We start from the raw sequence: 144,179 nt of genomic DNA on the forward strand, positions 1-144,179 counted from the left end.
GTGTGGCTATTGAGCCCTTGAAGAGTGGCAACCGAAGACACCGATTCTTCATCTTATTTAGTTTCAATTACATTTAAAAACGAGCCGGGTAAAATCTTTCTGTAACGAAACTTTGTCTTGGTAGGATGACGTGCCCCCTTTAAATGTCGAAAATGCAGTATCCAAATTGAGATGCGCTGGGTACACTGCACACTGGATTTCAGAGTTCGTGCAAAAATGAGAACGCTGAATATTCATTTTTAAGTAGTAATTACACACAAATATTTCGGATATGTTGAGGTAAATAGAACATTAATTTTACCTTGTTTTATTCATTTATTTTTCAATTTTTTTTTTAACATTTATTTATTTTTGAGACAGAGAGAGACAGAGCATGAACAAGGGAGGGTCAGAGAGAGAGGGAGACACAGAATCTGAAACAGGCTCCAGGCTCTGAGCCATCAGTACAGAGCCCGACGCGGGGCTGGAACTCACGGACCATGAGATCATGACCTGAGCCGAAGTCGGAGGCTCAACCGACTGAGCCACCCAGGCGCCCCTAATTTTACCTTGTTTTAAAAGAAATACGGCTACAGGAAGTTTTGTGGTTTTTTTTTTTTGTTTTTTTTTTTTTTTTTTTTTTTTAAATGGTTGAGAGCGCAAACAGGGAAGGCCAGAGAGAGGGAGAGAGAGAATCTCCAGCAGGCTCTGCCCTGTCAGAGCCCAAGGGGGGGCCTGAACTCACAAACCGACCAGCTACCCAGGCGCCCGTAGGAAGTTTTAAATTGTGTCCCTGGCATTCTAATTCTATATTTGCTCTAGGGAGTGGGTTGGGCTAACTTGGCGTTTTGCATATTGTGACTCCTCTGCAGCCCCAGTGAACCGTGGGGATGTGTGTGGGCAAAGACCTGACCTTCGGGGCCCAAGCCCGTGGGAGGGATCCCTTGACAGAAATCACAGCGTTAGGCTCACTGGGTCAACCTGGAGGCACCTCACAGGGGCCCCCCATGGCGGGAGGAGGCTCACACAGACACTGGTGCCCGCGGTCCCCACGGGTGTGGCACCAGGCTTGGCACAGTGTGAACACACGGAAAGAATACTCGCTTAGGGCCTCGAGACTTGGCCAGCATTGCTTGGGCCACTCGCTATCTGTGTGCTTGTCTCTTGGTGTCTCACAAGCAGCTCCTGTGAAACGGGGCCAAGCCCGGGTCTACTTCCCTAGGGGCTCCCAAGGCCAGGGGGAGGATCGTAAGGGAAAGCCCTCTTCAGCCAAGGCTGAGGTCACCATTATCTTCGCGTTATCGCCGAGGAAGGCTTTATGGAAGACTTTCACACGTTTCTGGAATGATTTGTTACCAGGACACAATTCTTTTGAAATCTTTAGAACTGCGTCTTTAAAAGCTTCGTTCCACACATTTTAAGTGCGTATTAATGGACTAGAGCAGGCACTTGATTCCCTGTTTATAGAACTGAAGAGAACAGAATCTGGGCTGAAGCTTCTTAAAGGGAGCTGCTTGTTGTGTTCTTAGCTGGGAGGGGCCACAGGAAGTGAAGCGAGCGAGACCCAAAGGTTCCTTCTCCTGGTTAATCATCAATGGCTGGCCAGCCAGGAGGGCCATTTCTCTCGTGGGGAGCCCAAGTCTGACCCTGCCTGCCCTGACCACTTGACCTCAGGTCCTAGGAGCCGAAGGGAAATATCCCTGTATCTTTAGCCTACCATTAAATCCCTTGTCAGGGCAACCCTTCAGTTCTAAGAGGTTCTGGATGCACAAACCCTACACGAGGCACAGGGGAGCAGGGCTGGCCCCAGGTGGATCATGCTGGGTTCATCTGGGGATCTGGCTCTCCGAGAAGCCTGTGGGCGCCTCATAAACAAGCCTGCTCAGTCTATCAGGCGGCTCCGGGGCCTCTGCAGAGCCAGGGATTGTGGGATCCACAAAAACTTTCTTTGCCCTGGTTCCGGGTGGGGAGCAAGAAACACCAGGGTCTAGAGTCACGGGAACTCATTCCCTGGGATAGAAAGCAGGCTTGTGAGATGGCAAGAGAATTTAAGGGGATACAAAGTTCTGGGGCTCTGAGCCCACAGTTCTTTTCTAGGACAATATACCTCAGAAAGCCTGGGTCCCCCATCCCAGGAAAGGGGTAATGCCTTAGGCAGGCAGTGGAAAGCCAGCTGCTGCCTGGGAAGCAGCTGGGCTGGGCTAGACTGAGGCGGAGGCAAGAGTGGCACTGGGTGAGATTACTGGGGAGCAAGGGAGGGACCCAAACCCCAGCAAGTGCACTGAGACGCCTCAGGGAGTTTTTAAAGCAGCTCCCTCGTGTGAGATGGATAGACTAGACCGTTCATAGGACTGATACATCTCTTACTTCTCCTTTCAAGTGAAAATGGATGTTCTAAACTCCCAAAGAAAGCCGTTTGGGTCCCCAAACTGATCTTGAAACATCAGTGTTTCATGGGTTGCCAGAATATCCTCTCAGGACACCATATCCCGATATATTGTAACCATATCCGTATTGTTTCAGAGACTGGACGGAATCCTGAGTTGCAGATGGGTGGGCGTCAGAACTTACTAGCTGAGGCTCATTTTAGAAACGAACCGGAGGCCAGACCGGCAGAGCTCAGAGACCCCGGAGCTAGTGACTGAAAAGGCGGGATGGGAACTCAGAGCACTGGTTGACCCACTACACCCGGCTGAGGGGTCAGTGAGCATCACCTGCAAACCTGTGGAATGTTTTGCTTCTGAGCACTGGGGGCAGCTTGAGGGCTTCCTTGTCCCAGGAGAGCTTAGTGTGCTTACCATTCCTAGGTGGCCTTACCCTCCCTCTCCCGGGCAGATCTAAAGCTTGACCTACTGGAGAACACATTAGGATTCAGTGAGGAATAAAACTTTTCTGGGGAAAGTGAGGAAGCAGAAGAAAACAGAAGAGGGCTGGGGGAGTAAAAGCATGGGACCAAGTCTTCCCTTTGTCTTAAATCCGGCCAAGACGATTTTCCAGGAGACTAGGCAACATCGCCACCTGGTGGCCATTGAGGGCGCATGCTTTAGAAAGGAGTAGAAATGCTGCGCCAGGGCTCCCCTTCTGATGCAAAACCCACCGTGCCCACCCTTCCCTCACCCCTTCCCGGGGGGGGGGGGGGTACACTGGCATTTGGCACAGCGGGGCACCTGTTTAGGCAGCAGGAAGCTACACTGCCTGTGAACTCCAGGCCAAGTGGGCACCCTTCACTCGGCATTAGCTGACAGTGTCTAGAAGGTTTGGGCTGACCAGCAAGATGGAAGCCATGCGTGCTGATCCACATGAGGGCAGGTGGGGTCTTTTAGGCTCCAAGACCTTCGAGAAGACATGGCCTTTCAAGGCCTTCAAGGCTGTGAAGAAGCCTCACAGCCAGCCCTGTTTGTAGTCATCAGTCACCTGCTACTCCAGGTACTGAGGACTCGGCGGAGGTGGGGGCCTCCTACTGTCTATAAAGGCGACACTCCTTTCCCAAACTAATCCAGTCATCTGCCTTTGTAAGAGCTTCTCAGTCAATGGCGGGGGGAGGTGGGGTCGGGGGGGGGGGAGCTTCTCAGTAAAAAAAAAAAAAGAAAAAGGAAAAGCCAACTTCTGCTGCTCAGTCATCAGATGAACAGGGCGAGTGTTTTTAAAAGTAGTCATGGAGGCTATTATCTTATTGATCAAAGTCCAGCCATTTGCCAAGGTATATACACATTTTATTTAAAAAAGTTTACAGTTTTCATTATACACAACTATTAAGAGGTTATAGTCAGAGGCGGCATTTGTCCTGTTGACAGAAGTGCCCGCTAGATCATCACAATGCAAGGAAAAAGGTGGAAGGGAGGAGATAGGGCAAGGAAAAAAATAAGCGAGAAAAAGCTTAGATTTCAATTAAGGGCTGGTAAGTCCCTTTTATCTCTTCAAGTATCACACAATATGTACCAAATACAATCAGTAAATAATGGCCATTTCTTCCCAAGCCCACAGCCAAGACAGTATTTGCTGAATGGAGTCCTGGCCCCTCCTCAGGTTGCGTGGAGAACCTGAACAGCCGAGGGCCGCTAACTCCCCCTCCCCAAGGGGCCTCCACGCCAATCCCTGACGGAACCACCAAGGTGTTCAGTGGCCAGAGAAAATAGGAACATGGATTCAGAAGTCCAGAGAAATGCGGGTCTTTGCGCCCAATCAGAAAGGATTTGATTTTAGTCAAGGCGGCTATGAACCCAGTTAGGAAGTTGATGAAATAAAAAAGAACTCTTGCTAACTTTTGTTAATGGCTTTCACTCTTCTAATTGAGTCCCTAGAACATAGAAGGGCCGTCTGCCATTCAAAATCAAACACCAGTTCCCAGAAAGCTGGGGTCTAGAAACTTCACCCATGAAGGCTAGCAGAGGACCTGTCTTTCATGATTCTCAGCCATCCTAACAGGAGGCCTAATAAAAAGCAAGTGTCAGGCCAAGGCCGACCAGGGCTTGAGAGAGCATTTCCAGGGAAAATAATTCCTTCGAGGGGAGACACTCCTCAGCAGCCTAGATCAGCCAGTTGGCAATGAGAACGGCTTCTCAAGTGGAAGAACAATGTTAGGTACTGGAGACAGATACGGCAACTTCTGGTAACGATCTCACTAGTATAAAATGCTGGTTGAAACCGCACAGGAACCTCACGGAGGGCGAGAAGGTTGAAAACACACGAGCAAACCGCCAGCATCTAGCCTGGCTACCACTGAATGCAACCCACCAGGCCCCCGCGCTGGGGCTGCAGGACGGCAGCGGTCACGTGCTGCGGGCTGCGGCCACCTCGCTCGTCGCTTTTGGCGCAAGCTTGAGCTCGGCCATTTGAACAGGGGCAAAGGATGGCTTGCGCTGGTCAAACCACAAGGTAAGACTTCAAAATGAACCATGGGTACGCTGAGAAAGGGAGGGAACCTGCCAGAAGCAACTCCGACCTACGACCACCACCTTTAAAAGCAATAATGTTCAGCCTTTCTGAGGGGCTCTGGGTGCTCTTCTGAGCATTAATGATGGGAAACCTGGAAAAGCTTTTGGTGCCGTGACACCCCCCTGCCTTACTGCATCTCATCTATTACTGGGGGCCCAGAGTCCTCTGATTCACAGCCAGGCCGCCTTCTAGCTCCCGCTGTATCTAGAAGCATGGTCTCCGCCTCCAGCCTCCCTCTCCCAGGTACAGGAAGGGACAAAAGTTAGCATAGAAAGGGATTCTGTCCGACTTATCAAAAACCGGTTTCTCAGAGGAGAGGGAAAGCCCCACACAGAGCCCAAAACATGCACGGGACCAAGGTGAGCGCCCAGAAAGGACAGATTTGCACAGAATGAGAGGGTACAGCGTGATTTGGGTAGCAATTCCAGGAGCCTCCTTGTGCTAACAGGGAGCCTCATCACATCTTCATCAGACAGACTTGGATGGACAAACACACACGCACACGTGCTACAGCCATGCGACACTCAGATCTGCTTCTTAAGCCCTGCAACCTCCCCAACACGTCTTCGTCTGAGAATTCCACACCACCAGGCTCCCAGTGCCAGAGCGCTCCGTCGGCGGGGAGCTGTGATGTCTTTTTATTCGAGAAAAGCGGATCTAGTTGGGGAGCAGAGCTGTGGCTCACACACATTCCCCTAAACTTGGCTCTACTAGCTTGTTTTTTGTTTTTTTGACAAGATTAAAAGCAATTATTATCTGGACATTATTATTTTTTTTTGAAAGGTAATTAGAACACTATTGTTTATACAATATTGAAAAAATACAATTTTTTATTGTTTGAACTCAAATCACCACCCGGCACTTTAAAGCCTACCCTAAGTCGCACCTACAATTTAAACGGTTATAGCACAAGCAAGCTGCTAATTCAGCAGGTAAGCAGGTTAGTGCCAGCAGAGACCCTCCCTCCCCCAAAGTAATGAGAAGACAACGCGCTAGAAAAGAGTTAAAGCACACCATTCCATGTTAAATAGTTAACACTACCCCTCCAACAAGCCACAAATGCTAGATAGATAACTCAGTACGGTTAACTAACCACAGCCCTACATAACTGCACTTTAAAAAAAATTTCTCTTTTAAGGAAACCTTTTGCTTCATGCCCGTAATTAACATAAGTAAATTCTTTGTCTTTTATTTAGGAAAATAATCATGCTAAGAGCAAGTTGTACTTTATATAGCTTTTTAAAGAAAAGACTGATTGTGCTTTTTGAATAAAAAAAGATCGGGTATCTTCCAACCTCACGGACTCAAACCTTGTGAAATAGTTAGCACTTCTAAACTAAGACACACATCAGAAAGAAAAATCATCCCGGTGGGACACTCAAAAATTGTCTTGAGAAAGTTTTAGGATTGGCTAATTCTGCTATTGTCCTATTGGTTGTGGCAAAAAAGGGATACAGACTTGCTGTCTAAAGTTCTCCAAATTCAGCAGGCAACACTCCTGTTTGAAGAAAACCCTGCCGGCAACCTGGACCTATGGTTAGCTGAGTAAACATTTGATTAGCAGGCATTTTCAACTGTCTGATTTCCTCTTAACGCTTACAGGAGAGAACATTTTCCTCCTTCAAAACCTGTTCTACCACATCGCATTTCCGAATCTTCCCTCCTATCCAGTCACACTCTGAAAACAGCGGTTTGTTTTTTTCCCAGGCAGAGTCACTCTGGGTACAAGGACCTTTATTTGTTCCAATTATTACTCATTTTAAATTTAGAATGTGTGTTGGGTCTAAAATACCCATTTCCCACTCCCACGAGCAGATGATGACCAGGCTGCTGCCAAGAGCGGCAGCAGAAGAGAAAACAAACCCAAAACATGAACGAGAGCACCCAGGAGTCACAGCCACCAGACGGGTCTTCTTGCCGAGTCTAATGGTCCACTGAGTGGCTGCCCAAGGAGGAGGCCATCTCTTGGTGAAGATTAAATTTGCACCTTGTCTAAGCACGATTCACACACACACACACACACAACAAAAAAAAAAAAAAAAAAAAAAAAAAAAAAAAAAGCCCCAACCACAACAACAACATAAAAACACCCACAACCACCCTCCAATTTAAAGCTCTCAGTCCAGGGTAGCAGTCCCAAAGTGGCCAACAGGATGGGGATGTGACTCTGCACGTGTTGGATGAGACGAAACAACTTCTCTTCTCCTCCTGTCCTGTCCTCTCAAAAAGGTATGGATTATAAGCTCTACCCCCAAGAAAAAGAATCAGGTTCAGAAAACACTTCCAAAAGGTTCTCCAAAGCAAAACACTTGCGGCTGCGGGGCCTGGTAGCGAGAAGGGCAGGAATCTACATATAAAAATGTACTTAAAATCCAGAGTCAAAAAATTGTTGTTAGGTTTCAATACTCCAATTAGCTCCCTGTTTCAAACTGTTACTCCGCGGAAACGGGGCCACCAAGGCTTCCCGGGAAGGAGCGGTTGGGGATCTGCCGTGGCGGCTCTAGGTGATCCCACAGCAGGTGCAGGCCTTCCTCCCCGCCCAGTTCCTCCCGACCGTTTTGAAAAAGCGCTATATTCTATCTTCACGTCCAAGAGCTGGTTGGTTTGGTTTGTTTCTTTGGGACCATCAATAAAAGAAGCCACTTTTTCCTGTTATTTTTACTCACGTCTATCTATCAGAGCGGCTGTTTCTTTCGACAGTTCAGTAGCACACAGGCTGACTTGGCCAAATGGACTTATGAATGCATGCATTCGGACCGCATATTGCTACCAAAATGGAATGTGGGGATATGCTATGCACCTCAGGTTGAGAAATGACCAGGAAATCAAGATCTAAAGGGTGATATATAATATATATATATCAATGCTATTATTCATAAAAACCTTGTTTAGTAATAAAAAAAATTGCTTTGTTTAAATATGAATATTATAGTCTGCTTCTCATGGTTAGGAAATAATAGTCTTTCTGAAAAGCAGGTGCTTTTTCTACTACAACTCCATATCCTGGGCCTCATCTTCCGAAAAGTCAGACATAGAACTCTCCGACGAGCTGTCACCGGTGCCCTCTTCCTGCTCTTTCAGTGCCTCCTCCGTCGCGTATTTCTGGATGTACTCTGCACGGGGGGGGGGGGGGGGGGGGGAGAAAGAAAACACAGGGGTGGTGAGCAGGCAGGCGCGCGCTTCAGTGACCCCCAAGCTGGCAAAGTCCCAGGGAAGTTTGAGCTTTCCTTACCTGCCAGGGGGCGGGGGGAAGAAAAGAGGCCAGTGACTACGGTCACTAAAAACTAAAGGGAAAATCCCTCGGAAGACGTCTTTGGAGTTCGTGCATTCTGCCCCCTTAGTAAGGGAGGCAAAGCAGAAACCTGACTTGCAGAAATCTGAATCTCCATCCTAGAACTCCCTTGGGCCATCACCTCCCAGGTGGATGTGTACAAGGCAGCCGGCCACCCTGGGTCTTGGCCGCAGGGCACGGGAGAGCCGGCAGACGTCCGGGATGGTGTCGGTGTGAACCGGCCTCCGGTTCTGCTGCCGGGGCGCCCTCGTTCTTGCCTTGTTGGGGTGTCCACGTGCTTGCACTCCTCCGAACTTGCCGAACTGGGGAAACGTGAACCTCACGCTTTCTCTTTATCTCCGTGTTAATAAAACTATTCACCTCCCAGGTAGAACAGGACTAGGTATGATTCCATGGTAATTTATAAGGAAATCCCCCATCATTTTTAGACTTGCAGTTATATAATTATAGTCAGCCCAAATCTATTATTTTAAGAATAGATTTTAGTCTAAACAGATCCTGCCTGTCAGGTTTTTGAAGCAGCTGGTAAAACAGTCTCTCAATCTGCTCAGGAATGAGCTGCTATCTGGAGACACGGCTCACCCGAGTGACTTTATCATCTACTATTTACCTGAAGATTTATGCTGCTGTAGTCTCTAGGCTGAATCTGCTGGCTGAAAATTTTAAGAGCTGCTGAACAAGCAAACAAACTTGTTCCTAAAAACTCGAAGTGCACACTGTTTTTAAGTAAATAGCTCACACATGATACGAAGAGACAAGACAGAACCCTGTTCAGAATGCCAGCAGGAGAGAAACACATCCTCACGTCCTTATGCTTTGTTTTTCTTCCTACAGAGTTGCAGGGATGCAGCACGAGAGGAAGAGAAGGAAATCTGAATAATATAATGCAGGGGCCTAGCGAGGAGTATTTTTTTACATTTTTAAAGGGTTGTTTAAAAAGAAAAAAAAGAATGCGCGATGGAGACTCTATGTGGCCAAATCTGGCCCTATTTACAGAAAAAGTCTGCAGACTTCTGACTTAGAGCCCTACGAATTCCTCATAATGAAGCTTGATGCGGAGATGAGATTTCAAAAGCTCCTGACTAGGTAAGAACTTACCTTATCTTTTAGGCAGAGAGAACGGTTTACTAGTCTTAGAAATTTTATTTTTACCCTCTAGTGGGTCAGTTCCTTTGCTTCATTTGTAGAAAGAAGTGGCTACACTTTGACATTGTCCACACTGTAACGTGATACTTATTAGCTCTCTTCAGTATATTCAAGGGAACAAATATGTTTTAAGTGCTTACTAGGTCAAGGCCTTTCAGGAGATAGAAAAATGGAAGAGCAAGGTCAGTGACGAGCAGGAGACAAAGACGCAGATAAAAGCAGTTTGCTGCCAAGTGCCATCGGAGAGAAGCCTGGAGGAAGGGGCTCCAGCCTCTGAGAGGCAGGAAGGCAGGCACGCGTGCGCTGACCCTTGAGGGAACCGTCAGCTGCGGCGAAGGAGACGCCATTCCAGGGGGGAAGCACAGGGGAGAAGGAAGTGGCTGGGATGGTAAAACGCAACACTGAGAACTACACTTGTAGCTGAAGCACATAAGGCAAAATGTACAGGCCTTGTAATAGGCCGTATGGTGGGTATATGGTTAAGTTACTCTGTTCCGTTTTTGTTTTTTTTGTAGGGTTGAAACTTCCCTGAAATAGGGTGTACTGTAATATGTATTGTAATAATAGATAGTTGGGTATCTGAAACTCATCCAATTTGATGGTCACATATTGATACATTTAGGAGTGCAGGCACAGATGTAGATCACACAGAGTGAGAGAGAGCCCTGAACAGCAGACCAAGATGCCACGCAGTCAAGGTTTTAAGCAGAGAGTGCCCCGTCTTTAGACAGCTCCACTGGTGCCCGTCTGTCCTACAGGCAGTTCATATTTACCTGATAAGAAAGCATCAACTGTATATGAATGCTGACTAATATCCACGGTAAGACAGGTTACATACCCTGACCTCTAAGGCTAGGCATGGAAATGTCTGGTAAGGCAGCCTGGGAGAGAGGCCACATCTAGGCACACTTTTGGAAACCGTCTATTTGGAGGGAATTATCTACAGCTCTGAAGGGTGAATTAGCTCCCCAAGTGGTGACTGAGGATGAGAGAGGGCTGAAGAACTGGATCTTAAGAGAACGACCATGTTTAGGAACATGGAATGAGAAAAGCTGTCAGGAAGGGAAGGGACAAAATACCAAAGCTGCAGGAAGTCAGGATAATGGGTCTTAAGAAGGGTCCAAATGAGTAGGAAGAAATGAGTTCCCAGATTATCAGTAGAGGAGGGAACACAAACCAGACCTCAGGGGTTTAGGGCAAGGGAGAGAGAACTTTGAAAAAGGCTTCTGAAACGGGGGTGCTTCTGATAGGCTAGGGGTGGAGGAAACCCAGGAGGAAGAGGAAGACCAACAGGCTGGGGGCCAGAGGAGTGAGTCTAAGCAATTAGGATAGTTCTTCTAGCTCTGATTTTCAGATTACAAAGGAAGACAAATGATAGCCAACACTGACATTTCAGCAAGCTAAAGTGCCCTAAAAGCTAGAGCTTGTCATTCTGAAATAAAAATGTAAATCAGGTTTCTTTTGTAACTGGAACTACAGCGGGTCTGTACTAAAACAGGAATGGTGCTAAAGTGCTGAGGCACAATGAATGTACGAACCATAGAAATCCGCTCCACACCGAGGTATCTGCGGGTTGCAGACACGGTTAAGTGATTCCTATGCCATAATTTTAATAGAGTCTCATAATAGAATTTTATCTGCTTGAAACGGACTGCTCTTTTTTCCTTGAAATACAGGTTTATTTGGCTTTACAGATACTCTGCTACATAAATTAGATTTTAATTTGCAAAATACTTGAGACTTAATTAATTGGTGTAGATTTATTTCTGTTTTATCTCAACAAAAGTACCAAACAATACCCGACAGAGATCAGAGCAGGAGGAGAAAACAAAGAAAAGGTAAGCTATTGTTCAAAAAACAACCTCAAACGCACCTGTCTCATACCTACACGGTGTAGAGTGAAGGCCTATCTAGTCCAGGCTCTTATACACTGTTTCTACTGCCACCTCTTGCAGACAGACCTCACAGGGGACACACAATTGGCAGGAGGTGACATTCAGAACTGCTATACAGACAGGCAAGTCACGCTCAAAATTAGGTGATACCAAAGCCTGCCATCTGGTTAAAGAGCAGGCCTACTTTCATGGACTCTGAATTCCTTCCCTTTGGGGGGGGGTGGGCGGGCGGGGGGACTTTATCTAGACTCTTCACTATGAAGGTTCTCAAGCACACGGTGAGGTAAAAACGAACACCAGAAAACCTCTGTGGAGTTTTAGAGGTTCTTTCGAAACTGTAAGTTCGTTTCCGTGAACGTCACGTCTTATTAGCAGGTAAGCTGTCTAACAAAGAGGAAGCGGGGTTTTACCTCCTGAAGGATGAGCAAGCTAGAGTACTGCCACTGGTACCTTTCTAACTCAAACAGCACATTTCAAGTTTTACTAGAAAACTGGGCCCTGGGGCCAGGTATCTGCAGCAGATAAGAAATGGGCCCAGATGTAAAGTCTCCAAAGTCAAAGAAAACTAGTACGGGGCCAAGAAAAGAAGCCAGTTGGGTCTTCTTAATTCAATATGTAACATGATACCAAAAAAAAAAAAACAAAAAAAGTATAAGGATAAAGTTGGCGTTTCTCAACTTCCAGTTAACTGCTTTCCTAAGGGGCCAGGACGACACTGTCTGGAAACAAATGTGAGATTATGCCTTTCAGTTAATACTTAACTATCCAGTCCAACTTTCTAATTTTACAAGACAAGAGGAAGCAAATGAAGGCTGAAGTTCTTTTGCACGGGCATCCACAGGGATTTCTGGCAGCGCCCAACACGTGCCTCCTGCTTTCTCATCCTCCCTTCTGCTCTCTCTCTCCTCTTCCTCCTTGCTGGGACCTTCAGCCTCCCGAGGTGTCCATGACCCTCGGAACTGTAGGGGCTAGTGAGCTCTGCTCCATACCCCAGACGGCAGTCTCTTTTTAGGCTTGTTTCAGTAACTAAGGGCTTTTCTTTTAATGATCAAAGCCCCAAAGACAGAACTTCTGTCTCCAGTCTTGGAGACCTTCTTACCTTTAATTTTCTGCCTTCCCTTCTTACCTTTAATTTTCTGCTTGTATTCTTCTGGTCGATGGAGGTACATGGCTGCAGCATCACCATTGAGAGGATCTATGGGGTTGGGATAGGCCAACAACTGGGGCAGGAAGGACTCAAATATATTGGTAAGATCTGAAAAAACAAACAGAAATATGTCACGCATAGAAAAAACAAGTTCTCCTAAATTTACTTGAATTCAGTAGTCAAAACTGCTTATCTTCCTAAATAACCGTATCGAAGTTTTCCATAAAAGTGTGCTCTGTTATACATATGACCTATATCACATATTCCTTTCAATACCAATTGAAAAATTTTTAATTTTAATTGGAAGAATCAGAAAAAAGGTATACCTGATATTCGCTTTCAAAGGCAATTGTCCCAATTCTAATTCACTCCACATTTTAAACCAAGAATTCAGAAATAGTACATTTGTTTAATTAAAATGTGTGTCCCCATACTCAACATTCTTACAAAATGAGTATCTCTTAATATTGCCTTTTTCTACAGCTTTGAAAACACCCGCTCTGAAAAGTATTCAAGCACCAGATCTTACAAAGAATATTATATGCCTTGACGTTTAATTCAATTCTCATCAGCTTTAATGGACATAAATACAACCAGGTTGTTTTTTTTTTTTATAACCAGTTTTTCAATTATTCTGGCTGATGAAGGCAGGAACCTACATAGACCACTTAAAATCATAGATAATTGTAAGACAGAGAAATATCAATTTATTGAATTTATTAACAACCATTTTAGTAAACATTTATTGACTCCCGTCTTGCCACATGCAGCACAAGGTGGCGGGTATACACATGACATTTACACACACAGCAAAGTCAACAAGAGCCCTGCAGTCACACAGTGTTTTATAAAGGGAACAGGCCTTGTAAACCTGTGAAATAAACTACACGTTCCCGCCACTTCGGTGATGCTATGACTCCAGTCCATTTGCTCCTCAGTTCACAGACCGTGAAGTGTGGATCTTAGCGCTTCCAGCTCTCTGCCCTGCGCAGTTACTGTACCACGTTTGGTAGAGAAATTTCTCTTTCTGGAGGGAATGCTAAAGTATAGCATAAAAACTACTCTTTCATTTATTCTGCTCTTTTCATGTATTTTCTTTCCCTTCAGAGTGAGCACTCTTATGCAGTATTTTAAATGAGCGTTTGGTCAAAGCCAAATCACTTTAGATTAGTGGTTCTCAGCCAGCGATGATTTGGCGTCTGGAGAAAAATCTGGTTGTCACATCTGGATGGGGGAGGAGGACAGGTGGTGCCACCAGCACTCATGGACAGAGGCAGGGCTGCTGCTAAACATACTACAATGTACAGGACATCCCTTTACAACAAATAATTATCTGAGCCAAAATGTCAACAGTGCCGGGTTGTCTGGGTGGCTCAGTCAGTTAAGCGTCCAACTTCAGCTCAGGTCATGATCTGACGATTCGAGAGTTCAAGCCCCCTTTCGGGCTCTGTGCTGACAGCTTAGAGCCTGAAGCCTCCTTCAGATCTGTGTCTCCCTCTCTCTCTGCCCCTCCCCCACTTGCTCTCTTTCTCTCTCAAAAATAAACATAAAAAAAATATATATATTTTTTAACGTCAACGGTGCTGAGGTTGAGAAATTCTGGTCTAGATAAAAGGGGCTGACAAACTTTTTCATAAAGGGCCAAAGTAAATACTTCAGACTTTGGGGGCCACATTAAGTCTCTGTTGTAACTATTCAACACTTAGCTCTACCACTGTGGCTCAAGAGCAGCCACAGACAATAGGTAAACAAATGGGTGTGGCTGTGTTCCAATAAAACTTCATATACAAAAACCAGGCTGCCAATGTTTGTCATCCTCTGCTTTAGAAAACCCTATGAATAAGGGACAACTCTTCCTTGTCAGCGTAAGGCTTCCTAACAGAGTGAGCAGCTGGGAGAATAAGCTAGAGCCACACTATTTAACAGAACTTTCTACAATAATGAAAACGTTCTGTATCTGCGCTGTCCAATACGGTAGCTGCTAGCCACATGTGGCTGTTGAGGCACTGTGGCTGGTGGGACTGAAGAACTGAATTTTTATTTCATTCTAGTGAATTGAAATTTATAGAACTACACATGACTAGTAGACCCCACACTGGACAGTTCAGGTATCGATAGTGATGTCAAGGACAGTCCCAGGACAGTTAGCACAGTGTTGCTCCCGGGGAGCAGGTATTGACAGAGCACGTTCATCTTGAACCCCAAGTTATGGGGACTTGGTATTACTATATGGACTGGAGCTATGTCACCTTCAGTAGACTAACTTCCCAAAGAACAGCGTTATTATAAGATTCTCTGATACCAGGAAATGAGTGCAGAGATTCCTAGTCAAGAGAGCAAAACAGAAATAATCTTTCAAGGTAACCCCAATCACCTGCAATAAGGTTTTCCCTGTTGTCTTACTTACAATTTTTTTTTAAAAAGGAAGCAACAACAACAACAACAAAAAAAAAAAAAAAGGAAGCAACATCAACATAGTCAATAAACCAACTGAAAACTACTCAAAGCTCAAAGGCTGATAGAGAAATAGAGAATAAAAAATAGAGGAAAATATTTACGCTGTAATGATGGAAGGAAAAAGTCCCTAAAATGGCATTTGTCTAGAGCTGGAAGTATGTACAGTACATATAATAAAAGTATTTTTAAAAAGTCATCTTAAGGCAATAGGCTTACGGCTTCTACTTTCACACTTCAAGTGACACTTTGCTTTTTTACCTTTAAAAACGGCATTTTCCTATAAACGTGTCCTTTCTACTTTTGCGTGTTTGAAATGTTTAAATAAAACACAAGTCTAAAAATTAAGGTAAATAAATTCTGAAGAAAAAACAAGGTGTGGAAGTTTTACAAACTGAACACGATCCCAGAGAAGAGTTGACAAGAGTTCCATCAACACTAATAATAGTAACAGGAACGGTAGCAGCCAGTGTGCTTACAAGCCAGGCCCTGGTAAACACTTCACATGTACACTCTTAGTTTCACTGCAGCCAAAGAGCTAATTACCATCTCCATTCTGCATATGGAGAAACTGCGGCACAAAGAGGTTATGCAACTTGTCCAAAGAGCGGATTTCAAACCTGGGCTTATCTACATCTTTGTCGGCAGATGAAATGAACGCTAAATTTTCATGACGGCACGAGCTACCACATCTGGGCATTCAAACTGCATATCCTCAGAGATGGCCACCCCCTACCTCAAAGTGTTCCCTTCTCACAAGTTCAAGGCCAGTAGGATGATCTAAGCAGAGAATGTTAAGGCATTTCTGTGGCTGAACTGTCTGATACTTCACAGAAGCAACGTGCTTGTTTTCAAGTAGCTCAGTCACAGAAAAGCAGCCCACGGCTCTTCACAGATATCCGCATGTGGTGACCTGGGAGGTCTCCTGTCGCATCGTCATTGTAGGTGCTACTCAAAAAGGTTAGCAGCTGGAGTGCCTGGGTGGCTCAGCAGGTTGAGTGTCCGACTCTTGGTTTAGGCTCAGGTCACGGTCCCAGGGTTGTGGAATCGAGCCCCATGTTAGGCTCCACGCTGATCATGGAGCCTGCTGAAGATTCTCTCTCCCTGCCTCTCCCTTTGCCCCTCTCCCCTGCTCCCCCCATGCTCTTGCTTTAAAATTAAAAAAAAAAGATTATATATATATATATATATAATATAAAGATTAGCAGCTGAATATTCCTATCAACAACAAAAACTTTAAAAAAAGTGTATTTTTATTCTCTTTAAGTAACTTCCAGAAGTGCTTTAGGACTTGAGAAATACGGCAGACAACATGTTTCATAACTAGGTGTTTCATGTGTTCCAGGAAGGGATTTTTATACCCCTTTCCCACTACTTTTAAGTTTCTCAAGCTACCAATAAGTGGCTCTGCCTAGGTATTTGTTCCCAACAAGTAAAAGAACCCTCAATTATTTGTTCTACCTTCCTGCGTTCTCCTGTCCTCCTGCATTAACACAGTTCTGATCCATTTTACAGATGTGCTGAGTCACGCCTGTAAAACAGAAGAGCAGAAAAGGAAAAGTACACAGCCCGTTCCAGGCAAAGAGGGCAGATTGTAAAGACCAGGATGCTGTGGCTATGGGCATTTTAAAGTAGTAACACGACCCTGAAAGTGGCTGACAGAGTGATTACTATTGAGAGGGTCCTCCCCCACAAAACATCTCTACCAAATTGCAGATAAAAATTGTCTTTCAAGATAAATACTGGCAGAAAAGACCTAAACTACAAACCAAGAGTGAAACAAAGATACTCATCTTTGGAAAAATCCATCATAAAATGAATTATTTTCCCCTAGAATTTAATAATAATAATAATAATAATAATAATAATAATAATAATAATAAATCGATAACAGTTCAAAGTCTTTTCAAAAAAAATTAATCTTGGGGCACCTGGGTGGCTCAGTCGGTTAAGCGGCCGACTTCGCCTCAGGTCATGATCTCTCGGTCCATGAGTTCGAGCCCCGCGTCGGGCCCTGTGCTGACAGCTCAGAGCCTGGAGCCTGTTTCAGGTTCTGTGTCTCCCTCTCTCTGACCCTCCCCTGTTCATGCTCTGTCTCTCCCTGTCTCAAAAATAAATAAAACGTTAAAAAAAAAAAAAAAGAAAAAAAATTAGTCTTCCACTTTTTGAAAGGGAGAGAGCCAGACACAGGTTACACAGTATAGAGATTATAGTCAGCTAGCTCCATTATTGGCTGCCTTAACTTTTCAAGGAAATCCAAAGATCCCAGAGAAGTATTTTTTTTTTTTAAGTTTATTTAGAGAGCACATCAGTGAGCAGGGGAGGGGCAGAGGGAGAGGGAGAGAGAGAATCCTAAGCAGGCTCCACACTGTTAGCACAGAGCCCAATGTGGGGCTCGATCTCATGGACCAGGAGATCATGACCTGAGCCAGTATCAAGAGTCAGATGCTTAACCCACTGAGCCACCTTGAAAAGTATGGTTTTTGATGAGCTTTGGACTAAATCAGCATTTATAAAAATGCAGTCCATTAAGACAGATTCTTCAGCCTGATCTTATATTAACAATATTAGAACACTCGGTCCTCAGTTTAGGCACTTAAACTAGTAATTTATATTCATATTCAATTTTTAAAAACACTCAAATCATACTGATCTCTCATCAAAAGAAGCACCATTTACCCCCTTCGGTCCAGAGCAATGGTTCCTAGGTAAGTCTAGGTCCTGGCTGTTTGTCCATCAGAATTACCTGTGGAGTTTTTTCAAAACATGCATGCTGAGACCTCATACCTACCCCACGGACCCTGACTTAGGATAGGCTGGCATCCGTGTGTATGGAAATGCATAGCCAGGAAACACTACCTACACTATATACCCATATCCATAGAGAACAAATGGGAAGAGGGCCCTCTGCGTGTGGTTTCTCTGAAAATATTCAGGGCTCTCAGCTAAGTTGCTCAGGAGGCTCTAGTGGAACCACTCCCTGACCCCTTCAAGCATTCCTTCCTGCACACTGCTGTCACGGTCACTTCCTCCAGGTGGAGGTATTCTGAACTAACGGTCGGAGAAAGTGGATCCATTTTAGAGGGGCAAGAAAGGGCTGCTTTAGAGCAGAAGAGGCAGCGATGTGTATCACCTAACACACTGTGGACATCGGGTAGACTAGTAAATTCCATTAGACCAGACGCTCTCCAACAAAATGGCAAACCACAGATGGAAAACCTACAAGACCACAAGCCTAATCTCAGGCCTTCCACTGACTTGTTCTTTGACCTCGGGCAGGTCTCTTCCTCTCTGCATCTCAGTTTCTTCATCTGCAAAAAGGGAAGTATAATACTGCAGTTCCTCACAAGGAAGAATTACACATCACTAAAAAGGACTGTAGAATAGGCTTCGTAGGGCATCAAAGGACTAGACTAAAATATTTATAAAAATATGCCACCTTCTTAGAGTAGAAATTTCAGCTACCTGTATCCCTCAAGGAATACATGTTAATTAAAATGAGTCACACGGGGGGGAAAAAAAGGCACCAATGGTCAAAGTAAAGCCACCCTACTCCAGGTGACTCACAAAAAGACAGTACATGACTTAGAAAACACAGGAGGGGATGAATCACATATCATGTTTTATTCTCGGCTGTTTACAAACCAGTGACCAAAAGTTATTTCTTCTTCCTCTATTTCCTCTGAACATTAAAATGAAAACTTTGGTCAAGCATGCTGCTATCTCCAGGTTAAAACCCTGTGAATGCCCAAAGCTTGATGTGGTCTGGCCCACCAGGAACTAGAATTGCCAGGCAGGCAGTTCCCCCAGAGACATTAACTTGCCTAATACTCATTTGTTTTTGAGCTTTAACACCCAAAATGCTGTAACTTAGAAAGCACCATGCATATACACGCACAGTCAAGACTAGGTGTCGAGAATCATCGAAGCCACTCCCCCTCTCCTCAAAGGCCACCTATCCCTCTCCCCCCTTTTGTAATCTACTCCTTGTCCCCCACATGCCCAGAGCCCTTTTAAAGACCTTTTAAGGCCAAATAACATACAGAAATAAAAATCTGCTCGGAAAGACATCATTCACTTGCACAGCAGTGTGAACTCTGAGGTGTTTGTAATTTTGGAAGTAGCTCCATATACGCTTACTCGGGGAAGCTCATCATCTTGCAATTTTAAAGAAACAAGTCTGTGCTGGTAACTACGAAATCTTTCTAATCAGCCCTTTATATTTCTGGTCTTATCAAACTTGATATGCCTGAAATTACTTCCCAGAAAACTTAATCTTTTTTTCCTGATACCTAAGTAGACTCTAACACCCTTGTCCCTAAGGCTGCAAACCCCCAGAAGGACTTTGGTTACGCCTTTTCCTCCTTTATTCCATGTACTACTCATGTATTCGGGCAGTTTTCCAGACTCGCTACCTGTCTAAAAACGGCTCTGGTTCTTCTGTTTTCCCTGGTGTGCAACTACACCAAGTCCATTGTTGCATTCCACCCCAGATCAGGGCAACCACCCTCCTCGGTGGCTTTCCAGGCTCCAAACTCTTGCCTCTGTAACCAAAGAAGCTTCCTTAAAACAATCACTCAGGTCATTTCCTATCAAGATCAAGTCCCTCTTGTTTTCCTTCCAAACTCTTCATATTCCAGAAGCATGCTATCCAAACAAACTTAGAGTTCATTGGTCCCCTCCCCTCTGATGGAGGACCTCTGGCTTCTCAAGTTGAAATTCACTGTGTTAACCACAACTCCTTACAGTATTTATCTGTCCCATAATTCAACAGGGAGCAGGGCTGAGAAGAAGAAAATAGAAGTTCCACTCACAATTAGAGGTAAAAATGTGGAGAAAAATCACAAATCGTTGATTCTAGTGGGCTAGAACTAATGATTCTCTAGGACTTACACTGATCTCTGTCCATGGACTTTCAGCCATTATGGTTGAAGCTAATGGCTAAATAGTTGAGATCAATGGAAAATTTCAACCATGTTATTCATATCCTTGATTTATTAGAGAAAATTAGCAGTCGACCTTTCAAAACCCCACTAATTGACTTTTGCTCATCTTACATGCAACTGTAGTTAATCCATCATAAACTGCTAAGCCAGTCATAAATTTATACGCATTCAGAGGAAAACCAACCATAAAATCCATTTCATTCAATTATTTTTTTGTAGGGGTGAGAAGGTACCTACTATATGTATAAAAAATACATATAATGTACATGTAGTCATATTTTTATCAGACTGAAACAGGGCAGATAAGATCTCCAGATTTCTTTATTTAATAATTTGGGTTAACTGATAGATGTTAGCTAGCTAGCTCCTAAGAAGTTGGAATATTAATGATGGATTTTTAAATTTCTCCTGCTTACAGTCTGTGAACACTAAAAAACGTAAAATTCTACCCTCACAAACGAAGAGGAGTCAGAAACCTATAAACTTCTTCAACCTGAGGAACGGCATTTCTTATGCTCAAGCAGTCGTTCTATGTGCAGGACTTGGTAAGCAGGGACCGTAAAAGGTGACAGACATCTTGAGGAAAACTTCAAAAACGCTGCTCAGGAGGAGTGCCCTCAGACAGGTAGGTGGACTTAAAGAAGAAATGGCTTTGAGATTAAAAATAATATTCTCTAGGGGCGCCTGGGTGGCTCAGTCGGTTGAGCGTCCGACTTCGGCTCAGCTCACGATCTCACGGTCCGTGAGTTCGAGCCCCGCGTCGGGCTCTGTGCTGACAGCTCAGAGCCTGGAGCCTGTTTCAGATTCTGTGTCTCCCTCTCTCTCTGCCCCTCCCCCGTTCATGCTCTGTCTCTCTCTGTCTCAAAAATAAATAAACGTGGGGCGCCTGGGTGGCTCAGTCGGTTAAGCGTCCGACTTCAGCTCAGGTCACGATCTCGCGGTCCGCGAGTTCGAGCCCCGCGTCGGGCTCTGGGCTGATGGCTCAGAGCCTGGAGCCTGCTTCCGATTCTGTGTCTCCCTCTCTCTCTGCCCCTCCCCCGTTCATGCTCTGTCTCTCTCTGTCCCAAAAATAAATAAATGTTAAAAAAAAAATTAAAAAAAAAAATTAAAAATAAATAAATAAATAAACGTTAAAAAAAATTTTTTTTTAAATAAGAAATAATAATATTCTCTAAAGAACTAATTCAAATCCCACTTCAGTGAGGAAAACCTATTCCTGCAGCTGTTCTGAGGGCACACACACGGCGAGCAGAAGCAGACCACCCCCCAAAGACTTCCTGTGGTGCCGTGGCACAGAACCAGCTGGCCACAAGGCTTGCCACACCACACTCGGTTTACTGAATGCTGACATGCTGCTAACAGAATCATATATCAAGCCACCAATCTGCTGGAGGATGAATTCAAGAATGTATCCAATTACTTCACCGAGAGGGTCTCCTGTGTTTATGTGGATAAAATATATAAAAGGTCTGAATTCATCAGATTTACAAATGTTCTCGAGTCAGTCCATGGGGACCTTTTAAAGACAGAATGAGGTCTTATGAAGAGGGTCATGCAAGCAAAAAGCCAAACGCTTTCCTCCTCACACCTTTCAAAAAAAAAAAAAAGTGCAATTAGTAGGAATAACAATTAATGAACAAAAAATTTTTGCAATACGATTGATACACTGAATCTCACCAGTGGTAGCATTATAATTTTTAAGTATTCCAAAGTAAAAACAGGTACTTTGGTTATATGTTGGAAAGGGCGATGTCAAAGACATAGGGAACTAAACCCTGGACGAACACCAGATACATTCCACTAAGTGCCAGATCACCAGGCCACCAACCAGAGGTGTGTAGTTACAGAACACGGAACGTTTTGTGGCACGCTGCCAGACTTAGAAAAATCATCTCCCATCCACTGCAGTTCCCTCGCCCAGCGTACTTAAACTGTAGACATCTACAGAAGAACATGAATGCTGCTAGAGATGGGAAGGAAGAAAACAGGTTCCTGTTCACCAAAGACACGTCCTTTGTTGCCATGTCGGTCTCAAACACTTTCCACCTTACTCGGGTGCTCTTTAGAGGGTTCATCCTAACTCAAACCTGGTAGGACCCTGCTTACCTTAAAAGACTGCCAGCTGAAACAGTAATAGGATTTGTTATTAACTTTTCAGAAATGAGGGCAATTAATGTATAATTAGCTAGCTGGTATTCTTACAGTCACAGCAAAACTCATTATTAAAGTTTTTAATTACGAGATAATAATTTAGTTTGTCTTTGAGGTCAGGAGGAAAGATATCTTCATGCAATTACAAGATAAGTGGCCACACATGGCAAAGACTGCCTCTATGCAGTGATCACAACAAGCAAATGAAGAGAAAACAAATCTGTATCATCACGACTGGGCCCTACAACTGAAGCCTCAAAAAAGCTAGAACATAGCTGTGTCTCTCTGTAAGGGCCACAGCCTGGCTCATGTCCTACCCTCCGCAAAGCCTGACCACTCCACGCTCCTGATACGGACCACCAGTGAACACGAATGTGGGTTTTTTTAAGGAGTTTCTGCAAGTTTTTAAATTCAATTCTTAAATTCTGTGCATAGTTAATTAATCTCTTGGGCCACATACCGACACCACATCTGAATATCTCCAAGCAGACAGACAGAGGAGGTGGACCATGGAGCTAGCTAAGTACTGTTGAAGCCATCAAATACCAAACTCGGCATGTTTCTTTATCTCCTACAGTTGACATTTCCCCCACAGCATTGGAAAGAAACTGCTCTACCTGGCCTCTAAGAGACTTATAATGACATCCAGCTGTTCCAAAGGCAGGATGATGTTTATGATTCCACCATGGACAGATCAATACTGAGTTCTCAAGCCTGTTCTCAAATGTTAGTTGTTGGCCAATCATCCATGCAGACAAATGCATGTATCTCTTGTCTGCGTAGCTACATCAAAGTGGCTAGAAAACGCAGTTAGCAAGCACTAGTGAACACAAAGCATTATTTTGAGACACAGTTACCTTTAGCCAGAATTTTAATTGTTTGGAAAGATTCACAGGCTACCTGACTGAAAAGAGGGATGGAATAACTATTTCCAGCAGGAGAAAGCTTGAATTCATTAGGCCCACAGTATAGTACTATTAAATAAACTTATAGTTTAAAATTGTTCTAAATGCTTAGTAAAAGAAACTTCGTTTCTCTTGTCTATTTTTAATCTCAAAGTCCCTGAAGTACTCCTTTTGTTGTAGGCAACTTCATTTGTCTGTGATTGACTCCCCAGACGACTCTAGGGGAAGTAATTTCCCAAATGTTGATTTTTCTCACCAGCAAAATAAGAGGAGTATCCAGTCCATGGGCTAGCAACCCTAAAGGTGAGAAAGAATAAAATTGTAAACTGCCCAATTTTATAAGAAAATTGTCTTTGACCTTACTTGTCCACAACTTAATCCACAAAATAAGTCATTTACCAAGTCAGTTGAGAAATGAGTAAAATTAAACCGGAGAGAAACACAACTGACAGAGGTCAAGAATGCATGGCCCAGAACGGTGGGAAAGAAATTAAAGCTGAATTGCGGTGGCAGTACCGGGGCCTCCAAGAGTGTGGGTAGAAAAGCCAACTGTGGATAAAATATATTTGGGAAAAAGGGAAACTGGAAAATAGTAGGAATGCTTAAAAAGCTGCCTGTGGCTTAATGAACTTTCCTTCCATCAATTTTTAAAATCACAGTTGTTTCTGAAACTAATTCAGATCCCCTTGGCTGCATTTTAAATTTTCCAGAGCTTTTATCATTGTGTCTGGAAGAGCAGGAAGGGATACAAAAAAAGAAAGCAAGAAAAAGATGTTATCACACAGGAAATCAAAACGAATCAATTTTGTGATGGCATCTGCTACTCTCCTTTTAATGGCACAAGAGTAACAATAGTAACTTCATACTCAGTGACTTCATATGATGACAAGCATCTTTAGGAAATTAACCATATTACCCACTATAATTAGCTCTCTTGCAAGGTTAAATAATAAAAAATTGAAAATTACTGGGTGATTACACTATAATCACACCAATTCGAAGTTTCTGAATGAACAAACTGCATGGCAACTTGGCAAAGGGAAACAAATGACAATAGAGGCCATGAGTCAAAATGGGCTACCAGAAATCAATGGTCTTTTTTTGGAGGGGGGGGGGGGGGGGGGGGACGAGAGGATTAAATCTGCCAGAAACAAGAACACTGACTGGTAGCAGGTTACGAGAAGTGTAAATCTGAAGTTTCAACTGGGAAGTGCTGTTATACTACAAATATGTACATCCATTGCACAGTGCATGCCTTGGGGCAAAGTTAATTGCAGGAAATTTCACAAGTCACTCCCTGCTCCGTACTATATTATATGGTAGAGGTGTTGAGACAAGTTTTGGTTGCCAGGCTAAGCCTTTTGGTTTTCAGCTGAATATCTGTATTAACACGCCAACTTTCTATTAGTTGTTTTATATTAAATTGGGTTTTTTGTCCTTTGAACTAAGATTCTCTCAAGAATCACAGCAGGAAACGGAATGACTCCAAATTTACCAATTATAGACTAACCTCCAATGCCAGAGTCTTTAGCGGTTGTGTAATGAAAATTTAGTTCACATTTCAGGGATCAGGAAGGTCTAAAAGAAACTTCAAGGTCATCGGTGCCAACCGTTACTATGTACTTTTACAATAAATTGCAATTACCTGCTCCTAAAACTGCCCATGAAAGAAATGTTGAATCTTCTTGAGGAGCAGTTTGGGTCTGAGCAAAATGTCAGAACAATTCTCCCATGCTGAGTACATTTTTGACTACACTCACTCCTTCATGGGTCCCTGCACTTATCTACAGTGTTAGTGTTCTCCATGTTCATATGTTACAGAACACTTAATGATAACTTATACACATGTAAGAGGCAAATAAAAGTTCACTTTGACCAATGTAATTTAATCCTTGTTACTTACTAAGTGCTTCACAAAGTAACGCTTTACACCAACATTCCATACATGTGATGAAATCAATCTTAAGTCACGCTGGGCTTCTGCTTCCAAATCTGTTCTGAACTTCAAACACCCTCTGGTAGGAAAGTGAAATGGTACGACCACTTGGGAAAATAGTCTGTCACTCCCTCAAAGGTTTGCCCAGCGTTACCATGTCATTCAGCAGTTGTACTCCTAGGTACACACCCAAGAAAAATGGAAACAGATGTCCGCATAGGAATTTTTGTGCACATTTACATAGGCATTATTCAAAACAGCTGAATGGTAGAAACAACCCAAATGTCCATCATCTGACAAATGGATAAAGACGTAATAGCTGTAAAATGGAGTATTATCTGGCCATGAAAGGTATGAAGTACTGATTCATGCTACAAGCTACAACATGGATGAATCTTAAATACAGTATGTGAACTCAAAAAAGCCAGTCACAAAAGACAACATATCATAGATTCCATTATAAAAATTCCAGAATAGGCAAATCTATAGAGACAAAAAGTAGATCGGTCATTACCTAGGGTTCGGGGAGGAAGGTTAAGGGGATGAGGGGGTGACAGCTGAAGGGTATGGGTTTTTTGGTTTTTTTTTTTAAGGTGAAGAAAATCTTCTTCGACGAGAATGTGGTGATGGCTGTACGTAACTGTGACTTTGTTTAAAAACTATCAAATTAACATGCTCTAAATGGGTGAATATCATGTATGTGAGTTATAATTCAATAAGCTGTTGTTTTTAAAAAAATCTGTTCTGAGATGTGAAGTACTTGAGAATCAGCAAATCTCTTCCACAAAGCTTTTCTGGTCAACAGTAAAAGAATTAGTTGAAGTCCAATTTACTTTACTGTAATTGGAACCAGCTCGTAGTATTTTGTTATGTACATTTCTAAAATGTGAATGCAGTTGAAGAAAATACATCATTACATCAGCTATTCCAGGCAGTCTGCCATGAGACATTTTTACCAAAAACACATCTTGAAAGGAATCCATTTAACCAACCTCAGAGTATATGTTCTTTCTTGTTGCCTCATCTCCCCATAAGCCGTTGTATCCCTAAAATTCTGTTTCACAGTACTAGGCGTGATTAGTTCAGTCAATAATTCCACAAATATCTGAACCCTTATTGTACACCAGGCACTGTTTCAGGCGCTTGTATACGTGTGCGCACACACACAGCCCCTGCTCTTGTGGAGCTTACAGTCTAATAAGATAAACGATAAACAAATACTGGCTTTAAACACAGATTTTTAAAACAGGCTGTTATGCTATGGAGGAATGTTGTTTTAGATGGAGTAGCTAGGAAAGGAGGCTTCTCTGAGAGATGACTGAGGTGAGAAAAGAAGGTGTCAGCCATACAAAGACCAGGGAGGGTAACTCCAGGCAGAGGAAATGATTCTTAAATGGCAGAATCAGGAGGAGAAAACACAAAAGAAGGATTAACTGTGTGCTGCTGGTGACCAGCCTTCCACTGTGAGTCTCATGCACCGTCCTAGTACAGGCAAGTCTGGCAAAGTAGTCTGCAGACTGTGGCTGGAATAAAAAGGTCTCCTAATTCTTCAGTAAGAAAGGCTCCCTCCGGTCAAGCCCTGCCTAAGGTGACTTTGTTGAACCTCTTGGGGACTGTGTGTTGCCTGCACCACTGACTCTTTCACCGCATATGGGTACGAGGCTCTGATAGGGAGTGCTGGGACACGGACACCAGACGTGCACCCCAGAGACCCCTATGACCGGAAACAATCTAGTGGCACAAAAAAGTAGGCATGAACGACACACACAGGTAAGAAGTAAAAATGGGCCACAAAAAGCTATCAAATGTAGGGGTGTGCAGAGATCAATTGCAGCTGGAGCATCAGGGGAAGCCTCACGGGGGGGGGGGGGGGGGGGGGGGGGTGGAGCGGGACACGAGAGCAAAGAGGCCCATGACGCCTGACAACCTGGACATGTGGGGGAATACAGACTGATCTGTTGTATCCCTAATTAACTTACATAGATTTCCACATATTTGTAGCTGCCCAACCAAGTTACAAGCTCAGGCAGAAAGGGCCTGATATTCCTTACGTATCTCTGTGACGCTGAGCATTGTACTGCATAGAGCTGTGCAATTCACAGGTTGGTTCACTATAAGAGAGGAGATGTTGATTTCAGCACTGAGGCAAGGCTTCATAATGAGGTTTTGGCCTTCAAAACAGAGGACTCCCCAAACCTGTTAATGCACCACCTCACTTCACAGGGACATTGCTAGGAGTTTTTCCAAAAGTCAAAGCGATTACAGGTAAACACGTACACAATGTGCTTCTGAACACACTCGTATGTTTACATGTTTATTTGTATGTCTGCATATGTACATCACTATACCTTAAGCTCAAAATCTCACAAGATTATTTTAAACTTCCGTTGCTAAGTCAAAGTTTGTACTTAAGAGAAAATATTTTTTTCACTGATCAAACATTCCCATCCAGGCCCTCTTAATCCCTTCCCATTCCCAACAAAACATCTTAAACCAAAGAAAAGGCAAACAACATTTTTTAGGCAGTGTCTCAACATCTCTAAAAAATATTCCATGGCCAAACTCACCATAGAGAGCTGTCCAAGTTTGATTAATTACATCTAGACACACAGTTCCTGACCTGAAACAGATGGAAAGAATGGCATTTTTTTAAAAATTAGAAAGCTAGTTGCATGTACCTGGCACCTAATTTTATTTATCAAGAATAGTATGAAAGAAAGAAAGAAAGAAAGAAAGAAAGAAAGAAAGAAAGAAAGAAAGAAAAGAAAAGAAGGAAGGAAGGAAGGAAAGAAAAAACATCCCAATTAGGGAAGTATGATGAAGAGCAGAATATATACAAAGTCTTACTGTTTCCTCAGAGATTAAAAGGAAAAATCAGCAACTATACAATGGTGAAATCAGACAACACCTTCACCAGGTGATTGGAATTAACACTGGCAACCAGGGGCAGACAAACCTGTGTACCTCCCCAGTAGCCCGAGGACACAATTACACTTTGTGGTTTTCTGGTCTTAAGTACATATTCTGAATCTAATGATGAGGAAACATCAGACAACCCCAAATTGAGGGATGGTCTAAAATAACCCATCTATATTCTTTTTTTTAAATGTCAACTTTATAAAAGCTGAGGAACTATTCCGGATTAAAGTATTTTAAATAAACGTGTAATTAAAGTAGTTTAAAGAAACAAGTAAATGCAATACATGATCACGGACTGGATATTTTACTTACGGGGGAAAACTAAGTGCCAAAAAGGTACACTGCTGGAATGTGGCAGTAGGTTAAAACTGACACTCAATTCCTGAACCCAGCGAGTATACTGTGCTTATGTAACAAAACATCTTTGTTGTTAGGATGACTGATACAAGTATAAAAAGGCAGTAGGGCATGATGTGTGTATACAACCTACTCACACGGAGTTCAGAATACCGTGTGTGTGTGTGTGTGTGTGTGTGTGTGTAATAGCAAAATTTAGCCATGACGAGACTGCAGAACAAAAAAAGCATGTATTGTAAACAGCATCAGAAATACACAATAGGAGGCACATTTTAAAATATCACTAATAAAATATTAGAAGGAAAGAAAGCGTACGTAAGACTCATTAACTGAAATGAAACCACATTCATGTTTGCTTTACTCTCAAGAACTAAGAAACACTTTAAGGGCTGAAAATAGTGAATCTGTATACAGAAAACTTAGATCTCTGAATTGTGTCTATGCAAAGAGAAAAGAGATGTGGAATATTACACATGCTAGCTGGGTATCAGGGGGAATAAAGGACCTACTCATGGCAATGGGAAAACTAAGCAGCCCAACAGCAGAATGTGCACTAATGTGGTTTAAAATATCATATCCCTGGGACTCTATAGTTTAAGTGACCATACGGTCCTCTCTGTTGATAAAATCTAGAAAGATAATTGAGGTGCCTTTTTTTTTTTTTAAATAATGGAGAGAGAGATGAATGCTAGTAAGGGCAGTTGCTGCTAAGATTTAAACATTTTTAAATAGTTACTTACGCTTCATCAATGTTGGGATGGAAAATTTTATTCATGAATCCTGTAAAAAGAGATGTTAATTAGCAGCAAAAAGTATCCAGAGAACAATTCGTTTTAAAGTATTTTAGTACTGGAAACAATTTCATTATTAGAAAAAGGTGATGATACCCATAACTCATTACTTTTAATCTTAGATGTTTGGTTACTGTTAATACTATATGATCTGACAGTGTCACTTACTTAAAACACAGGGTTCTATCAGAGTTCTATTAAAAAACAATGAGCAAACTTTGAAAGCAATGCGCTTCCTATACAAAATAATCATTAAGAGAAATTGTCTTCTGAGCTATGAAGGTACTTGCGAAGAAAATTTATAGTTCTAAGTGGGTTATACCTAGTACTGATTACTTTTATCAGCAAGTTAAGAAAGCTACCCTGACTTCCCGCCCAAGTTTATTGTTCAGTCTCTAAATTTGGAGGTTCTGCATTTAAACTTCTCCTTCTGAAGCTCAGTTACCGGTATCGTACCACCACACTGGGTGCGGAACATGAATGAAGCTGTTGAAACACTAAAGGAATACCGCTACCAAACCACAAAGGATTTCATCACAGTGACCAAAATATTTAACTTTAGTCTACTCATTCCAGGAAACCCAGTTTTGACTAAAATTGGGGCAACCAAGAAATGAGGCAAGGAATTAAAAAAGAAAAATCTGTAAGATGGCTGTATCTGTCAGGGATTCAAGTTTTTTGATCTATCCCTAGAAGAACAAGTAGAGACTAACAAAAGTAAGTAGGGACTTATAAAGAGTTTATTTTTAAGCAATCTCCACACCCAACGTGGTGCTCAAACTCACAACCCTGAGATCAAGAATCGCATGTGTTACTGACTGAGTCGGCCAGGTGCCCCTAGACTTTAACATACATATTGACGTTTAAATTCCAAGGAGAAATTAGTTTTTAGTCTAATTAAAACCAGTGACTGAATCAGTTTGTATATATGCAAATGACAATACGCGAAAGCAGAGGTCCACTGTCAGAGCTGTCATTTTATCATCCATATCATCTCATCTCAAGACTTTATTCCATTCCATACTTTTGATAAACTGAAGTTCCCTACTAAAGTGACTATCATTGTGTCCCTCTCAATCCCACCCTCCCTGACCCCCACCTCGTATGTTTCTCTTTCCCTCATTCACAATGTATTTGGTCAACACCTACGTGTCAGGCACTGTGCTTGTTCAGGGTATGAGGTAAGTAAGGCAGTACACGGTTCTCCTGGACGTCAGCGCAGCACCGAGACAAGACACAAGGACGTAAGTGCAATATGCACAAAGAACGGACACAGCTGGAGGGAAAGAGGAAGGTACCAGGAGAGATGCAGAGAAGTGGCATCAGAGGAGGATCCTCAGGGACGAGTTCCAACAAAGGTCATTACCTGGGAAAATCTAACAACCTTCTCTAGACTTAGAAAACGGGGTTAATAATACAAAATTCCAGGTATCCCACAGTCTTCACTTGCTCTAGTCACTCTAATACTATGTTTCTACTTTTTTAAATTGTTTTTAAATTTTTTTGTGTTGGAATGGCTTCATGTTCTTACTGCTGTTAAGAGAGCTCAAGCAATGTTTAAATTACTCTAATGCAAAAAGAAATGCCTTGTGTCCAATTACGATTTCATATTAATTTTTCATTAAGGAAATAAGATGCTTCCAAGTCTAGATTTAAGAAGTCTGTGTTTATTGAAGAGATTAAACTAAGCCAATACAAACGTTCATGTCTTAATGTTAAGAGGATAAAAATTCTGTATGACCCTAGAAAAACACTAATAAATGTGTTCGAGAAGACCCATGAGGATATTCATTGCAGCTTTATTTATAAAAGCCAAAAACCTAATGCAATCCTATCAAAAGGGACTAGGGGAACTGTAGTAATATCCACATGTTGGGAGTCCGATAAAGCCAAGGTAATGAACTAGATCAGTAAGTATCAACTTGGATAGACCCATCGCTAAGGGGAGAAAAAAAAAGCTGTATGAATTTACAGCATGATAACATTTAGATGAACTAAAACAAAGCAACACTACATATCTCTATGGTAACAAGTATAGAAAACTGTACTGAACCAACATATATACTAAACTTAAAAAGTAATTATTTCAGTGAGGGTGCAGGGTCAAGGTCATGGTGGGAACAGGGAACAGAATGGGAATGGTGATTAAAGATGAATCTATCTGTAACACTATATTCCTTTTAAAAAGAGATAAAGAGAGAAAGTACTTGTATTTTTTTTTTTTTTCAAAGTCTGCACATAGGAAACTGGAAGCAAACATCTACAACTGTTAACAGCACTTAATTCTTTGTGGTGGGAATATTTTCTCCATTACACTTTTCAGATTACATCACTACCCCCACCCCCATCCTGTACCAGAAATGGGATCACAGCAATGTAAAAAATAGAAGGAAACAAACAAGTGTCAACAGTAGTCAACTTTGAGAGACTCCCACATTCTATTATTCTCCTGAATTTCCAAAATTTCTATACTGTGTAATTTATTTTTTATTTTTTATTTTTTTTAACGTTTATTTATTTTTGAGACAGAGAGAGACAGAGCATGAATGGGGGAGGGTCAGAGAGAGGGAGACACAGAATCCGAAACAGGCTCCGGGCTCTGAGCTGTCAGCACAGGGGCCCGATGTGGGGCTCGAACTCACGGACCTCGAGATTGTGACCTGAGCCGAAGTCGGCGCTCAACCGACTGAGCCACCCAGGCGCCCCTATACTGTGTAATTTTAATAATTGAAAAAAAAACCTTACTAATTGAGGAAAAAAAATGTTAAAAAAAATTAAAAATGTAGGAAACACTCTTTTTTTTTTTACATTTTTTTTTAATTTTTTTTTTTTAACGTTTATTTATTTTTGAGACAGAGAGAGACAGAGCATAAACGGGGGAGGGGCAGAGAGAGGGAGACACAGAATCGGAAACAGGCTCCGGGCTCTGAGCCACCAGCCCAGAGCCTGACGCGGGGATTGAACTCGTGGACCGCGAGATCGTGACCTGAGCCGAAGTCGGACGCTTAACCGACTGAGCCACCCAGGCGCCCCTATTTATTTTTTGAGAGACATAGAGAGACAGAGCACAAGTTGGGGAGGGGCAGAGAGAGAAGGAGACACAGAATCCGAAGCAGGCTCTGGGCTCCGGACTGTCGGCACAGAGCCTGATGCAGGGTTCGAACTCACAGACTGTGAGATCATGACCTGAGCCGAAGTCGGACGCTTAACCGACTGAGCCAATCAGGCACCCCAATGCAGGAAACATTCTAAAGCGGACCTAATTATACACAGGTTATCCAGTGCTGAACCATTTTTAAGGAAGAAGGTCACTAAAATCAACTATTTTATTTTCTCTCAAATCTTAAACACTTTTTTGTTTAAATATTACAAGTTCAATACAAAAAAAAAAAATCAAAAGATCTTCAGATGATAAGACATATGGTCCTCAAGATCAGTTACATACAGGAATATACTGCTATTACAACTGCCAAGAACCTTTCTGATGAGTGGGAAACAATGTTTAGCCACTAGATGGTTTAATTCAAGAGACTTGTTCTATTATGTGAAAAGTATTTTGGCTTGAAGCTACAACAAAGAACTCACAATTCATTCTTGATGCTGAAAATCCTGCTTCTGCTAGATGTCTCCTAAGTAACACCTCGGAAAGCAACATGTATGGCAGAGGTCCCCGGTGCTACAGGTAAGAATCACCTGGAGAACTCTTTAAAAACAAGTGCTACGCTAGAATGTGGCAAGTGTTATGGAGGAAGAACAGCAGAGAAGGGGACTCAGGACAGGAATGCTTGGGTGGGAGCTGCAATTTTAAATGGGATTGGCAGGGAGGGCCTTATGGAGAAGCGGACAATCGGAAGGAGTGAAGGAGGTAAGGGAGGAATCATTCAGTATCTAGGGGAAGAGTGTCTATATAACGCGAACAGCCAAGTGCAAAATGCATCAGGAGCTCAGCAAAGGGAGTATTAGGAGACCAGTAAAGGGAGTGGTGAGGCTGAAGCGTGATGAATAAGGAGAAGCCTAGAAGTGAGGTCAGAGAGGTGAGGAGCATTTGTGGGCCCTTTTAAGGATGCTGATTTCCATTCTGAGTGAGGTGGGAAGCCAGAGACTATGCTAGAATGGTGTTACATACAATCCCTCAAGATTTTTTGTTGGTTTTTAACACAAGCCTTATCTCCGGGCAGGGGGGAGGGGGTGGGGGGCTAATAAGGGAACAGCTCAGTAAGGTCACAGCACCAGCACATTGGTGCTGGGGACAGAACAAAGGTCCCGAGCAAAATGAGTGAGCTGTGTTCTGCTTTAGAATGTTTCATACATTTATAATTTTTTTTTAAATTGAAAGGTTTTTTTTTCCAATTATTAAAATTCACAATGCAGAAATTTTGGAAAGTCAGAAGAGTAAGAACGGAACTTCAACAATTTCATGTCATAGGGAACCTCAAAGGTGTAAGTTGAGAAAATAGCTAGAGTCAAAAGAGATTTAAATGTTTACCAAAAACGGTCTCTGAAAGATTAAAGTGCCTCCCTTCTGGTACAAGGCCCAGAGATTCCATTTGGAATCAATACAGCTTCCACACTGTTTTCAATTAAGTTGAAATTCTGGCTTGGTTGAATCCAAGAGTACATAACAGGGAGGGCCAAAAAGGACTCAGTAAACATACTCTTAGTAACAAATGGGTTGGGGGTGCCTCAGTGGCTCTGTTGGTTAAGCATCCAATTTTGGCTCAGGTCATGATCTCACAGTTGGTGAGTTCGAGGCCCATGTCGGGCTCTCTGCTATCAGCACAGAGCTTTGGATCCTCTGTCTACCTCCCGCCCCACTCATGCACACGTACTCTCTCTCTCTCTCAAAAACAAACAAGGAAGGAAGGAAGGAAGGAAGGAAGGAAGGAAGGAAAGAAGGAAGGAAGGAAAGAAGGAAGAAAAAGAAATGGGTTGGAGCCCAGACCCCAGTGCCCCTGCTAAGTATAAAACATCATCTGTGCTCTGAGACAGAGGGCAAAATCAGACTGGAAAAAGAAAAGTATTAACAGGGGCTTGAGGTCTAGTCCCAACCCTGCTATTAACTGCAGACCTTGGGAAAGTCCCTTTACTTCTCAGCCTGTTTCTTTACCTGAAATAGCTAGACTGTATGATCTCCAAAACCCCCATTCTTATTCTGTTTATAAAGTAACTATCAGCACTAAAAATCTACGATTTAATAACAATGGCCAGAGCTCTGACAACAGAGGACTTTAGAGGAAATGTCTAAAGTTAAGTCCATAAAGGAAATTAATTCTGCAGGGCACATTTTTAGGTACAGAAATATTCTAGAGAATACAAAGCTAACAACATGCTAAAATACCACAAAGAGACACAGAATCCACTGACTGGTCCAAAGTAGGCAGAAATAGTTTATACCTTTGCCTTTGAGGAACAAGTTTAACCAGACCGATTCTGCCCAAAAAACAATCTCCAGACTACAATGATCTCTTCCGATACCAGGCATTTTCAATGGTTAGAAAAATACCCAAAGTAAGTAAACAGAACGGAGTATATATCCTTTAACATTTGCTCTTGGACAAGCTGTGGGCAGTATTTCTGGCAAAGCCCTTTACACGCTGAATGATGATGGCAACAATGGCACTTCTGGACGAGGAGGGGAGGAGACACAGAAAGAACAGGCCAGGAATTCAGAGAAGGAACATTCTCAGGACTCAGCGTGTTTGCCCTGGCATGTCCTCCTTCCTTTTGGCAATGCGATCACCACACTAACGAATACGTCTGCGACAAGAGAATTTTCCCAACACTTGTTTCCATTCAACCAGGAACTAGCTTGAAGATATTTTAAGAAAACAGATTTTGAAAACTGCTTTTGCGAAAACATGATAGGCGGAAGCAAGTCATTTTTAATCTACATGATTTAAGATTTTATTCACAACCAGACATTTTCTAATGATATATATATTTCAGTGATTTGACCAGATAAAATCCAGAACTCCTTCAAATCTCTGAGACAATTATCCTCTGGCACGACCCAAGCACTTATAAAAGGGAAGGCAACAGGAACAAATGCTTAGCTAGAAAGCTCACCACCTCTGTCCTCTATCTTTTAGCAGAGGGGAATGAAGTGATTTATAATTCTGGAGGAGGAATCCAAATCATGCTTAGTTGATGTGAAAAACTGCATTATCTCATAAAATGAAAGATTATTAAAAAGGAAAAATATGCCACGCTTTAGCTTGTGACACTCCCAATACTCAACTGTTCTAGACTAACACATCTTTTGACCCATAGGCTAACAGGCAGAGGAAGTAAATAACATCATGCCGAGTCATGCTGAAAACTGGTGTTTATTTCAGCCCGTTTCTGTGTCTCATCCCAGCAGGGGATCTGTACAAAGTTGTACATGCTTTCCAGTAACTTCAGATACTGGGGTCAATATGTAAATAAAGGTGGCAAAAATTAATCACCTTTGTTTTACTTGTGAGGATATTTTTAATGATCAAACGTGTGGACAGAATGAAATAACCTAGGGCCAGTCATCTATACAGAAATTTCCTTCAGAATAATCTTGAGAAATGAGAGGTCCGACAAGTGACTCATGAAACAAGGTAAATCCACCCTGAGGTGAGTAGGTGAAAAACGCCGAAGGCAAAAATAGAGGAGCTCCATCCCAGGGATAAAATGAGCTGGGACTGCAGACGGCTAAGGCGGCTGTGGCTGATGCAATTTAATTACGAGTTTATGAATCCCTGTGAGAAAAGGGTAAGTGAAAACATTAAGTCATTCTGATATTCCATCTTCATGATAGATGCCCGCACAAGGTAGACCACTCAGAATCAAACTGATGGACTCGTTTCTTAGGCGGATGTAATTGTTTCGGATCTATCTATTAAAGACTGGATCTTATCGCTCCTAGCAGCATCTCGGACTGCACATTTTTTAAGGGTAGTAACTTGGATCTCCATTCCTAGCCTGCAGGAGGCGACCAGGGTTGGGATGTTCCAGCTAAAAAAAGGGGGGGGGGGGGGCTGCTGGCTTCACCAGTGACGGCCATGCCGCCAGCTCTGTGCATTAGCGCACACTCAGAGATTTTCATCTTACCTCAGACGGCCAGGCCCAGCCCGTGGCAGCCCGCACCCAGGCAGAGGCCTCTTCCGAGAGCCGAGCCTTTCCTACTCAGGAGAGATGGACCTGGGCCGGTCTCTTCTTGGGTGAGGAACCCAGCAAGGAGCTCACTCTCAATGCCCTGTGTCATGGGAACTTCTGAACCGATCCTGTGTGTGTTCAGGAGATCTAAACTCAACAAGGGGTCGTCTTTTCTGTTTCTTCCTTTCTCTCGGATAATATGGAATCTGAGGGATGGGCTGGATGGATAAGAAAAGTTTACTTATAACTAAGAAAAGGCGAAGTGTTATCCTTCAACAGCCTAACCCTGCTACCAACCTAGCAGCCTACCAAAACCTGCGAGCCTTAAATCTACTCTCCTGTAGTTTCATTTGTGGAAGACTGTAATGCTCTCTTTCCTGTCTCCACAGGGTCTCTTTCACTCTCCTGATCATTCATATAACCACACTGTCTGAATCTGGAGGACTTTGTTCTCATGGTCATTACTCCCTGCCTCAGTAGAGGCAGCATAGGACACAGTTGGCCACTCTTCTTAAATAAAGTCGTGGTTAAAAGATCAGGCTCCAGTCACACGGCCCAAGTTTCACTCTGCAAGCCTCAAGCAAGTTAAGAGTCACTGAATCTCTTTGCCTTTGTTATGAATAAAGCTAAGTTAAATTTTGGTATCTGCACATCATAGGACTGTTACGAAGATTAAATGAATATATGTATGGCATTTGACCAGCAACTGGCACACAGTAAGTACTCAACGTTATTATAAGGCTCATGAGCTCAGGCAAGTAATTTCACCTCACTCTCCTCATCCTAAAGATGAAAGTATCTGCCCCTACCTACTCCTCTCTCAATCCTTTAGAAGTGTCCGGAGCATTAGAGTATATTTTGATTAGTGGGTATTAGGCTTCCTATAACCCCATCACACTGGAAATAGAAAATACAGGTACTCTAACATTTATTATGAAGAAGACCATTCTAATTGCATTTGGTTTGGGGGGAAAAGACCAGACTGGAAACCAGAAGGCAGACTCTGCAATTAGTTAGTAGTCAGTCATTTATCTCCACCTTCCCGAGTCTCAGTTTTACTATCCTTAAACTGAGACAACTGGATGATATCATCTTTGACGTTCCTTCTAGCATTATGTTTTCACCAACACCAGAAATATGAACAAACCTTAAGTTGTGGTGAACAAGCTTTTCAAAGGGAACTAAGACACTACTCTTACTTGTTTTTAAAAGGATCGCAGTTTAACTAAAGAGGAAGCCAAAAATACATGTTTTCATTACGATAACAATCCAAAAAGGAGGAAAGGAGTTAATGCCAAAAAGATGTCAGAATAACCAGCTCAAAAGCTACACGTCAGCTACTATAATTAAAGTAGGAACTAACCTAAAGAGTAAGCTAGATGGAATTATTATATAGCAAATGGAAAGATTCTATAATAACGAATTGCCAAAGGCAGAATTGAGACTGACATAAACCAGCTTCTAGAAGGAAATGGACAAATCTTCTGACAGAAGCAAGCATGTACAAAGGCAAGGTTCCCCTTAGAGGTGGCCTGGGGGAGGGAAAGCCAACTACTATTTTTACTCTGGCTAATAGCAAGATGAAGGTCAATGAATTTAAATATTATAGACTGCCAACAGGAGGTTTTTCATTTAACAGGGCTGATATGACCACTGGCTTCTTCCATTACAGAGAACTTTAGCACCTGGCATCCAAGTCTCTTTCTTGTCATTTTTAGTGACATTATCACCCACACAGATCACACTCCTGACACCCTGTCTTCTCAGTCCCTGAAGCTTCTTCTCAGTGACTTTTCCTCTATCACATCTCATTCACACTCCCATCACACTCCCAGGACATACCTGGGATTTGTCATCTTATAAACAGCTTCACCTCCAAAATCACAGACCACCCCCACCCACCACAGTCCCTAAGAACTCTAATCCACTGACCCTCCCTTTTCTTCCCACCTACCAGCCCTCCTATCTTCACTCCTCTCCTTGCTTAATTTAAGATTTGAGGCGCCTGGGTGGCTCAGTCGGTTAAGCATCCGACTTCATTTCAGGTCATGATCTCACAGTTCATGGGTTCGAGCCCTGCGTCGGGTTCCGTGCTGACAGTTCAGAGCCTGGAACCTGCTTTGGATTCTGGGTCTCCTTTTCTCTCTGCCCCTCCCCCACTCACACTCTCTCTCTCAAAAATAAATAAACGTTAAAAAAAAAAAAAAAAAAAGAGGGGCGCCTGGGTGGCTCAGTCAGTTAAGTATCTGACTTCAGCTCAGGTCATGATCTCATGGCTTGTGAGTTCAAGCCCCACATCGGGCTTTGTGCTGATGGCTCAGAGCTTAGAGCCTGCTTTGAATTCTGTGTTTCTGTCTGTCTCTGCTCCTTCCCTGCTCATGTTCTGTCTCTGTCTCCCTCTCTTTCTCAGAAGTAAATAAATGTTTAAAAAATTTAAAAATAATAATAAAATAAATTAAAAAAAAAAAAAGATTTAAGACCCATTGCCATCATTGCTTTGCAGCAACCTTCTGCAAACCCCATGCACCCTCTCCTCAGAAACACCCATATGCAACTGGAGGAAACCAATCATTCATATTCGCTGTACTTGGACTTGAAGGTGTCACTAAATACTGATTCATTCATTTACTCCCTCACCTCAGTACAGAGCAGGCAATGTACCAGGCCCTGAGGTGGGGAGAAGGAATGTTTAGCAGAACAGACCCAGGGTCTGCCTTCATGGAGTTTATATCTACTGGGCTGGCAGGGAGGAAAGACATTATGCAAATGCACCAACTTTAAAAAGTATGCTCAATAACCTTTTGTGGATTCAACATCACAGATAATTTTCCTTTCTCCTTTCACTAGTAGCCTGTCCCCGATTCTCCAATGGCTTGTGCATTTTCCTCATTATTCTGTAAATCTCCAGTCCCCTTTGCTCCTCTATTTCTCACTTTGACTTAAAAGCTCTGCCTATTTTGAGAGGATGGGGGCTGGTGGGCAGGATCTCTCACTCTCCCCATCAAAATCCTCCCTGCACACACGCTAATTTTTCCTGCCTCAAGAGCTCATTCAAATGTTTAAGGTCTTCCTAACTGTCTCAAAGGCACTGTGCCTTCAATCCTCATCCTGATGCCCAGCATCACCAAGCTTTCCCTCTTTTCTAGACAACTGCCCCTACAATGAGCACATCAACATCCTTCAGAATCTCCCATTTCAGAAGTAAAAACTGAAACCTTCCTTTTATCTCCGCCCGCCATTTGCGTGCTCTCCTTCACACAGCCATATTTCTTCAAGGCAATGGATTATAGACACCAGAGTTTCTCGATGTTGGCACCTGTTCCAAACCACCAGTATTTCTACTCTTCCCCTATAACAATACAGTGATCATGAAAACCTGCTTAAAACCTTTCAATGATTTTTCCATTGCATTAAAAAGAAAACTCATGCTGGGGCATGTGGGTGTTTCAGTCGGTTGGTTATACATGAGACTCTTGGTTTCGGCTCAGGTCATGATCTTGCGGTTTCATGGGTTCGAGCCCCACGTCGGGCGCTGTGCTGGCAGCTTGGAGCTTGCTTGGGATTCTCTCTCTCTCTCTCTCCTCCTTCTCCTCCTCCTCCTCAATCTGTCCCTCCCCCACTCACATTGTCTTGGTCTCTCTCTCAAAATAATTACAAATAAATTTTTAAAAATTTTCTAAAAAATAAAATAAAACCAAGACTCAAGCCTTTAATCTCACCTACAAAGCCCTATGGGACCTGACCCTGCATGCCACTTGGGGCCTCTCTCTTATTTCACTGCTCACCCAGTCTCCCAGCCTTATTTCTCTTCCTTGAGCATGCTAAGCTCCTATCTGCCTCAGGGCCTTTCTGCTCACAATTTCTTCTGCTTAGAATGCCCTCATCCCTGATCTTGGAGGATCAGGGCTGGGGTTTTTTGTTTTTGTTTTTTCCTTTTCATTTAAACCTTAAGCTTGGGGCACCCAGGTGGCTCAGTCGGTTGGGTGGACCACTTCAGCCCAGGTCATGATCCCCGCACTTCGTGGGTTCCAGCCCTATGTCGGGCTCTGTGGTGACAGCTCAGAGCCTGGAGCCTGCTTCAGATTCTGTGTCTCCCTCTCTCTCTGCCCCTCCCCTGCTTCCACGCTCTCAAATATAAACATTTAAAAAAAACCCCAAGGGGCGCCTGGGTGGCTCAGTCGGTTAAGCGGCCGACTTCATCTCAGGTCATGATCTCATGGTTCATGGGTTCCAGCCCCGCGTCGGGCTCTGTGCTGACAGAGCCCGGAGCCTGCTTTGGATTCTGTGTCTCCTTCTCTCTCTACCCCTCCCCCGCTCGTGCTCTGTCTCTGTCTCAAAAATAAATAAACCTTAAAAAATATTTTAAAAAAAAAATAAATAAATAAAAAAATAAATAAAAAAATAAATAAAAAAAAACCCAAAACCTCAAGCTTAAGTTTACTTTGTCTGAGAAACCCTTCCTGAACACCTAATCTAAGATATCCATATGTCAATTTCACCACATCAATCTCTGCATAAAGCTATCAGACATTTTAATTTTTTGCTTCATCTTTTTTCCTCAAAGAATTTGTTCAACCTCTGTTCCTCTGGCACCTGGAATAATGAATGCCCTGCACATATTTGGTATCTAGTAAATTTGTGAAGCTGATTAGAAAAAAAATGGTACAAAAATGTATCAGTTTTCCGAGAAAGTAAATTCTGCTTCAGCTGCCAGACATATTCTTTAAAAAAAAAAAAAAAAAAAAAAAAAAAAAAAAAAAAAAAAAAAAAATCCACCCTGGAAAATTTCATTTTCAGAACAGCAGTAAAAAGAGAGCTTTTAACAATGGCTTACATTCTGATAGCATTATCTAAAAAAAACTTTTATGAAACTTTCCTACTAGAACCTTGTTTCTCTCTACTGGAATTCAAAAGATATAGATCGCTACATAGTAGCAATTATGTATCTTCTTGAGACAGAAACCAAATTCAAAACCACCGTCATGAAAGCCAAGAAGAAAGGAGGTGACGGAATTTTGCTTCCTTGGTCTCAGAATTCATTCTGTTTGTGAAAATGCAGTGGTCCCAACAGGCCTCTGTTAAATAACTAACCCCCAAACCTTTCAGAAATGACATACTCTACTCCAAATCCTCATCCACCCCTGACAACACTGCTCCCTTAGCTTCCTCGCTAGTTCCCAGGAGGTAATTATACAATGTTTCCATCTAGGAAGGTACACAGTGAAATGGTAAATATTCTAAACTCTGTATTTTAGTCATACCCTATTATAAAATTCCATTCCAAAAATATTGTGATGTAATTTCTGGCCATAGTGAAATAAAATTTTACAATGCCAGAGGTGTCTGGTATTCTGACAATGAAAAAGGTTAAATCACTTTCCTTAATCGCTGGCAAAGTAAAAAGAATAAGGTGCACTGATCATCAGAGTATCTTCTAAGTAAGGACCTATGGTAGACTGGGAGATTCAGAAAGTACTCTGACAGGTTATCTAATCTAGTTTCCCTTGAAATAGGAAGATCTAAACCGCTCTATTGAGAGGATACCCGACCTAGCAGTAAAGGCCACTGGTAGAGCTCAATACAGTATTCCAGCTACTGTTAATTGCCCGTGACCTTTCCTTTTTGTCTCCATTTACTGATATGGGTTTGGCTAGCTCTTGCTATATGCCCAATGACATCAAATTCCATTGCACAACGAGTGTGGTTTTTTTCCCTGACCATTCTATCAACATTAAGCAAATTATTAAACCACTCCCTCCAGAATCTTGTTCTCAATCAACCATTTCCCTTACTCTGCTTTGGCATAATCAAATTTGCAATCCAGACACACAGTACATGCAGCCTGCTCCTGTGAGACAGTCTTCCTCACTGTTAAGATGGATATGTATATAGGTAGTGTTTCAAAAGTTAGTTTCTAGACTTGTTAGGTGGATGTTAAAACAGTGTTCTATTTGTAAAAAGTATAAATGAAAAAAAAATTTTTTTAATACAAATGATGGGGTGCCTGGGTGGCTCAGTTGGTTAAGCGTCTGACTCTTGATTGAAGGTTATTTACAAAAGACTCTAAAATACTCTACAGTTCTATCTGAAATTAGTAGAATGAAGTTTTATTAATATACTACCCAGTAATCATTTAAAAATATAAAAGCCAAATTCTTCATTTTCTCTTGAATGCTAGTGTTTAAGTAGCTATGGTGTGATGGAGACTACTGTAGATCCTGAAGGAGACTTCATGATATTTTCAAGACCTTTAGAGGTGGAAAGACTTAAATCTAACATTTTATGCCTGTATTTTATTAGAAGACATAATCCTCCCCCCGCCGGCTCAAGTTTATCAAAAATGTTATTATTTATGAGTTATGAAACAGGAATCTTTTTTGATTCATAGGAGAAAAATGGAGCAAGGGGAAACACATGTGAAAGAGTCAGATCGGAAAGACAAGTAGGTAAGAATTGTTAGAGGTAGCAGCCCAAGAAAAGGGAGAAAAGGGAAAGAAAGAAAAGGAGGGAAAGAGAGTTTTGTGTAAAGGTGTAAAGATAATACCCAAGATGGAATAAACTAAATTATAAGCAGAAAAACAGAGAGAACGGTATGTAACCCTTATACGCACACATAATTAAAATTGAAAGGAAATAAGAAAGGAAACTGGTGGAAACTTGGGGGCCAGTAGGGCCTTAGCAAGCTACCAGGTGAGAAATCTGGCTAAGGATATAATGGCTTTCTAGAACAAAAGACAGGAAAAAGTATTGACACAGACAGGACATCTGAAAGACATGCATTTGCCATATGTTTAAAAATATAAACTTTTAGGGGCGCCTGGGTGGCTCAGTTGGTTATGCATCCAACTCTTGATTTCAGCTCAGGTCATGATGGCACGGTTCATGGGCTTGAGCCCCATGCTGGGCTCCACAGTGACAGAGCAGAGCCTGCTTGGGATTCTCTCTCTGGCCTTCCCTGACTCGCACATGCGTGTTCTCTCTCAAAATAAATAAAGAAAAACTTATATAAAAAATATATATATATTATATATAAGTAATTTATATATAATATATATAATTTATATATATTATATGTAAATAATTTATATATAATATATATAATTTATATATATAGTATAAAGGAACTTACTATTATTTAGAAGTTATAGAAAAATGTTTTTAATCCCTTTAAGTTTCTTTTTTTTGAGAGAGTGAGAGAGAGTGAGGATGAGAGGGGGAAGGGCAGAGAGAGAAGGAAAGAGAATAAATCCCAAACAGGTTCCATGCTGTCAGTGCAGAGCCCAATGTGGGGCTCAAACTCACAAACCATGAGATCATGACGTGAGTCTAAATCAAGAGTTGGCCTCTTAACCAACTGAGTCACTCAGGCACCCCCAAAAACGTTTTTAGTCCCTTTTACAGCCATGGATAACCGTAACAATATTTTGGCATTCATACTTGGAATTTCATGGAAAAAATTAGAGTTAATGCTATACAAGATTACCATTTTCCTGTGTGTTCCTTTAAAGATAGAGTTAAAACATTAGTCATGACTAAAGCATTTTGTCCATTAAGATGTACCATAATTTAACTACTTTATGATCTACTGGGTCATTTAGATTGCTTCCAACTTTTTAAAATAAAAGTTTTTAAAGTAACACTGCAATTTGCATACTTACACATTAATTTTAGTGCACAATTCTGAATCTTAGGATAATTTAAGTAAAATCACTCAAAGAATATAAAATCTTCAATTAGTATATACTAAGTTGGCTATATCATAATACCTTTGCCAACAATGCTTAACCTGCCAATGTGTTAAGTCCTGTATCTCTCATTTTAAGTTTATTTTGAGAGAGAGAGAGAGAGAGAAACAAAAACAAGAGAACGAGTTGGGGAGGGGGTAGAGAGAAAGGGAGAGAGAGAATCCCAGGCGGGCTTGGCTCTGTGCTATCAGCACATGGGGCTCTCTCTCACAACCAACCGTGAGATCGTGACCTGAGCTAAAACCAAGACTTGGACGATTGACCACTTAACCAACTGGGCTACCCAGGCACCCCTCTCACTTTTTTTTTTTTTTTAATTTTTTTAATGTTTATTTATTTTTGAGACAGAGAGAGACACAGCATGAACGGGGGAGGGGCAGAGAGAGAGGGAGACACAGAACCGGAAGCAGGCTCCAGGCTCTGAGCCATCAGCCCAGAGCCCGACGCGGGGCTCGAACTCACGGACCGCGAGATCGTGACCCGAGCTGAAGTCAGACGCTTAACCGACTGAGCCACCCAGGCGCCCCCCTCTCACTTTTTTAATAAGCATTCTCTGGAGTAGACATAAAACCATTTTGTACCCTACGCTTATTGGTTACTTTTGAATTTTTATTCAAAGCTGCTCTATTTTACCCTCTTTAAATGGCATCACTCATTTTTATTTCACTCCCTCATCAACTACAAGTCTGTTTCCTTTGGTAAAAACATTCTCTTAATAGATGAGCACATGCTGGAAACTGATTCTAGAGAAATATGGCATACTCTCTGTAGCAACTTCTCTGCAAAAAAAAACCAAAATCTTCATGGACTGGGGATTGCTTGGGGTTTTGAAACAGTGTTCTAAACTCCTTATGCACACCTTCACGTCTCTGAAGCTCTGTAAAAACTGTATTCTCAAAAAAGAAACTCACCTTTCTTGTAAAAGCCTATCTCTTCCATACACTCTCTCTCAGCCACTAACCCACACCTCTCCTAAAAAGCAATCAAGTGTTGTCACTAAAGTCTATGCAATATTTTATTTATATTGACCTTCTAAATAGTGAGAGCCTTACATGATCTTCCTAATTGCCTAGTAGAATGGCATCTATCCTGAGTATTTAGCATATTGGTCAATATCAAACATGCAGAGTTCATTTAATTCCATGATCTCATTTTTTAGAAGAACAACAGTTGAGTATCAGTCTCGTGGTCAAGGAGAACGAGGGCCAGAAGTGCTCTTTCCTGATACCCACACCACTGATCAAGCACACTCTCCTAACTCTACATAGTTGGCAACTAAGCATTCTAGGAATGTTTCTGAATGAAAAATACAAAAAGCCTGAACTTTCAAATAAATCTGAACTTCAAGATTCTGAGCCTGGGTGGCTCAGTCGGTTATGCGTCCAACTACGATCAGGCCATGATCTCGCGTTCCGTGAGTTCGAGCCCGGGGTGAGGCTCTGTGCTGACAGCTCAGAGCCTTGAGCCTGCTTTGGATTCTGTGTCTCCCTCTCTCTCTACCCCTCCCCTGCTGACACTCTGTCTCCCTCTCTCTCAAAAATAAATAAAACATTAAACATTTTTTTTTTAATTCAAATATGATTTATTTCAAAGCAGTCTCTCTGGAAAGCTATGCAAATACTTACTTCAATGATGTTACAACTGATTAGGAGTTTTATAAATTCTCTTTGAAAGTGCTGTTAGGGCCAGTTCACAAGAAAATCATAATTCTTAAGCCAATTTCATAATCATATATCATTTTACACTCCGATTGATGTTACTCAGTTTTTCCATCATCTTATTCTGTGAAATTAAATGATCTTTAGCCATCTCAAAAATTTATATCCAGCCTCAAAGCATCAAGATGATTTCATAAATATCATTGCTTATGATACTCAAAGAGAATATAAAATTCCAAAAGACCAGCTTAAGATGATGGCATTTAAAAAGTCAGTTCATAACCTGCTTATATTCCTTCTATATATATTGTGTTTATATTCCTTCTCTTTCCAAAGATAATTTGAGATAGCTTTATTGCTATTTTCAAAAAAAACCAACACTTATATAATGATATAAATTGTTTTCAAAGAACATTTTTACTTATAACTCAGGCAATCATGTAACTTCTGAAAAACTCTCTAAAACTTATTTTTTTTTAATGTTTTATTTATTTTTGAGAGAGATACAGAGTATGAGTGGGGAGAGAGCAGAAAGAGAGACACACAGAATCCGAAGCAGGCTCCAGGCTCTGAGCTGTCAGCACAGAGCCCCATGCGGGGCTCGAACTCACAAACCGTGAGATCATGACCTGAGCCAAAGTTGGACGCTCAACCGACTGAGCCACCCAGGTACCCCTCTCTAAAATTTATTTAAAGGATACTCTGAGAGATAAGCATGTCAAATTATATTGAATATATACTTAAAGGTGCATAGAAAATTGTCTTAAAATACATATACCAGGATGTAATGATGATATCCATTGAGGGACAGGATTATGAGACATTTTTAATTTTTCTTTATTTTTGGTCACCTGGACCTTCTTACATTCATACTAAGAATATGGAGCATTTATACAATCAATCAATCAGTCAATAAATCAACCAATTGGGGCACCTGGGTGGCTCAGCTAGTTGAGCGTCAGATTCTTGATTTCAGCTCAGGTCATGATCTCACAGTTTGTGAGATTGAACTCCAGTCGGGCTCTGCACTGACAGCATGGAACCTGCTTGGGATTCTCTCTCAATCTCAATCTCTCTCTCTCTCTCTCTCTCTCTCTCTCTGTCTGCCCCTCACCCACACGCATGCATGCTTTCTCTCAAAATAAACATTTACAAAAAAATCAATGAATACCAAACATATATATAATTTTTTTTTTTAACATTCCAGGATCTAAGCATTAAGGATGCTTAATCCTGCATATCTTAATATTTAAGAGCTCAAAATTTGGCTCAGGAATAAGGGTATGCCTGCCTAGATACTACAGAGGCAGGGTTTAAAAAGAACCTTAAGTCTGGGTTTATCTCATCTCCTTGCCCTTCTGCATACTTCTACAACTATCTATACAACTCAAAAAGGAAACCTTGGCTATTCTAAATGAGCTACTACCTCTCAAAATGTTTAAGGCAAATTCAGCAATTACATTGTTGATGACCTGAAAATGGGTGACCACACACAACTGATTATAACTCTCTTATGCAATCCTTCCTTTGGAGGAAACAAACACAGCTTGTACAAATATTTCAACTAGACCTACTTCCCTAAGAGAAGATGGTACACATCTGTAAGCATTACCAAGTTCTAAAAGCGCACAGCAAGGCAAAGGAAAAATTATGAAGAAGTTAAATCAGCCTAGTCATTTGTCCCAAGCAATTTCATATTACATCATTAATTTAAGAAAGTACATAGGCTTCTATTGCGTCATTAGTTAATAAACAAACCAGGCCAAGTTAAGATATTTTTACTTTGAAAGTTATGATGAAACAGTTACATTATCTGGAAAAATAAGATAAGGTTTGAGAAATAACTACATTTCTACAGGATATGTAATTGTTTTCTATAGTTGCCTGTTAAATACTATTTTCTTTCTAACTAGGAATTTAGGGCTCAAAACGGTATCCAGCATGCTTTTAGTCTTTAAGCAAACAGACACTTATCAAATATATCTGAATGAATTTATATGGTGTGGACATTCCACATGTAAAGATTTGAAGATCATACCACTCAACTACACACAAGTTCAGACGCCTGTATCAAAAGAAGAGATGAATGGGGGACAGGCAACCACAACGTGAAAGAAAAGCCCTTCCAAACTGAGTAACACCACATTCCATCTCCCTGGGATGGAACTAGGAAGGGGTGCTGCCCCAACTATACAGGCATTAAGTCAGATATACTTGGGGATTATCTCAAAAATGCAACACCTCACAGCTCCCTTCCTATTTCACCATCTGAGAACCCTACACCTCAGAGGCCCTTGTAGCAAGAGGGAAATTTCCAATTCAATCATTCATAAAGTATCTTCTCCCTCCCTGAGTTTAGAAAAATCAGCCCAGAGACCTTAAAAGGAAATCACCAATTTATTCTTAAAACGAACACCGAGAGTTCCCAGCTAAGAAGGAGTTACAGGTGCTCTGTAGTGTTTTTAAGGCACAAAGCTTGAGAGCAGTAAGTAGCTAGATGGTGCGGGAGAAGCCGCTGCATTTGAATGAAAATTAGTCTGTAACGATCCTATCTTTTTCACATGACTTATCCTAGACAGAAAGGTGGGGGCCTAGAATCAAAACATAAAGCTTAGGATGTCTCTGGTCCACCTCTTTGGGGGAGGGGGGCGGAGAAAGAAAACTTTTGTTGAAGGGTGGGTACGGTGTGTGGTATCTAAACTCCAAGAGACCTAGCATTACTTCCAGAAACGAGCCCATAGCGGTAGCAAGATGTATGAACTCTGGCAATCTGAACATGAGGATCAGTGTGACTGTCAAAAAATGTATAATCGATTCCAATTTTATTTTTTTCTTCTTTCCTAAAATTGGTCAGTATTTTATAATATTTCAAAATCATCTTTAGAATGAAAATTTTAAAACCTAGGTTAAATTAGCTGAGTTACTACCATTACACAGTCTCAAAATTTTTACAAGCGTCAACCTTCAGGGCACCCAGGTGGCTCAGTCAGTTAAGCGTCTGACTCTTGATTTCGGCTCAGGTCAGGATATCACGGTTCATGAGTTCAAGCCCTACACTGGGCTCTGTGCTAACAGTGTGGAGCCTGCTTGGGATTCTCTCTCTCCCTCTCTCTCTGACCCTCCCCCACTTATACTGTCTCTCTCTCTCTCTCTCTCTCTCTCAAAATAAATAACTTAAAAAAAAAGTGTCAACCTTCAATCCGATATACATCTTTAGCGTCTGATGCTAAAATGCCTAAATTGTCACTAAGTGCCTTAATGGGGGTGCCGGGTTAATAATATCACCAGTTAGGGCAGAAAGAAGATGAAGGTGAAGAAAAAGTACCTCTTTATACAATCCCACTGAGGCTCCTACTCTACTTTCTTCAGCTGCTCAGGGGGCTAAAACGATGAGGAGTGGAGAGAACGGAAAAGGGTGATTTCACTGCTAGGTACCCAGAGTTGGAGTGAACAAAAAGCAAAGGAGGATCTAAAGAGGATTTTTAAATGACAGAATTAGAATAGACACTACATAACATTAACTCCAATAATCTAGCAATTAAAATGAGACTTAAAACACGTTTATTATTTTACTACTTAGCCTGAATGGACAGTGGGCCTTTAAGATTATTTAATCTTACCCTGACAGAAAAATCTAGAGTTAGGATCATTACAATCATGCAAAGGGTTCATTTCACCATCTTCTGTCACACTAGGAAGTCCCACAGAAAGTCACTAATTAATTAACCAAAGCCCAAAAAGGAAAAATTCAGTTAAGTAACCATTTCTGGAATTATCTCCCATAAAATGTAGGCTTTTTTTCCCCTCTTTTTCTCTTTGATTTCAAAACTCACTAATGAGACAAATTGAGTAGTTACATACCTATAGATGGAGATTTGAAAGGGTATTTATCAGGAAGATCCACTCTAACTTTCCATACTCCACCTTCATATGGTGCTGAAATACAAGTAAAAATGTTAAACATTGTAACTGTGTGTTTCCACATTAAAAAACAAATCTGAGTAAAGGTGAAACATTAAATCCTAATCTCTTTCGAAAACCTTGTAAATTAATTCCTTCAAGAGTCAGGGACCCCATAATTAGTAGCTATTATATGTTCAGATTAAAATACTTTTCTTTTAAAAAAAATTTTTTTTTTTAACGTTTATTTGTTTTTGAGACAGAGAGAGACAGAGCATGAACGGGGGAGGGTCAGAGAGAGGGAGACACAGAATCCGAAACAGGCTCCAGGCTCTGAGCTGTCAGCACAGAGCCCGACGCGGGGCTCGAACTCACGGGCTGTGAGATCATGACCTGAGCCGAAGTCGGCCGCTTAACCGACTGAGCCACCCAGGTGCCCCTAAAATACTTTTCTTTAACAGATCTAGAGTTGGGGGCACTGGGATGGCTCAGTTGGCTAAACGTCTGACTTTGGCTCAGGTCACAATCTCGTGGCTCGTGGGTTCGAGCCCTGCATCAGGCTCTGTGTTGACAGCTCAGAGTCTGGAGCCTGCTTCACATTCTGTGTCTGTCTGTCTGTCTCTCTCTCTCTCTCTCTCTCTCTCTGCCCCTCCCTGGCTCTTGATTGGTCCCTCTCTCTACCAAAAATAAATAAATATTAAAAAATATGTATTTTTTAAAGATCTAGACTTGGAAAATAAGCAAAGACTCATTTCTCCCCTACATTTACCTGATCTTGTAAAGTATTAAGCACTATTCAATTAATTGGTAAATAACAGCCTCCTACTTCAATCTACCCTGTTGACCACCCCTAACCAAACCCAAAAACAGAAATAGAAAAAATACATGAAACTTTCCCCCAAACCATCCACTGAGTAGCCACTCATTAAAAAATAAATAAAAATAAACAAGAGTATTCACAATTCATGTTTAATACTGTCGCATGGAGATAAAAGAGAAAAGCATATAAAGAGTTATGATAAAAGCAAGACTTCCTCACTGGTTCTACAGTTGCATTAAATTTACTGTTCAAATACTACCCCGCCACCACCTGTCACTGATATTCTCATTACTTATTAAGGAGTAGAGAAAAAAGAAAAAGAAGAGCGCACATCAACATGTGTACTTACTTCCTTGTGGTCCGTAAAACTTCACTACAAATTCATTGAGTCCTCCCAGGATCGTAACCTCATGCTTACTCTCAATGCTAAGGCAGAAGGTAAAGGAAAGTACACAGGCTTTATATTACCTAGAACTAAAGATGCTATCCCCAAGATATGCTATGTAAACTGTTACCAACATTTGATATGAAACTGACAATATAAAATATACATAGTCATTCTGGTCACTTAGAAGGCAATATATACTCTTGTGAAAAGAAAGGGAATGAGCTTTAGATTCAGAAGCTGGAGTTCAAATCCCAGGACCGCCATTTGCTGGTTTTGCGGGCCCATGCAGAATAACATGAACTCACTCTTTGACAACCGGGAAACACCACTTCATAGAATTTCTGTAAGGACTGAATGGGTCAAATATGTACAATGTGTAAGACTGCATTTTGTATATACATAATGTATATGTATATACAATACATAATGTATATTGGATATAATGCATGTACATAATGTATATACATAAATGAAAAACAGGCACTTAGTTTTATTTTTCTCTCCTCTGTGAGCTCTCTTCCCCAACCTACTCCCAGTGACCCTTTAACATAAACTCCATTATTCCCTTTAGTCAAATTCAAATACTCAGCATAGCACTGATTCTCCTAAACTATAAATGCTGTGCTCCTAAAATTATGGATTTACTAATAAGCCAAGTCCCCACCCGTTCTTCCCCCCCCACCGGCTTGGAGAATAATCAAATAATTAGTGATGCCACCTTGCTAACAAGTACTGTTAAATGCAAAAGACCAGCAAAAAAATTTAAAAAAACAAAAACAAAAATGTTGTCTGTAGTATTTCCTTTCACCTATGCTTTCTCTCCCTTCCAAATCTCTCTGCCCCTTAGACTGGCCTCTGGGTTCCGATGCATGCCAGGGCTCTCCTCACAGAAGCAACACTTCTGTGGTCTCTTCCTCAAAAACTTGCCTGTCCCTGAGACTCTCACCTCTTTAAGGTACTAATATTCACCTATAGGAACCAAACCAACCCGAATCAGAAAAGAGAGCTACTGGTTCAATATGTACCTGTTTTATGTTTCTGTTTTGTAGTCCAAACAAATAATGACTCAGGAATTTTAGGTGCTGGGCTTTGGAGGGCCCTCAAATCTCACAATGAAATTAAACAACAACTAAACCGGGGCGCCTGGGTGGCTCAGTCGGTTAAGCGTCCGACTTCAGCTCAGGTCACGATCTCGCGGTCTGCAAGTTCGAGCCCCGCGTCGGGCTCTGGGCTGATGGCTCAGAGCCTGGAGCCTGCTTCCGATTCTGTGTCTCCCTCTCTCTCTCTGCCCCTCCCCCGTTCATGCTGTGTCTCTCTCTCTGTCTCAAAAATAAATAAACGTTAAAAAAAAAAAAAAAAATTAAAAAAAAAAAAAAAAAAAAACCAACTAAACCCCTAACCACCAGTTATGATAAACTGGTCTTATCTTTCTCCGTCAGCAATGCCAATTACATTTTAATTACATGTACTATTATACAAAGGGAAAGAACTGAAAGAAATGTAAAAACATTCTCTTATATAAAGAAATATGGTCTTTTTAAAAGATTTGAAATTACATATTTGGCTTTCTTATTTTGTGGTCCTACGGGCCACGAAACAGAGGGGCTGGGTGTATTTTTGGGAAAGTGCCTTGCTGAAGAGCCTTGAACAATCTCCGCTAAAGACATGTAACAAGACAATTTAGTTTATGCTACTTTGATCTCATTCTTTTCTAAATGAAAACTATTTTAATAACATGCACACCGAAAGGACTCAAATAGCATCCACATTGTAAAATGGGCTTCATTTCTCGCTTGGTCAAATGAGACATTCATGGACGCTTGGGGTAAATTCTACCTGACTAGTCACCTTCTGACACCTGGCAAAATATTCCAAAGCTAATGCTTATGTAATAAATAAACGTACAACAGGCTTAAATTGTCTTAAAACAAACAAACGAGCCAAAAGAGCACCTTGTGTTGTAAGTTAAACCTAGTTACAATAAACAAAATTAAACACAATAAAGCCCTTGAAGAAAACAGACTTTTTAAAAAATAATCTTGGCGGCTCCTGGGTGGCTCAGTAGGTTAAGCATCTGACTTCAGCTGTGCTGACAGCTCAGAGCCTGGAGTCTGCTTCAGATTCTGTGTCTCCCTCTCTCTCCACCTCTCCCCCACTTGTGCTCTCTCTCAAAAATAAACACTTAAAAATAAAAAAATAATCTTGGGGCAAAAAGGCTTTCCTAAGAATGACACCAAAGCCAGAAACCAGAAAGGAAAAGATTAGCAGATACAAGCACAAACACACATGTAAAACGTTTGTATTGTAAAAGACAAAAAATAGGTATGTATACATTTTTTTTAAGCAGGCATCAAGCCCGGCATGGAGCCGAACGCAGGGCTTGAACTCATGACCCAGAGATCAAGACCTGAGGGAAAATGAGACTCAACTGACTGAGCCACCCAGGCGCCCCATAAAAGGCAAAATTAAAACAAAGGACAACCTAGGAAGGAAAAAAACCTATAGCATATGACCAAAACATGTGAATTAAAATATATAAGGTTATTACAAAGCAGTAAGAAACATGAGAAACACCTTGACAAAGAAAAGACAAGAACAGCCAAGAAAACTGAATGAGCATAATTAAGCTAAAAAAATTTCAACTCATTAGTTTAAAAATCACACGTTTTCCACTCTTTTCCACTATACACTGATAAAGATAAAAGAGCTGATGAAAACCTCGTGTTCAGTGGAATACAAATTAGTATTCCTGAGGGTAAATTTAACACTATATTCCAAAACTCAAAATGCATTTATCTTTTATTCAAATTTCCCTTTTATGAAGTTATTTTATAAAAAAATAACCAGAAACTGCTGGTGGGAGTGTGACACAGTTTCAACCATCCTGGAAAACCGCTGGCGTGGTAAAGCTCCACAACTGCACCCTCCCAATAGTCAGGTATAGCCGTGACCACCAAAACACAGGTTCAAGGATGCTCACGGTGCTGCTTACAAATCCAAAAATTAGGTTACGACCCAGAGACTCCCCAATAATAAAAAGGACTTATGGTTGTCACCCAACAGAATACTGCACAGCAACAAAAAATGAATTGCAACATGTTAAGTGCATGAGTCTCCCAGATATGACAGTGACAGAAACCAGATACCAAAGAGTAGACACAATATGATTCCAGCCATACACATTTCAAAGAGACTAAATAAATCAACGGTGTCAGACATCAGGATAGTAGCTACCCTAGTGGAGACTGTGAGCACCAGGAAGTGGTTTGAGGGGGATTTCTGGGGTGCTGATTAAACCATTACTGTTTCATTTATCACTGAGTTACGAAAACGATTTTTCATATATATATGCTATTGTCTAACCAAAAGTTTACTGAAAGTAAGACAAAGTATACCTGAAACGTGCACATATGTTTACTGGAATATGTGAAATTTAAAAACGGAAATTAGGGGCGCCTGGGTGGCTCAGATGCTTAGGCGTCCAACTCTCTTATTTCACTAGTGTTTACTGATGCCCTCTCCCCACCCAGAGCTCTTCCAATGTATGTTTCTGCTCAGCTTGGGGTATCCACTAGTAGTCAACTGAATATAGTAGTACAGAGAAAGATATCCCAGTCATTAAACAAAACCAAATAAATTCACAAGGATAATGAAAGAATAGAGTAAGGCAGAAATTTAAATGAGTTTAACGAAAGAAGTCATAAACTAATTTTTTAAATATAAAAATCTGTAGAAGCAGCATTCCTCATTAGCCAGAACTAACTTGCTATGAGTAGCACTGATTAAAATATTTATTTTTGAGAGAGAGAGGGAGAATGGGGGGGGGGGGGAGGGGGGCGAAGAGAGAGGGAGACTCAGAATCAGAAGCAGGCTCCAGGCTCTAACCTGTCAGCACAGAGCCCGACGAGGGGCTGGAACCTACAAATCGTGTGATCATGACCTGAGCCAAAGTTGGACGCTCAATCGACTGAGCCACTCAGGTGCCCTGACAGCAATTACTCTTAATCAGTTAAAATTCTGTTATCCACATGGATGGCTTTTCTAGAAAACTGAGATCATTTCTATCCTTTACATGGCTGCAATAAATCTGGGTTTCTTCCATTTTGTGACCTGTTTGAGAGTTAGCCCATGCTTTTATCTACTCTCCAAAGAGTCATGTTAAAATGAGATTAGAAATCAATGCTCCGGGGACGCCTGAGTGGCTCACTTGGTTGAGCACCCAACTTCAGCTCAGGTCATGATGTCACGATTGGGGAGTTCAAGCCCTGTGTTGGGCTCCTCTGTTGTCAGCATATAGCCCACTTCGGATCCTCTGCACCCTTCTCTCTCTGCCCCTTCCCTGCCTGTGCGCTCGCTCTCTCTCTCTCTCAAAAATTAAAAATAAACATTAAAAAAAATTTTTTTTTAGGAAATCAATGCTCCAAACCTCCCCTTTCCCACAATCCCTGGTATGGTCTTCCACGTCAGATATACTGGCTCTGTCTGTCTTTAGTTACACATTATTAGTGAATTAGAGTTCTTAGAGTCCATTTCATATGAAAAGCTCAAGTAAGCTGAATGAAACCTTTAAAACTCCTACCAAGTTGGTAAAACGAAGAAGCTGTGCTAAATTTATGCTGCCTTGGAATGGTACAGACAACTAAATCAGATGGAAAAAAAGAATTTAAGTTTAGTTGAAAGAAAAACACTGCATTAAAAATAAGCCATTTCATCACCATGAATGACTGACTTGCCCACAAAAAATATAAAATTACTTGACTGCTGTTACCATGTGTGTTTATGGTAGAGGCCGCGAGTTTCTTTCTCCTCTCTGCTGCAAAGTCAAGGGCAAGGAAGGCAAATGAGAAGGCAGGTTACAATGACAAAAATAATGATCTATTTCTGATCAGGCTAGCAGACTGGCAGGAGCTCACTAGAAGGTTTCTTCATTACTTTCTCAGTTTCAAAGCTTAAAAGCAGAAAATAACCTTCAGATACTGTTCTGGTAAAAATATGTTAAACAAACGCATAAAGCCACATTTTACTCACCTCTGATCTAAGCTGTTCGCAAAATACTGCGTTTTACTTACTTAGCATTTCACTATTAAGTACTATCAGCATTTTTGGTAGAATAATGATTAACATTCCCAGGAACCCAAGTTCATTTCACTTTTAAAATGCCAGCCACCCACCCCCTTATTTCCCCTGAATGGCATTATGATTACACAATCTAATATTTAAAGGTTAATGCCAAACTGTCAAGAGATAACTGACATTCTTGGCAAAACGTGTCTATCGGGATTTTAGAAATGATTTTTATATAGTTCTGGAATTTTCCAGAAAGAGAGCCAAGGGCTAAAAGCCTGTGCCACAGGATTGACCTTAACAGGTCAAAGACCTAGGAATCAGACAGCATTGTTTCCTAAGTTTACTGATAATGAGCTTATAAAATAAATGAGGGTGGCCTCCCTGAGCTGTGTCCATGGAAGTAAGGCACTGGGGTGAAGAATGTGCTTCTGTACAGAAAGTAGAAGCAATCTGTGTGGCTTTCTCTATGTATGTTCAGACCAGTCTATTTCCAGAACCCTCCTTGAGATTAATCACATTCTGAAAGTTGAAGAAACTTGCCAACCTTTATTTACTACCTGGTATTCTTAATAAAAACACAGCATGTCTTGTGAACCCATTAATGTGCAAAATATCACAAAAATAATATTGGGTTATGTTTATAGAGAATCCTCCTTTAGGGATGTACACTGAAATATTTACGAACTAAGCTATATGATGTCTAGAATTTGCCTTAAAATAACCCAGTATGGGCAAAGTTAGGAAAGGGGTACAGAAGAAATGGCGGAAGCCTTGAGGTAGGAATTACTGAATCTGAATGATGGGTGCCTGGAGGGGGGAGCAGTCACCACATTGTTCTTTTATGTTTGAAATTTTCCATAAGAAAAGTTCTAACAGTGTAGAAGAACTTAGCTGCTGTAGCTGTTTCTCAAAAGCTTATGAAGGGGGGGCGGGGCACCTGGGTGGCTCAATCGGTTATGCATCTGATTTTTCTTTCAGCTCAGCACACGATCTCACAGTTCATGGGCTTGAGCCCCACGTCAGGCTCTGTGCCGGCAGTGCAGAGCCTGCTTGAGATTCTCTGTCTCCCCAGCTCTCTGCCTCTCCCCTTCTCGTGTGCACTCTCTCCCCCCGTCAAAATAAACAAACATTTAAAGGGGGGAAAAAAAAAAAAACAAGCTTATGAAACAATCCAACATTTTTTCCTGAGGTCCAGTACTTAGTCTGAGGAAGAAAAAGGCAGCAAATGATCCAGTACATAAAAGAACAAAGACTTCTTATTGAAAGAGAAGAATACTCTGCCAAGGTAGCAACTCAACAAGTGACATTCTAGATGAATGAAATTCAAAAGGATGTCTAAGAAAAATTCAACCACTCAGAAGGAATATGAGCATAGCTTTTGCATACCTATGACAAATAGCCTCTGGGCAATAATTACTTATACCTTAAACAAAGGTACATCTGTAAAGAAAAATGGTCATGTACAACAGCAGAGGCTCCTGGGTGAGATGAAAGTTTGAATTAAAAAAAAAAAAAAGGCTTTTAAAGGTTTGTATTCTTTTTATGAGGAGAGGGGAGGACTTTTACAGAAAAGAGAAATAATGAAAACAGCAGAAATAAAAGCTATCAAGAAAATAAGCATGGGGAAAAGGATGAAAGGCAGTAATAGGGAAGGAAAAAGCCTTCTGCCAGTGATGAAATAAAATATAAAGAATAAGGGCATATTTTTATCATTTATCTCAATCTGGGAGACAATAATACAATGTCAAGAGCAATCAACAAAACAATATGCAGGTGTCATATTTCCTAAACTCAGACGATTTTATTCCCTGTATCACCCTCCAAAATATTTTAAGCTTTCCACATGAAGTGACAGGCATCTATTGTGCTGAGCTATGGAGAATATACTGTTAGCATCTATTAAATCCACAAAAGATCACAGGCTTTATTTCTGTCAAAAAGTTGGTTTACTAAATATTCTACACCCAAGAGCCATAAGGCAAACACAAACCACTCTTGGACGAACCTGCTTAAAATTTAGCAAGGGAACAGGAGATCTGTACGTTAAAGAGTAAAGGTAAAAAAGGGTTGCACCAAGTGCTACTAGGGTCTACAGAAGTAGATTTCTTCTAGTTTGCAGGTATAGACAGTGATGGATTTACACAGGGCTTAAGAACAGTATGGGATTTAGATGTGCAGAGGTGGGAGAGGCATTTAAAACAAAACCAGAAAAGCACAGGATATGTCCACAGAATGGGGACCACTACATTTTTATTGTGATGAGTAGACCATGGGAAGTGTAAGAAAGTAAGCCAAGACCAGATTATCAAATGGCCCCAAAGTATGGATTTTATACGGTGAACAGAGACAGTTTGTATTCCTAGGCACAGTGAACGCAACTGTGCTTTACACAAAGCTACCTGAGCTGTGGTGTGGACTGGCTGAAGGGGTGATAGACAGTTAAAGCAAAAGAGCAGAAAAGAAACATTCAAGGCCTCAACTAAGGTAACAGCCATGGGAATGATGGGAGGGATTAGAGAGACTTCTCAGGCTTTGCAACTGACTAGACACAGCATAGCTGATAGAAAGCAGCTCCAGTGCTGCTAGAGTATCTCATTTTCGTGGGAAACCAAAAAAACCAGATTTCTAAGTCAATCTCATTTCTAAATGTAAACAGAGCACATGTGCTCCAATGTCTCTCAGTGAAGCTTTCTGGGATCATTCTACTTACAACCACAGGCTGCTACATTCCCAGCAACTAATTAATATACTATGTATTTTACTTTATTTATCTCTTGTCTCCTACTACACAATGCAAACTTCGTAAGGACAAGGATTCTCTGGTTTGTTCACCGCTGCATTCTTAGAGCCTAGAAGAGTGCCTGGCACATAGTAGGGACTCAATCAATACTATATAAAATGAACATATGAAGTTGCAAGACAGGCATGACCCGAAACTGCCAATCTGAGGTCTGACTATAGTTTTAGCCTTGTCGGACAGCAGAGGTGATACTATTAACGGCAAGGTGGAACACAGGACAGAAGGGACAAATTTTTTATGGAAGATGCTAAGTTCAGTTTTGCACACACAAAATTTGAAGTATAAATGGATAAACCAAGCAACGATATACTATAAGCAGATGAACACTCGTGATTTAAAAAGTCACCTTGGGGTCCCTGGGTGGCTCAGTCGGTTAAGCTTCCGACTTCCGACTTCGGCTCAGGTCATGATCTCACAGTTTGAGTTCGAGCCTCACATCGAGCCTCACATTGGGCTCTGTGCTGATAGCTTGGGGCTCATGCTCATGCTCTGTCTCTCAAAAATAAGTAAACAGTGAAAAAAAAAATTTTTTTAAGGAGTTATCTTGTGAATCACTTAACTCTCAGCTTATTTCCCAATCTTTAAAAAAAGGGGGGGGGCAGTGGGTGACTGAGGAGGGATTTCTACCTCATTCACAGGATTGTTGAAGATGAAATGAAATAAAATACCTACAAAGAAAGGTACCTGGCCCAGTATCTGACACAACAGGAATTCAAATTTTGGGGTGTGGGTGGGGGAGGAGGGGCAGAGAGAGAGAGAGAACCTCAATACAGGGCTCGATCCCAGGACCCTGGGATCATGACCAGAGCTGATATCAAGAGTCGTACACTCAACCGACTGAGCCACTCAGGCACCTCAGGAATTCAATTTTTTTTAATGTAAAAAATATACAAAACTGACTAGAGATTAGTTTCCACAGAACTAAAGTTTACTTAAGCAAAATCTTTTTTAATATCTAAAAAATTAAGTTTCTTCTACATTCTTGAGAATACTAAAACAAAACAAACATCCTTTCTTGATGTTTTCATTATGAATAATGGTTGCTATACGGCACCACAAAATACAATGACGTCATCTGGAACTAACAAGGCATATGCTTATTTTGTGAAATAGAAACTTCCCATACTGTTATGGAGGCATTGGCAGGTTCTTTTCCTAAGTTTTTTTGTTTAAGTAATCTCCACCCCCAACATGGGGCTCAAACTCACAACCCCAAGATCAAGAGCCACATACTCTTCTCATGGAGCCAGCTAGGCATCCCCCTTGGTTTGTTTTTAGCTATGTTTGAGAGCTGTTAGTGGGCTACCGTCCTTTAAAATGTTATCTATGGTGGTTATCAAAATCAGATAACCAAAGTTTATGAACTTTTAATTTTTTTAATTTTTATTTATTTTTTTTAAGTAGGCATGGAAGCCAATGCGGGGCTTGAACTCATGACCCTGAGGATCAAGACCTGAGCTGAGATCAACAGTCAGATGCTTAACCCACTGATCCACCCAGGTGCCCCCATAAAATTTAATTAAGAAAAAAAATTCTAAAAAAGACATTCTCCAATAAATAAAATACACTTAAAAAATTTTTTTTATGTTTATTCATTTTTGAAAGACAGAGAGACAGAGCACAAGCAGGGGTGGGTCGGAGAGAAAAGGGGACACGGAATCTGAAGCAGGATCCAGGCTCCAAGCCATCAGCACCAGAGCCCAACGCGGGGCTCGAACTCATGAACTGCGAGATCACGACCTGAGCCGAAGTCAGATGCTCAGCCGACTGAGCCACCCAGGTGCCCCAATATACTTTTCCAGTTGTTTGTTTGCAGGTTTACAACTAAATTAGTTGACTGTAACTGCCAGAAACCTAAGTGATTGAGTGATCACTTATTTAAAAACAGTCTTTTCAAAATAAGTATGTATTCTCCAGAAGCTTGTAAAGCAAAAAACTTTGACAACTTACTAGGATATACTGAATAAAGATACTTTATCTAAGGGGTAAAAGGTAGCATGTACTATTTTTTTTAGGTAGCATGTGTTTCAAAAATTTTACATAGTCAAAAATTTCAATGGGTAATAACAAGGTTAAACAGCAAGCATGTTCATTACCACCCAGCAGACTATAAATCACACTAGCCTTAGAAGAGATTTTTTTCCCTCAAGTGTTATGCTTTCATTTAAAGCTTCCATGTCAGAAACCAAAGTAAACACTGGCAAGATCTAAGTAAATGTTATTTTTTTTAATGGGAAAATCATCATAACTTAGCTTTTCCTGGATGCATTATTCGGCTTCCAGAGTTCCAAATAATAAAGTAAAAGATTCCAAAGAAAAATTAAGAGTCATAAGTCACAGAAAATAATTCTTTCAAATAGATTTTAGAAAAGGGAAATATATCAGAAAGACATACAGGAAATCTAAGCCCCACTCCACCCCCCACAAAAAGGTTTTATAAAGCAGACCTATGGGGCACCTGGGTGGCTCAGTCGGTTAAGCGACCGACTTCACCTCAGGTCATGATCTAGCAGTTCGTGAGTTCAAGCCCCGCATTGGGCTCTGGGCTGACAGCTCAGAGCCTGGAGCCCGTTTTGGATTCTGTATGTGTGGGTGTCTCTCTCTGACACCCCCTCGCCCCCCGTTCACACTCTCTCTTTCCTTCAAAAATACACATTAAAAAATAAAGCAGACCTATAAAGCCCAATAGAAAAGCAAAGGAAAATATGGAAAAATGATGCCATCCTGAGACCAAAAAAACCCCAGTCAAAACAAGTAAAATGGGGGCACCTCGGTGGCTCAGCCGGTTAAAGTGTCCAACTTTGGCTCAGGTCAGACCTGAGCTCATGGTTAGTGAGTTTGGGCCCCACATTGGGCTCTGCGCTGACAGCATGAGAGTCTGCTTGGGATTCTCTCCACACACACACCCCCACTGCGCCCCTACCCAACTTGTGCTCTCTCTCTCTGAAAATACATAAACCTAAAAGAAAACAAAAAACAGAAATAAAATATATACTTTCTAAGAAGCTCAAATTCCAGTTAAGCACTTCAAAATATTTAGAAGATTATTAATAAAATATAAATAGCTCTTTAAAAAACTCTACTGCTTTGCTATTTTATGGCAACTGTTCATTTTGTTTACTTTCAAAATAAAAGGTTATCAATAAAATATAAATAGCTCTTTAATAAACTTCACTGTTTTGCTATTCTGGCAACTGTGTATTTTGTTTACTTTTAATTAAAAATGTAGAAATCATATACATAAATTAACAATATATTAACTAAATAGTATATTAGTCTTAAATAAATCATAAGATTAATCAAAAGCTTAATTTTCATGATTTGTTATAGCTTGATTCAAAGATAAAATACACAGTATGTTAAAAATAAATCATTTTCCCAGAGAATTGCTTATTATCTTAAGCATGATAAGGATATTATGGCTCTTTAAGAAAATGTCTCTATTTTTAAGAGGGACCAACTGATTTATGTGGTTGTTAATGACAACAATGTCTGGGATTTGCCCTAAAATATTTCAGACAGAAGAAAATGAGCAGTGTGAGAAAGTCCTGATAACTGCAAAGTTTTAAGTGACAGAGACTCAGTGAACTCATCTTTCATTTTGTGCACACTTGAAAAATTTCATAATAAAACAAAATTATTTACTTTTATTTAATTTCCAATACCTACCATTTCTTCTTCTTCCTTTTTTAAATCAGAAGATTGTATACATTTAGCTACACTCTACCTCTCTGGAAGGTTGACATGCACTGTGAGGGAACTAGTCAAACATCCATATATTTAGAACAGAGCTTTGAACTGTGGAGAAAAAATGAGGACTTAAAAGATTCTCGAGACAGAAGACACCCCAGAGACATCAAGGTCACAATGAAAATCCTTAAAAAAAACTTTTCCAGAAAAATGGTTTAAAAAACGATTTTCGGAAAAATTTTAGGAGTAGGACACATTAAAAGATACTGGTACCTGATCACAACTTCCACCTTTCCTGTTTTCAGTTTGGAGGCAGATGAAACCACTATCCACATGTCAGAGAAGCTACCAGAAAGAACCCTGTCATTCCAAAGGCAGACTACCTAATCACAGGAGGCTGGAGGAGAAAAACAAATGAATCACAACCTTAAGGATGACAATGGCACCTGAACTTGAAAACTTTGTGAAGTCAAAGACAACATGTAATTTCCCCATAAATGATACAGAAACATGCAAAGAGTCCAGTGGCCCTCTGCAAAATCCTCATGCAACTATCTATTTAAAAAAACATGCTATCTCCCCTTCTGGGCTGTATGCTTCTTCAACGTGCCATCAACAGTGCCTAGGACATAGTGGGAGGGGCTTCTCAGTAAGTATTATTAAGCTAAATTTAATATGGCTTTATGCAGTATCTTTGGCATTTCATGCTTCCAATGTTCTTCTCTTCTCTGAACATCTTTGAAAACTTTACTTCCTTTGTTTTCAATACAGGAGAGCAGTTTTTACCCTAATACTTGACACGTAGACTACAATATCACTCAATGAAAACAGAATTGTTTAATAATCCCTACCCACAGACATACTTAATCAAAGCATATGTGAATCATTTACAGTAAGCAGTGACTTTTTTTTTTTTTTTTTTGAAGTAAGCTCTATGGCCAACATGGGGCTTAAACTCATTACCCTGAGATCAGGAGTCGCATGCTCTACTGAGCCAGCCAGGTGCCTCAGCAGGGACTTTTTTTTTCTTTAATGTTTATTTTTGACAGACAAAGAGAGCACAAGGGGCGGGGGGAGGGCAGAGAGAGAGGATTCTTCAAACTCACCAACTGTGAGATCATGACCTAAGCCAAAGTCGGACACTTAACAGACTGAACCACACAGGCGCCCCTCCAGCAGTGACATTTTTAAAGGAAATATATTCTTTGCCACTCTCCAAGTGACATATAGTATATCACAACTGCAAAGTGTTGTATAAAAATTAACAAATACAAGCAGTGGTACCCATTCTACAGATGAAGATTATAGAAAAGTGAAAAACAATGGATCACAGAAATCGAGCAGGAAGAGATTTTAGGCATGCGGTCATTCCTTTTTTTTTTTTTTTTTTTTTTAATGTTTGTTTATTTATTTTGAGAGAGAAAATGCGCGTGTGTGCATGTGGGTGGGGTGCAGAGATGGGGGAGAGAGAATCCCAGGCAGGCTCCATGCTGTCGGTGCAGAGCCCAACTCAGGGCTCTATCTCACGAACCAAACTGTGGTATCAAGACCTGAGCCAAAACCAAGAATTGGACAGTCCCGGGTGCCCCCAACCTTTCCTTTTTATGAAGCAGTCAACACATCTCAACGTCACGGAGCTACTTATGGAAAGATCCACGTCCATAACCCAGGCCACGACTCTTCCTCCTTTCCTTCTCCATACTGTCTAATTATGCATTTGTGTCTCTAGAGACCAAGAATCCCCCACAGTAATTTTACAACATCAATAATCTCAAGAATTTCTTAAAGCAAGTTCTTTGAAATTCAAATATAAATGCCTATAAACCCAAAGGAAAGGGGGAAAAGAACACACATGCACGTACAAACCATTAGTTTGCCATTATAAATCATTGCTCTAAAGCTCTGGTCAGAAGGACCTCTTGATTCCCTAGTTTTTTTCCAGAACATGAAGGACCAACACCTGCTGTCCACTTTGCAACTCCACATTCATTAGGCATAGCAGGTGTCAAATATTAGTAACACCTTAACCTCGATTTCATAAAAATTAAATGAGGGAAGACAGTGGTACAGACTCAGGCTTTTTAAAGCAATACACATATAAAGAGATAAGTAACAGGTTTGGGGCGCCTGGGTGGCTCAGTCAGTTGAGCGCCCAACTTCGGCTCAGGTCATAATCTCACAGTTCACAGGTTCGAGCCTCGTGTCGGGCTCTGTGCTGACAGCTCAGAGCCTGGTGCCTGCTTCAGATTCTATGTGTGTATTTCTCTCTCTGCCCCTCCCCTCTCCCCTGCTCACACTCTGTCTCTCTATCGAAAATAAACACAGGGGTGCCTGGGTAGCTCAGTCAGTTGAGCATCTGACTTTAGCTCGGGCCATGATCTCACAGCTCGCAAGTTCAAGCCCCACCTCGGGCTCTGTGCTGACAGCTCAGAGCCTGGATCCTGCTTTGGATTCCGTGCCTCCCTCTCTCTCTGCCCCTCCCCCACTCACACTCTGTCTCTCAAAAACCAAACATTAAAAAAATTTTTTTAAAAAGAAAAAGAAATAAACATTAAAAAAAACTTTTTTAATTGATTGTCAGGTACAATTAAGAGGTATGGAAGTGATAAGGATAGGGAAGCTAGTCTAATAATTTAAAGTAAAAAAGTTTGAGTATTAAATCTGCATAAGCAGTAAGAGAATAAAAGCTGTATTGTTATGAGGTCCAGGAAGGAAATTAAAAATCAAATTTCTCACAAGGCGTGCTTCCTGAATAATTAAACAATGTGAAAAAAAATCAAATACAGCAAAACAAGAGAAAACAAACTCAGACACACACAACAGTGGGTGTATATATAGAAGAAAATCTGGCATCGAAAAGGTGACAAAACTATTAAGTTTCCCTCTCTCATGTTTGTACCACGGAGTCAAACAGGACTGATGGGTTCGGGTGCCACACCACAGGGCAGAGTGCTGTTCTGAGTGCACCTCTCAATACAACTGAATAACCTCCTCTGGTGAAGCACGGACTTGTAGGCCTTTTCCCTAAACTGTCTTTTAAAATGTGAGTGGGGCCCAGCGTGGCCTTCCCATCCCCTAACCCGCTAGTCTCACTGCCCAGATATACCAGTTTATTTTATATATACACATTCATATCGTCACAGACACACAAGTGTTAACTGTTGTGTAAACACCTCTCTCCACGGAATACGTGGAGGACATCTTGATCAGTACACAGAGGTCTAAGCCATCCCCCCTTTTAATGCTCGCACGGTATCAAAGTACCATAATTTAATCATCCATTAGTGAACTGGTAGTTTATGGTCAGCTTTTTGCTACTACAACGTCACAAAGAACACTCCAGTACATGCCTGTTGCTATAGTTTTTCAAGTTTCTGTTTGCAGTTTCTACAAGTGGGACTTCTGGGTCAAAGGGATATATACCTCATTCTGATAAGTGTCCTTCAAAAAGACTGCCTCCAGCTACTTTCTAACCATCGTCATAAGAGCCAACCTGGTTTCCTCCCACCCTCACCAACACTGGCATTAACGCTTTTACAGTGAAACAAAATTCATTATCTTTAAACACTACCCCAATCGCCATCTGTAGCTCAAATTGCCCAGGGCTCTTGTTCTCTCATGCTGTTCACCAACTCAACTGCAACCCCGGCTGGGTCACCCGAGGGAAAAAAGATCCACTCTACTGACCTTACTTCTTGCCTAACACGGCACCTTCATGTGAGGATGGCCCTTCAGGAGTTATGAACAAGAACGCACTAAGACACGAAACACCCTTGGTTAGCTATCTCAAAGACCAGACTAGCCAATTAAATCTCACTTAACCCATAAGACAGATTAACTCCAGAACCTGGGCACGAAAAGGTGAAAGGAAGGGAAGAGTTTAGTCTGACATGGCATCATTGAATTAAATGACAGGAAGAGTATCTTACCTACTTCTCTAAATATACAAAGCATTTGCACTTCTATATCTATGCCCCAAATAGAATGTGAGGTTAATTTCTTATTTCTAGAGTAGACCTGATATTTTAAATATCTCCTGTTACCAAACTACTTTTGCTCTCACAGCATACAAAATAATAAATACTTAGGGCGCCTGGGTGGCTCAGTGGGTTGGGTGTCTGACTTCACTCAGGTCATGCATGATCTTGCGGCTCGGGGGTTCGAGCTCCACATTAGGCTCTCTGCTGTCAGCACAGAGCCCGCTTTGGATCCTGTCTCCCTCTCTCTCTGCCCTTCCCCTGGCTCATGCTCTCTCCTCTCTTAAAAATAAACGAAGATTAAAAAAAATAATGAATACTCACAAAAGATTTATACAGATTTACACAAAATCTCAGTAAAAGATACTTAACATTATATGAAATAAAGTTAAATCTCTAATTTATTAGAAGCCATAGTTTACTCTTGACTCCTTAAAACAAGAGATCTAATAGGAAATAATTCAAACATATAAAATGGTATTTATTTTCCATATATCTACATATTATTTGATTTTCTGGTTACAAATATTATCAAAAGACTTTCTCACTATAGAATATCAGGATTTTCACCTTACCCCCACATTCCCTCTCCCTATCCATGGAACAAATGTATAACACCACTGTTGATCAAACTAACATTCAGAGATTACATTATTAAGGACCATGTAAATATTACTCACTGCAGAGACATATAGTGTTGTATGACCAGGTTTTTTCTTTTCAGTATTTTTTTCCCAAGGAAATAATGACTGCCTTAAAAAATTAAGCAAACAAGAAACCAATATATCTATCATTAATCTGTCCCTCAACTCTGACAGAACTGTCTCAACAGGTTTAAACACATCAAGACGAATATTCGTATTTGAATGTATTCCCCTCACGAATTTACTTTTCTCGCTCTTTGGCTCGATTGGGTAACATGTACTCCAATCCCTAAGCATTTGCTGGCTAGGTGGCAAAGGAAGGTGACTCATGAATATACTGGTTGACAGAAGGAAGCCAGAAAGGGATCAATTCCTGACTGCAATGTGCCCAGCAGTAATTAAGAATTTCTCTGTGAAAAAGGAACCACTAACATCACTTTAAAATAAATAGAAAATATTCAACATTTGCACTATCTAGACATAAAATCCAGGACTGCAGAATCACGTGTTAGAGACAGAACACCAAGGAAGTCCTAAGGCCCAGTCACCTCTCTACTACTTAGTGTCACAAAAATCAGCCGGTTTCAGAGCTACCCTACCCCAGAGGAAGAGGGCTTTTTTTTTCCCCCAAGAACAGAGACTTCACAAGAAAATAAGTTCAGAATTCTAGTGGTTAGAGGAGTGGACTCATTAATGGGCATCTCAGCTTGATCATTTACTTGCCAGACGGTCTCAGGCAGGTCACTTAAACCTCTGTGTGCCTTGGTTTTCCTGATGTAAAAAAGGAGTATAGTAAATACAAGATTAAGGCAAGGCTCAGTATTTGCTATTATTAATATTCCAAAAACCATATCTGCAGCTTTCACAGGACACACCTACAATCTAGTCCGCCCTGGTTACTAAGACACAAAACTGAAATTACATCTCTTGCATCTCAAGTGTTAAATACACAAGTGACGTTTTACATGTAAATGCTTAGGCCCTTATTATATTGATGTCAGCAATTACTAATGACGGGCTTATTAACCTATAACTTGTTCCCCAAATGGCATTCTGCCCAACTTCTATGCCGGTGCAGCCCCTTCCCAATTTTTTAAATTGCTACTTCCCCTTTTTAGACACATGTATTCACAGCTATCTCGTTTAGCACTCAAATAGGCTGAGTACTGTTCTAAGCCCTTTGTACTAACTCAGAACCCTCACAACAGCCAGGAGACAAGTTATTATTACAAAGACCTATTCGTACCACATTCTTCCTCTCTGCCTTTCCAGCCACACTGGTCTTCTTTCATTTCCTGAAACACAACAAGCTCTACCCCTCCTCAGCGTCTTTGCAATGGCTACTTCTCCCGGCTGGCCCTGACTCCTCTGTGTCTACAGACAGCTTGCTTCCTCTGAGTATCCTTTATGGTGCGTCTCGAACGCCACTTCCTCAGATACCTTTCTGATCACCTGGATTACACACTCCAACAGACCCCCAGTTATTCTCTACTTATGTCCATTTCCTTGTAGGTCTTATCAAAGTACTACTTTGTTTAAAACCTCCCTCACCAAAAAAAAAAAAAAAAAAAAAAAAAAAGAGGTTAGAGTGGGAGAGAGCCAAAGCATAAGAGACTGTTAAAAACTGAGAACAAACTGAGGGTTGATGGGGGGTGGGAGGGAGGGGAGGGTAGGTGATGGGTATTGAGGAGGGCACCTTTTGGGATGAGCACTGGGTGTTGTATGGAAACCAATTTGACAATAAATTTCATATATTTAAAAAAATAAAATAAATAAATAAATAAATAAATAAATAAATAAATAAATAAATAAAACCTCCCTCACCTCCGACAGAATTCAAGTTCCAAGAGGGCAGGAACCTTATCTGACTTGTTCTCTGCCTGGCAAAAATGAGTGCTCAACAAATTCTAGCTAAAGGAATAACGTGAAAAAATAAAAATAAATGAATAATATGAATGGGTGCCAGGCACTACGCTAGACAGTGGGATCTGAACATTAGAGGGTATCTGCCCTCAGATATCGTAGGCTTTAGTAGGAAACTGACAAGCAAGCAATTACCAGTGAGTATTACCATAAGAGTTACCCAGAGGATGCAAAGGAGGCTTAAAGAAGGTGCTCCTAACCCAGGAGGGTGGGAAGGGAAAGGCTGTTTTCAGGAGGTAGTGACGCTAGCTGAACCCAAGGGGAGATTAGTCCTTTGTTCTTATGTGGCAGCTGTAGGAAGTTTTATCCAAACACATGAAATTAAGATGGCCCCCAAAGCTCCCAGGAAGAAAGGTGTGCAAGCCATCTGAAGGAGCCAAAGTGAATGTATTTATATATATAAAGAAAAAGGTATCAACAGAAAGGGTCAGCCCTCTCTCAAAATAAATAAATAAACATCAAAAAATTTTGAAAAAAAAAGGGGGGGGGTGCCTGGGTGGCTCAGTTGATTAAGCATCTGACTCTTGATTTTGGCCTAGATCATGATCTCACTTGTTTTTTGGGGTTTTTTTTTTAGTTTTTTTTAATGTTTATTTTATTTTTGAGAGACAGATCCAAGTTGGGGAGAGGCAGAGAGAAAGGGAGACACAGAATCCAAAGCCAGCTCCAAGCTGTCAACACAGAGCCTGACATGGGACTGGAACTTACCAACTGTAAGATCATGACCTGAGCCCAAGTTGGACGCTTAAATGACTGAGCCACCCAGGTGCCCTTGATCTCACTTCTTTGGATCGAGCCCCATGTTGGGCTCTGCACTGGCAGCCTGGAACCTGCTTGGGGTGTGCTCGCTCTCTCTCGCTCTCAATCTCTCTCTCTCTCTCCCCCTCTCCACCCCTCCGCCCCCCAAAATAAACACTTTTTTTTTTTAATTTTTAAAAATTAAAAAAGAAAAGAAAAGAAAGGGTCAGCCCTACAAACACTGTGGGAAAAATTAGAGAAAAAGGCTGGCAGGGGCCACTGAGCAGGGGAGCAGGAGCCTTTGCTCATAAAAATGAGTTTTCTGGTCATAAGGGATCTATTACGAGATGACGGCACCATTAAATTATGAGAAGCCATTAAACATTTGACTCATCTCATTGTTTTTGTTCTGATTCCTTCTCAGATCATCTTTTACTTATGGTATGGGCTCCTAGCGATATCTACCTATAGGGAGAGAACACACTGGTGCACACTGTAAATTACATATACAGGCTTTCCAATTTTACCTTTAAGATTCATGAGCTTGGTAATCTGATGCCAGGGAAATGGATCTGCTCTTAGTTCACCAGTTATGTACTGGGAGGTAGGAAGCCCCTCTCCCAACAAAGGATGAGGCAAGCCTGACTTCAAACAAAAGAAAAACGTTTAGGCGTTAAGAAAAACATTTGACATGAATCTGACCTTTCAGAAGGTGAAGGAAGAGGGCCAAACCCAAAGAGGATTCTAATGTTTTAGACCTGAGTTATCTGTGCGTGGGGATACGACTCATTAAGAGAGCAAGAGCAATCTGAGAGACACAAAGACTCACAGGGGGTGTTCCATTCAAGACATGTTAAATCTGCAATCTCCCAAGGGTGGTTGGGTGGAGATATCCCGTTGGCATTTGGCCGTTCAAGACCACAACTCAAGAGACCAGGAATTTTAAAATTTTGGAGACACTTGTATTAGGACAACAGGTGAAATCACCCAAGAAAAGTGTGTCTCCTAACAAGAGATAATGACCAACTGTGGAACCTAAGTACACCCAGTATTTAAAGGACAGAAGAGGAATCTGCGTAGAGACAGGCATCTAGAATTGTTCTACACACTTGTTGGATGGTGATTCAACGTCGTATTTTAACAACTACATATGCAATTTTTTACAGATAAAGTACAAAATAAAAACAAACAAACAAACAACAATTTGCTTATAGCAAAGTTACTGAAAAAGACACAGAAGTTCTTTCAGAATACCATAATATGGCTTCCTGGGACAGGAAGGAAATCAAGGAGATACACCCTCTTGACTTCTTACCAATACTTCAAAAAGTGAAATAAAACTTGTTGAAGGGAACAAAGAACGTTCTTTTGGGACCTACTTTAAAATGTTTAAATCTTGCCAAGAGTTCAAAGTCCATGATGCTAACCACCTTTGAATGAATTTTCAAGGCAAAGATAAAAGCTCCAACGTGTACTTTAATCACTAAGGTTGGTTTTGAGAAACATTACTACACACACACACGCTCTGTAACAAGCCAAACCTTCATCCTGTAAGAGGTCTAGGATACAGCACAGTATCATTCTCCCCAACGGTGTCACTGAGTGTGTTTGTGACTCACTGAGTTGAAAAGTTTGTCACAAGAACCACTTACCGTTTTTCTGAGCAATGCCAAATGCTAAAAATTGAGCTGTACTAAACTCCCTACCCTATCATACTTGACAACTTTGTTGGAGAAGAACAAACTACTCCATAAAAAACCTGGGATTTCAATACAAGTTGCAAAGTTAAGGGCCAAATAATGGTATGATAGGTCAAATGAGGCAGTCATCGCTAAAGCCTGGACTGCATAAGAAGAAAATGGGGTGGAAACCAGACTTTTAAAGAAAGGCAAGACAGTCAAGATAAGAAGCAACGGGAGGTAACAGGAGTATTGCAAGCAGATAGAGATATGAGCAAAGGCACAGATGATACAGGAACTGTGCTAGGAACCAGCCGGTCAGTCTTTCTGGAGGAGTAAGAGATTAATTTAGCCAGGCAATAGTCAATAAGGCCAGAGAAGTAGACAAGAAGACGGTAGAGAGCCAGACCACAGAATGCTGTACTTTATCCTATGGACGGTACAAGGCCGCGATGGTTTTGTGCACAGGTGGGTGGTGCATGCAAAGCAAGGTTCTGGAAAAATTAATCTGGCAACTGTGTACAGAGGAGGTAATAAGGTATCGTGGTTGTGGTGAAAGTATACATATGTCAAAACTCAAACTGCACACCTGAAATTGCTGAATTTTACTGTACATAAATCATACATCAATAAGGCCAATTTAAAAAAAAAAAAACAAAAACCAAAGGACAAAGGTAAAGACAGGAATGAAATTAAGTATTAAAAAAATCCAGGCTGGTTTAAAAAAAAAAATCCAGGCTATAAAATTCTGGACATTCAATCGATGAGGTTAATTCAGCAGTGTGCAGAAGCCAGCTGACTGTATGCATCTCTTCCCAACTGTAAGTTCAGTGACATCACATCTGTGGTCTGGAACCAGCCATGGTGGAGTACTTGCACTTCAGAAATCGGCAAATGCTACGCATCAAGGCTTTATCCCCCCAGGGCGGTTGTTCAACATTCGCCAGCACACCACTGTGTCATTTCTATACAAGGTCTAGTATGACTATGGCACTAAATGAAGAGTCGGTCCCTCAACATTTTCTTCTAATTCAAAATAATGACATAGTTTTGAAGCGCCATCTCTCAGTCTTATGCTCAGCAGATGGTTACCAAAAAAGTGTTAGATTTAAGAGCCTAACATTTTATTAGTCTGAAGAACTAAAGCATGCCTACGAATTAAGATAGAAACCTTTGTCTGCATCTCTCAATCAAGGTTTTCTAGCTATTATGTGGTTCCCCTGGGACAAACACCAATTGATGATGATAATGCACAAAAAATTCCAGCATTCACTCCATTATAGGAAAGGCTAATTGCATGGGCCTATTATTGGAATATGCTTTCCTAGTTTAAACTAGCTGCATTTCAATAGAGTAAAGAGCATTTTCTAGAGAAACCCTACCGTGAAAAGATGAACTTTTGTCTTAACAACTTCAGTTTCAAAAACTATTCACTTATAGATGCCGATTTCACATCTCTGAAGCAAAATGGCTCATTTGTTATGTAGATTACCAAGCAATCACTTAAGAATAAAGAGGTTTCCTCTTTAGAAGCTCCAGCTAACTATCTGCACAGGCTGAATCTCAAAACCAGCCAAGTATACTTCTAAATATGACAGCAAATAACCGTTTGAATCTTTGTGATTTCACTGCACAGACATACAAGTGTGCACCTCCTTCCCATTATCCAACCCACCTTCCAGGGCCAACCTGATGTTCCTCCCCGCAAAAGCCTGCCTTTATAGAGCGCCTGGGTATCTATCTGCAATGGTAAGAAGTCAGGGTAGCAGAGGCAGGTACAGCAAGAGGGACAGCATAATGATCTGTAATGGTCTGATTCCATGAGTCCTTACTTCGGTAACAGACTTACATTTTGTTCCAAAAGTTAAGTCCATTACTTAATTCAGAATGTATTTCTTTATGAATAAAAGCCAACTTAATTCACTTGTAGCTGAAGTACACGATTTTACTTTGGAACATTAATCCCCATCTATACCAATGTTTCTACTAGGAAGTACAAATGCATTCAGGGTTCTAAACTGAGACGCTAACATCTTCATTGTGCGGTCCTTATTGCACCCAAAGCCCCCATCTAAGAAGGAGGGAAATAAGACATAAGAATTATCAATGAAGAACTATGAAATATAAGGAGCAGGGAGAAAATGACAGGGGAAGAAATGACTGGAAACATGAGGAAAATCTGTAAGAATCACCAGGGTATTAACATGCCCTGCCCCACAGAGAAGTGGGGGTGGAGGGAGGGTGGTAGGTATTCAGCAGACACGTATACTTTGATGAAGAGCCCCCTGAGTTCTGATCTCCACTCCAAATGAAGAACCATAGCTCTCAGGAGTGAGCTGCCGGGCCATGAAGAGCATACAAGGATCAGTTCCAAGCCCCAGGCCTGTATACCCAGCATTTTTTGCACTAGATACCCGAGCCCAAGGGTTTTTCCTCTCGCTACTTTCCTTAGGCTTTTAATTCCCCTGGAAGAGTAAAAATAAGGACACCCCAAAAAGAAAGAAAAATGTACCTGTGGCCCTACCTCTTTACTGATATTGCCCATTCTTCAAAATGTCCAAGCCCAGGTATACAGTGTACAGTTCTAACAGCTGGGGACAAAGGTACATAAAAGACACAGGATCTACCCTCCAGGGAGCAGCCTGTGTGTGGGGGCGGGGGTGGTCAGTGTGGGGGGTTGAAGCTACAAGCACAGAGCTGATTATAAAGTGTAACTGCTCATGGGGAAAGCAAAGAATGCTACTGGAGCACACACAAGACAGGAAAAGCACCTAAGGTAGATACGGAGATGGGCATGGGAGCTCCAGGAAGGCTCAGAGGAAAATGCAATGCATGAGGTGAATACTAAAGGATAAAGGCAAGCGAGCCAGAAGAAGGGACCATGCACAACAGTCAGCCACTCCCCTCTGGAAGGCTGGTCACCTGCAGGGTGGGTGCAGTCCTACATCTTGGACCCTCACTGTAGGCAGGCACTACCCCTCCCTATCAAAAGGACCTTCTATACCCAGGTTGGGCTTTAAACCACAGGCACTGAAGAGCAACTAAGGGGTTTCAAGCAGGAAGTGGCAAGATCGGATATTCTGAAAACAGGATCACTCCAGCAGCAAAATGAAAGGCAGACTGGAAGGAGGGAGACTAGACACAGGGAGCTCTGAAGCTGTGGGGTGATCTGCAACAGCCCAGGTGGATCATGAGGGCCTGAATAAAGCAGTGGTGGTAGGGATGGGGGGGGGGTAGGCAGAGAGAGTAAAGATGTCAAGAAGGCAGAATAAGGAGTAAAGGGATGACATTCAGGTTTCCCACTTGGGTAATAGCTGAGTGAAAACACACACACACACACACACACACACACACACAATCATGGTATGACTTTAGAGGATATAATACAGAAATCAATAGCAGACATGTTAAAGTTTCAGGGGCCAGTTGGGATATTCTTGGAGAGAAGTTTGAAAGGCAGGAAGCTGTACCAATCTAGAGTCTGGGAAACAGCTCAACTGAAGATGTAAACACCAGGGTCATTTTATGGTAAAGGATTTGTAATCTGCAAAGACTGAGCATGAAGCCTGTGGAATAATCAACCTTTAATCAATCTACATCAACCTACAGAGAGAGATGCAGGTCCAAGGCAGGGATTTACAGTGAAACAGAACTAAGTATGTTTCTTTAGTCCATGGGTCCACCACCTATGGCATCGTCGGTTTTCGTAAATAAAGATTTATTGTACTGTGCCTAGGTGATCTATTTATGTTTTTTGGGTTTGTTTGTTTGTTTTTGAGAAAGAGTGTGCGTGCACCTGCATGAGCAGGGAAGGAGCAGTGGGAGAGAGAGAATCTTAAGCAGGCTCCACACGCAGTCCAGAGCCTGATGTGGGGCTCGATCTCACGACCAACAGATCATCACCTGAGCCGAAATCAAGAGCCCTGTGCTTTAATCAACTGAACCACCCAGGCGTTCCCATTTACATATTATTGATGGCTGCTTCTGTGCTGGGACAGCTGAGTTAAGTAGTTGGGGGGAAAAAAAAACCTTAATAGTCCACAAAGTCTTAATTGCTATTTGGCCTTTTATAGGATATCTATGATTTGCCCACCCTTCCTTTAGTCAATAACTCTTGGGCAAAGTCCATTCCACTTCCTACCTCAGTTTCTCCATTTGAGAAACAAAAAGTACATTACGTTTAACTGCAAAAAGAACTTAAACGGCTCATGAATATTGTTAATTTCAAAGCCATTCATCAAAATGTATGCTCAACCCTTAAAATACTTTGTGCAACACAACCAACCGTGTTTTCAATTAAAGTCAAGGTTTTAGGGGTGCCTGGGTGGCTCAGTCAGTTAACTGTTTGACTTCGGCTCAGGTCATGATCTCACGATTCGTGAGTTTGAGCCCCGCATCGGTCTCTGTGCTGACAGCTCAGAGCCTGGAGCCTGCTTTGGATTCTGTGTCTCCCTCTCTCTCTCTCTCTCTGCCTCTCCCCTGCTCATGCTCTCTCTCTCAAAAATAAATAAACATGGAAAAAAGTTTTTTTAATAAAAAATAAAGTCTAGGTTTTAAAGTATATAAAAATTTACAAAAGATCATTTGAGGATACAGTATTTAAATTACAAGGCAGTTTACTGATTTACATGTGACTACAAAATAAAGGGAATCCCAATCTTAACCTAAAACCCAATTCAGAATGTTACACCACAGTCTACTCCAGAAAGCATTCACCTCTACAAGAATCTTTGATAACGGAAGAGATGCACCATAAAGCAGATTAAACCACTGCCATCATTTTTTGGTCACCTACCATGTCCAGATAACTATGCTGAGCACCTAATGCCTGTTTGTCTCATTCAAGCCCCACAATGAGGGCACCCAGACATTTTACAGATGAGGAAACTAAGCCTTAGAAAAGAGCTTCATCTCACATCACCTAGTAGAGAGTGAATGGGAGAACCAGTAACTGGTCCAGCCATAATCAGAACCAAGTCTGCCCTCAGAGGCTCCGTGCTCACCCTCAAATCCATACTTTATAAATTTGTTACTTGTACCAAGGGAGACAACATCTGCAAAGAGACAAATGGAATCTGGAAACAAGTAGGAACACATATCTGCTTCTCTTCCTCCTCAGAACTCAGAGTAGGTCTCAGAATGGCCTTTGGTATCACAGGCGTAAGAAGGTGAAACATATCAACTGTCCCAAAGGGCTCTGGCCTCGGAACCACAACCAGGCTCAGCACTCACTGCCAGCAGAGAATGTATTCAGGTTTCCACGCCATCACCTCACAAATGAACTTTTTAAACAACCCCCTCTATAAACTGAGAGCAGCTAGCACCAGAAATAAAAAGATCTTAGTAAATCAGATATTACAGTAATGTACTCTAAGACGTAATACAATACACTCAGTGGAAAGAACACAGGCTTTCGCTTCAAACTGACCCGGGTTTGAATTCTGGGTTCAACACTAGCCTTCTTTACGACCGTAACTTACCTTCTGCGAGTCGTCTCCCTTGGGAAAAGAAGACCACCTTCCTTTCCACATGGTCTGCCGAAATAGCAGCACTGTTATGTCGACTTTAGTGGGTTTAGAGTCAGCCCGAGTTTATCACCCAGCCCTGCAACTTACTTGGCATGAGACTGAGGCCTAAGCCTCAGGTTTCTCATCTGTAAAACAGGAAAAATGACAACAGGATCTACCTCTTGGGGTATTTTGAGGATTAAGATATCTAAAGTGCTAACAGCACAGTGCCTGGCACACAGTAGCACTCTAAGAGGCTTTTTATCAGTTTAAGTTACAGACCAAGTGACAACCCAACCTCACACCTTCCTAGAACTGATCTTTTAGGGGAAACAGCATCCCTCCCTCAGGCTATGAAATTAACTTTTATAGCTTTAAAGGAGTGGTAGAAACATATTTCCAAAAAAAAAAAAACAAAAACACACACACACACACACACACACACACACACACACACACACACAGTGGCTTGGCTCCATTTTGTTAAATGGCGGGAAGTTTTCTCATTTCTTGCCTCAAACTTCAAAAAAAGAAAAAAAATTAAATAATCCTACTGGTGCTTTCAGGCAGACAACGCCCTTACCCTCTAAACTGAACAAGATCATTTTCCCCCACATATGGTTTTCAGAGCACCAGGAAGAAACACTGGAAAGGCATCTGCTGAGAAGCAGAACTTTAACGCTTTGTAAAACAGTCTGCCTGCACCTGGGGCCAAAGCACAAGCAAACAGACTAAGCAACCCAGACTCCAGTCTGCCTGTCTTGCAAAAAATCCCCCGTCCCCAACATGTAGTCATGTTTGAGCCTCACCCCCCCACCTCAAAAGTCACAAAAATACTGAATTCCAGAGCTTTCTTCCAATCATTAGTTCTGGATTTAGAAACATATCAAAGGCAATGCAAAAACAACCTATAATAAAAAAATTCCTTGTCCTTGGCCAGCCTCCTAAGTCCATCCAGCTAAAATGTGCCTTTCACCCCAGGTTCAATCATTAATGACATGACAGAAGAAATTCATAAATCTCTCTCTCACAAGGCTTTCTCAGATGCACGTTTTTGGTTTATAGGTCTTCAGCTTTTTTGTATAGGTAGATAATCACATTTATTTAGTCCAAAGCCCTAATATCCTAAACACAAACTTTTAGCGGGTACTATAACTGGCTTATAGAAGTCTTCTGCCATTAAACATATCCAGTTCAGGGTGCCTGGGTGGCTCAGTCGGTTAAGCATTCAACTTCTGCTCAGGTCATGGTCTCATGGTTCCTGGGCTTGAGCCCCATGTCGGGCTCAGTGCTGACAGCTCCGAGCCTAGAGCCTGCTTCACATTCTGTGTCTCCCTCTCTCTCTGCTCCCCCCCTGCTTGCTTTGCTCACTCTCTCTCTCTCTCTCTCTCTCTCTCAAAAATAAACATTAAAAAAATATATATCCAGTTCAAGGAATTTAAGAAAAATAGGAAAAGTCTTTGGATACAGCACTGGCTTCATCTACCACAGAAATCAACATGCTTAGCTTATATAGACCTTAACAGATTTGCGCTTTTTTAAAAAAATTTTTCTTTAATGTTTATTTTTGAGGAAGAGAGACAGAGCATGAGCAGGGGAGGGGCACAGAGAGAGAGGGAGACACAGAATCTCAAACAGGCTCAGGTTCTGAGCTATCAGCACAGAGCCCAACGCAGGGCTCGAACCCACAAACCGTGAGATCATGACCTGGGCCAAAGTCAGACGCTTAACCGACTTGAGCCACCCAGGCGCCCCAAACAGATTTGCTTTAAATCTCTCAATCATTTGCTATAGAATCATAACAAGTGATTAATGTTTTGTGCTTGCTTCTCGTTTTTTAAAAACCATTCATCAGAGTGCCCGGGTGGCTCAGTTGGTTGAACACCTGACTTTGGCTCAGGTCATGATTTCACAATTTGTGAGTTCCAGCTCACTGCTGTCAGCACGGAGCCCACTTCAGATCCTCTGTCCCCCGCCCTTTCCCCACTGGCATGTTCTCTCTTAAAAATAAACATTACAAAAGAATTTATCTATGCTCAAGTTCTAGAAGAATTGAAAGAAAGAAAGAAAGAAAGAAAGAAAGAAAGAAAGAAAGAAAGAAAGAAAGAAAGAAAGAAAAGAAAGAAAGAAAGAAAGAGAGAGAAAAGAAAGAAAATAAATCCCTATCGAAAATCGAATTCAGGACAAGAAGCATCCTCTCCAACACTATGCAACAGTCCAGACTTGCAAGCCTTACTTTTGTTTTGAAAGCTAAAGGGAAGGAAAGTAGCTTTTCTGTTTTAGCTTTCATTCCTGGGGAAATGGAAATAGATGCAGGGCTTCAAGGTTATACAGTACACACAGAGAACATCCTGTCCACTTGCCTAACACACTGGTAGCATGCTCACAGCTAATGGTCAAACCACCTGCAAAAGTCTCATTTGCTCAGTCCCACATGTTGCCCACAAATTCAAGATTATGCTGTTTCATTTTGTTTATTTTAGAACAGTCACCTTGTATCCAACTGATCCAGCCCGCGTCTGCTGCCAACCTGTTAACAAGTATTACATCTGCTAAAGGCAGGAAGTAAATAGAACACTTCCAGCCCCTACCCTAATAGCAGACCCTCTACCCCTACTCCTTCTGCACCTGCTAAACTGTGTGTGTGTTGTCTGTATGTGTGTTGGAGGCTGTGGGTGGAGGACAGGAGATGACAAGGCTGACAGAACGCACACTGTGGGGGTTTCTGAGAGGAAAGGTCACAGGCAGGAATATTAGGCAATACAAACTTGTCCAGTTCTTTTAATCCCAGGTATGCTCCTCCCTGAAATAAATCCTTAGCTAATAAAAAGACTTTTACAGATATCACGGAGGGATGTGGGTGATTTTAAAGCATCAAGTAGCTAGGAAAGAAAACTACAACTTTGAACCGTAAGGTTTAGAAGAGTTCTTTTTAAAAATCTACCTGCATATGATTTTCCTAAATTAAAAATAATATCTATGCAGTATTCCATGTCGCCCCCTGCATCTCAACGAACATACCTTTGAGTACTCTCCTTAAAACAAACCCAAGTGTGGGATTCATTACCAAGAGCTAAAACCAAACACACACACCAACGACCATTACTATTGTGTGCTATACATTTAACATTTCTTCTCTGAAGGCACTGAGAGTTTCAGAATCCTGCAACTACCTCCAACCTGGTCTCTAAAACTGCTTCTATTTAAATTGGGTGCTGATCAGCCTCAATTTTCAGGCCTTAAAGCAAGACAAATGCTCCCATTAAAAAGGACTGGCAGAGGGACACATGATGGCTGGCTCAGTGAGTAGAGTATGCAACTCTTGATCTTGGGGGGCCTGAGTTCAAGCCTCACACTGGCATGGAGCTTTAAAAAAAAAAAAAAAAAAGACTGGCAGCTCAGGAATGCCAAAAGTGGCAAGACCCCAAAGAGAGGGCGCATATCATCACCTTTACACACACACACAGTTGATTAACGAGAGCCACTCAAGCTCTCTACATGAAGTTCTTACAACTGTATTCATACTTGCTGTGATGTATAGCAAGAGACGCAAAGATCAAAAATATCCTCATGAAAGACGTCCAAAAACACAAATTCTTAAAATTACCAACCCTGTATAAACCTACACCTATTCCGATTTGATGATAGAAAGAAAATACCCATTAGACCATCTGCTGTGCCTCTTAAAAGCAAGAAGGCATGGATGAGAGCAAATGTATTCAGTGCTAGGCTACAATTATTTCTATTTTGGAAAGTAAATGACCAACCCCAGTTCAAAGGAAAAATATCAATTTCTGTTATCTGCGTGTTTCAAAAGGGCAGTAATAAATAAGAGCCAAACTAATGAGTCTGAAACTGAAATTAAAACAAAAGCTCGACTGACCATAATTTTAAAATACCAAAACCCATTTCTAGACTTAACAAAAAAAAAAAAAAAAAAAAAAAAAAATTCTCCCGTTGGGGTCCTGGGTGACTTGGTTGAGCATCAGACTTCGGCTCAGGTCATGATCTCACAGTTCGTGAGTTCAAGCCCCATATCGGACTCTCTGTTGTCAGCACAGGGCCCACTTCGGATCCTGTCCCTCTCTCTCTATGCCTCTCCCCTGCTTGTGTGCGTGCATGCCTGCGCTATCTCAAAAATAAAACATAAAAAAAAAAAATCTGTTAATACCCCCACTTAAAACCTTCACCAATGCCTCTCGGTGCCTGCAGAACACAATTCCCTCAGCCCCCCACACGTCTGCAGAGTCTTCGCTTGTGCCTTGGCCTCCCCAATCCAGGAACTCTGTGCACATTCATGATGGGCTTTTATAGCTCTATGCCTTTGCCTACTTCCCTCTTCTCCCTCCGGAATGTCCTTCAAGTCTGTATGCTGTCCGAAAATGCCTACTCATCTTTCAAGACCAAGGTCAAGCTTCACCTCTCGTAAGAGCCACGTTTCCAAGTGGGCTGCGCATTACTCCCGCCTCTATGTCACTCTGTCATTCAAGGGCTGACAAAGTTCACCTCTCTCTCCTAGAACAGAGGAGCTATGTCTCTTGCTTTTCATGGTAGCACCCTTACTGCTTTGCAAGGGCCTCACAGAGAAAAGGCATTCAAAATATTTGGTTAGAAAACAGACTGAGACAACAATGGGATACCCTTTCACATCCATCACATTAGCAAATACTAAAAAAGCTAGACAAGTGTTGGTACGGATACGAACAAACAGGAGGCCTCAAATGCTGTTGACGGAAATGTAGTTTTTTGGTACAACCACTTTAAAGAGTAACTTTTTTGGGGTACCCGAGTGGCTCAGTCGGTTAAGCGTCCGACTTTGGCTCACATCATGATCTCACAGTTTGTGGGTTTGAGCCCTGCGTCTGGCTCTGTGCTGATTGCTCAGAGCCTGGAGCCTGCTTTGGATTGTGTCTCCCTCTCTCTCCGCCCCTCCCCTGCCCGCTCTGTCTCAAAAATAAACAAACATTAAAAAAAATTTTTTTTAATTAAAGAGTAACTTTTTCATCTCTAGCAAAGCTGAAGACACGCACCATTAAGACCAGCAATTATATGGGGCACCTGGGTGGCTCAGTTGGTTAAGTGTCTGACTTCAGTTCAGGTCATGATCTCACCGTTCGTGGGTTTGACCCCCACGTTGGGCTCTGTGTTGACAGGTCGGAGCCTGGAGCCTGCTTCAGATTCTGTGTCTCCCGCTCTCTCTGCCCCTCCCCTGCTCATGCTCTCTCTCTCTCAAAAATAAATAAATATTAAAAACAAAAAAAAAGCAATTTTGCTTCAGGTTATATACATTAGGTCATTATTTGTCAAATGTGGGTCCTGATCAGCACTTTTTACAATGAGGGGATAGATACATTATTTCAAGGATGCGTCTCTTGTATGGCTAAGGATTTTTTCAGGGTAAATATTTTTTTAATTATTTTTATAGAACTACAGCTTCCATTATATCTGTGCATGTAATGTGTGCACGCTGGGTCTCAATGTAAAATACATTTCTTATTATGTCTAATGAACAAAAGAGCCTGGAAAATCTTGCCCTACTGCCCTACAGAAACACATATGTGCTCAAAATGACATTCATAAATGTTGTTTACAGCACTATATATAATGGCAAAAAATTGAAAGTAACCTAAATGTACATCAACAAATAAGGAAAATATGGTATATGCATGTAACTTTTATAAATGAGGTACAGCTACTTCTATCAGTATCAACAAATCTTAAAAATACGGAACTAAAATGTATGCTACTATTTATTTAAACATGCAAAGCAATGACAAATATTACTTATGGATATGCACATATACATAAGAAAGTAAAAAAAAATGAGGGGAAAGAGAATTGAAGAAAGTTGCAACTTCTAGTTCATGAAGAGGGGGAGGGGAGAGGAATCGTGGAGGACTACGCAGAGGCTTCAATTTAACTACAGGTCTTCTCCCTTTTTAAAAAATAAAATTTCTGGGGCACCTGGGTGGCTCAGTCGGTTAAGGGTCTGACTCGATTTCGGCTCAGGTCGTGATCTCATGGTTGTGAGATTGAGCCTGGCATCAGGCTCCACTCTAGGCATGGAGCCTGTTTAAGATTTCTCCCTTCCTCCTCTTCTGCCGCTCTCCCACTTGTGTGTGCTCTCTCAAAAAATAAATAAATAATAAATAAAATACAAAAAATTTTTTTTAAATGTCTGCAACAAATACGGCAAAATGTTAAGATCTGACAAAACAGTAAATGGATGCTGTTCTATTATCAGCAAGATTTCTTCCTATTTCTTGTGGTGCTCAAAATATCTCATCATCCAAAAAATATTTTTAGGGGTGGCTGGATGGCTCCGTCAGTTAAGCGTCCAACTTCGGCTCAGGTCATAATCCCGCAGTCCACGTGTTCGAGCCCCGCATCAGGCTCTGCGCTGACAGTTCGAAGCCTAGAGCCTGCTTCAGATTCTGTGTCTGTCTGTCTGTCCGTCTGTCTCCCTCCCTCTCTCTCCAAAAAAAAAGAAGAAAAAGAAAAAAAAGAAAAACTCTAAAAGCTTAATTTATAAGTTATTACAATGTGTGAAAAACATTTTCCCCACTAGGATAACATGAGTTTTAAAGCAATTTTTGCAGAACTTTGTCTTTCTAATACTGTTTAGAGTAAGAGCATATGCTTTCATACTCTGAAAATGGATAAACAATCTCATCACTTCAATATTTCCTCTACGGAAAAATTACATGATACCAGTGGAATTGGTGTTAACATTCTCTGGTGTGATAATGGTACTGTACTTACACAGGAAAAGTCTTTACTCTTTGAAGATGTATGTTCAAGTATTTTAGGTAAAAGTGTCATGGCTTTTGCAACTTACTTGGAAAAGGCTCAACTAAAAACATGTATGATAAAGGAAATATGACAAAATGTTTATTGAGTCTACATGGAAGATCTACAGGTATTCACTTATTTTATTCTTTCCACTTTCATGTATCTGAGATTTTTCATAGTAAACTATAAAGAAAAATTTCCAGTGAATATCTGTTGAACAAAAACCATAATGCCGATGTGATGCAATTCTATCTACATTACCCTTACCAACTAACTTCCAGAATAAAATGAAGTTTTATCTGCTTCTGTAGTTTTACTCATAAAAATGTGGCAACTGAAAGAAAAAGATCTACAATATGGCAAGTTAAAGGCCTACCATATTTTAACCAGTAAATATTATTGCCGACCTGCAACACTGGTTCTGCAATATTATTGAATCATAACCTAAGGTAGCTTGAACAAGCTTAGACACTTTTTATGTGATTAAAAGTTATGCAGTAATTTGAAAAAAATCATAAAACTGATAACCAATTTCCTTAATCACATTTCCAATAAGCCAAACTTCAGTAAAAGGATTTATAACTTAATACCTTGTTCTTGTCTATAATGAGCTAAAAAACCCCAATTACAAACATCCGAGGTGACTGATATTAGATAGAACTGGTTTTAAAACATGGAAACAATCTGAAATCTATTGTTCAAAACACCAGGGATCTGGGAACAAAGAAGGGAGAGAAATGTACTGGCTTGAAATTAAACTGTTTCAGAGAATTCTAACAAGGGCCTTGTCCCATTTACTAAACCATACTGCCTTTCAAGATGTACTCTACATACAAAATGAAACTGAAACACGACACGGGTAAACCACAAGTCCCCTTCTCCTAAAACAGACAGGGAACAGATACAACTCACCCCACTGGACAAAACCAGAAGGCATTCTTAATTTGGCAGCTCCCCATGACCAGACAAGGATTATAAGATCTTGCTTTAATTCTCCCATCTGTAATAATGGTAACAACTCATTTATTCATAGTTAGTCGAAGTGTGACTTAAACATGGTAAACCAAGCATTTGAATTTTTAGGTGAGCAGGTGAGCAGTTAACACTGAATAATATTTTAATAACTGTTCTTTTGATAATACGTCAACTAATTCCAAGGATCCATTTCTAGAAATGAAAGGACAACAACTGTTACTGGCCTAAGACAGGAGCTTCTCCTACTCAAACTTAACATTGATGCAGGTTTCTAAACACGAAGCAAAATTTTATCTCAGCAAGTCAGAAATGAAGATGTCAAGGTTTTCTACTTTACACTTCTAAAAAGCCCTAGGAAAAATTCAAACCAAGAAAGTAGTAAGCTGCAGAACTTATTTTTATAATACATATCTATAAAGATAAGATTCAAACTAAGATTTAAAATTTGTCATAAAGCTTTTTTTTTTTTAATGTTCATTCATTTCTGAGAGACAGAACATGAACAGGCGAGGGGCAGAGAGAGAAGGAGACACAGAATCTGAAGCAGGCTCCAGGCTCTGAGCTGTCAGCACAGAGCCCAACTCACAGACCGTGAGATCATGACCTGAGCTGAAGTAGGACGCTTAACCGACTGAGCCACCCAAGGTCCCTCATAAAGCTATTTTCAACTCTCTATTCCCTAGAAGGCAATGCCAGGTATACACATGGCTGTGACGATCTTTCATATGTTACATATATACACACAATAAGTTACATGCAAGATGGCTATACAGATAAAAATCACAATATTCAAGTTGTAAAAACTTAGGATCCTCTAAGCCAACTCCTTACTCGATATGTAAGGAAACAGATACCCAAGAAGGAAGTGAAAGACACAAGGTCTTGCAGCACTGAGCAGCAGAGAGAGCGAAGGGCGAGAACACTGGATGGTCTGCCAGGCAGTTTTCTTTCATCCTAACATGCTGCCCCTCCTCTACGCCAACCTCCCAAATTAGGTCTTGAGTTCAAGTTTGAAGATAAACTATAAGTGAGAAGACACAAGTGAATGGTTTGTCTTCTCCCTTAATGCCCCAGCATAAATAATTTTATCATGTAACCCAGTCTTCCAGCAAAGCAAAATCTGTAAGACATGTGATAAAGGTAAGAAATAACATTTATAAACCAAAATTTAAGGCATGGGAAGCCAAGCCTGAATGATAATGCTCCCAAATATGTAAATGAAAGAAAAAAAAAAAACAAACCCTTATCGTTCATTGTGGCAACACTGCTGGTTATCCAACCCAGTATCTATTCTTTCTTCTTTCTTTTTTCTTTTTTTTAACTTATTTCTACACCCAATGTGGGGCTTGATCTCCCAACTCATGGGTTCGAGCCCTGAGTTGGGCTCTGTGCTGACAGCTCCGAGCCTGGAGCCTACTTCAGATTCTGTGTCTCCTTCTCTCTCTGCTCTTCCCCCGCTCAAACTCTGTCTCTCCTTCAAAAATAAGTAAACATTAAAAAAAAAATTTTAACTAAAATCTTGGGGTGCCTGGGTGGCTCAGTCAGTTGGGCATCTTGGTTTTGACTCAGGTTATCAGCTCATGGTTCTTGGCTTCGAGCCCTCTGTTGGGCTCTGCGCGGACAGTGCAGAACCTGCTTGGGATTCTCTTTCTCTCTCTCTCCCTCTCTCTGTTCCTCCTCCTGCTTGTGCTCTCTCTCAAAATAAATTAAATAAATAAAATATTTAAAAACTAAAAATAAAAAAATCTTTAAAAAATGGGTGCCTATGTTATTTATTTGTATATCTTTATATCTCCATGTTATGGTCCTTTTTGTTTTTATACAGAATTAAATAGAAGCACAAAGTTAGTAACAGAATCTAATAATTCAGCTCTTAATAGACCTCTTCAAGACAACAGAAATTGCTCTAAAGATACAGAAATGAGCATCTGTACTTCCCAGGTCCTCATAAGACCACACAGAATATTAACAGTGCTCAGGTTCAGAATAATAGAAGCCAAAGGTAAACTTACAACTTCTTCAAGCCTCAGTGTGGTATTGGTAAATTTTAAATTTTTTCAATTAAAAGAAATGTTTGAAATCTTTTAATTCTGGGGTGGCTCAGTTGGTTAAGCATCCACCCCTTGTTGTCGGCTCAGGTCATGATCTCACAGTTTACGAGTTCAAGCCCCATGTCGACAATCACCTGCTTGGGATTCTCTTCCCATTCCTCTCTCGCTGCCCCTCCCCCACCAAAAAAAACTTTAAAAAAATAATTTTTTAATCCTGTTACTCTTCATTTTCTAAGAGCTACACAGTACAACCTCCTTTACCTGCTTTACAACAGAAATGGGAACAACTCAATACTCACCACTATGTTTCTATCAACAGTATGATTAAATAGAATAAAAAGCTTTGCATATAAAAAAAACTTATATCACATTTTACACTTTATTTTAAAAGACTGAATTCTGGCAATAGAGTCTAGTCTTCTCACTTGAAATAAAGATAACTGCTTTATGAATGGGATATTCTAACAATGGACCTATTGTCAACGGCCCAGAGTCAGCTCAGGGCCTGATAAAATAAAATTTAATGTAACCTATCCTGTAGCCCAAGAAGTAAACTGCTGTCTAATGTTTCCTCAGCTCCAAACAAAAAATGCAGCGACAAAAAAAAGTGCTGCCTTATTTCATCACGTCGACAATACACCATTATTTCATGACACCAAGAAAGAAAAAAGCTGACAAACACTACCAACTGAAAGCCATCTCCATTTCAAAGATGTGGAGATTCTAAAAGTCTTAGAATCTATATAACATGGTGTAAACTCTGGCATTCTTTACTAACATGAAAACACTTGCCATCTTCATGTTATACCAATTCCCCTTCAAGGCTAAATGTGTATTTATTTACCTGCTTTACTATATACTTCAATTCAATCTGATTTGAATATTTGATTAAAGACTAGTATTATGCCAACACTACACTAGGTACAAATAAAGCACATCCTATGACAACAACATGACAACTTCTCTTCATACATTTGTGAAGGCAGTTCTCAAACTGTCTGGTCTTAGCACCCTTCACACTTTAAAAAAAAAAAAAGAAGAAAAAAAAAAAAATCAATGACCCCAGGGGCACCTGGGTGGCTCATTCGGCTGAGCGTCTAACTTCAGGTTATGATCTCACAGTCGGGAGTTCAAGCCCCACATCGGGCTCTCTGTTATCAGCACAGAGCCTGCTTCAGCTCCTGTCTCTCCCTTGCTCTGCACTTCCCCTGCCCATGCTCCCTCTCTCAAAAATAAATAAAACCATTAAAAAAAAAAAAAAAATCGACGACCCCAAAGAGCTTTTGTATGGATATTTACCATTTTGAAATTAAAAACATCAATTCATTTAAAATAATAAATTTTACACATTTTAACATATATCATTTTTATGAAAAATAATTTCCAAAACAAAAAAACAATTTAGCAAATTTCTTTAATATCTGGCTTAACAGAAGTGGGCTGGATTGTCCTATGTGCTTCTGCATTAAATCTGGTACATTTTGAATGTAGTTAGAAAAAAGACGAGTAGTTTAATAGACTTTTCAGGTCATACCGACATTTTCCACTGATACTACACCAAAACTTGACAAGTGGGTAGTTTCCTAAAGGCCAACTGCAATGTGGAATCTGGAACGGCACCAATGAACTTTTCATACTGTTAAAGTCCACTGGTCTACCTTGAATTTTTAATGAATCTTTTTTACCCAAGCATGATTTTCTATCATGCACTGGCCATGTGGAAAATACTGGTTCACAAACTTATACGGACCTTCCTAATGTTGACACATTTCATTACACAATATCAAAAAATCACATTTAATATCACCACTATCTCATCAGAAATGTAAGTATTAAACAACTGTCAAGCATGTGGCTGATAACAAGTTACCCAAAATTCTAATTTTTGGTTTAAGGCTGATATTTTATCATTTTATCATATATCATTTTATATACTAGCAGTTTTCCTTGGAGTGATGGGCTCGCTTTTTTTGGAGAAAATGTCTGGATCAAGTATCTACTTTCAAATACAAATGGCATTCCATAAAAAAACAGCTAGTTCAGTTGCCAACTCAAAATCACCTAAGTTGTTTTTTCTAGAAACCACCACCATACTTTCAATATGCAGGAAAGAGGTTTCTCATTTCATCACACAGAATATTAAAAGACACATAATTGAGGGTCAAAATTTACTAATGATCTTTACTCCTGATCAAGGACATGCTCAAGTGAACCTGCCTTTTTTTAACCACAGGCTTGTGGTGAAAGGCATGTTGATGATGACCACAGTTTAAGATCTGCTTCTCTCCAGCATGATTTCTGTACATAGGTTTCTGATTTTCCATACAGGTGCCAAAGTTTAGCCTAAATCAACCCAAGGACTTGGCAAAAACCTGTAGTGGATGTGCGTGTGTATTTTTTTTTTTTAAGTTTATTTTGAGAGAGAGATAGAGCAAGGGAGGGGCAAAGAGAGAGAGGGAAAGAGAGAATTCCAAGCAGGCTCCACACTGTCAGTGCAGAGCTTGACGTGGGGCTTGATCTCACTAACCTGAGATCATGACTTGAGCCCAAATCAAGAGTCTGACACTTAACCGACTGAGCCACCCAGGCATCCCACCTGTAGTATATTATGTATCAAAATTCACTTAACAGGTGTTTTCTGAGCACCTACTTCATACGCAAAGTTAAATGTATGCCAAAGGGACAAAAGCATGAGAAACTCTCATTGGCTCAGGACCCATCATTCCTCTAGGACCTCAGCATTTCCAGTCAATCTGTGTAGCCCAAGATTTTTCATCCATAAAAAGTGAGCCACAAGGATGCGTGAGTGGCTCAGTCGGTGAAGCAGCCTACTTTGGCTCAGGTCACAATCTCGCAGTTCATGAGTTTGAGCCCCACGTTAGGCTCTGGAGCCTGCTGCAGATCCTGTGTCTCCCTGCTTCTCTGCCCCTCCCTGGCTCATGCTGTCTCTCAAAAATAAACAAACACACACACACATACACAAATTAAAACCAAAAGAAGTGAGCCATAACATCTCAAAGCAAGGATGCCACAAAAATTGACTGAAATATACCAGAAAGAGGGGCGCCTCATGTGGCTCCGTTAAGCATCCAACTTCGGCTCAGGTCATGATCTCACAGTTCGGGAGTTCAAGCCCCACATGAGGCTCTACTTTGGACTCTGTGTCTCCCTCTCTCTCTACCCATCCCTGGCTCATGCTCAGTCTGTCTCTCTCTCAAATAAATGAACATTAAAATATGTATATATATATATATATATATATATATATATATATATATATATATATATACATATACACATGAGAAATAGCACATTATAGAACAAGTATCAAGGGTCAAGAAAGATACAGCTGAGGACTGAATGGGCCAGAAGTATAAAATTTAACTAGTCACTACTAAGGGACTTAAAAAAAAAAAATACAAAGATGAACTTGGAAAATAAGGAACCACTAGAATAGTATTATCTCTTCACTAAAAATGGTTCACCAAGGTGAATGGACAAACTGTGATACACCCAGACAATGGAGCATTATTTGGCACTAAAAAGAAATGAGCTATTAGGCCATAAAATGACACAATGGAAACTTAAATCCGTATTACTAAGTGAAAGAAGCCAATCTGAAAAGCCTACCTCCTGTATGATTCTAACTATATGACATTTTAGAAAAGGCAAAATTATGAAAACAATAAAAAGATAACTGGCTGCCAGGTGTTAGGGGAGAGAGGAATGAACAGGTGGAACACAGAATTTTCAGGGCAGTGAAAATACTGTGTAGGATACCATAATGATGGATATAAATCATCACACATATGTCCAAGCACATAGCTATACAACGCTAAGATGAATTCTGACGTAAACTACAGACTTTGGGTGATAATGATGTGCCAATGCGAATTAATCAATTGAAACAAATGTACCACTCTGGCAGAGGATGTTGACAATGGGGGAGGCCGTTCATGAGTGGGGCCAGAGGGACACGGGAAATCTCTACCTTCTCAATTTTGCTATGAGCCTAAAACTACTCTAAAGAAAGTAAGTCTTGATTGCTTCTTGTTTTCTTGTAAAGGCCCACCGGGTACACAAAGTTAAGAAAGTGAGCAAAGGAAACAAATATAAAAGAACCAGTTCAACATCTGGCACAGAGTCATCAAAGCAGTAAGATGGCCCTAAAGCTCCACACTACTGATTCTTAGCACCTACATGACATCCAAGTGCTAGCATTATTTAAGGCCAAAGGTCTAAAAGCACACCACCGGGGTTACTAAACCAATAAACGGCTGATTATAAACACTTCTGACTTATTTACCACACAAAAGCCCAGGCGTCCCCATAAGTTGATACATAAATTCTGAACTGTCCTCTACAATCTCAAAGAATGTGTAACTATTTATTACTACTACGTTTATAACTAGCAAGATATTTTCCATTAATATTCAATTTCTACTTTCTTCCTCGCTATTTTCAAGGAAGCCCCTGAGAGAGATACTTTGGCTTAACTTTTTAGCCCAGAAACCAAATGGGTTTGGCCAAATTTTAGTATCTCACTATTACTTTTCCAGAGGTCACTCACCCAAGAGCCTCAACTATAAATATACTCTGTTCAAGAAAAGAAATGCATTTTATATACTTTTATGACTTTCATCATCTGTGTTATTGCTAGAGAGAAAGGAGAAAGTGGCAAATACATCAACCAAAATAAAACTATACCAGGGGCACCTGGGTGGCTCAGTCGGTTAAGCATCCAACTCTTGATTTCGGCTCAGGTCATGATCTCATGATGTATGAGTTCAAGCCCCGTGTCGGACTCGGTGCTGACAGTGCTTGGGATTCTCTCCCTCTCTCTCTGCATATTCTCTCTCTCAAAGTAAATAAACTTGAAAACTTTAACTACACCAAATACTGTCTAAGTAAAATGAGTTTTCTCATTTAAAGGAGGAAGTTTTGGGGCGCATGGGTGGCTCAGTCGGTTAAGCATGCAACTTTGGCTCAGGCCATGATCTCATGGTTCGTGGGTTCGAGCCCCGCATCGGGCTCTGTGCTGACAGCTGAGAGGCTGCAGCCTGCTTCAGATTCTGTGTCTCCCTCTCTCTGTTCCTCCCCTGCTCGCGTGCTCTCTCTTTCTCAAAAATGAAAGAAAGAAAGAAAGAAAGAAAGAAAGAAAGAAAAGAAAGAAAAGAAAGAGGGAGGAAGGGAGGAAGGGAGGAAGAGAAGGAGGGAGGGAGGGAGGGAAAGAAGCTTCAGGGCACCTGGGTGACTCAGTTGAGCATCTGACTTCAGCTCAGGTCATGATCTCACAGTTCGTGGGTTTGAGCCCCGCATCAGGCTCTGTGCTGACAGTGTAGAGCCTGCTTGGGGTTCTCTGTCTCTGTCTCTCTCTGCCCCTCTCCCACTTATACTCTCTCGCAATATACATAAACTTAAAAAAAAAAAAAAAAACAATAAAAAAATGAAATAAAGGGGTAAGCTTCAATTGTTCAGGAAATTCTGCAAAAAAGAAAAAGTGAAATTCTAAACAGTTAATCTTCCCATAACTGAATTTCTGCTTAAAACTGACAACTACAATTATGTCAAGATTTTCACTGAAACTACAAATAGAACTGCTAAAAAGAAAAAGAAAAAAAAAGACATCAAAATGGTGAAAAATTCATTCCTTTTAGAATAAAATGTTTCTACAAGCCAAAATAATGATCTGCTGCTAGAATTAGTGGTTGATAAGAATATATTCTTCTCTCTTAAAAGTTAATTATATAACTGATTAATAACAAGAAGCTATGCAGAATGTCATGGCATTTTATCAGTACTCCACCCTAAATCCTCTTTCTGGTCTAAAACTCTATTATAGAATTCCTTGACATAGGAAGCTTTTAACTAATACCTTTTCAGTTCACTCTAAGTTTCTCTTTATTTTCACATATAAAAGTTATTATAGATCTAAAAAGAGCCAAATGTACAGACTTAAACTTGCCATGCAAATTGTTAAATAAACAAATCCACCAAATCTGTGTGCTCCCAGACCACATCCTCATATATTTACATCCCATTTCGTTTCCAAAAGCCTGTACCAATTTACGCTTCATTCAAAATCAAATATAACTTCTGAACAAAACCTAACAACTTAGATTAATGCACTAATACATTATAATCAGAAACAAGGAGCAGGAGGATGGCGGTGGTAGAGGAGGACCTCGTCCCACGAACACAACGAGGTAACTATCAAATCATCCTTAACACCCCAGAAACTGACCCGAAGACTGACGAACAAACTCCACAACTAAAGGGAGAGAAGACACCACACCGAAGAAGGAATTTGAATAAAAAATTAAGTTTTAAAAAGTCAAAAACAGTAACTCCTTCCAGGAGTAGAACCCCCCCCTCCCCCTGGCACTCCTTAAATGTCAGCTACACTTAGTGACTCTCTTCCAAGGAATAGAATACTGAAGGAAAAACAGTAACTTTACAGTGGAAGAACCTGGCAAGCACCACTAAGGCCCAGTGGACCAAGCTCAACATCACCTGCGAGGTCATGAGGCATGAGGACAGATGTATGCCCCTCACACGCCCCCATGTGTGATGAGAAGGGCACTTCACCTCCGTGGTATTCCTTCCAAAACCCCAGAATGAGTTTGGCCAATTTTAAGTACCTTTACTATCACGAGGTCTAATGATGAGAGGAAAACAAATCAGATAAACTGAAATTAAGGAATACTCCAAAAACCACCTGACCAGTACTCCCAAACTGTCAATGTTACGTAAAACAAGAAATAAGTGAGCAACTGTCACAGACTAGAGAATACGAAGGAGACATGACCACCGTATGTGATGTATCCTGGATTGAACCCTGGAACGGAAAAGAACATCGGTGGAAAAACTGGTGAAATCTGAATAAAGCCTGAAGTTCAGTTTATAGTAATACACCAACCAATAATGGTTCCTAGTTTTGACACGTGCCATTGGAACACAAAGCAGCACAGGGGTAACTGGAACGGAGTGAACGGAAACTCTCTGTAGTATGTTTGCAACTTTTCTGTAAATCAAAAATCAAAAGTTTATCTAAAAAAATGTAAAAGCTATCAAACATCAAGGCAAAAACAGCAGAAAGTGAGAAAGGCCCATTACTTCCCAAGCTTTCTTTCATCTCAAGTTTTAAAAAATTAAGCATCCAAAGTTTTTACACAGGCTTAGCTGTCTGGGGACTCATAATTGGAATTACTGTAATATGGGGCAAAACTGATCCATTCCAGACACCCAGAGTTTAAATATCGATAAAAATGTTGGCAACTGGGGTGCTTGGCTGGCTCAGTCAGAAAAGCACGGGACTCTTGATCTTGGGGTCATGAGTTCAAGCCCCATGTTGGATACAGAGATTTTTTTTTTTTTTTTTTTAATGTTTGTTTATTTTTAGGACAGACAGAGCAAGAGCGGGGGAGGGGCAGAGAGTAGGGGAGACACAATCCAAAGCAGGGTCCAGGCTCCCAGCTGTCAGCACAGAGCCCAACGCAGAGCTCGGACCCAGCAACCATGAGATCATGACCCAAGCCAAAGTTGGACATTTAACCGACTGAGCCACCCAGGAGCCCCTAGAGATTACTTTAAAAAAAAAATGTGAGCAACTAAATTTTCTGTGAAAGGTATCTTCAAAATATCTAGAAAGCAATTAAAGAAATAACAATACAATATTTAAATGCTTAAGTACTGAACTGTGTCAAACTCTGATGGGATCCCATCCTGGCTCTGGGCATATCCTTTTACTCAAGCATATTCCCATTCCCCCAATTTACCTTTTAAAAACCAAAATATAGGGGCGCCTGGGAGGCTCAGTTGGTTAAGCGTCACGACCTCACGGTTGGGGAGTTCAAGCCCTGCATGGGGCTCTGCACTGACAGTATGGAGCCTGCTTGGTTCGCTCTCTCCTCTCTCTGACCCTCCCTCATTCTCATTCTCTCTCTCTCAAAATAAACTTTCAAAAAAAACTTTTAAAAAAATGTAAAAGCCAAAATATAATTTAGGTAATTAAATACATAAATTTTGAAAGGAACGGCATGCGGTCATTCTATGCTGATCAAAGCTTCTGTAAATCAGGCACTATTACATGGCTTATATTATTTTTTTAAATTATTGACAGGTAACATACAATTCAGATACCTCAAAAATATAAAATGTAATGCCATCTAATCTACTATTGTAAAAACACAGCAGAACATTCATATTAAAACTTAGTGTCATTTTTCATTCTTTAGGACTCTTGCATTCCTAAATGGGATTAGCGAGGGCATTAGGCTATACTGTTTTAATTCTATTTTTCACATAACAAATGTGACTACTAAGTAGCAAAACTGAATTAAAAGTCAGGAGTGGAAAGTAGACTCCTAATTTCAACTCTGGCTTCTATTTCTGACATCAATAATAAAAACAAAGTTACCAGAGTTTACTCTCTAAATTCGAAGCAATACAGCCAAGAATTAGTATTTCTCAAACTATTACTTAAAGCCACAAAGGATACTGCCTAGAAATAATACAATTATTCATTTCAACTCAAAGAGCCCTTATAGTCAGAAAGCAACCATTGCTTTGTAGTACTATTATTTGAATTCCAGGTTTTCTCCAAGTAGAAGAACATGCTAAAATCTATGTAAGTGTCATATCTACTGAAATTTAACTTTAATAAAATGTCATCAGAACGTCATAAGAGCTGACAAAACACTGTAGGAATGACTTTTGAGAAATAAAACAGCCAGAACTGACAGACTAAAATCCTTATGTTTTATCCAATGCATTCAAATAATAAGCCCAAATTTAAAAACATCCCAATCATACCCTAATTTGTAATTCTAGAAACAACTGAATTACTAACTCTGCTTTCCCATTAAGCAAATAGAAAGAGAGGCATCTGTGTCAATTACAATGATCCAGTTCAAAGGCTTGTGCAAATAGACCCAGTCACCCCCCAAAAATGGACAATAAGCACAAGCAGACAAGGTATGTATTTCATTAGCCATTCTTTGAATCACAAGATGCAAAGGAGCTAGAACTAAATCCTGAGAATAAGCTCCCACAGGGGTAGGGGACTATCCCCATTTACCTTGCCTGGAGAGCACAGGAGGATGTGGGTGATAAAGACCTCCAGACTTCCTACCTTGAGGACTTACTAAAAGAAAATAGAGTCAGCACTTTCTGAATCTCCGAAACACTGACCAGTTTGCATAAAGCCAGCTTAGAAACACCAAATTCTTCAGAGGCAAGGAGAGACCAGGCCCTTTGAAGTATAAGAGCACAAAATTCAGGTGTTAAGTTCCATTGTGTCTGACTTCACTGAGCAGGGTTAAGGCAAATCTAAGGCATAGCCTATTTTATGTTCAGAGGATACATAGCAAAGTTGTAAACTACTATGTATTTTTAGCATAAGTTCTAGTTTGATAAATAACTGCCAAACCGCACAAAGTGAACTAGGCCAAGTATACTCTAATTTCCAAACTCCTAGAAAAAAAAGGACCTGGCTTCACTACTACTCTCACTTAAGCTTGAATGTAAGATACTGTAAAGGGTCTGGAAATACCTTCTCTTCAAAGGTTTCTTTGTGTGATTTCCTGCCGGTGTATTTCACTTTATTTGATTTCTAGAAATCAGTTCAAACTATAAGCTAGGAACACCACCAGAAAAAGAAAACACATACAAATTAAAATATATGAAATGAAATTAGTCTTGATGAGCCACTAATAGTCTTCCTGACATAACATAGTTTACAGGTTATAAAACTCTTAGCTAAATCTCAAAGGAAAAGCCACATTAATCACTAAAAGAAAGAACATGGTACCCAACTATTCTAACTAAAGAGCCTACGGAAAGACAGAAGCAAATAAGTGTCCTCAACTACATAAATGATGCGATACAGGTATACTCAAATATATGTCATTTGATAATCTAAGACCACATTCAAGACCTGCCTTTCTTAACTGCCAGGAGAAACGGGCAGCAATCCAGAGAATCAGACTAAAGAACACACTCAAAGGTCTATTTCCTCTCTTTCTTCCACCCATAAAACAAATCTGACTTAAAAGTATTTTGTTTTTGCTTCTAATCTCTAAGGATACAAACAGGGAGGCAAAAAATAGTCGTTTTCCCTTTATTCATTACGAAGATGGTGGCTATAGTTGGTAAAATTAACAGATTTAATCACGTCAAATTGTCTTGCCAAAATCAGTGATTTATTATCAAACATGTGTTATGTTCTATACATTTTAATATACTTTGAATATGCGAATGTGAATATAATGTGTAATAAAGCCCCCAAATCTCCAAGATCTGCATCATGGGATGATTTCATTGTAGAAGCCTTGTTTAAATTAGTGATCTGACCAAGTACCAATTCACAGCTGTGGGACCATATATAAAGGCCATATAAAACTGACCATTTGTTAATGAAAAAAAGTAAACCGTTTCTTTCCTTTGGAGTGAAACAAAAAGGGTTATGTAGTTTCAGGCTTTGTTGCCAGGGAGACTTACTAACTTATATACAGGTTTAGATAAATAGCAAAAGGGTACTAAACATTCAGTAGTCTGTAAGACCATAAAACAATATAACCAACTATATTACACCCAGTGATCTCTTAACGAACACAATTCTACCTGAATCATCTTTCTACCGGTAACCACAATGGAAAATGTTCCCCCAAATACGTGTTTTTAAAATTAATCAACCTTCCTGAAACTACGTAATATAACATCAACTGACTTAAAAGCAATATCCGGATAACCAGTTACACTGGCACCATTTGGACAAAACAACTAAATTTATTTTCACTAAGCAGAGTAGTAACCCAATTGCTTCTGAGGTAACACGAACCAGGCACACTCTGTATCTTATTTTCTATTTATATTACCTCAACTAAGATTTTACAATCCAAGAAACCTTGAAAAGTGTACGTGATAAAAACACGATACGTGGGAAAAGAAACGTTTTGCCTAAAGCTAAAGAGAAAATGCATAACTTACAACATTAATAACAATTTCCCATGTAGAGAATATCTCTTACTTTTTATCCATAATGCCTCGCTAAAAGTGGTTTACAAGTTAGAAACCAAGTAGTTGAACGAAAGACGTAAGATTCCATTCCCGGTCAATTAAACAATATTCTAAATCCCTAACTATGGTTCCTCCAAGTGCTACAGCCCAGGTACCTGCTGTGGGCCCAGGGACAGACTCACCAGCCATGTCTGTCTCTCCAGGGGATGACAAAGTCCAGCCAAGCCTCTCCCCTTCATATGGGGTTTCCTACTCCTCCCCGACTTCTCCGCAGGACCAAGTCAAAAGATCAGCAGCAGCACCTGTTTACACCTCCTACCTCAAGCCCTGGATGCCTAAAAAGCGGAGGAAAGCAAAAGGGATCCTTCATCCGCATAGAGCTGCCCTGTGGGGCTTTCCACCACCTGGCTCTAGAGGTGCCAGCCACGGCAGCCAGCGCGAGCACCAGCCTGCAAACAACCAGACACCCTGCGCCAGCATCTGGTGAGGTGCGGAGAAGAAGCTACAAGAGTACTTGCCCAGAAAGCGTAACATTCTAAAACGGGATACCCCACCCCACCGGAGAATCACTAACGTAACAACAGTCTCTCAAAAGCACACGCTGACTTTTCTGTGTTTTCAAAAGGTTTCCACAGTGCGCTTCAATTACATTTTGGCAATCCGAAAATAATTCTCGAACATACATACGTGCTCAGAGCGCCATCCTGGCGTCTGACAACTGAACTAAAGGTCTACGCGCTGAATAAATCGTCATTGACTCCCACCTGAAAGAAGCATAAACCAGGAGGTGGTCTTTTTTCTTGTTAGGCAAGTTAAAGTTCCAAGTGCCAGGAATATGTTAATCGTGTAAGCAACACGCATAAACACCTATAAATTCAAATGCTCGTAATTTATCAGAAAGAGTGTGATGACAACCATTACAAACCAACACCAAATTTTCTCATAGCAATGTCCATCAACCTATCAAATAACTTATACGGAACATCAAAAACTTAAAAAACAAAAACCTATTTTGTTAAAAAACTAACTTAAAAAAAAAATTCCAGGAAAACATATTAAGGGATACCCTAACTCTTAGAATCTGTTTTCAGTTCTGCCATGGAGTTGCCAATGGTTTCTGAATTTAGTCCATATGAAAACTGAAGATACTATTCAGACCTCAACAGAGTCCTACATAAATATTTGTAAGCTGCTATAAATGTAATTGGAAGTGCTAAGCAAAACTAATGTCTAAAAAAAAAATCTTATCAATACTTTACAAAAAGAAAAGGGTACCATCAACAAAAAGTGTGCTTATCTTTTCAGAAAAGCAAAGAGTCTTACTAGCAAATGCAAAAATAAGTTATTTGTGACCGTAATCCCTGAAGTACCATGTCAAAGGGCCACAAAATTTTCACAATGAAAACTTAATTCACTAATTTTGAATGGAGGAGAGGGAAAAAGTTACTAAACTAGCCTTGACAGAGTAAGGTAAGAAATCAGTGCTTTCAAATCATGCTATTTAATGGGATTCCTTTAAAATACATGTCTCAAAAAAATAAATAAGTAAATAAAAAATACATAAATAAAAATAAAAATAAATACATGTTTCATGTCACAATCTTAATGTATGTGAAATACAGACAATCAGTCAAAATTAAATGCAGGCTATCTGTTAAAAAGTTAAGCACCTATACCTACCCCATGATTCAGCTATTCCATTCCTATATGTTTACCCAAAAGAAAAGAAAACATCCATAGCAGCTTTGTTTGTAATAGCTCCAAACTGGAAATAACCCAAACGCCCATAAAGAGGAAAATGTGTAAGTAAACAAATTGTGCTATAGCTTTACAATGACATACTACTCAGCAATGAAAAGAACATGGTAAATCTCAAAATATGATGAAAGAATTCATATAGAAGTACATACTCTAGGGGCGCTTCAGTGGCTCAGTTGGTTAAGAATCCAACTCCTGATTTCAGCTCAGGTCACGACCTCACTATTCAGGAGATCAAGCCCTGCATCAGGCTCTGTGCTAAGAGCACTGAACTTGGTTGGGATTCTCTCTCTCCCTCTTCATCTGCCCCTCCCCTACTTTTTCTCTCACACAAAATAAATAAACAAACTTAAAAAAAAAAAAATAAAGAGGGTTTCTTATGGGAACACATAATTGGGTCACTTAAAAAAAAAAAGGACATACTCTATAATTACCTTTATATAACATTCTAGAAAATGCAAAATAATCTATAGTGACAGAAACCAAATCAATGGTTGATTGTGATGATAGGCTTCATGGGTGATATTTCTGTCAAAACTTATCTCATTTATCATTTTTAAATATATACAGTTATTTTATATTATACCTCAATGAAAAGCAGAAGGAAACAAATTCAAGATATCCCAACTAATTCTGTAGCTCTTGCCAGTCAGATCTAATCATGAATGTATATATTTAATATACCAACTCACAGTAGGCACTTTGGCAAGTACAAAAGTGTCCCTAATTTAAGGATCGCCATTATCACTCACACTCACACACCCACACACACACCATATAAAACAAAAAGATCAGAATTCATTTGTCATCACTAGGACAGGTTGATTGCTTCACTGCTGAAATCACACCAACTAAAACACAACAGAACAAAATGAGAGCAGAGTGAGTGTGGGGCCCCAAGATTTTTAATTAAATATTTTAATTCAAATGATTACCTTCTTTGATCTAGAAGAAAACAGAAAAAAGAAATTATTTTAATTCAAATGGTTATCTTCTTTGCTCTAGTAGGAAACAGAAATAATCCACAAGTACAAGAAAAGCCCATGTACAAGATGTTAATTTCAATCTTATCACAGACAAAATGCCAAAGAATTAAATCAGTGGCACGGGCACGGAATGGCATATTACATGATCTATTCATTATGTTTGATATTTTTAATTGGGGGGAAGGGGGAAGCTGCAAAAACTATTAAGCAAAAACAGAGCACATACATACAAGATGATCAACAGGTTGAAAATAATATATGGGGGAGAGGGGGAGACTGATAAGAAAAAACACCATCATGTTAATATTTGAGGACAATGGTTCTTAAGCTGTGGTCCCTATTGTGGACCAACAGCATCAAGATCATCTGGGAACCTGTTAGAAATGCAAGTTCTTGAGCCCCATTCTAGAACCACTGAGTCAGACAACTCCAGGGCTAGTACCCCAGCACCTATTTCAACAAACCCTCCAGGTAATTAAGATCACACTAAAGTTTGAGAACCACTGTATAAAGGATAGGATTATGAGTGACTGTTTTCTTCCCCCTTTTGTAACCAATACTTTCCTCAATTGTCTTACTACTTGCATGATCCAGTTTTTTCGTTAAAGTAGTTTACTAAAACGTACACTGTGGGTCTATAGTTAAGAAGCTATTATACCATAAGCACTTTTGCAGGTCTGAATTGCAAGCCTAAAAAATCCAATGATTCTTGGGGCACCTGGCTGGCTCAGTCAGTGGAGCATACGACTCCTGATCTCGGGGGTTGTGAGTTTGAGTCCCATGCTGGGTGTTGAGATTACTTTAAAATAAAATCTTTAAACAAAATCCAATGATTCTTAGAACCATCAAATCTGTTAAGAGTGAACAAGATACTAAATATTACATATATTTGTATATATACGTATACACGTGTACACACACACACACACACACAACACAGGTCAAGGTACTAGGCAAATTGCACAACACTAGGAAAACAACAAATCCAGGTGTTTCTAACACATGCATACAAACAGGGTTAAGGGACTTTTATGGGTCACATCTGCAAAAGATTTTTCTCCCCTAAAAGCTGAATTTTCAGGCTTGTGTGTAATTTACTAGAACTGCACTGCAGGACTCTGATGTTCTGAAGCTGTGAATGCTTACTCATGTAGGTTCCTGCTTAACAAAAATAAGTACCAGTATGTTATATTTGTCACCAAAATCTAGGCAGAGAAGACAAATTCAGAATACTGGGAGTTGCCAAACCTTTAATTTCTAGCTTGAAGACCATAAAGCTGTTCCACCTTCCACCTCAACATCTCACAAAAACAGAGTCCACAGGAAATAAAAGCAAAACACAGGTTCTCTCAACTGACACTGGAGCTAGTTAAAAGATTACAGAATCGTCTATACTCTGAGCACAAATTAAAGAGTAACAAAGACTACTAATTTAGGGATAGAATAATTACTGATTAACAACAAAATACCAAAGCTGATGTCAAAGGGTTAAGCATTTTAATGTTTTTGTTTCCATTTTCTTTTAACATCTACCTTTTAAATAATAGGAATATAGCACCCCATACATCCCATTGCATAAAATTCACTTTTTAATCTTTCTTCTCCTTGAAAAGTCAATTCTGAAAGTAAATACAAGTTATTCAAAAAGCTGATACATACAATGCTGACCTACTATAAACAGCTCTACTTTGGTTTTTGTTTTTTTTTTTTTTTTTAATTGTTTAACTGGTTACATAAGCATCATGACCACCCACACTGAATTTTTCACTACTAACCCCCTAGCACCAAACCCGGCATGAAGTGGGTGCTCAAACATTTTAGGGGGATGAACTTGTTCCTGAAAGCTTCTGAAACCCTAAAGCAGACACCCTGGATTCTGTAAGGTTTCACTAAATGCTGCTAATGAATTTAGTAAAAGTCACTGCCCCTTTCTATCACTCTTCAAGCTTTTGTAGGGAAAACTTACATTTGTACCATACTTTTGAATCCCTGCATGAGTCATTTAAGTACATTTAAAGTGGCGGCATATCCTATTTTAAGTTGCCACAACTCCCTCTGAAAAAGGAGATCTTTGAAAACTTAGTATTATAAAGTAAATTCCAAAATCTCACACCAATAACAAATACAGGGCATGCCAAGTCCCCATTATTATCAGATTCACTTTTCTGACTTAACCCTGAACACTTATTTCTTGTACTCTGAGAGGTCAGGTTTTCCTCTTTTCCACCCCTTGAAAATACACTTAATCCTGTAACACCACTCACAAGGCGTCCCCGGCCCCTACTTCTTTTGTATATAAACACTCTGGTCACACACTCCATCAGCTGTTTGGTAGCTCCACCCCTCCTCCTTTTCCGGGTAGTAACAGAGCAGCCAATGAGCTGTGAGGAGCTGTGCCTGAGGCCTTTTCCCTGCATACGCTTTTCCAAAACAAGCAGCTCCAGCCTTCAGCAGGGGCCACTGGTTCACAGATAAAAGGATCACCAGGCTGTGCAACAGGGTGAGACGAGTAACCCCCACCAACAAGGAAACCCGTGTAATCTGAGCTGTTTGTTCCTCCACCAGGGAGAACTTAAACCGATATTCCTTTAGGGCAAATCACGCTTTAAGGTCACCAGAGTCCCAGTTCTCAGACAATCTAGATAATCAGCCTGGGTTTGGGTTTGAGATGGAAACCTTAACGCTTGCCAGGCTGGGAACAGCACGGTATCACCAATCTACCTGACTTTGCAAACAAATGGCCACGCTATCCACGACCATACCACAGGATCTGGGCTGACTGTAAGTTTTTTGATTGGGACAAATTCCTACAGGACCCAGAAGTCAGTACATCAGTTTCTAGGCTCCTGGAGAGGTTTGCACAACCCTCAGCAAAGGATCAGAACAGAAACAATGAATGAGTCAGAGTTTCAGAACATAATCGCCCAGCAGATTATTAAGTGCATCGGTGCAAAACACTCACTCCCTGCATAACTTGAGAGTCAGCTCTCCTCCTACCAACCCGTCACAAAAGAAATTGCACCGACTCCAAACAACAACCAGAGACAGTGTCTCGGAAAGAACCTAGCTAGGTGGTGGAAAGCAGTGGCCAATTAGTTACACATCCCCTTCTCTCCCTACCCCCACACCACTACTTTCCTACTATTATAGGTTCCCTGCCAAGCTGTAAATCGTGGTGGCATAATTACACTCAGGAGACATCCAAAAATGGGCTGAAACAGGAGATTGCAATGAAACCAGCTATTGGCCTCCATACCAAAGAAATCATCAAGGGGCACTGAGGGGCAAAAAGCAAGTACATTCCTTCAGACCTTCTCTACTTCCTCTCCACCATCTTTCATTTTCAACCCCGGCCCTTTCACACAACTGTACTAATTTTAATAGTGGGTTGGGAAATTTTTCCTTAAATTTTTGCTAAATATACCTTGCTCAAAAATTATGGGCTCCATTTGGGCCTACTAATGTGAATTCAACAGAGAAAAGAGGCCACAAAATCTCTCACCCCCACCACACACATGCACACACAAAAGGAAATACCAAAATTTCAACTTCCAAACTACGTTAGACCAGAAAATAACAAACATGAAACAAAGATAACCTCTGGCTTTTAAGTCCCGAGACTGTTGTCCTCCTATCTCAGAGATCTATGATTTTAAAGCGCCTCTGCTTTCTTTTGTCAGAAAGGAGGAAGGTGGGGAAAGAACAGAAGGCCAATGCATCTTTGCCTTTCTTCATCTTCTACTAAAAATAAGCTATGAAATAAGCCACTTAGGGGAAGAAAAAAGAGAAAGACACCCTGCTGTTCTTTGTCTGTTTTCCTCTCCCTCTCCACCCCCCACACCCCGACTCCTAAATGCGGTAATCATTCTAGATGCCACAACTACTAAATGAACAAAAGGCACTGTATGGAAAAGGCATCAGGTCAAGTTAGGCCTCACCCTTTATCCTCAATCTTCTAAAAATATATGTATATAATTTGAGACACTGACATTGATCAAAAACAGCTGGAATTCTCTCTCCACCTCCATCCCAATTAAACATTAGGTAGAAATTTGCATTAGGTGTGACAGTAACTCTCAATTCAGGATAAAAATAACTCAGATGCTGCCACCATGTCATTTCCTAGTTTCTAAACAAAAATAAAACCCGAAACTGCTTTGTGTAAAATGAACACACAGCCATAGTTACAAGTTTTCCTGCAACATTATGAAAAGCCAACATTACTGGTATCATTCACACGTTTACAAAACTTAATCACAGCCACAAACAGCTCAGGAAGAGTCAATTTCACTTGTGCCTAGACATGTATTTGGAACATATATTTTATTATTTGCTCCTCTCTGTAATCCCCCTTCCCACCACCCCAAAATTCTGAACTTCAAATACTAAAACTTAGTAGTTTTATCTACTGTTCCTAATTTCTGGCTAAGTTTTCCCGAGTGAGGAGAAAAACACCCTATTCTTGAAAAGATTATGAAAAAAAAAAAAAAAAATCTCTTGCCCAGGCAACTTCTCTCCCATCCCCCACTTCTAAACCAAATACAAAAACTACTTCTTAAAAAACTTCTGAGAATTCCATAACTCAGTATTTGACAATAATCATCAATCTCTAAAAAGAGGGAAAATGTTCAATCAAAAACAGTAACAAATAAAAGGAAGAAAGAAGGAATTCACCTGAAGAATCTAGCCAAACAACTTGAGTTATATAAACAAAACCCTGCAACAGGGGGAAATGGTGGGGGGATGGGGGTGAGGGAGAAAGAGAAGCAGGAGACAGGACTTTTTAACTGCGTTTCACACACCACCACTCCCCATCCCCGGTTCCCCTTCTCCCCAGGGATTAGGTGCTCAGAACACTGGGCTCGTTTCCTCTCTCTCCCCCAACCCTCTAAATTACCCCTCAAAAATTTTCTCCATTTGTCACAGGAACCTTCGCGAATTTCTCTAGCTGGTCACGAAATAATCAGTCTGGACTCCAACCAAAACCTCTGCCTGAAGGGCCCTTATCAGTTATAGCTTTCCCACTGCCACCTCCAGAGTACATAAAGTTGGGGGGTGGGGTAGAATAAAAGGTGTCACTTGGTAAAATCAGGGCAGTTATTCCCCCGAGAACCTTACCCTCATAGAGTTTGCTTAAGTGGCCACTACAGGGGCTATTTTGTCAAGGAGATCCTCTTTCTCTCCCTCCTCCAGCTGTCATGTCCACAATATGGAGGGTGGCTTATGGAGGGCCTGGGGGTCCTCACTGCATACAACTATGGGTGGGACAGGCTTTGTCAGTGAAAAGAAAAACCGTGGGGTTCTTCTAGGGACCAGAGAGCTTAACAGGGGTCTCTGATTTAAAACACTCAGAGCTCTTTATTACAAGAGGGGGCACTGAGCAGACTACTCTTCCTAATATAGAAAGGAATTAGGGATAAAGGAGGTCACTTGAGTTACCCCAGTTCAAGAAGCACAGTGAGTGGAGGGAATGGAGGCATCTCAAGAAAGGAAGAAAGGCTTCACTCTCGGGAATTTCTATCACGAGTCCCTAAATCCAGAGCGAGCAAACAGGAGAGACCCTGAGGTGGACATGGTGATAAAGAGAGAGGTAGCTGGTCCTGCAAAAAAAAAAAAAAAAAAAAAAAAAAAAAAAACACCAAAAAAAAAAAACCACGTCGTCTTGGGAATCCAAACGTCGTGGAGGAGAGTCACGGGCAAAGGGGGTGCAGAACAGCGAGAAACAACGCACGTTTCGGGGTGCTGCAGATAAAGGGGGAGCTGGAAAGGCTCTCGGCTCCTGGGAGGTGCCAAGGAGCCGCCGTAGGCACTGGGGGGAGGGAGGAGAGGAAGGGAGCCTCGAACAGTGGCCTGGAGTGCCCCAGGGCCCCTGCTTGGGTTTCAGGGGTGCCCTGGGCTTCCTCACACAGCCCCCCCCCCTCGACAGCCCGAATCCCCCCTCCACGAAGGATACAGCTTGACCACGTCCGTGTCCATCCGCCTCTTGCCCGGACTGGGGGATGACATGGTGTCGCCGCTGCCTCCCCGTCGCCTGCGCCGCCGCCGCCTCTCTCCTTTCCTCGGCCCGTCTATCACGGGCCCCGGGCCCCGGCTCTGAGGAGCCCGCGGCCGCGCCGGCTCCTCGGTGGAGGTGGCAACACCCCCGCGATCCTGTCCGGTCCCGTCAGCCGCCGCCGCCGCCGCCCCCCGCACGGGGGAACACCGGGCACTGTCCGGCCGAGTGGGGGTGGGGACCCCGCGGCGCCCGGCTCGGGCTGCCCCTCTCCGGCTGTGGGTTCCGCCGCGGCCCGGCCCCGGCGCTACTCTGCGCCGCGCGTCGCTCCCTCCTGCCTGCTCTAGCTCGCTCGCCTGCTCGCCCGCTCACCCTCTCGCCGGCTCCCTAGCAGCCTCCACGACAAGCGGACGACTCCTGCTCAGTCGGCCTCTCTACCCCAGCCTCGCTCTGGGCGCCGTGACGTCACCTCTGTGACGTCATCTGCGGGGCGGGCCCGGCTGGCGAAAGGGGTGGGGCGCCGCCGCCGCGGCGTGGACTTTCCCGGGGCGTTCTGGGAGATGTAGTTCCTCTTTCTCCTGCCCTCACAGCCCTGTGCCCCCTCCCCCAAGTCCCCCGCACGCTTAATCGCTCAACTGCCAGTGACGTTATCATCATCACAAACGATAATAGTAAATAATGGCAATATTATTACATGTGTGTGTTTTAGTGTAATAAACTTCCTTCTCACATACACTGTTAAAAGGCTGTTTATTTGATTTGAGGTGGCAATTCCTTGGATAGGCACCAAAATCGGAAATTCCCACACCAGCAGGTTCTCTGCCCTCTGCTCCCTTCTTGGATGGAGAGAATCTGTCTGCAGCGATCGTAGACTACAGCAAGGTTTCCTCGGAGCTTGCAAACCAGGGTTCGTTACCTTCCACATGGAAAGGGCCACTACTTCAAGGATTAGAATGGAGGCAGCGAGCTGGCAAGACCAGAAATAATTTGGTACGAGCATCCTTACCCCACGGAGTATGAGGTAATTTCACTGAGGGAAAGATTGATAGAAGCTGATACACCCCCAATGTGCTGTAGTTCAAAGGACAGCGATTGTTCTGCCCTCCGAACTGCTATACTAACCCTGTATACTCTGTGATTCGTCCAATAAATATTTACGGAGCACCTACTATGGTGTGAATCACCCTGCCGGACATGAGGGTATCACGGTGAACTAAGAAAGACGTTAAATTTACGCAGTCCTCCCGATATGGTCGGCGGGTGTAGTATGTCAGCATCACCTGGGAACTTGTTAGAAATTCAGGCTAAAGCTTCACCTCAGACCTACTGCATTAGAATTTGCAGCTTAACAAGGTCCCCAGGTGATTCCTGTGTGCGGGGAAGTTTGAGAGTCACTGCTCTACAAAGCACCCTACAAAGAAGCCTTATGGAACCCAGGAGTCGACCAGGCAAAGGGAGCAGGAGTGATCTAGGCATCTATGTTTATATCACATTTTTGCTGCCATCTACTGTATTTTCAAAAATTTGTATCTATTCCCTTGTTCCTATGAATACACTTGTCCTGTGTCAGACCCCGTGCTGTGAGTTGGGTCTCCTTACATTAACCTCTCTCTCTCTCTCTCTCTCTCTCTCTCTCACACACACACACACACACACACACACACACACACACACACACACACCTGGGGCAGCAGCAATCAGCTAAAATTGAACATTCTTTACTCCGATCATTCCATTCCTCCAAAGGACTAGTTGTTTGTGTGCATGTGCTAAATGTACATAACATAAAACTTGCCATTTGAACTACTTTAAAGCGCACAATTCAGTGTATTACATTCACAATGTTGTGCAACCATCACTACTCTCCCTTTCCAGAACTTTTTCATCATCTTAAGCAGAAACTCCATACCCATTTAACAACAAATCCTCATTCATTCTCCACTCCCCCCAGCCCCTGCTAACCTCTACTCCACTTTCTGAAAAAGTCAGGCTATTTTAACTGCTTCCAAAAGGGATACGTTTTGTCTTTCTGACTGTACATAGCAATTCTGTCAGAGGGAGGACCTGTCTGAAGATTTCTAACTCCCTTCAGGTGACCACTTTGGTTTCGTTGTCGTTGTTCTTTTTTAAATGTTTATTTTGTATTTATTTTTGAGAGAGGGAGAGACTGTGTGCACACCGCCGTGGGGAGGAGGGGCAAGGGCGGGGGGGGGGGGGGGGGGGGGGGATGGAGGATCCTAAGCGAGCTCTGTGCTGCCTGAGCCACCCAGGAGCCCCATGTGACCACTTTGTTAAAGGGAGGGAAGGATGGGGCAGAAATTATTCCTGACTGTCTCCTCCAGGCTCTCCAGGCTCCTGCGGCTACCTCTTCCTCTCCCAGCACTGCTCTTCACTCTCCTTCACCTGAGTAACCCCCTACTCACATGCTAAGGCAGCTGTTCTCAACCTTTGGTGCACTTCAGAATCACCTGGGGAGCTCGTTAAGCTCACAAATGTCCAGGCCCCCCCACCAGGGACTCTGATTCAGAAGGTCTAGGGTGAGGCTTGGATGTCCATATCTTTAACAAGCTCCCCAGATGATTCTGATGCAGGCCAAAGTTTAAGAACCGCTGCTTGAAATTTCCAACAGGCACCAACACTTTCAAAACACCTGCCCAGATCCCTCTAGGTGGGTCCTGTGCTTTCATAACATCCTATGCAAATAAGGATGTTTCCTCCCCATGGGAGAGCAAGGCTCCGAGGCAGGCTCAGAGGACCCAAAGTGTTTCCAGAACAGAAAGAACAGGTCAAGGATGGGACTCTTGAGAAAGAAGGGCACGGGGTGGATCTAGAAATTATCCCTGGTGGGCTTTAATTTTAGAGGCCATACACTGCTGTGATCTAAGCAGGAAACAAAAATCATCAGAGACGTGTTTAGAGAAATTTGTTCTGGACAACACTGGAGAAGGTGGGGCTGCTCTACCTAGAAATGCCATGGAAATTTAGCCCTCTGAGCACTCCCTGAAAAGCAATCACTTGGAGGAGAATTATTGTCTAGCAAGTGTCTTAGCTCTGGGTTACTCGGGACAGACCTGCCCATCCCTAGCCCTTAATTATGACTCAGTTAATTGCAGATATCCTCCCAGATCCTTAGTGTTCTCATCTGTAAAGTGTGGCTCATAATACCCTACCCACTTGAGTAGGTTGATGGAGTAAATGGAGAAGATGAATGTGAAAGCCCCTTATAAACTATAAATTGCTTTTCATAGAGGTAATGTGAAGTGTTGATTATAAGATGTAATGTATTATTTGTGGTGCTATTATTATATTATTAATTTCAACCCCCCTCCATTTGCCCCACTCCTTATGCACTGTGTATCATTTAAGGAGAAAGGCATTCACTTTTTTTTTTTTCTTTTGGGGTTTGTTCGTTTGCTTTCCCTTGAAGATGTCATAGTTTCCTTCACCTTTGTGGTGAAGGTATGGTCACAATTTTAGGACACACCTTTTCTCTCTGGGCGTTTTGCCATTTGCTCCTTCATAAATCCATTTCCTCCATTTTGACTTCCTCCCCTCTCCCCCGCTGCAACCCTCCCGTCATCTTTCCAGAGCTTCAAAAGACTCTGGAATCTGCCCTTGACCAGGTGGGTTCGAAAGGTAGCTCCTAAGTCGTGCCAAATGACAGCTTTTGTTTGACTTATTTTTGGCTTACAAAACCTGGAGCTCCTCTCGAGCAAAGTGTTTGTGCTCGCCTTTTTACCCAATGTTTTAGCCATTCAGAATGTCAATAATTTACTCTAAGACAACGCTGGGGCCCGGGAGTATCTGTTTATGTATGTGCACACACATGGCAGTGTGCTGGAATGAACCGTGTTTTTCCTTATCAGGTATAACCAGGGTGCCACGAGGGAACAGCTGTCCAGCCTGCCTGACTCACCAGTGTTGCAATCTGGGAAATGTATTTGGGGCCTGTTTATCTCTCCCCAGGGCAGGACCAAGCTTGACCAATGGAGCCTTCGATCTCAGGAGCAGCTTCTCGAAGGCAAGCAAACAAGTTTGGAGAGAATATGCTGCTTTGAGCCAGACACTAAGAGGGAGCAAGAGGAAAGCTATCATTTGATACACTGAGTAGACCACAGCCCCAGAGCTGCTCTATCTCCAAAGGTACCTGTTAACACGAGAGCTCTAAAACCAAACTAAGTTCGTCACTGTCCCCACGAAATGTGAAAATCCCTCCAATAAGGCCTCCTGATTCCAGTCGACCATTTCTGTTGGGAAATAGGTTTGTTTGGAGCCGGCACTCTTGGCATCTGAGATCACAGGTCCGGAACCCTCTAGAAGGCAATAATATCAACAGTTTCCTTGCTGCTGTGGAAATGAAAGCTTAGAAATCATTTCAAGGGGCGCCTGGCTGGCTCGGTTGCTTGATCTCAGGGTCGTGAGTTTGAGCCCCATGCTGGGTGTAGAAATTACTTAAAAATAAAGAAAGAAACTTAATCAATCATTTCAAGCCATCTCCATGTAACCCTGTTACAATTTGTCCCCACAGAAGCAGTCAGGGGTTGCTCAGGAACATGCAGGCCAGACGGCAGCGAGGACAGAAAGATTTCATCTGCGCTATCGTTGCCACGGGTTGTTTTGTTCACTACCTGTGGCAACAGGCTCCTTGGACGAACACCAATCCCCCCAAAGCAGCATGATTCAGAGTGAGCACGGAACTTCGAGACAGATAACCCCTTCCAGTCCCAGGCGCGCACACACACCTTAATGCCGAGGCTCAAGGAGGGAGCAAGATTGGAAATTATTTACACCTCCATCCAGGGAGCTCTCACCTGGGCCCTCTTTGGAGCCTTTGTTTTGCCAGTCGTCGTGGCCTCCTGTGTTTCCTTTGCAGCTTCCTTATCTCCCTGATCCGGAAATGCTGGAGGCTCCAGACTCAGCCCTCGGCTCTCTGCTCTTCTTTCTCTATATTTAATCCCTGTCTCAGCTTCAATGGCTGTGCATACCCTGACTCCCCAGTGTACATTTCTGGTTGGAGCCCAGCCCCTGAACTGCAGACATATACATACAGTCATCTATTTGACATCTCCTCAGGTCCCAAAGTAAACTGTGATGCTATCCCTACCTCTCTCTCACATAGTTTTCCCCATTCGGTAAATGGCAGCTATTAATTTGAAATATATGACATTGCTAAAATGTTTTTAATGTTTTTATTTATTTCTGAGAGAGAAAGATTGAGCTGGGCAGGGGCAGAGAGAGAGGGAGACAAAGAATCTAAAGCGGGCTCTGCCCTGACAGTGTGGGGCTCCAACCCTCGAACAGTGAGACAATGACCTGAGCCTAAGTTGGACGCTCGATTGACTGAGTCACCCAGGCACCCCTTTTGTTTTTTTTAAACGTATTTATTTTGAGAGAGGGAGAGAGAGCACAGGTGCACAGGGGAGGGGCCAGAGGGGGAGGGGCAGAGAGGGAGGGAGAAAGAGAGAGGGAGGGAGAGAGAATCCCAAGCAGGCTCCTTGCTATCAGCACAGAACCTGACACGGGGCTCCATCCTATGAACCCTGAAATCATGACCTGAGCCGAAACCAAGAGTCAGACCCTTAACCACCTGAGCCACAGGCACCCCTATGAAATTGCCATTTTTAAAGAACCATCAGGGGGCCTTGAATGGCTCAATCTGACTCTTGGTTTCGGCTCAGGTCATGATCTCATGGTTGGTGGGATCAAGCCCCATGTCGGGCTCTTGTTGGCAGTGAGGAGCCTGCTTGGGATTCTCTGTCTCCCTCTCTCTCTCTCTCTCTCTCTGTGCTTTCCCCAATCACGCTGTCTCTGTCTGTCTCCAAATAAATAAATAAATAAATTTAAAGCTAAGAACAGCCAATCATTGGCCACTTCATTTGGCTCAACCTAATACAACATCCTTCCAGTCACTCAGGCCAAAGAGTTGGGACTACCATTCTTGACCCCTCTCTTTCTCTAACACCCCACATTCAATCTATCAGGAAATCCTGTTGGATGTGCTAGGAAATACATCCAGAATCTTTTTCCCACCAGCTCTGCCAAACCATCATCCTTACTACAATTGTTTTCCAACGGATCTCCTCTCTTCAACTCCCGAATTCATTCATACAGAAGCCAGTGATCCTTTTAAACCATAAATGGACTCTTGTCTCCTCACTGTTCAAAGACTTCCCATTTCACCCTATGTCAAAGCCAAAGCCAAAGGCTTCCAAGGCCTTACAGGAGCTGCCCCTACCCTTTCCCCTCACCTCTGTCTAGCCTTCTTGCTCTTCCTCAAATACACCAGGCATGCTCCTGCCCCAGGGCCTTTCTATTTGCCACTCTTTCCATCTAAAACATTCTTCACTTTGGGGTGCCTGGGTGGCTCAGTCGGTTGAGCGCCCCAGTTCGGCTCAGGTCATGATCTCACGGTTTGTGGGTTCGAGCCCTGCGTCGGGCTCTATGCTGACAGCTCTGAGCCCAGAGCCTGCTTCCGATTCTGTGTCTCGCTCTCTCTCTGCCCCTTCCCCACTCATGCTCTGTCTTTTTCTGTCTCTCAAAAATGAATAAACGTTAAAAAAAATTAAAAATAAATAAACATTAAAAAAATTGTTTTAGGGGCGCCTGGGTGGCTCAGTTGGTTAAGCGGCCGACTTCGGCCCAGGTCATGATCTCGCGGTCCGTGAGTTCGAGCCCCGCGTCGGGCTCTGTGCTGACAGCTCAGAGCCTGGAGCCTGTTTCAGATTCTGTGTCTCCCTCTCTCTGACCCTCCCCCGTTCATGCTCTGTCTCTCTCTGTCTCAAAAATAAATAAACGCTAAAAAAAAAAAAAAATTAAAAAAAAAATTGTTTTGAACATTCTTCACTTAGATAAACAGATTACTTGTTCCTTCATCTCCTTTAGGTCTCTGCAGAAATGTCACCTACTCTGGCGAACCTTCTCTAAGCACCCTATTTCAAACTGCAGTCCCAACTCCACCCCGGTCCCTCGTCTTCTCCTTCTCTGTTTAACTTTTCTCCCTAGGGTTTACCAACACCTCACGAATGACGTACTGTGGTTTAACTTAGCTATCTGTTTATCTTCTCTCTCCACCAGAATGTAAACTCTGTGAAGACAAGGATTTTGTCTGTTCCATTTACTGCTCTACACCCAATGCCTAGAAGAGCATGTGGGACACAGATCAATGCTCAAATGCTGAATGAATACAAGGAAAAAAGGAAGACTCGCTGAAAAGGCAACAAAATATTGACAGCGTAAAGCGGTCCCTTGGAAGCTCACAAAGTTAGCTCTTCCTAATGGTCTCTGTAGAGTGGCATGAAACCTTACATACTGAGCACCTGCTCTGTGCCAGGCACGGTGCCAGGGCGTGTTACTTAGAACCTAACAGGCTGGCAGGACCGATGTTATTTGCCTATTTTAGGGACGAAGAGCCTCAGGCTCAAGGAAGTTCAGTAATTTGCCCGAGGTCACACAGCCAGTAAATGGCAGCATCGGGATTCACATCCAGGCCCCCAACTTCAAAGCCCGTGCCACTTGCAATCTGGCTGTGCCACCCTGTTTGTTAATTGCTTCATTTGTTGACGCTGATGAACTCATTACTTCGAAGGCCCGGTCCAAATTCCACCTCCTTTGTGACCATGAAGGTTTCCAGGCCATTCTAAGCTAAACTCTGAAAGGAGTTTAGCTTAGAAAAGAAAAGAAAGAGGGGCGCCTGGGTGGCTCAGTCGGTTAAGTGTCCGACTTTGGTCAGGGCATGATCTCACAGTTTGTGGGTTTGAGCCCTGCATGGGGCTCGGTGCTGACAGCTCAGAGCCTGGAGCCTGCTTTGGATCCTGTGTCTCTCTCTCTCTCTTCGCCTCCCCTGCTTGTGCTCTCTCTCAAAAATAAAAAAAAAAACTTTTTTAAAATCTAATTCAGCCCAAGTCACTCCCCACTCACAGTCCTTCAGTGGGTCATCCTTAAACTCAGAATAAAATCTCAATTCTGTGCCCTCTGTAATGCTGTATAATCTAGGCTTAGGCCAGATTTTCAACCTCATTTCCTGCCTCCCCCGTATCCCCTCAGACATTCTGTTGCTTATATCCCTGGACACCAAACTGGTTTCTACTTCAGGGCCTCTGACCTGGCTGTTCCAGCTTCCTGGAATGCTCTTCTCATACATCCTAAAGGGCAACTCCTTCCTTTCTGCAATGAGGTCTTTATTCAGACGTCCTGTCCTTAAAGAGGCCCTTCCTTCACCACTCCGTGTTAAAAGGTATACCCCTTACTTTTCTCTCGTTACCTTGCTTTAGTTTTTTGGTAATATTTTTAGATTTTAATTTTGGAAATGTTCGAATATGCTGAAAAAAATGGAGGCAATAATACAACGATCACCCAAATACCCACCATCCAGATGTAACAACTGTTAACATTTTGCCATATTTGCTTTATCTGCTTGAAGGTGTGTGTGTGTGTGTGTGTGTGTGTGTGAAATGTCTTTTTTTATTTTTATTTTTTTTGCTAAACCTTTTGAAAATAACCTTCAGACACTATGACACTTCAGCCCTGTATACTTCAGCATGTATACCCTACAAATAAGGACATTTTCCTTTATAACCATATTATTATTCTACCTAAGAAAATGAGCAATGATTCCCTAATTACCATCAAATTTTCAGTCCATAATCAGATTTTTAAAAATAAATCTCTTTCTTGGGGGCACCTGGGTGGCTCAGTCGGTGAAGTATCTGACTCTTGGTTTCAGCTCAGGTCACATGATCTCACAGTTCATGGGATCGAGCCCTGAGTCGGGCTCTGGGGCTGACAGCACAGAACCTGCTTGGGATTCTCTCTCTCTCCCCCTCTTTCTCTGCCCCTCCCCTGCTTGTTCTCTCTCTCTCCCTCTCCAAATAAATAAATAAACTTTAAAAAATAAAGTAAAAATAAATCTTTTTTCTTGATGTGTAGTTGACACACAGTATTATATTAGCTTCAAGTATACTGCACAGTGATTCAACAATTACATACATTATGAAATACCACGAAAAATGTGGTGACCATCTGATAATCAGATGTTCTTAGCTGTCCCCTCTATGGCAGTTTTGTTTTTTGGTTTTTTTTGAGCCAGAATCCTTGAAGATTCATTATAATGTATTTTGATTTATATGCCTTTCATCAGAGGACAGTTGGGAAATTATATTTTACATGTATAGCTCTTTCGGGTCTCTGCCCTCCTATATCCTCTGCCTCACCCCTACTCCCATTTCTGTGCTATGTACACAATAGGCAGTTAATAAATAATTGGTAATGACTAGCTGAAACGTCCTACTCCTTCACACAAAAACTTGTATGCAAACGTTTATAAGCAACATTAGTCATAATACCAAGAAGTGGAAACAACCCAAGTGTCCATCAATTGATGAATGGATAAATAAAATGTAGTCTACCCAGTATGATGGAATATTATTCAGCAATAAAAAGAAATGAAACACTGCGACACGCTCTGCCACGAATGAGTCTTGAAGATATTTTGCAAAGAGAAGCCAGTCACAAAAGACCACATGTTGTATGATTCCTTTTTTTTTTTTTTTTAAGATTTTATTTTTAAGTAATCTCTACACCCAACATGGGGCTTGAACTCACAACGCCGAGATCAAGACTCGCACGCTCCACTGACTAAGCCTAACAGGTATGCCCCTGTGTGATTCCTTTTATACCAAACGTTTAGAATAGGCCTCTCTATAGAGAAAGAAAATAGATTGATAGTTGCCTAGGGTTGGGGAGAAGAGGAAGAATGGAGGGTGTCCACTAAGGGGTGCAGCGTTTCCTTTTAAGGTGATGGAAATGTTCTAAACTTGATTGTGGTGACGATTGCACGACTCTGTGAATATACCAAAAACCATTAAGGCATACACTTTGAGGGGATTGTATGGTATGTGAATTAGCTTAATAAAGGTATTATTAAAACCAAAGCAAAAACGAAACGGTCCTATTCTTCCTTGTTGTTCCAGATCACAGCAGGAACAGATGTTGCCCAAACATCCTCTTTCCTCCTCTCCCATCTTCTCCCCTCCTCTGGACTCTCCTTCCCTTTGAACATGGCAGAGGTGTTGACGACTGGAGATACGGAAGCTTCACCTGCTTTGGTGGAAGGGCCTTTTATCTTCTAGTCTATTGACCAAGAAAACCTCAACTTTTCCTTACACTAGAGTTACTACGTTGCCCTCTCTGGGGCCACGTCCTGTTTTGTCTCATCAGATGTGGGACTAGCCCTTCCCCCCCAGACCGTGGCGCTATTGCAGGTCAAGGGCAAACACAGCTGCCCATCTGAGACCATCTATGGGAGTCGAGAGCAGCCTTGCCAGGTTCCATGTGTACACAGCACTTCCATTTTGTGGGTGTCATGTGGTTGGAGTGGCTGTTAGCGTCCAGGCCAAGTTCCCCACCGCACTGTGTGCAGCAACTGTCTGATTTCGTCTTTTCGTATTGTCTGTGCCTAAAACAGACATTTGCACTTAAAAGGCAGAAAGTGTGGAGTCAGGCTTCCCACACCCACTGTTCCAATCTGGTTCTCTGGGAAAGAATGGGGAGGCTCTGGCCCTGAGGGAATTGGCCTCAAAATCTGGGGTTCTGAATTCCAATCCCAGATGTTATGGGGCACCTGGGGAATTCATCTGCTTACCCCTCATAGACTGGGAGGCGGGGGAACTGGTTAATGCCAGCAGGGTTGCATTTATGATAGTTTACATCGAAGCAGGAACTTAACAACTGTGTGGTGAAGGGACTTAACCAGATTCTTCGTACTCCTCTCAATGCCAGCCAGGTATCTTGTGCTAACTTTGCTGGAGGACAAATGGAGTTACACTAGGGGAATGTGAGACGTATGGATTTGCTCAGTTGACCAAAGAAAAAGAAAGCTAACATGAGAAACCGGGACTCCTGGTCCCTTTTCCTCCCTAAATTTGTCTCCTCTGATTTCTCCCAATGTCTCCGGAGGCAATTTGGTTTCCTCAGGGTATACTGGCTGCGTTGGCCTTACTCCAGTGGTCACAGGGCAAAGGATTCAGGAAATGTGCCCTCAGCTGACCGGCCCGTGATGGCAGGCAGGGGAAGAGAGAGGATTGTTACCAAATTATACCTCGATTGGCATGATTCATTCACATTCTACTTGGTTAAAAATAACCATTTTGCAATTTGTACATACACCAAATCACTATGTTGTACATCTGAAACTAACATGTTATGTGTCAGTTATAGCTCAAAAAAGCATACGTCGATTTCTGTGTGCATAAATAAAAAGATATGCATCGGATATATATTTTTAAAAATTGAAAAGTTAAAAAAAAAATAAAAACATAGAAAAATAAAAAATTTGGGGGCACCTGGGTGGCTCAGTCGGTTGAGCGTCCAACTTCGGCTCAGGTCATGATCTCACAGTTTGTGTGTTCGAGTCCCGCGTCGCGCTCTGTGCTGACGGCTCAGAGCCTGGAGCCTGCTTTGGATTCTGTGTCTCCCTGCCCCTCCCCTACTCATGCCCTGTCTCTCTCTCTCTCTCTCTCTCTCTCTCCCTTCCTCTTTCAAAAATGAATAAACAGGGGCGCCTGGGTGGCTCAGTCGGTTGAGCGTCCAACTTCGGCTCAGGTCACGATCTCGTGGTCCGTGAGTTCGAGCCCCGTGTCGGGCTCGGTGCTGACAGCTCAGAGCCTGGAGCCTGTTTCAGATTCTGTGTCTCCCTCTCTCTCTGACCCTCCCCCGTTCATACGCTGTCTCTCTCTGTCTCAAAAATAAATAAGCGTTAGAAAAAAAAAAAAATTAAAAATAAATAAATAAATAAAATCCCAAAAATGAATAAACATTTAAAAAAATTCTTTTTAACTGAAAAGTTTTGTACTTGAAAGGACACATCAAGAAAGCATTTGTAAACATATATCTGATAAGTTTCTCCTATCCAGAATGTATACAATTCAAAAATAAGTAGACAAATAACCCAATTTTAACAACGGGCAGAGCATCTGAATAGAAATTTCTCCATGGCCAATAAGCACATGAAAAGATGCTCCACATCAGTTGTCATAAGGGAAATGCACATCAAAGTCACACTGAAGGCACCTTTCACTTCTCATCCTAGCCAGCTAGGCTGGCTATAATCAGAAAGGCAGACAGGAAGTATTGGTGAGGCCATGTAGAAACTAGAATCCTCATTCAGAGCTGGCGGGAAGGTAAATGGTGCAGCCACTTTGGAAAACGGTCTGGAAGTTCCTCAAAATGCTAGACAGAGAGTTAAGGTATGACACAGCACTGCCGTTCCTACGTACGTGTGCAAGAGGACTGAAAACATAAGACTTGTGCATGCGTGTTCGCAGGAACGTTATTCATAATGGCCAAAAAGTTGAAACCACCCAAATGCCCACGAACTGATGAATGGAAAAAAGTAATGTGCTGTATCCACCCAATGGAAGATGAATCAGCCCTAAAAAGGAATCAAGTTCTAATACATGCAACTACATGGATGAACCCTGAGCACAGGTGAAGCGAAGGAAGACAGGCACAGTGTGCCGCAGGCTGATTCCACATATCCGAAACGTGCTGAATACGCAAATTTATAGAGACAGAAAGTAGTTTCCTGGGCTGGGGGAGGGAGAAATGAAAAGTGAATGCTGGTGGGTAATGGGCTGTCTTTTGGGGGTAACGATGTTCTAAAGGTTTTTTTTTATATTTTATTTTTATTTTATTTTATTTTTTTATTAAAAAAATTTTTTTTAAGCTTTATTTACTTTTGAGACAGAGAGACAGAGCATGAACGGGGGAGGGTCAGAGAGAGGGAGACACAGAATCTGAAACAGGCTCCAGGCTCTGAGCTGTCAGCACAGAGCCCGAGGCGGGGCTCGAACTCACGGACTGCGAGATCACGACCTGAGCCACCCAGGCGCCCCATGTTCTAAAGTTTATTATGCTGCTGGTTGCACAACCTTGTGCTTATACTAAAACCACTGAATTGTACATTTTGAAAGAGTGAATTTTAGGATATGGGAATTATATCTCATAAATAGTAATAATATCATACACAGCTTGGGAAAAAAAAAAAAAAAGAAAAGAAAACGATGGTCTTCCCCTGCCACGTTTCTGGCTGCCTGGTTAGCGGTGGGGCCGGTGACCCAGGCCTTCTGTAGGGTTGCACATCCAGCTCAGACTTGCAAGGCCTCTGGGCCCTTGCAGACAGTCGGATTATTTCATCATGAGGAGAGAGCACAAGAAGCCTCTCAATTCACATCCTTTTTTGTTTTTAACCAGGGCTTATCAAAGTTGCAGTCACAGGACACCTGACTGCTCAGAGCCTCAGGGTCCTGAGCGAATCCCAAATCAAGACAGTTTTCTTCTAAGTTCATGTTCCAGACCCAGTTGATACATCTTCCTAGATTGGCTAAGCCCCACCCCTTCCCAAGCCATCTTGCCTCATCTTGCCCAGCTTCCCAGCTGGAGAGGCTGCCGCACTGACTTCGTTCAGTGGCCCTCGGGTCACAGCTGCTGCCATTGCTCTATCCTGCTCAGGCGCTGTGTCAATCTCCCCTCGGGAGGGAGGGCACAGCAGCTCGGCACCCAAGTCCAGCGCAACCTGACTCCAGGAGCCTCTGGCTTCCCCCGCAGCTGCTCCGAGGGGCCCATACAATCCAGACACAGGAAATTAACACCTATGGGGTAAACACTGACCAGAAAGGGACACTGCCCGTTACCTGCCCTGCTTCTCTCTGCCCGGCCGACTCTTCTAATATTTGGAGATATCCCAAGTGACTGGGCAACAACCATTGTGATTTTTCTTGCGAGGCCCTAGCCAGCTTGATAATACGTGACCTCATTATTTGATTTCCCTCTTTCCTTCATCTCTGTTCCTCACTCTTGAGGCCCTGGGCTTGCAACCTCCCCGGTGAAACATTAACCCTTAAGCTTTGCCTCAAGCTCTGTTTTCCAGGAAGCGGAGACAGACAAACTATGCATTTACTTGAGAGTAAAGGGTTTATAAACCCTCAAATGCTCTTTAGGCTATTTTCATCACCCTGCATTCCTACCTTGCCCCATTAAATAGAAACGTCTGCTGGCTTCTCTGGGTGGGGGTGGGGGGGGGGGGGAGACTCGTACTGGAAAAATCACATTAATCCTTCTGATCTCCTGCACTCCATGGGGTGAGCCACTCACTAGTCCTTGGCAGAAAGGATGGGGGTGTTTGCCCTGCGGTAATCCAGATGCTTTGCTGAAGACTGTAAGTTTAGTTTAGGGAATTAAAAATAGGAAGCTCATTTGGATGTAGGTACCAGCTCCATTTTTTTTTCAAGCGGGCTTTCTCAGTAATAAAGCTGCACTTTCATATCAATTTATCTGATTCCCAAGCCCTGTTCTCATTTGGTTCAGAAGCTGTGGCAGTTGGGGAGGATATTCTTGCGAGTATCAAAATAATGATAATGAGCCCTCAGGCTCCCCACTGGCTAGGATAGATCTCTAAAGAACACCACAGGGTGCCTGCGTGGCTCAGTGGGTTGGTTAAATGTCCGACTCTTGGTTTCCACTCAGGTCATGATCTCACGGTTTGTGAGATCGAGCCCCCGAGCCCCCGCGTGGGGTTCCGAGCTGAGTGTGGAGCCTGCTTGGGATTCTCTCTCTCTCTCACCTCCCCATACCCCTCTTCCCCATTCTCTTTCTCTCTCTCTCCCTTGCTCCCCTCTCTCTCTCAAAAAAAAAAAAAAAAAAAAAAGATTAAATAATAATTAAAAAGAAAGAAGGAAGAAAGGAAGGAAGGAAAGAAAGAAATAACACGGGATCTTCTGTGGCCCAGCACAGGCTGCCTCTAGCCCATGGCTCTCCGGGTGTAGTCCAGGTATAGCAGGCAAGCAGGGACTTCAGAAGAAATGACACTGGTAATAGGGATGACAGTGTCATATTAAAATGGCCATGTTTTGCTTGGGCCATAATTTAAAATGTGTTCACAATATTTAAGGTACACAGTTTAGGTCATCATTGTCTCACCGACAGACATACCTTCTATCTACTCGTTCTAGGGATTTGTTATTGTTATTGTTGTTATTATTGTTGTTGTTATTATTTTTAGTGGTGAGGGTCCAAGTGTCAGATTGGGGATTCCTAATGGTGTGCATGATGTGGGTGACAGATGTGGGGAGGAAAGATGGACCCCCACGGCCCTGGAGCAGCTGGCTCCTAGTGGCTGGACCGAGCCTTCCACATCGGTTTATGCTTTGTGTCATATAAATATCACGGTTTACCGGGGCGCCTGGGTGGCTTGGTCGGTTAAGCGTCCGACTTCGTTCGGCTCAGGTCATGATCTCACGGTCCGTGAGTTCGAGCCCCGCGTCGGGCTCTGTGCTGACGGCTCAGAGCCTGGAGCCTGTTTCGGATTCTGTGTCTCCCTCTCTCTCTGCCCCTCCCCTGTTCACGCTCTGTCTCTCTCTATCTCAAAAATAAATAAAAACGTTAAAAAAAATTTTTAAATAAATATCACGGCTTACCATGACACAAACTGTGACACTTGCCATGGTCTGTGCTATGACGTGAAAAAGTCTGAGAAGCATTGAAATAAATCATGCTCTTACTGTATTTTTTCTTTCCCTTATTTTTTAACGTTTATTATTTTTTATCTTTTATTTTTTTGAGAGAGAGAGAGAGAGGAAGAGAGGGCTCAAGTGAGGGAGGGGCAGAGAGAGAGAGAAGTGGGGCTCACCTGCAGTGTAAATCATGCTTTTTTTTTTTTAATGTTTATTTACTTTTGAGAGAGAGAGAGAGCATGAGCAAGGGACGGGCAGAGAGAGAGACACACACACAGAATCCGAAGCAGGCTTCAGGCTCCGAGCTGTCAGCACAGAGCCCGACGTGGGGCTTGAACCCACTAACCGTGAGATCATGACCTGAGCCAAAGCTGGATGCTTAACCGACTGAGCCACCCAGGTGCCCCTAAATCATGCTTTTGATAAGGGATATTTTGGTCCCCCTGAAGTGGCCTGCTAAACTGGGGGTGCCTGGGTGGCTCAGTCAGCTAAGCATCCGACTTCTGTTCAGGTCATGATCTCGTGGCTCGTGAGTTCCTGAGTTCGTGCCCCGCATGGGGCTCTCCGCTGTCAGCACGGATCCCGCCTAGGTTCCTATCTCTCTCTCTCTCTGCCCCTCCCTGCCTCATGCTTCTCTCTGTCTCAAAAATAAATCAAAACACTAAATAAAAAAACCTAAAAAAATTACATCAGTAATTGGGAATTACTGCCCTAAGCAGCAGGTCAGAGGAATGTTTGTTGAATGAATCAGTGAGTCAATGAAATGGAATGAAGACAACCTATGTCTTCCTGTGCTCTCTCAATGGAGAAATATGTGGGAAAGAAATCTGATTTATCTGAGGAGACAGATCATTTGGCACAGGGCGACAAGGGAAAATAAGAGGCCAGGCCAGAGGAACAACAAGCGAATGTCCTGAGTTTTTCCCCTCCGGGCTTTCCACTCCAGTCCCTAAAAGATCTTTCTGCCTTTTCCTTCATTATTTGTATCTCTTTGCCCTAGAAATAACACACAGGCTCTGGCTCTGGTGAGGCCACTCTGGTGGCCGTGAGGCCATTTTCCTTCTCCTCCTGACTCTAAATAGATTACCCTGGCTTCCCCAGGAGGCCCCCTCCGGCGTTCACCTCCTCCTTCCCCCGCCTCACACAGGTGCCTGTGCCTTTGTTTCCTGCTCTGTCGGCCTCTGGGCTGCCTGAATTTTCAACTCCTGAAAAGGAAACTCTTTTTGGTATTCATTGTCACTGAATAAAGACAGGAAACACTCTTGCTGCGTCCAAGGATCCCAGTACGTGATACATTGTCTAAACTAGCACCTTGCCCAAGATTTTTGACCAGTGCCCAAGAAGATAGAAACATCCAACATCTTCTACCCAGGAGCTTCTGAAATACACCCCAGGGTCTCAGACCCACCCGCCGGGCCTCTTGCTACAAGCAAGATGGGTTACCAGTTGGGTACAACACTTTGCCCCGTCCAGACCCAGCCGGGACTGGTCTATCATCCCCATTCCCTTTCCACACTCCTGACTTCTCGGTTACCCCCAATATCTCAAATATTCCTCCCTCACCTCGAAAAGGAGGAAAGGTGTGCAGTAGATGTTGGGAATACCAGTCTTTAGGGCAGGGAGGGTGCCACACAAAGTCCCCAGAGGCCTCTCTGCTTGCTCTGGCCCCAGATGCTTCATTTCTCCCCACCCCACCCCCCCCACCCCCCGCTTCAGCTTCCCTCCCCCGCTCCCCAGCTAGTCTCAGAGCTATTTGCTTCCTCCTGGGGCCCAAAAGGAGGCCTGCTTGGCCTGTGTGGTTCACCTCTGGGCCTGCCTCTGCTCCCTCAGAGGGAGGGTGAGGGTGACCAAGGCTAGGGGAGCAGCTGTTTTCAAGGGGGTACCGCAGGCCCCTCAAAGCTTAGTTAACCAAATACCTGCCCCTACCTCGCAGGCCCACAGTTCCTCAAATGGAAACAAAGAGAAAAGGGAGCCGGGCAGGAAAAGGGAAGAAAAATTTAGAATTTAAAACTCAACCATAGCTACTTGTAGACCTGAAATTATTATTTTTCATTTGTAATAATCCTTTTCTGATTTAAAAGTACTATCTTCTGGGGCACCTAGCTGGCTCAGGCGTTAGACCTTGTGACTCTTGATCTCTGGGCTGTGTGAGCCCCACACTGGGTATAGAAATTACTTAAAAAATAGAAAGATAGGGGCACCTGGGTGGCTCAGTCGGTTGAGCGTCCGACTTCGGCTCAGGTCATGATCACACAGTCCATGAGTTCAAGCCCTGCGTCGGCCTCTGTGCTGACAGCTCGGAGCCTGGAGCCTGCTTCAGATTCTGTGTCTCCCTCTCTCTCTCTCTGACCCTCCCCTGCTCATGCTCTGTCTCCCTCTCTCTCTCTCAAAAATAAATAAACATTAAAAAAATTTTTTTGAAATAGAAAGATAGATGGGGCATCTGGGTGGTTCAGTTGGTTAAAGGGTCCAACTTCGGCTCAGGTCATGATCTCATGGTCCATGAGTTTGAGCCCCACCTGGGGCTCTGTGTCTCCCTCTCTCTCTGCCCCTCCCCCACTCATGCTCTCTCTCTCTCTCTCTCTCTCTCTCTCTCAAAAATAAACATTAAAAAAATTTTTTTTAAATAGAATGAGAGAAAGAGAGAGAGAGAGAGAGAGGGAGGGAGGGAGGAAGGAAGGAAGAAAAATACAATATCCTCCCAGTGGGGAAAACTTAGAACACGTAAAGAAAATAACAGTCATCCATAATTCCATGTCCCAGAGTCACATGTCTTAATATTTGGTATATTTTAATTTTTATGTTTACATACTTTAACATAATCGAAGTGTATCATATATATGAGTTTGTATCAAATTTTTTCACTTACTAAATCATGTGCGCCTGGTCCTATTATTGTTTTTAGCTATTGCAAACGATCCCATCATGTGGATGTACCATCGTGTATTTAACTGTTTATCGATTTATGGATGCTACTGCCTCCCTTCTTTTTCTTGTCATAATTAACACTGCATGCTTGTATACCATGCTCTAATTTTTAAAAATTTCTTAGGGTGGGGCGCCTGGGTGGCTCAGTCGGTTAAGCATCTGACTTCAGCTCAGGTCACGATCTCGCGGTCCATGAGTTCGAGCCCCGCGTCGGGCTCTGGGCTGATGGCTCAGAGCCTGGAGCCTGCTTCTGATTCTGTGTCTCCCTCTCTCTCTGCCCCTCCCCTGTTCACACTCTGTCTCTCTCTATCTCAAAAATAAATAAACGTTAAAAAAAATTTTTTTTTAATTAAAAAAAAAAAATTAAAATTTCTTAGGATATATTCCAGATAAAGTGGAACTCCTGGGCAAAAGGTGTGAACCTGATTTTCAGAAGGTTGTATAGCCGCCATCAGTAATATTTAAAATTTTTTTATGTTTATTTATTTTTGAGAGAAAGAGAGAGAGAGAAAGTGGGGGAGGGGCAGAGAGAGAGGGAGACAGAGAATCCGAAGCACGCTTTGTGCTGTCAGCACAGGGCCTGATGTGGGGTTCAGACCCACAAACTGTGAGATCATGACCTGAGACAAAGTCGGATGCTCCACTGACTGAGCCCCCCAGGCGCTCCCACCACGAGTAATATGTAAATAAATCATGGACACCCCCTTCCCCCCAAAACTAACTTAACTTGGTTCATTAATAAGTTTGCCTTTCTGGGATGTCGAGGGAGGAAAGGAGCCATCCTCTGAGACCTTCAGAATGTTGTGTTACAGCTGAATCTGTCTCTGGCCACGAATCAAGGCCACACGGAGTGCGGCCTGAGGCAAGGCCCTGGCCAGTACAGGAGACTAGAATATTTGCAGAGGGTCAATGTTCCTGATTGTCTTTGTGGAACTGATTGGTGAATATCCACCTATCTCTATCTCATGGTACTAGAAGCTTCACAAGGGCGAACACCAGTCTCTCTTGCGGTAAGTTCCTACTGCCCAGCAGAGTCACTGGTGTGCATAGTCAAGGCCTCAATAACATTTTTTTTAGGTTTGTTTATTTTTGACAGAGAGGCAGAGAGTGAGTGGGAGAGGAGCGGAGAGAGAGGGAAAGAGAGAATCCCAAGCAGGCTCTGCACTGTCAGCACGGAGCTCGACCTGGGGCTCGCGGTCACACATCGTGAGATCGTGACCTGAGCCAAAATCAAGAGCCCGGACGCTCAACCAACCGAGCCACCCTGGCGCCCGTCAATAACAACTTGCTACATAAATGCTTAAAGGATGGAGCATCTCACCTCCTTTTCATTCCGTGAAGGCCCGTGTCTAGATCACTGGCTCAGGCGGTCTTCCTTAGGAAGGCGTGCCTCAGTGGCACAGAGGCGTCCAACCCCACAATATTCGTGCCCACCCCCTTTCCGCTCTGTTCCGTTCCGTTCCCCCACCCTTGCATTCCGTCTGTGCCAGGCACACCGTGTCCCCACCACGCCCTGATTCCTCACATCACCCCATCCGCGAGGAGGCCTCTGGTGCCAGGCCCACCAGGACTCACCCTCCCTCGTCATCCAAGCAGGACGACCTCACGTCTAACCTGAGTGTGGCTGTGCGGCACGGAGGGGGCGAGTATTTCCGATGACGGTGTCAGAGTTTGCTTCCCACTGCATCCCAGCCATCTACCAGATCGGTGACTAAGTCAGGGAGAGAGAAGAAGAGAATCTACAGACGCGTTGGGTCCGACTTGTTTTGGAGAAATAAATGTTTGTTGGTTATTAGATACCTTCCTCTCGAGCTCTGCTGGGGTTTGATTGCTGTCCCTTGAGCTCCCCCCCCCCGCCCCCCACAGTTCGCTGGAATTAAATTTCTCTCACTGAGGGATAACAATGTGTCTGCTCTCGAGATAGCTGAGTGCATTTCCAAGCCCTCCTCTGTTTCCAGGGAAGGGGAGGAGATACTGAGTCAGAAGATTATGCCAAGGAGCCCTCCTTTGGCGGCCTGCCTTCTGTAATGGAATAACCCTGCTTGCAGTGGTCAACCGTGCTAAGAATGTTCATTTTCGGCCCGGGTAGAAACACTTCATCCCATGGTACCTTGGTTTCTGGGGCAGTGCTCATTCAGTTGGTTATTACTTGGTCTGTTTTCTTATTTTTTTTATTTTTTTTAATGTTTATTTTTGAGACAGAGAGAGACAGAGTATGAGCGGGGGAGGAGCAGAGAGAGAGAGGGAGACACAGAATCCGAAACAGGCTCCAGGCTCTGAGCTGTCAGCACAGAGCCCGACACGGGGCTTGAACCCACGAACCATAAGATCATGACCTGAGCCAAAGTCGGACGCTTAACTGACTGAGCCACCCAGGTTCCCCTGGTCTATTTTATTAATACCTTGAAGCCAAAGTTTTGATGGAGTAAGTTCAAAACAAAACAAAAACAATCATTCTACATATACACAAGGAAACCAAGCAACCAACAACAACAACAACAACAACAAACCTGTCCAATCACATAAATGGTCTTCCAGTGTTTTCCTTGGGTGAAAATTTTCCCCAAGAAGTCTGTATTTGATAAATTGTTAATTAACATGTTGACTACCAATTGCCTAGAATCAGGAACATCAAGTCTACTGCATAAACCTGGAACTGACCTTCACAAGCTGGCAAAGATTTGGCCAAATACGATAGAAAATTCCAGTACAAACTTTCAGCCTTATATAAAACTGTCCCCAGGGCACCTGGGTGGCTCAGTCAGTTGGGCGTCCGACTTCGGCTCAGGTCATGATCTCACCACCCGTGGGTTCAAGCCCCGCATTGGGCTCTGTGCTGGCAGCTCAGAGCCTGGAGCCTGCTTCGGATTCTGTGTCTCCCTCTCTCTCTGCCCCTCTCCCACTCATGCTCTGTCTCTTTCTCTCAAAAATAAATAAACGTTAAAAAGATGGTTTTTTTAACTGTCTGCAGTCGAGAAACACAAGCTGCAGTCATGCTTTGAGGATCAGGAGCTCTCTATTGGTAAAAGAGAATGCCAAACACAGACCTTGATATTTAAGCCTTGCAACGTGGCCGGTAACTACAATATTGTCCTGAAAGTTCTGAATTCCGTGGGCAATTTTTTCACTTACCCAACATTTATTAAGCACTCATTTGGGGAATACAAAGATTTGTAACATGAAGTGTCTGTCCTCGAGATATTTCCAAGACTATTAGGGAGACCGAAACATACATAATTATGGTACAGGTAAATCTTCTTTCTTTTTTTCTTTTTCTCATCTTGGTTAGGATGAGATGTAAAAGCATGATCTACGTAGCAGAGCCATTTACTGAGAATCAACCTGTGTTTCTTTTTGTTACTGTGGATGCTTTAGAGGCAAGGAAAGGCATTTCCCCCCTCCCAGTATGGTAAAGTAGGCCCTTATAATCATTCCTGGGAAATCTTTACCTCTAGGAGGAGATAATGTGAGGTGGTGTAATCTCCCATCCATGAGATTAGATTTTTTTTTTAGTTTGTTTATTTTGAGAGAGAACTCGCACGCGCGTATAAGCACAAGAGTGAGCCAGGGAAGGGCAGAGAGAGGGAGAGAGAGAGAATCCCAAGCAGCCTCTGCACTGTCGGCACGGCGGGCCCAACATGGGGCTCGAACTCACAACCGTGAGATCGTGACCTGAGCCGAAATCAAGAGTAGGATGCTTAAGGGACGGAGCCACCCAGGCGCCCTGAAATGAGATTTTATTGTCTAAGAAAGGGGTGGCATATTCAGGGAGTTGGAACGGGGCTGATGCTGGATTCCAGGAGACTCAAGGACTGGGAAGAAGAATTAGGTTCATTAGGGTTGTGGCTCCCGGGAGAGGGGTGGAGATGCTCAAACTCTGAGCAGGGAGCTGAACCAGGAGTCGGCAGGATCCCCTGGAACAGCGATGACAAAGACAGTCAGGGACGGGCCCGGAGCAGCAGCGCTGGCTCACAGAACAGAAATGGCAGAGCCAACCGGGGTCTCTCTCTGTTGGAGGACCAGGCATCTGGGGCCCCCCTTCGGACCACTGCAGGGTTGAGTGACGATCCAAAGGCGTGGAACCCACCTCTGGAACAATTGCTATCAAACTCCTCTCCAATCCAAACAGGTGGGCTTGGGGTGGTTCTAATTCACGTCAAAAACATTTTTTGAAAAGTAACATCAGGGGTGCCTGGGTGGCTTAGTGGGTGAAGCGTCCACCCCTTGATTTCAGCTCAAGTCACGATCTCACGGCTGTGATTTGGAGCCCTGCATTGGGCTCCCCGTGCTAACAGTGTGGAGCCTGCTTGGGATTTTCTCTCTCTCCCTCTCTCTGCTCCCCCCTGACTCTCTCTCTCTCTCTCTCTGCAAACAAACAAACAAAAAGTAACATCATTGACACCCTCACTGTTGTTGAACAGTTCATATCTGCGACACGTGTAGAATGCTCGGTGAGGAATTCAGGGACGGCTTCCTGGAGGGGGTGACCCTTTGGCTGAGAGTTAAAACATCTAAGTGAGCTAGGCTAAGGGAGGGATTCGGGTGGGGGAGAAAGAGGTGTTTAGGAAAGAAGAAGAAACCCAATTCAAGGGCAGGAGGGGAGACCATGGTGTGCTTAGAGAGAGCATAGCACGTGTTAGATGGGCTCCTGGCAGTTCAGTGTGGCTGGAGTGCAGGGAGGGAGGGGAGAGAGAAGAGGTTCTACATCCCAAATACCACAAGGTCTAGAGGTAGGTCAGGTAACCTCATGATTGCTCCCAAACCACTTCTCTCTCCTTCCTCAGGAACGCCACCTCCTCGAAGCATGAGCCATCAGCCGAGGGCGGCTGCCATCCCTTGGTAGCAGAAAGGACTGAGAACATAGTGTCCCTTTCCTTCAAGCTAGGATGACTCCAAAAATCCTTCTTCCTCCACACAGATGTGTGCTGAACTAAACCAGTGATGATCATCTTTTTCGCACGCTAGAGATTTCAAAATGGAATGTGATTAACAATTTCTGACCTCTGAGATATAGAGGGGAGACCAGTGTGAGACTTCTGGGAAAGATTTCTTTGTTCTTAAAACACAGTGGAGGAAACAGTGCCCCCTCTTTTGTGAGATGTTGGTGAGTCTGCGTGTGACTCTGTATGTGGGTCAACCATCTCAGGGGCCATTTGAGAAGCCGGCTAAGGGGTGGGTTGACACATTGACGATCTGAGAATCTGTTGCTCTGACCATCATTTCCTACTTGTCTTTTCTTTCTTTCTTTTTTTTTTTTTTTTTAACATTTATTCATTTTTGAGAGATGGAGAGAGACAGAGCATGAGTGCGGGAGGGGCAGAGAGAAGGGAAGACACAGAATCCGAAGCGGGCTCCGGGCCCCGAGCTGTCGGCACAGAGCCCGAGGCGGAGGGCTTGAACCCACGGATCGCGAGATCATGACCTGAGCAGAAGTTGGACGCTTAGCCGACGGAGCCACCCAGGCGCCCCTACTTCCTACTTTTCTAGATCACTTGCTCTGGGACCTTCCACTCTATTGATTCTTCAGCCTCATCAGAGTAACACTACAGTGTCACCAGCCACACCCTTTTCAGGTCCTTGAGTCCTTCTTATCCACTTAGATTCCGTGGTCTATCGCTGTATTTGTGTGCTACGTCTGCCATAACAAAATACCATAGACCAGGTGGCTTAAACAACAGAAGTTTAGTTTCTTATAATTCTTGAGGCTGGAAGGTCAAGATCAAGGTGCCAGTATGGTTGACTTCATCGGAGGCCTCTCTTCATATGGTTGCTGCTTCTTCATCCAGTCATCTCTCTGTGTCCTTTGTGTCTCTTCCTCTTATACAAACACCAACTGGATTGGATTAGGGCTCTATCCTAATGGCCTCATTTTAACTTAATCACCTCTTTAAAGATGTTGTCTCTAAATATAGTTACCTTTTGAGGTCCTGGGGGCTGGGAGTTCAAAATATAGATTCGGGGAGGAGTTCAAAATATAGATTCACAAGAGCACGTGACTCTTGATCTCCGGCTCTTGAGTTCAAGCCCCACGTTGGGCGTCGAGATTACTTCAATAAAGAAATAGCTTTGTAAATATGGATTCGGGGAGCATAATCCAGCCCCGAGCCATAACTATAGTGACTCTCTTACGTGCCTCACACAGCACCCTCCCTTGCTGCCTCTTCCACCATGGTGTTCATCTGGCAAAATCCAACTCTGGTTAGAATCCAACTGTGTCCCACTAAAAGACATATTGGGCCGAATTGGGTTCCACTAAAAGATATATTGAAGCAAATACGTGGATGTGACCTTATTCGGAGGTGTACTCAAATTAAGAAGAGGTCAGACTAGATTGGTGTGGGTCCTACTTCAGTGAGCGATATCCTGATAAACACAGGGGAATTTGGACACAGGACACAGGAGAGGTAAATGCCACGTGACCACAGAGACAAAGACTGGAGTGATGTCCCTGCCAAGCAATGCCAAAGACTGTCAGCAACCGCTAGAAGCTAGGGAGAGGCAAGGAAGGGTCCTTCCCTGGAGCCTTTGATAGAGCATGGCCCTGCCGATACCTTCCAGACGTCTAGCTTCTAGAACTGTGAAAGAATACATTTCTGTCGTCTTAAGCCGCTTGGTTTGTGATAACTGGGTATAGCGGTTCTAGGAAATGAACACACCGATTGCCCAATGACTCTGCATTTGCTCAGTCTAATGCCGTTCAAGCAAAACACAAGATCACGCTGTCTAGGTTCACTTTAAATTTTTGACGATTCCAGTGGGCCATCAGTACTACCCAGGCAGTAGATTTACTCTCCCACTGTGTCCTTAAAACATTTTATCATGCTCTCTGTCATGGCCACTATTGCTGCATAACGAATTGACCCAACCTTTAGTGGGTTTTTTTTTTTTTTTTTAACGTTTATTTATTTATTTTTTGAGACAGAGAGAGACAGAGCATGAACGGGGGAGGGTCACAGAGAGAGGGAGACACAGAATCTGAAACAGGCTCCAGGCTCTGAGCTGTCAGCACAGAGCCCAACGCGGGGCTCGAACCCACCGACCGCGAGATCGTGACCTGAGCCGAAGTCGGACGCTTAACCTACCAAGCCACCCAGGTGCCCCCCAACCTTTAGTGGTTTAAAACCATCAAGTGAACTCAGACAACCTTCAAGTTTACATCTCTGACCCAACCTCTTCCTTCCTGGAGGTACAGACTTATATACTGAACTAATTTCCTTCCTTCCTTTCAACATTTTCTTGGGTGCATGGATTTAATGGGTCGGGAGTTCAGGCTTAGTGAGGTTGGTTGTCTCTGCTCCACGATGTCTGGGGACTGAGCTAAAGACCCGGAGGCCAGGAGCGAATTGACAACTGGCTTGGGACTGGAATCTTCCCCATCCCTTGCATGTCTGAGCCAGGGCTAGGACCACAATGGTTCAGAGATTAGGACTGCCACCAGAGTGCCTGGACATGACTTCTTGATGGGGTTATGAATTCTTTCCTTTACGGATTGTGCTTTTGGCCTAATATGTAAGACATCTTTGCCTAACCACATGGTATACTCTTTTTAAAAAAAAATTTAATGTTTATTTATTTTTGAGAGAGAGAGACAGAGCGTGAGCGGGGGAAGAGAGGAGAGAGGGAGACACAGAATCTGAAACAGGTTCCAGGCTCAGAGCCTAATGCAAGGCTCGAACTCACAGACAGTGAGATCATGACCTGAGCTGAAGTTGGATGCTTAATTGATTGAGCCACGCAGGCACCCCTACATGGTATACTCTAGAGCTCAAATGTTTCCTTCTTATGCTGATTATAGCAGAAGTTTCAGCTGCCCTGGCAGATCAGTTCCTTGATATCTACCTGGAAGCCATTCAGAAATTTGTCAGTGAGTGTATTAGGCTTCAGTTCTCCATGTTAAATCATATTCTGCTGAAAACTGCTATAGTAACTTCCTGAAACTAACCCTTGACTGATAAACATCTTTTGTCTCCTCTCCTGAACAAAGGATGAATCGCCGTTGTTCCTAGGACCATCTCCAACATCTTTGCCCTTGATATCATTCCCTGTTTTTCTACTCAAATACCTTGCTCCTGCAGTTTACCCTCCCTCTCTGGCATCAGTGCTTTTCATCATGTTTGCCCCACCCCACTGGATCATTCCATCGGCATGCAGACACTCTGTAATATCTTTGCTCTTGCAACAAAAACAGGCAAAGTGCTCTTCTAGCCACCACTCCTATTCTCTGTATAGCTAAAGCCCATCGGTCGTGTTACCTACATCGGTCTTCATTACACACACACACACACACACACACACACACACACACACACCATTGGTGTCTTTACTCCCATCAGCTATGGGCTTTGCCCCCACCACTGCACTGAAACCACGGCCTCCAGCTTGCCAAGGTCACAGTCAATTCCCAGCCCTCAACTTAGCCAAATGACACTGTTGATCATCCCCTCCTTAAAACTCCTTTATTACCTTTCAGGACACATCCTCTTCACGTCCTATGTCCCTCCACCTCTTCTCTTCTTGGCTTCTAAATATCAGGGTTCCCAGAGCTTGGTTCCTTGATTGTCCCAGGTGACTTCCTCCAGGCCCATGACCTTAACACCAAGTGTACTCAGATCATCTCCAAATTTTCACCTCTAACCCAGCCTCTTCCTGGGGTTCCAGGCTCATATGTTGCCTTTCTTTCTTTCTTTTTTCCTTCCTTCTTCTTTACTTTTCTTTTTATTATGGGAAGATTCAAACCTATAGAAAATAAAACAGCATGATAAACACCATGGTCCTAAGTGCTTTCTTGATATCTTGTCATGGATTTTTTAAAAACTATTTATTTATTTTGGGGGAGAGAGAGAGAGAGAGAGAGAGTGTGTGTGTGTGTGTGTGTGAGTGGGGGAGGGACAGAGGATCTGAAGCAGGCTCCATGCTGATAGCAGAGAGCCTGACACGGGGCTCAAACTCACGAACCGTGAGATCATGACCTGAGCTGAAGTTAGACACTCAACCGACTGAGCCACCCAGGTACCCTTTGCCATGGATGTCGAATGAGTATCTCAAAGTTAACTACGTGCTCTGTGAGCTCAGACCCAAACCATGACAGTTGTTCTTCGTTGAACAAAGAGTAAGCAAGTCCCTGAGCGTGCTAATACCCACCCTGCAAAATCTCAGCCCTGAAGTTGGGTGAAGTCTGCCCTTTTATCTCTGCTTCTGTCTCTCATTCTCCCTGTCCCTTTGTTTCTCTGTCTCTCTCTCTCTTTCTCTCTCAGGCTCCAGCTGGCACTGCCTTGGATCATGAGCAAGCTGAGAAAACGGACACTCTGGACGTATTCCGGAACTAAGTCACACAGGTGAGCCATACAACCCTAAATAGATAAGGGACTGTAGAACCCTTACCTTCCAGGGCTGGTGCCCCAGATAATGATCACAATGTCTCACACTGTATACAATTTTACACACTTGAACTTGACAAAGGCAGGGCTTTTACAAATGTTTCCCTGTTTAATTTTCACAGGAATCCTGTGAAAAAGGTAGGACAGGTGTTATTTATCCTAATTGTTCGGATGAGGAGAGACAGTGGATTGCCCACCACATCCCGTGTATGGCAGAGCTGGTCAGTGGCTGAGCCTTGATCTTCTCACTCCGGGCCACGCCTGATTCTGCAAGGGCAAACAGGGTCACGGCCCAGATCGCCATCCACGGAGAGGTCGAGATTCCCATAGAGAGATGACTATGTGCCAGGCTCTTCAGAGATACTCAGTTTAGATATATTACCTGTGCCCAACGGCTTTTCAATCTAGTAGTGAAGAAACAAAAACAAGTCAATATATGGTATCAGATATATGCGGAGATAAGAAAATTCTGGAATAGAATGTGACAAGGTCAAAAGTATTAGAGCACTGTGGACTGAATGTTTGCATCCACCGCAAATCCATATGGGACCTTTGGAAGGTAATTAGATTTGGATGAAGCCATGAGAACAGCCCCCTCCGATGGGATTAGCGTCCTTACAAAATGAAGAGACCAGAGCGTGCTCTCCAGCATATGAGGAGACAGCAAGAAGGCGGCCATCTGCACGCCAGGAAGAGGCGACTTACCAGGCACACAATCGGCCAGCACCTTGATCTTGGACTGCCCAGCTTCCCCAACTGTGAGAAATAGATGTTGGTTAAGCCACCCACTCTATGGTATCTTGTTATGGCAGCCCGAGCTAGGACACTGCGCCTTCTCAGCATCGGTCGTGTGGGGTAGAGCTCTAAGGCTGGACAAAGTTTAGGAAAAGCATGGGGAAGGGGAGGACAGGGAGGTCAGGGGCAAAATCTCTATCACAGGAAGGCATAAAAGGCAGACGCAATAGATGCACGGAGCTAGCCTGTGGTGGAGGGCGAGAGCAATGCTCATTTCCATCTCCCAATCTTGACTAGAGAACCTGATTTAAGAGCTACTATAACCTTCTTCCAGGGACCAGGGTGTGTGTGTGTGTGTGTGTGTGTGTGTGTGTGTGTGTGTGTGAATTCCTTGAGGGCAGGAGAGGTCACAGAGTAGAGGCTTTCAAGCTGGAACTTCTGCCCAGGCATCAAGGACACCTCCATCATAGACTTCAGTGATGTAAAGGGATCTGCCAGCAGGTTTCCGGACCAGCTAGTGGAAGAGGAAGCGAGAGCCCCAGCCACTCCCACACGTGCCCTCTACACCTGCTTCTCCCTTTCCTTTCTCCCCAGGGCTGAGAAAGACTCGTCCTTCTGGCAAAAAGAAGAGCTCCCCACCTAGGCTACGGGACTGTTTACCAAAGAAGAGGGGCACAGGAGGGAGAGTCACCGGGGCAATTCGAGAGGATATGCATAAGTGCTACGAGTTGATTGAACAGGAAAGACTCAAACGTGGGCGTAGATTTTGAAAGACGAGGTACAGAACCGCAATCAGCCTGGGCAGAAATCACGGTTCCAGGCCCAGCCATCCGCTTGAGTGAAGGATCTGAAGTGATGTCAAAACCTGGAAGGTACGGAGGTGGCCAGCCACGGTCACGTACACAGAACAAATGAGTGATGACATCTTTGCTGACCATATAGAGCAGATTGAAATGGGGGCGAAGGAGGAGGCTTCTCTCCTGAGCCCCAGGTGCACATTTCTAACTGCCTGCCGGAAATCTCCAAACGACATGCTCAAAACCCCGTCCAATGTCTTACTCTCAATTCTGCTTCTTCTCTACTGTCCCCTGAGTGTGTTCACAGAACTCTTACCTTCCTCCTCACCCAGCTTAGACGCCTCCCCCCACCCCCCGCCTCACCCTCAAGTACCTCAACTTATCAAGTGCCATGGATTCTACCTGGAGAAGGTCTTCTAGCCCTCTCTCCTGCCAGCCTGAGTCAGGTCATTCCCTCCTGCCCAGATCTCACCCATTATGGCAGCTGCCTGACCCCTCTTCTTCCACATTCCCTTCTTTTTTTTTTTTTTTTTTAACGTGTATTTATTTTGAGAGAAAGAGAGCATGGGAGAGTGCACGTAGGGGAGGGGCAGAGAGAGAGAAGAAGAGAGAGGATCCCAAGCGGGCTCCGTGTTGCCAGTTCAGAGCCCAACACGGGCCTCGATCTCAAGAACCGTGAGATCGTGACCTGCGCCAAAATCAAGAGTCAGATGCTTAATAATTGACTGAGCCACCCAGGCGCCCCTTCCACACTCCCTTCTAATTTACCCTTTGTACTGTTGCCAAGCTCATTGTCATCCTGATGATGGATGCCCAGCCCCCTGGGGCAAAAGTCCAGTGACACTCTCTTTCTATCTACCAGAACCTCATCCACAATTGAAGACATGGCTAGGTATTTCCAATGGGTTTAGCGGGAGGGGGGACAGAAGGTCCCCAGCCCAAAAGACCACTCCCCAGTGGGATAAAAAGCCCACCGCAGGGGCACCTGGGTGGCTCTTGACTTCGGCTCAGGTCATGATGTCATAGTTCACGGGTGGGATCAAGCCCCACATCGGGCTCTGCGCTGACAGCATGGAGCCTGCTTGGCATTCTCTCTCACCCTCTCTCTCTGCCCCTCCCCCACTCGTGCTCACTCTCTATAAATAAACTTAAAAAAAAAAAAAGCCCAGGGCAGCAGCCATGATACAGCAGCAGAGCCCAGCTGTAGCAGGAAGCGATTCTGTGTGCAACATGGAGGCTGGCCCCCCGCTGCCTATGGGGGTAAAACCCCAACCCCTTCGCTCAGTATACAAAGTTATTTGCAGCCTGATCTCACTTTCTCTTCCCAGCTTCCCTCCCGTCTCTGCCACCCAGCCTCCCTGAACTTCTCTCTGTGCTCTGAACGGGCCATGACCTTCTACAACAACTTCTATTCGCCCAAACATTCCTCTACCTGGAATGCCCTCCTTTTGCATTTCGCCAGCAAACACCTGCTCTCCCTTCAAATGACTTTTTCCTCTGCGAAGCATTCCCTAACCCCCAGGCTTGGATTCACTTAGACCCTGGCTCATTGAAATTACAAAATTGAGAGACTGAGCCAGTTAGCAATAGGGACAGAGGCTGAAAGAGATTGCCTCAGGAATCGCCACCCTGGAGAGCAGCCGTGGAGGGGGGGAGCCGCCGGGGTTCGTGTTGAAGCTGGGACCTGGCAAAGGTCGGGGGCACAGGGCTGAGAGTAGGGCAAGAAAGAGCAGCCTGGCTGAGAAATGCCATGAGATTTGGGGGTGGGGGGGACTCAGAAGGCTCCCCAGGTTCTGGCTTTCTTGACTCCTCTATTCGGCTTCTCCTAGGTTCCTCTTCCAGAAACATCTTCCTTTCTCTTAAAAGAATCTCTGTCCCTTGTAATCGAAAGAGCCTGAAATATTCTCCCCCGGACTGTGAGAGCTTCAGCTCTTCCCGCAGTGTTGCACTGGACGAGTGGGTGTTATCTAAAAGGTTTCTGTCTTGCTAGATGGTCCCTTTTCTGGTCTTTTGGTCGGAGAGAGCAGGCCATCGGGGGGGAGAGGGGGCGGCACTTTTCTTTTTCCGTCTGTGCCCGCTCATCTTTCTGGTTTCTGGCTTCTTCGGCCCTGCCTCTGAGATATAGGAGGAAAAAGAAGGTCCAGGGAATTTGCCAGGGTGTCGTTTGGGGGGACCTGTCCCTATCTGGCTTGACTTCTGTCCACCTTTCAAAGTCTTCTTATATTTGTTTCATATTTCACGTCTGGGGCTTTTAGGTACCGCCGTGGGAGGAACAGGGAAACGTTTTTCTCGTACGCCTTCCACGAGGCACAAGTTCTTCAAAAGAACAATTTTACAAAACCACCACCGGTCACCTTCTGCTTGGCCTGCGAAAGAACATATCACCAGCGTCCGGGTGCCCCCGGCTGCCCCTTGTCAGGTGGGTCCCTTTTCCTCCACCCGGCGGGAACCTCTTCCCTCTACTTTCTTTCTAGTTTTCCCCCATTTAAGCATATATGCTTAAATGGCGTTTGATTATTTTTTTTTTTAATTTTATAGAATTTAGTCTACGTGTTCCGCGTGTTCTGTATTTTCTGGCTAGCTTTCGTTACTCAATAGCGTATCGTAAGGTTCACCGAGGCTATAGCGAGCCGTTGTGCGAACACACTACCGCTCACACAGGCGCTCTAGCTTCGATGGCGTTTGCCTGGCTGCTGGTTTCACACCTCTAGGAGCATTCCTAGTGAGTATTCTCGCATGCATCTTCTGGCATGTACAACCTTCTCTGGGTACACGCCTCAGAGTGGGACCCCGGGCCATGAGATATGGACGTGGTCACCCCAATGAGGTGAGGTGACCTTCCGAAGTGGCGATAACCAGTGCACCGACGGGGCTTCACCTTTTCGGCCCTGTTTATGACTGCTTTTCCGCTCACTTTTTCATAATGAGAATATAAAGAAATGTTTTGTTTGTTTGTTTGTTTTTAACTTTAGTTTCATTTTTTTAATTTTTTTTTCAACGTTTTTTTTTTGTTTTTTTTTTTGGGACAGAGAGAGACAGAGCATGAACGGGGGAGGGGCAGAGAGAGAGGGAGACACAGAATCGGAAACAGGCTCCAGGCTCCGAGCCATCGGCCCAGAGCCTGACTCGGGGCTCGAACTCACGGACCGCGAGATCGTGACCTGGCTGAAGTCGGACGCTTAACCGACTGCGCCACCCAGGCGCCCCTAAAGAAATGTTTTTTAATGTTTATTTATTTAGAGAGCAAGAAAGAGAATGTGCGTGAGTGGGGGAAGGGCAGAGAGAGAGAGAGAGAGAGAGAGAATCCCAAGCAGGTTCCATGCTGTTGGTGCAGAACCCAATGTGGGGCTCAATCCCACCAACCATGAGAGCATGAATCCTAAGCCGAAATCAAGTCAGAAGGAGCCACCCAGGTGTCCCTAAAGAAATATTTTTAAGTGAAAAAAAGAAAAATAACAGATGAAGCAGGTGGAGAGGTGAGCCCTGACGTCCCTTCTGGCTTCACATTCAGTAAGGCCATGCCTCCTCCTTAATGCTGGACGCATACTCTTGAGTTCTCCAGAGAGACCGGGGTCTGCTCCCTACACTCTCCTACCTCCCCGCCCAGGCAGACATGACGGGAATGAGATGGAGAGAGGTGTGGACAGCTGGCCTGTGACACTTACCTTCCTGGGGGAGCAGGCACGCTTTTCTCAAAGCACCCAGAAGGGTGGAAAACTCCCGATGGAAGCCCGTCCAGGTGTCCTGGCGAGCAAGTACCATGAGGCCTTGGGCTTTCCTACTGAGGAAGAATTTACAGTCTGAGGAAGAGGAGGCTACAGAGAAGGCAAATGCCTCAAGTATACGGTCATTCCAGAGATTTCTGCTCTTGTGACATCCTTCTGGCAGCGGTCAGACTGGTGTCCACCCCTGCTGATGCCTCAGGCACATGGGGTGACTGACGTCTGTCATGAAGCCTTGTTTTGCAGGTAGGTAGACTGAGGCAGAGAGGGAGGAGAGGAAGAAAGGAGAAAAGAGAGGAGCTGAGGGTAGGTCTGGGTAGAGGGAGTGCAGTTCTGTACCTTCCTGATGCTGGAATGCAGCCAACCCGTTCTCACCCCCGGGCCTTTGTGCGGTTCCACTGCCTGGAATGCTTTGTGCCCGGTTTTGCTGTCTCCTTCCTGTCGATCAGGGATCAGTTCAAATGTCACCTTCTCAGAGAGGCCTTCCTAACCTCCTTGTCTAACACGGTTGCCGTCACCTCCACCTCCATCATTCTTTATCATCTGCTGTTTTTTCCTGCGGAGCGCCTCGTAGTGGACACTGTTGTCTGCCTCCCCAAAGGCCATTCCCCTTCTGCTCTGCTGACAGAACTCCGATTTTGTTCCCACCCCCTCATCTCAGGAGTGAATCCTGATGAGTCTAAGCCAACTACGATGCTCCTAGTCCTTCTGCCAGTGCTCAGTTAGGGAATGGGTATGTGATGACGTTCGGACCAATGAAATACGAGGGGAACTCTTGGTGGTGGTGGGTGGGGGGGCTTCTGGGAAAAGCTTTGCTGTCTGAAAAGGAGAAACATGGCATGAAATGGTCCCTCTTTCCTTCCGGAGGGTTTTGTCCCGAGTGTGATGGCTGGAACATCAAGAGCCAACTTACAGCCATGCTGGTTGCTGAGGACAGATGGAGGACGGCAGAGCAGAAGGATGAGAGGGAGCTGGGTCCTTGATGAAGCCGTCGAGTCCCCGAGTTAATCAAGCCTGGAGCTGTCTGAGCTCGGGAGCTCTCATTGGGTGGGTGTATCGGTCTGTTAAAGCTGCCGTAACAAGGTAGCCCAGACTGGGTGGCTTAAGCAACAGGAATTTATTTTCTCATCGTTCTAAAGGCTAGAAGTCTAAGATCAATGTGTTGGCAGGATTGTTTCTTCTGAAGCTTCTCCTCTTGGTTTGCAGATGGCGTCTTCTTGTGTCTTCACATGGCCTTCCCTCTGTTGTCTGTGTCCTAATCTCCTTATGAGGACATCAGTCATACCGGATCAGGGCCACCTTAATGACCTTATTTTAACTTCATTACCTCTTTAAGATCCTATCTCCAAATTCGGTCACATCCTAAAGGACTGTGGGCCAAGACTTCAAAATATGAACTGGTGGGGGGCAGACGGGATGGGGGGACCTGGGAGACAATTCAGCCCCTAACAGTGGGAAATCTGTGAAAACGCTGGGAACAGTTGAAATCGTCCTTACCATTGAAGCCAGTTTAGTTGGGCTCTTCTGTTACTTATGCTTGAGAGAATCCTGATTCAATTACTGTCTGAAATGATTTTATTTACTTATTTGCTCATTTATTGACTACCTGTCACCAGAATGTCAACATTTTGAGGGTAGGGCCCCCGGCTGGCCTGTTCAATATTGTATCCCTAGTGCCTAGAATCATGTCTGGCTTCAAACAGCTGCTCAAGAAATACATCTTGCATAAATGAACTACATCAGGCCAGCTCTCCTGGCTATGTTACTCTTGCTAATAATGCTTGTATTATATATATTATATATTATAATATATATTTATATATATTATATATTATTATTTATATTATATATAATTATATATAATATATAATATATTTATATATTTATATTATGTAAATATATATATTTATTTATATTTATATCCTTATATTTTATATATAATATATTTATTATATATTTATTATATATTTATATATAAATTATATATATTAAATATATATTTAATATATATAAATATATTTATATTATATTATATTATATTATAATTTATATTATATTATTATATTATTATTATATATAATATATAATATAATATTATTATATATTATCATATTAATATATAATAATATATTATATTATATTATATTTATATATAAATATAAATAATATATATAAATATAAATATATATAAATTATATATATATTATATATAATATATATATTTATATTATATTTATATAAATATATATATTCTTATATATATAATATATAATTTATATAATTTATATTATATATTATTATATATAATACCTAATAAATATATATTAATATATTAATATATAATATATTAATATATAATATATTAATATAATATATATTATATATTATATATAACACATATATAATATAAATTATATTAATATAATATAAATATATAAATATAAACATATATTTATATATATATGTAAAGTTTACTTATTTATTTTGAGAGAGACAGCATGAGTGAGGGAGGGGGAGAGACAGAGAGGGAGAGAGAGAGAGAATCCCAAGCAGGCTCCGCACTGCCAGCACAGAGCCCGGTGCGGGGCTCGAACCCACAAACTGTGAGATCATGACCTGAGCCAAAACCAAGGGTCAAACACTCCACTGACTGAGCCACCCACGTGCCTCCCTTGTATTTTATAGTTTAAAAAGCAGAGTCTGATATGCAAGGTATGCCACTTGTAGGCAAATAAATTCTTTATTTGGGGGATCTGCTGTCTGCATCGTTTAATAGAAACTCTGCTTTTCAAAGGGGCAGAAAGTATGGATGGCTCCAAACTGAGCTTTGGGGATTTCCAGCTTCAATCCAACAAGGAAGTGAGCTTCAAAGAGAACGTGACTCTCGAGGGCATTGACTCTGAGGCTGGTGTGAATCAGAATCACCTGGAAACTTGTTTAAATAATTCAGACGCCTGGCTCTACCACATGGACTCTGATTTAATGAGTTTAAAGTAGGGCCCAGGTATCTGTATTTTTAACAAGCCAGCCAGGAAATTTTCACAAGCCACCTGTGTTTTGAGACCCGCCTGACCCGGGCGTATGGGAGGAGGGGTCTGAACTGAGGAGGGCTGGGAAGGGCAGGGGTTCAGCCGCTCGAAGGCCTAAGGCTATGAGGGGACCTTGAGTCAGGCCTGCGAGGGGCAGAAGTCTGGGAGACTGTGACCACCTTTCCGTCTGGTTACGGTTGGGCCTGGAAGTATCTGGACTTCACCAGGCATGAAGAGCAGGTGATCACCTCAGGCTGAGACCTGCCCCCTCCGACCGGCAGCTGGACCTTTGACCTTCCACCCTTTCCTATGACCTTCACATGTTCTGCTTTCTGGTCAGTTCTAAGGAGGGAACAGAGCTGGCCTGAGTTGCTGAAAATTCTGCGGGTAGCTTGGGAGTATGTCAGGGCTGGAGAGAATCCAACCTACCACAGGTGTCTAAAAATAGAACCAAGCCAGCAAGAAGCCAGCTGGTTAGGGATCCTGAGGCCTTCCTGGGTGATGGAGAGGCCTCTGAGGCATTGCAGCCCTCTGGGAACCTTGGCCTTCTTTTCAGCACGGCCCCTGGCAGTTCCCACCGCGTCAGGTAGCTACCACTTGACCCCAAAACAAAGGCACTCCTCTCTGGAGCAGCCGGCCATGCCAGCAGGCTGCAGGGTCGGCTCCGTTGCCATGTTGGGTCAGTTGGGTCCCAGTGGGCCTTTCGAGCCTGCCCTGGCCACCGGGAGGGCTCTATTTTAAATGGTGACAGGATGGTCCCCGCGGAACAGCCCAAGCAAGGACTTAAAATAGAGGGCCCTCTGTTTCCTGCTCCCACTCCACCCCGGCTCACCCTGCCTCCCAGAGAGCAGAGAACTGCTGAGTCTTCATTTCTTTCTTCCTTTCTTTTTTTTTTAATGTTTATTTATTTTTGAGACAGAGAAACAGAGCATGAGCAGGGGGAGGGGCAGAGAGGGAGGGAGACACAGAATCGGAAGCAGGCTCCAGGCTCTAAGCTGTCAGCACTGAGCCCAACACGGGGCTGGAACCCACAGACCGCGAGATCATAACCTGAGCTGAAGTGGGACGCTTAACAGAGTGAGCCACCCAGGCGCCCTGAGTCTCTTTATACCCTAGGGAACCGAGGTGGAAGGGGAGACATCATCCCAGTGAAAGTAGCTAAGAGTAAGGGAGCGGGCAAGGGGCTGGTATCTGTTTAAGCAGATGTGTACATTGGGACACAGAGCTCTTGCAGAGATATTGTGTATGCTTTATCCTAGAATTAAAAATATATATATATTTTTAAGTCCAGAGAGGTTTTTATTACTCAATTTGATCTTTTACATCAATAAAATCTCAGATATAGGGGAGCCTGGGTGGCTCAGTCGGTTAAGCATCCGACTCTTGAATCTGGCTCAGGTCATGATCTCAAGGTTATGAGATCCAGCCCCATGTCAGGCTCTGCGCTGAGCTTGGAGCCTGCTTAGGATTCTCTCTCTCTCCTTCTCTCCCTGCCCCTCCCTCACTTGTGCGTTCGCTCTCTCTCTCTCAAAATAAATAAACATTAAAAAAGATTTCTCTATCTTTTAAAAAATAAAATATCATCTTAGATATACAACAATACAAATGAACAATTTTTAATAGGTATTTTTTTAATGTTTTTAGATTTTTGAAAAAATGTTTATTTTTGAGAGAGAGAGAGAGCATGACCAGGGAAAAGGTAGAGAGAGAGAGAGAGGGAGACACAGCGTGACCAGGGGAGGGGCAGAGAGAGAGGGAGACACAGAATCCGAAGCAGGCTCCAGACTCCGAGCTGCCAGCACAGAGCCGGATGCGGGGCTCGAACTCATGGACCACGAGGTCTTGACCTGAGCCCAAGTCAGACGCTTAACTGACTGAGCCACCCAGGTGCCCCTTAATAGGTTTTTTAAATAAAAGTTTTTATTGAGCACGTACCATGTTGATAGACCCATACTAGGACCCATGAAACACAAAAAAGCAGCCGTGGTCCCTGCTCCT

The 144,179-nt window shown here is 42.5% G+C and overlaps 1 protein-coding gene across 13 annotated transcripts; it reads right to left on the reverse strand.

The window, feature by feature from the left end:
• Nucleotides 1–3,670: 3,670 nt before the first annotated feature.
• On the reverse strand, nucleotides 3,671–106,542 carry UBE2H (ubiquitin conjugating enzyme E2 H). Of its 13 annotated transcripts, none has more exons than XM_042924434.1 (9): nucleotides 84,219–84,737; nucleotides 62,320–62,443; nucleotides 55,258–55,302; nucleotides 50,451–50,527; nucleotides 49,243–49,317; nucleotides 28,803–28,842; nucleotides 27,354–27,406; nucleotides 12,374–12,502; nucleotides 3,671–8,027 (listed from the first exon to the last, which is right to left on the reverse strand). In XM_042924434.1, exons 2-9 carry the CDS (start codon nucleotides 62,379–62,381, stop codon nucleotides 7,903–7,905), a joined length of 606 nt encoding a protein of 201 aa, XP_042780368.1. In that variant the 5' UTR covers nucleotides 62,382–62,443; nucleotides 84,219–84,737; the 3' UTR covers nucleotides 3,671–7,902. The 13 variants fall into 13 exon arrangements, with proteins under 13 accessions (XP_042780368.1, XP_042780358.1, XP_042780395.1 ...); XM_042924424.1 differs by lacking the exon at nucleotides 84,219–84,737 and adding an exon at nucleotides 69,856–69,969; XM_042924461.1 differs by lacking the exons at nucleotides 55,258–55,302; nucleotides 84,219–84,737 and adding exons at nucleotides 35,934–36,196; nucleotides 62,026–62,154 and having other exon boundaries at nucleotides 62,320–62,975.
• Nucleotides 106,543–144,179: the final 37,637 nt, after the last annotated feature.

Source organism: Panthera leo, chromosome A2 (assembly GCF_018350215.1).
Source record: "Panthera leo isolate Ple1 chromosome A2, P.leo_Ple1_pat1.1, whole genome shotgun sequence".
NCBI lineage: Eukaryota > Metazoa > Chordata > Mammalia > Carnivora > Felidae > Panthera > Panthera leo.

Bases quoted from the DNA above. Each gene is read 5' to 3' on its own strand.
- UBE2H (XM_042924434.1), bottom strand. From the start codon at position 62,381: ATGTGGATAGTGGTTTCATCTGCCTCCAAACTGAAAACAGGAAAGGTG. The intron at 50,528-55,257 runs GTAACAGCAGTC...CTTCTGCCTTAG, and splicing joins CTCTACCATAAACACACATG to CATTGAGAGTAAGCATGAGG. The intron at 49,318-50,450 runs GTAAGTACACAT...CTTGTATTTCAG, and splicing joins GTTTTACGGACCACAAGGAA to CACCATATGAAGGTGGAGTA.